Source organism: Bidens hawaiensis, unplaced genomic scaffold (genome assembly GCF_021521415.1).
Source record: "Bidens hawaiensis isolate Kalapana, Puna unplaced genomic scaffold, B.hawaiensis_p1.1 tig00019230_1, whole genome shotgun sequence".
In the NCBI taxonomy this organism is placed as follows: Eukaryota; Viridiplantae; Streptophyta; class Magnoliopsida; order Asterales; family Asteraceae; genus Bidens; species Bidens hawaiensis.
In genome coordinates, this window is record NW_027492918.1 from 131833 (window position 1) to 276011 (window position 144179).

Here is a 144179-nt window from a genome sequence, read left to right on the forward strand (position 1 = left end):
TATCATTTGAATAATTAATTATACTCTTTTTATTGATTTATTGATTTTTTTTCTCCTTTTTTTTCTTATTAAAATTGATTTCGGGATCATAAACAAACTCACCTCATCGATCCATCCCAAAATTTTTTTTTGGTACCGATAGTATGGGCTCATTTTCCCCTTTGCTAACTAATCATCTTTCATCCCACACTACATCATCTCACGATCTCTCCGAGTACTCTAATAGATCTAAGGGATTGTTTGGGATTCCTTATTTTTATTAACTTATAACTTAAAAACTTTTTGAAAAGTTAATAAGGTGTATAAGGTGTTTGGCAAACCATAAGACATTATTAATTTTAACTTGTGGAGAAGACAAAATAAAGGAGTTTGAAAAGTGAATAATATGTAACTTATTAACTTAATGAGTTGATTTACCTATTACACTCCTGACCCCTCTAACTCTCAAAACCTATTACACGCATTTTAAAAAAGAGTGTGCTTTTTAGTCATTTTGGTTTTTACCAACGCATAAGTTAATCCAAACATTTTTTTTAACTTCTTTAAAAAATTCTTAAATTAATAAGTCCTTTTAACATAAAAAAATATAAGCAATCCCAAACACACCCTAAGACTTTTTTATTTCCGTCTTTAACAAAGTTCATTTTTGTCAATGTTATTCAAATCTTCAAAAATCTACAAATGTTAGACTATAAAAATAGAATGATGATATTTGACATATTTTACAAATCACAATAATATGTAAGTAATAAATATATAATGAAAGTTGATAGCAATAGTTTTTGAGTGAATGTGACAATGGTATATATTTCATATTTAAATTTGAGTGTAACAGTATTTTTATCTCGTGCAAGTTTGATTAAATGGGCATGATTCACATTGGAAGAATTAAATATTGTTTGAACGCTAGCTAGCGTAATTCAGGGGTGTTTATGGTTTGGTTTGAAACCGTTAATCAGTTCAAACCGGTTATTGATCTGGTTTCACGATTGGTTTTATTTTTTAACTTTTGGCCGGTTGGTTTGAAAGTTTTCAAACCATAACGAACGGTTTGGTTTGCGGTTTATACCCAAAACCAACTGTATAAAACCGGACCTGACCGTCTGATTTAATTATATGTATTGTTATATTATATATGTGTGTGTATACGTATATATTATACTAGACATAATTAATAAAACCTATCTGTGCGTATATACATTGCTAAGCACCGAGTAAACAAAAAACATGGGCTAAGCCCAAATTTAATTTTTTAAACGAGAATTCAAAAAACAGTTAGGTGTTTGTTTATTTTTGCACACTACTAACAAGTATACAATAAAATATTATCAGCTAGTGTTTTAAATTTTGCACATTACTAAGAAGTAATAATTGTACAATAAATATCATAAATTATTTTAGATCTTGTATAATACCCAAAAATCTCAAACCGTGTAACTAAATCGGAACCAAACCGTTACTAATGTTTCGGTTTGGTTCGGTTTAAAATTTCAACGGTTTGGTTTTGGTTTACGAAAATAAAAAACCGTTACTAACGATTCGGTTCTGGTTTGACCTAAAAATCGTGAAAATCGAACCATGAACACCCTAACGTAATTATAGGAAATAATTTGAAAATATATAGCTTGGACTTTGTCTTCATGTGTCCTGTATAATCAAATGCAAGTCACGGATTAACAACAGGGAAAATTCCCAAAATAGCTCATTTATAGTTAGTGTTTCCAATTTTATCCCTCATAATTCAAATTTTCAATTTTATCCCTTTGATATCTCGTCGCCGACGACATGATAGCGAACACCGACGATGCGTTACCGAAACAAATAAGATAACGACACGTGGCACAAGTTGGCCGGAATAGGTCGCCGCGACATGTTATATAACATGACGTCAGGACCCTACGTTAGTGATAACATGACGCCGAGACCTTACGTTGGTGATAACGCTGAAACGAGATGTTAGGTTATATAACATGACGTCGGGACCCTACGTTTGTGATAACGCATCGCTGCTACCATATGTTAGCAACACAACGCATCGTCAACCCTATGTTATACAACGCATCGGTAACGCATCGTCGCTGTTCGCTATCATGTCGTCGGTGTTCGCTATCATGTCGTCGGCAACGAGATAACAAAAGGATAAAATTGGGAACTTGAATTATGTGGGATAAACTTGAAAACACTAACTATAAATGGGCTATTTTGGAAGTTTTCCCTTAACTATATATAGTGATCGATTCACGAGTCAACAATCTCACCGCATCCGATCCAATCCAATCCTATCTTAATTACCCCAATCCAAACCCCTTGAGGTTCCCAAATATCTAAGTTCTAGATCGAAAACATGTATATACATTTCATTAAAATCAAGAGTAACCATCTTGGGTAACTAGCTCCTACTGCTCATTGTCAAAAGGAATATGAATTTCATAAGAAAAAAAATATATATATATATATATATATTCATTTATTAGAGGTGGCAATGTGAGTGGGTTGTGTTGGATTTGAATGACGGGTCAAAATGGGTATGGGTCAGGATGAATTTTTAAAATAGAGGGTTAGGATGGATATGAGTCAAGATGGGTAGAGCTAACCCATCTTGACCCAAGTTAAGGTTGACATACAAAGGGTTTTAAAAACCTCTCAAAAAAATATTTAAAAAAATAATAACTCAAAATATAAATAAAAAATACAAAATGTAAAATAACTAAAATGTTTCTCCCGTCATCTTCGTTCATTAAAAAAAACTCGCATTGTACCGGTTCAAGTTCGAGTTTTTCGGGTTTTTTCGGTTCGGTTTTTGTTTTTTTTTTCATTTCGGTCGGTTTCGGTATTTGTCGGTTTCATTGATTTCGGTTCCGATTTCTCAGTTTTTTTGGCTTTCAGTGTTGTTTTGTTTTAGTCAGTTTTTACGGTTTCATTTCGTTTTTTGTTTGTTTCGTTTCGATTCATTTTGTTTTATTTTAGTCGGTTACATTTCAGTTTTTTTGTTTCGTTTTGGTAAGCTTTTTGATTGCATTTCGCTTTTCTTTGTTTCGTTTTGGTCAGTTTTTCGGTGTCATATCGGTTTTTTTTAATCGTTTTGGTCGTTTTTCTATTTCGTTTCGTTTCAGTACTTTTGTTTCGTGTTAGTCGGTTCGGTGTTTTTGATTCGTTTTGATCCGGTTTTTAAATTGCATTTAGTTTTTTTATGTTTCCTTTTGGTCAGTTTTTTAGTTTCAATTCAGTTTTTTTGTTTCGTTTCGGTCGTTTTTCTATTTCAGTTCAGTTTCATTTCGGTTTTTTTGTTTCGTTTTGGTCGATTCAGTGTTTTTGTTTTGTTTTGGTCAGCATTTCAGTTGCATTTCGCTTTTTTATGTTTCATTTTGGTCGTTTTTCTATTCTGGTTCAGTTTCGTTTTTTTTTTTTTTTTTTTTAAATGTTTTTTATTTATATAATTTACTATAAAACGATTACAATAAAGTGGCAGGCAAACGGGCAACAAGCTGCGCCGCAACCCCCTTTTGAACAGCAAAGCCAATCCTGCTAAAAACGAAGCTTTGGGACCTAGAAGCTGAAGAGGTTCCGTGTACGACGCGCTGAACCCTACTCAAAAATTTCACAGCCTCTAGAGCCAGAAACCCAAATGTATCAAAGGCAAATGGTAGAAAGACATGTTGATTATCTAAACAAGCTTTCTCGTGTTTAACAACTTTGCCCGATTCAGCCTTCAACGCAGCCTGACCCACAACAAACCCACGGTCCCTGAGCCCAACAAGAGGAGACACTCCTGTAAGATCCACACAGGCGTGTTTCCCCCCTGCCCACCCGAACACAAGAATATCAGCTGGTCGTAAAGTAGACCTCCCTTCAATAGGATCCGTGAGAAAGTTAACAGGGGCCTCCTTTTTAGCAGAAATCCCTGCCCGTTTAAGAACATCACACAGAACATCCCTAACCAGATCATGTATGTATTTAAAGCCAGGCAATTCTTTGCAATGCACCGCATGGTCACCAAAAGAATCCAAACAGACCTTACGACAAATTGGGCAAGGTTCATCCATCGGGAACATAGGGATCATTAACCGGTACTTAAGGATAGCCCGATACTCCAAACCCGACATACGTTGGCCTAATCCTTCAATGGGGATGGCCGTTAGAAAATCCTGAGCCCGAGGAGCCCGAAGGCATTCAAACACCGCCTTTTGGCGAGGGGATAGATCAAACTTCACTTCTAAACTCTTGACGATTCCACTAAATAAGGCACTCGCCACAACATGTTGGGCTTTAGGGGGGGCGGTGTCCTTATTAGAGAACCCGCTAAGATCAAAATCTGGAAGTGAAGTACGCAAACGATCCATCGCACACCCATAATCAGAGTCCAACCCATAAATATCACAACCCCGAAAAATATGGTCTTGCAAACACCACGACTGTGCTCTCGAAGCCACAAAAGCATATGCAGATACATCCTCGGCCGAACAGAGACCCAACCCACCATAACGGATCGGAAGTGATGCCAACCTCCATTGGAGATCCCCAAAGAACGGACCTCCACAAACCACGATGTCCTCAATCGCCCTCCGAAGACCATTGTCAAATATAGAAACAGCTTCCCCCACATACATAGGTTGGCATGTTCTCAAACCGAACAAAAGCTTGGCGACTCCCATACATGAGCGAAGCAAAAGAAGCTCGCATTGAGGATCCCGAAGTCTTGGGAGACAGCTCATCAGTTCCACAGCGCTAGATGCCCTTTTCATAGCCAAACTGCTGATAAACCCCGCTTCATAGCCAGACAGCTCATCAGTCGTTTTTTTTGTTTCGTTTTAGTCGTTTTTCTATTTCAGTTCAGTTTTGTTTCGATTTTTTTGTTTCGTTTTGGTCGTTTTCTATTTCAGTTCAGTTTCGTTTCGGTTTTTTTTGTTTCGTTTTAGTCGGTTCGGTGGTTTTTTTTTGTTTTGGTCAGCTTTCATTTGCATTTCGTTTTTTTTTGTTTCGTTTTGGTCAACTTTTCAGTTTCGTACCGTTTTTTTTGTTTCGTTTTCTATTTCGATTCAGTTTTGTTTCGGTTCAGTCGATTCGGTGTTTTTGTTTAGTTTTGGTTAGCTTTTCGGTTGCATTTCGCTTTTTTGTATCGTTTTGATCAGTTTTTCGGTTTCATTCCGGTTTTTTGTGATTCGTTTTGGTCGTTTTTCTATTTCGGTTCAGTTTCGTTTTAGTCGGTTTGGGGTTTTTGTTTCGTTTTGATCGTTTTTTTTGGTTTCGGATGAGTTATGTTCCGCACGTGATAGTTTGGGTATTTTGAATTAGATAAATTTTGGATAAGTTGGATATTTTGTTTTGACCCATTTTAACTTATAAATGAAACTCACTTGTAAATTTCTAACCCATCCTGACCCACTTGAAGAATTTTTATGATTCATCTTAACCCATTTTAGTTTTAAAGTTTATCCATCTTGACCTAAAACAATCCATTTGGATTGGGTTTGCCACCCTTAGTTTTCATCTTTGTAGTTTGACATTATTTTTGAATTCGGTCACTTCCTTTGTCTGTAAATCCTCTAGTTGTCGTTTACTATTAGTTGCATGCCTTTGTGCAAGACGTGTTCATCTTATCGAATTCGAGTTATTCTTAAAATTTTTAAACTGAATTCCAATTCAGAAAAGATTCATAAAAAAAAACTGATTTTAATAAGCTTATTTGAATTAGGGTCTTTTCGTATAAATTGAATTAGACAAAAATAAAAAATCTATAATCTCAAATTTATAAATTTGAAAAAAATCTCTTTATATACATCATTTATTATTTTATCACAAGTTTTCTTAACGTCATCCAATATTAACAATTTTAAACCACGTTTACTAGTTAACCTGAATAATGCAACATATAGGGCCCATAAAAAAACTGGATGAAGAAACACTAAGTAACCCCGGGCAGATTATAGGTAATCTGGGGGCCAGGTAATGTTTCCCACGAAGGTTAGGTCCAGCAGAGTAAGTCGTACTTCAGGGAACCTGCAAAACAGACACCGTAAGCTCGTCACTGAGAAGGGGGGGTTCCTCCTTGTGACCACCCTCCGGCGTGAGAATCAGTCTATATTGCTCTTTGAATATAAAAGTATATGAATACTATAAGAGCAGTTATCAAGTAAGTTATACGAGATTGTAGATGATCTTACCATTCCAAGATATTGGAGTATTTATAGCCGAAGGTAGGTTTTCTAGAAGGTACAGCCGGCTGAATAGTATTCCTGTTCAACCAACAGTGGATTACGCACAGGCCATAGTGGTTGGTGGGTAGGTTACAGCCAACAGTAATAAAGTCGGCTGCACTATTCCACCAACTGTAGACCATGCACGTCCCACTGACTGTGGATTGTACGCAGGCCATGCTGGTTGGTGAATAGGTTACGGCCAACAGTAATACTATTCCACCAACTGTAGGCTGCGCCTGCTCCACAGTGAGGGTTGGTGAGTAGGCAGCGGCTAATAGTGACAAACAGTACTAGAGGGTGCTCCTCCTCGCACTGTTGTCGGTGAGCTGTCACCCTGTGATTGGCTCATGGGCTGTTCTGGTCAGATCGTCTGTCCTATCCATACCTTGGTAGGTATGGTACAAAAGATCTTTCAGAATCAGACTGGCTCATTTGGGCGGGATTGTTCCCGCCTTGCTCATGCCTTCACGTGACTGCTGAAGTAGCTAGTCTTGTACGTGTAGCCCTGCTGTCTGCGGGTAGCCTTCCCTGATGGCTTGTATCCGCAACTGCGGGAACAGGCGGGGTACTTCACCATTGGGAGGCTTTCCCTGCGTGTACAGCTTGCGTACTGCGCGTAAGATTCTATGAGCATGGTGGGTCCTGCGGGAGCAGATGGCCTTTGCGCAGACAACCCTGTTCAAGGTGAGTCTTGCGGGACCAACTGGTCTCTGCTGGGACCTACCTCTTCAAGTCCCCCCAGTCCAATGTTCTTCTCATGCGTGTTTAATAAAGTGAGGTGAACTTTTGGACTTAAGCAAAGGGTTTTGAAAAGGGTTTTGTAAGGTTTTCCATGGGAAGTCCTTGTCACTTGCAGAAATGCCCGAGTTTCCTGCTTGGTCTTTGGGTATGATGCGGGTAGGTCTGTAACCTCCTCGCAAGTCAGGAGCATTGAGTCCCAGTTGTATGTATTTTCCATGAGGTTTTGGTAGTTTCGAACATAGTGATCAATTATGTTAAGACCACCAATTCCATCTTGGAGCTTCAAACAACGTAGTTCTCGACGCTCCCGCTATGCGGGGATGTTATTTCCGTTTCCGCAAGCATTGCCCAGAAGATCCTTCTTGGTTTCAATTCCCAGCGGAGCGCTAGGTATGTGAAGGGTTTTGCCTTAACACTGTACCTGCGCTCGTCTTACGGTTACTTTACTTCCAAGGTATTCCTGGCGTCAATTCCCTGCGGGTGCTAGGTATGTGAAGGATTTTGCCTTTACACTGTACCCGCACCCGTCTTATAGTTACTTGGTTGCCGAGGAATACTTGGCTTCAATTCCCTGCGGGTGCTAGGTATGTGAAGGGTTTCGCCTTAACACTGTACCCGCATCCGTCTTATGGTTACTTGTTTGCCAAGGTTTTCTTGGCTTCAATTCCCTGCGGGTGCTAGGTGTGTGAAGGGTTTCGCCTTAACACTGTACCCGCATCCGTCTTACGGTTACTTGTTTGCCAAGGTTAGGGGGGATTTTCCCGCTTACTTTTTAATATTTTCGAATTTTGAATTTTGAAATTCGAAGAGTTGGTGAAAAGATAAGAACAGTCCAAACCTCTGAAACGTCGCGCGACAGTTTCTTCTGACTGTGTCAGGACGTGCAGGAAGTTATGGTGACGTGACAGAACATGGTCATTCCAGTCGCTTTTTCAGGCGCGTGGGCGTGATTTTTCTGGCGCGTGGCCGCGAAATTACTGGCACACGTCCTTTCAACAGCTGTTGCCAGCCTGCTTTTTGCCACGTGTCATAGTTTCATTGCACCTTTGATTTCTCTCTCCTCCGCATTAAATTCACCGCATTAATTGCGATTACTATATAAAGGGGAAGAGAGTTATCTGTAATTCACACTTTCACCTTTCTTCTTCTTCTCAAGTAATTTCCGGCAAATTTTTCTGTTCAGTAAAGCCTTACTCTGAAATCTTTTTCTTTTTTCCACCATGTCTTCTCATGATACTGATGATCAGAAGACTGCTGGCGAATGCCAGTGTTCTCTTCCTGTCGATCTGTACCAGTATATCGTCAGGAAGTTCATGCTCGAGTCTCTCGAGCCTGAGTTTCCTGAACCCCACCATACTGTGTACGATGCCCCTAGTGGCAAGATCGGGGTTTATGCTGCATTCTTTGTCTACGGAAACCTTAGGTTTCCGTTGACAAAGTTTGTGTACCGTGTCCTGGAGAGGCACGGTGTGCACCTGACAGAGGTGCACCCCATGGCCATTGCCAAGGTCCGGCACTTTGAGTGGGTGTGCCGGATACTGGGCCTTGAGCCCTTTGTTGACCGTCTGATGACCTTCTACACTTGGAGGTGCATCCAGGGGTGGTACACTCTTACAACCCGTATAAAGGGTTTAAAGATTTGTACCACCGAGCGGAGTCTTCGCTCATGGAGAAGAGAGTTCTTCTTCATATCCGCTCGCGCCGTCCCCATCGCCATGAAGTTTAAGAATGGCCAGGCGCTTCCGAACCTTCCCGCCCTTAACTACGAGGAGGCGGAATGGTTTTCGAAGATATCCCGGGTCCAGTCCCCGGTTTTCCGTTTTCCGGAGTCGGCGATGGTGATGCTGGGGATGAGCCGGGTGTGGAAGGCGGCGAATGCGGATAAGGTTCCGATCGTCCTTGAATATGGTTCGAACTCTACCCCTTATGGTATGTCTTGTTTCTTTTTTGCTGACTACGATTTTTTCTAACTTTCTTGTTGATTTCAGAGGGTAACGATCTTCAGTCGCTCCTGAATCCGCGGGAGGAAGATGGTCCTGCGCGGATGGGTACTCGTGCTCTGGACGAGAACGAGTTGCCCATCCTCGAGCAGACTGCGGGTCGGTTCGTGGAGGTTTACCCGCCAGGCCAAGAGATCCTGAGCCACCGTCGGCCAGGTAAGCCTATCTTCTACCCTGAACCTCTCAAAGCTGTGCCTGCTGCTGGAGTTCATGACATTTCTTCTTCTGAGGAATCCGCAGAAGGTCCTCCACTGGTGCGGAAGAGAAAGGCTGCCGTCGCGAAGGGCAAGGAGAAGGTGGCCTCTACGGCCGACCCGGTAGTCCTATCTGACTCGGAGTCAGATAATGCAGAGGTGGCGGGGAAGCCCGGTGGTGAAGAGACCACCGCTCCGGAGGCTGCAGGTGTCACCTCCGAGGAGGCAGCGGCAACGACGGTTACCGGTGTCAAGAGGCCGGCTCCATCGGGTTCGCCCCCGCTCGTCCGTGCGTTCAAGCTCAAGAAACCCCGTAAGTACCCCCATAATTCTTGTCTAGATTTGTTGTTTAAAATAAATTTTTCTAACACTTTTGCTTGTGTAGGTGTGGATGTTGACGCATTCCAGGGTGGAGTTGGAGCAAGTATTCCCCCGCCAATGACGGTAGGCTCGGTCAGCCTTCCCGAGGCATCGACCCAGGCGTCTACGCCTGCTTCCGCTGGTTCCAGCCTTCCTGAGGCTGTTCCAGCTGAGAAGGTGTCTCCGCCGGCCGTGAGTGCAATTTTTACAGCATCTTTCACGGAGCCGGCGGTTACTGTTGCTGAGGAGGTGGCGCCAACCATGGCTACCACAGCGGCTGCCACTATACCTGCGCCACCGGCACCGACGGCCGGACCTTCAGGTATGCGCCAGGCTTCCCGCCGATCTATGCCACCTTCCCGTCTGCCTGACCTGTTGGATGGATTTCCTTTAGGTTCAGGTGATGGGTTTGGCGGCTATCGGCCTGTTATTGACCCTACAGGTACGTAGGGTTCTTTTTCCTTTACATATTTTTATCATCTTTTCCTAACTGCCTTTGTTTCTTTTGCAGTGTCGGATTCCAATGAAGTGTATGTTCCAAGATGGAACATACGCCGAGGAACAACCCTTCGCACCCCTGTGGAGTGCGTGGACTGGGCTCGCCACGCTGCTCCTCATGGTGCGTTGGGGGAAGCCATGGCTAGCTACCAAGAGGGTAGGCTAACCAATGAGCTTCGGGTTCTCCAGGCCCGAACGCAGCCCCGCGTCGAGCTGCTTTGTCGTGAAAACGACAAGTTAAAAGCAGCTCGCGCCAAAGATATATCTGAAGCGCGGGCTCTTCGGGAGGAGAACCGGCAGTTGGCCGCTGCCGCAGCCGAGAAGGAGAAGGCATTCAAGGCCCTTGAGGTTGAAGTCCAGGCGCGACTCGAGGCCCGCTCCAAGGCTGCCCAAGCTGTGAATGAACAGCTTCGGCTGGCCAAGGAGACTGCGCGAAACTCAACTGAGAGGGCTGCCAAGGCTGAAGCTGTTGCTGAGCCACTTCGCGAAGAGAATGAGCAGCTTAAATGCAAATTAAAGGCTCTTCAGCATGCTCATGACGCCTTGGCAATGGAAGATGCCAAGAAGCTGCAGGAGATCCTTGACCAGAGGGGGGTGCTTGACCGTACTGAAAGGAAACTCAAAAGCGTCGAAGAAGCTGCCGCCAAGGAAGTTCAACTTGCCAACCTTGATAAAAGCGGAGCCGAACGTGCTTGTAAAGAAAGTCAAGCTACCCTCCAATGGTTGCTTCGAGAAGCGTTGCCTCAGGTATCCTCTTTTTCTTTACGCTTTCTGCTCGTAATTAGAAAATGTTCTAAGTATTCTTTTGTAGGTTGTGCGTCAGGTCCTCTCAGAGACCTCTTACGACGATGCAATGAGCGCAGCCCTCAACGCTTCTCATGAGGATGGGCAGAAGACTGGCTTCCTGCTTGGTCTAGGGTTTGCTGAGAGAGGCTTTCCGCCCTCCAACTTCCCTTTATTCAATGTTAATACTGAAGCTGCTTATGACCAAGCTGTGAATCAGTACGCTGCCTTCCCGCATCCAGTGGTGGAGAAGGTGAATGAAGTCGCTGCTGCTGATGATGGGCTAAACATCCTTAAGGCTTTCCTTGGGCAGCCGCGCTCTGATGGTGCTGGCCCAAGCGGAGGTGGCCCTGAAGCCTGATCCTGAAGATCCCTTCCCGCTGCTAGGATAGACTTAGCTTTGTATAGATTTCTTTTAGGCGGGTAGTTACCCAGCCATTCTTGTAATTGATTGTGAAATATTAATCTCTTTGCGTATAAGATTGTTATTTCCTTCCTTGGGTTCCTTGCTTTATAAACTTATGACTTGCATACTTAGTTTGATTTAGCAATTTTCCAAGTGTTTAGAATAAGAACCTCTGAACGTGGTTGATGATGGGTTAAAGTTTCGCCTCCTCCCTCGTGATTGTGCGGGTAAAACCGTCACTTGCACTTGATAGGATGGCTAATCCTTACCCTCTATCTGACCTGCGTGTAGGTTTCCTTTTCGAAATTTCTAAGGCATTAAGTTAAACCTTTGAACGTGGTTGATAATGGACTAAAGTTTTCGCTTCCTCTTTCGTGATTGTGCGGGTGTAACCGTCACTTGCACTTAGTAGGATGGCTTTAACTTCAGACCTATATCTGACCTGCGTGTAGGTTTTTCTTCTTTTTTAAGTGTTCATAAGTTAACCTTTTAACGTGGTAGATGGTAAGTTAAGTTTGGCTTCCTTGTTCGTGATTGTGCGGGTAAGACCGTCACTTGCACTTACAAGGATGTCTAAACTTTACCTTCATCTGACCTGCGTGTAGGTTTTCCTTAGAACTTTTTAACATTTTGGCGTTGTGTTTATGCGGGTATTGCCGCCTTCCACACGCAACTACTTCTTCCCGTAAGGGAAGTTCATAGGTTACAAGCTATCAATACATCATGAAAGGAGAATCATTTCCATTAGAAGTGGCTCTAGGCCTTTTCTTTACAAGTTGGAATTGATCTACATATAACATTTGCGTAATTGAGCTCCATTCCATGTTCTAGGGATGGGAGTGCCATCGAGCCTTTCGAGCCGGTACGCGCCCTTTCCCAGAACTTCTTTGATAATGTATGGCCCTTCCCAAATCGGGGCCAACTTTCCTGGGCGTTGTTGGTTCGAAGCCTCGTTGTTACGCAGTATGTAGTCTCCTTCCTTGAAGTTGCAGAGTTTTACCCGCGTGTTGTAGTACTTTTGCATTTGTCGTTTGTAGTTTTCTTCACGCACGGCGGCTAAGTCTCTGCGCTCTTCGGTTAGCATAAGGTCTAACCGTCTTTCCGCATCATTGTCTTCTGGTTGGATTAAGACCCTTGGTGAGGGTAAACCGATTTCGACTGGGATCATGGCTTCAGTGCCATAAGTGAGACTGAACGGGGTTTCTCCCGTACTGGTCTTCTTCAGCGTTCTGTTTGCCCAAAGGACGTGCGGAAGCTCGTCCACCCAGCCGGATCTGTGTTCCAAGAGTCTTTTCTTGATGCCTTCGACGATGCTCTTGTTTGCTCTTTCTACCTCACCGTTACCTTGCGGGTGTGCCACTGAGGTAAAGGTGTGGGTGATTTGAAGTTCTTTCAGCCACTGCTGTAGCTTCTTGTCAGCAAAGTTGGTGCCATTGTCGCTTACCAAATTCTGTGGAAGTCCAAAACGACAAATAATAAATTCCCAAATAAATTTTTTGATATGCTTTGCGGTTGTTTGGGCTAAAGGTTTTGCTTCTATCCATTTGGTGAAGTAGTCAATGGCCACCACTAGGAACTGAACATTCCCAGCTGCTGTTGGAAATGGGCCTGTCACGTCAATGGCCCACTTCTGAAATGGCCATGAGGAAGTGACAGGAACAAGTTCATTTTTCGGGCGATGCGTGTTGGGTGCGTAAAGCTGACAAGATCTGCATTTTCTGATGTATGCCAACGCGTCCATATGCATACCCGGCCAGAAGTATCCCGCGTTGTTTAGCTTGGCTACCACAGCGCGGGGGCCTGCGTGTACTCCACAGATGCCTTCGTGAACCTCCCTTAGGAGGTAGTCAGCATCTTGGTTGTCCACGCATCTTAACAATGGGCCAAGAAAGTTACGTCTGTAAAGGGTGTCATTGACCAGCTGATAATTCAGTGCTTTACAGCGTAGTTTTCTTGCCTGTGACTTCGACTCTGGTAACGTTCCTGCTTCAAGGTATTTTATTATTGGGGTCATCCATGTTTCTGTACCGGTTTGGATGACACAAATTTCCTTGTGCGGGACTGATGGTGTTTCGAGGAGTTCCACGCGGATGTCCTTACCCAAGTGGGTGAAGGCCAGTGATGCAAGCTTGCTTAACGCATCCGCAGATTTGTTTTCGCTGCGCTTGACATGTATCACTTTACAATCGTTAAAATCGCGCATGATGGCTTTGGCCTGGGCAAGGTACAGGGCCATTGTGTCATTTACAGCCGTGTACGTCCCGTTTATTTGGTTTGCCACTAGCATGGAATCTACATGGGCTTCCAAATTTTTTTACACCCATTTTACGCGCAATCCTCAATCCGGCCAGGAATGCTTCATATTCAGCTTCGTTATTCGTACTTGGGAAATCCAGCCGAATAGCATAAGTATATTCCTGGCCTGCTGGGTTTGTTAATTTTAACCCTGCGCCTGAACCCTCGTTACTAGCTGCTCCATCAGTATAGAGTCGCCAGACCTCATCGATTTCGTGTGCTGGGGAGGGTTGAACCTCCTCCTGGCACTCTTTCTCCCGCGCAGCGGGGACTTCGGCAATAAAATCAGCCAGGACCTGGCCTTTAATGGCTGGTCTCGGCTTGTATTGAATCGCATATTCTCCCAATTCAATTGCCCATTTGGCTAGGCGTCCCGATAACTCGGGTTTGCCTAGAACATTTGAGAGTTTGAAGTTGGTGAGAATAGTGATTGGGTGACCCTGGAAATATCGTCTCAACCTGCGTGAAGCGTGTATAAGTGCCAAGACCAGTTTTTCCAGGGTAGAGTACCGGGTTTCCGCGTCTGCCAGCACGCGGCTAACATAATAGATTGGCATCTGGATGCCTTTTCGTTCTACAAGCAGGACTGCCACGGTTGCTCTATCTGTTGCGGAGAGGTATAGGATTAACTCCTCTCCCGCTTGTGGTGCTGTGAGTGTTGGGAGTTCGATCAGGCGTGATCGAATCTCCTGGAAAGCTGCTTCCGCTTCTGGTGTCCAGCGGAAGTGCGTTTTCTTTAAACAATTTCTTAGTGTTGACACAAAAGGGAACGACCTATCCGCATGGTTTGCCAAAAAGCGGTTAAGCGCGACTAGTCGTCCATTAAGTGTTTGAGCCTGTTTTATGGTGGTAGGTGATTCCATTTTGACAATGGCTTCGACCTTTTCAGGGTTCGCTCTGAAGCCATCTTTAGTAATAATGACCCCTAAGAACTTCCCTTCTTCCACCCCAAATGAACACTTGCTCGGGTTGAGCTTCATGTTTATCTTTCTGAGCGTGTTGAAAGTTTCCTCAATGTCTTTCAACATCGTCTCTGGCTCGGGGCTTTTGATGACCAAATCATCCATATAGACTTCCAAGTTTCTCCCAATTTGGGCGTGAAACTCTTTGTCCATTAGTCGTTGGTACGTGGACCCCGCGTTCTTAAGTCCGAACGGCATCATTTTATAACAAAATGTGCCATCGGGCGTCCGAAAGGCGGTTTTGTCCTGGTCATCCACAGCCATGTGGATTTGATGGTACCCCTTATACGCATCCAAGAAGCATTTAAGGCGAAATGGTGCCACCGAATCCACCTTGAGATCAATTTCTGGCAACGGATAACAATCTTTGGGGCATGCTTTATTCAAATCTTTGAAATCTATGCACATGCGCCATTGTTTGTTATTCTTCGGTACCATTACGGGATTTGCAACCCATGTTTGATATTTGCTAACGCGCACGATGCCCGCATCAAGGAGTTCCTTGACTTGGGTTCTGCACGCGTTGGTTTGCTCGGGCCCCATTACTCTGCGCTTTTGTACGATCGGCGTTACGGCCGGATCGCATTTGAGCTTATGCTCTGCCTTTCCCCGGGGTACACCAGTCATGTCGGCTGGTGTCCACGCGAAGATGTCTGCGTTTCGCTGCAGTAAGCGCTTGAGTAAGGTGCGTGTTGGATCAACAATTGTCGGGCCAATGGTAACGGCCTGATCGGGATATTTCCCATTGAATGCCCACTGTTCAGGCTCAGTGATGGTTTGTTTGGCCATCTTCGGTTTGGGTTTAGAGGAGACAGATGCGATGCATACCTGGGGAATGCCCGTGATCATCGCTACGCCTTCAGTTGTTGGCCATCCCATCATGCCGTGGACTGAGGATACCACAGCGTTGAATCTTGCCATCCCGTCTCTCCCGAATAGGATGTCATACGTATGATGTGGTTTTTTCATCACAACAAAATCCACATCCTCCGTGCGTGAATAATTCCCATCAGTGAGAGTGACGGGGAAAGATAGGATGCCCAAGGGAGTGTTCATGCTGCCGTCAAACCCTTCCATTGAAGCGTAGACCGTCTCCAGGCGTTCCTTGTCTTCATCATCGAGCTTGTCGAAGAACTGCCTGTACATCACTGTCGACGATGCGCCATTGTCAACGAGGGTGCGGGAGGTGATGTAGTGCCCCAGCTGGCTTTTAATGACAATGGGGCCTTCTTTGTTTGGGCCTCCCGGCACTCGCGGGAAGCGCACTTCTGCTTCCTTCCATGCGCATGGTTCGGTCATTGGTCTCTTTCTTCCTCTGACCTTACCATGGACCATGTTGATGCTAATGTCGACGGGCTTCCGTCCGTTACCCCTGTACCTGTTGTCGTTCCTTCCTCCCTTCTTGATAGATGCCACGAGGTGTGCGAGCCTCCCATCCTTGACGAATGTCTCGACGATGTCCCTCAAGGATGTGCACTCCTCAGTGCTATGGCCCTTTGTCCCATGGAAGTCACAAGACTTGCTTTGATCCGCATTGGGTTTCTGTCGGATCACTGGAGCTTTTGGCCATGGCAGTTTTTCCGTGGCAAATATCTCCGTGACGCTCTTGGTGAGTGGCGTCCAGCGGTTTTTCCGGTTCAAAGGGTGCGTTTTGTCCCTTCCGCCAACCAGAGGGCGAGAGCTTGAGGGGGCGTCAAAGTTTATCCTTGACTGCCAAATACCTTGCCGCCTCTTTTTGTTTAGCCGGGCGGTTCTTACATTATTCTCCCTTGTCCTCTGCGTGTAGAGGTTTGTATTGTGGGGGAGATCTCTTCCCAGCTGTTTCTCTGTTTCGGCAAAGCGCTTGGCTGCCGTCATTATGGCATCCCACGTGGATGGCATACCGTCTTTACCCGTCAGAGTGCGGATGAGTTCTGGGTATTCAGCGCCCTGAATGAAAGCGGCGCGAACGAGGTCTTCACTGATGTTGCCCAGACTCACCTTCTTGGAGTTGAAGCGGGTGATGAAGTCCAGTAAGGATTCATCCTCTTCTCTGACACAGTTGAGGATCGTCCACTGCTCCTCAGTGTGTTTCCTCTGTTGACTAAACTGTTGACTGAACTTGTTCTGGAAGTCTGCCCAGTCATAAATGTGGTGGACCGGTAAACGGTCGAACCATGCTCTGGCTGCTCCTACCAGAGTCATCTGGAACATGTAGCACCACGTGGGTTCCGTCCAGTTACTGACGGTTGCCCCCGCAATGAACCTGTTCAGATGGTCATCTGGGTCGGATAGACCATCGTATGTGCCAATATTGGACATTTGTTTGGCACTCCTCGGGGCGATTGCTTCTGCAATGTCCCTTGCAAATTTTGACCTTCCTGCGTTTGTAGCAGTAGGTCTAAAGGCCTTGGAGAAGTCACGCTCGCTTTTTTCTGTGACTGGTTGGAATGCTTCCCCAAAATTCCTTTTTGGCTGGGGATCCGTTTCCTTACGCTTCCCTTTCGTCCTATGGCGAGGGTTCGCGTCGGTGTCGGAGTCTTCCCCCTCGCCGTCTGAGTACTCGTACTCACTACTCATGTTGAGGTGCTGGCGAGTACTACCGAATTCCTCAGCTTGTTGGACTGAACGCAAGCGTTCGTCCAACTCAGCCTGAAATTCTCTTTGACGTGCCTCGGCCCATGCCTTCACTTGATCAAGTGTTTGGCGAGGGGCTCGAGGTCGTTTTTCCAGCTGGGCATCAGTGAATCCCAGTGGAATATTTACTCCACTTGCCCCTACATGAGTGACTGGGGTAGTGTTCGTAAAATGTATTTCACTTGCCCCAGCTTGGGTGGCTGGGGTAGTGTTTGTAAACATTGTGTTGCCGGTGTTTACCCCAGTGGCTGGGGTTGTGGTTACCGGAATTTCTCTAGTCATCTTGGAAGTTTTGAAAAACTGGAGAAGGATGTAGTTCTAGCTTTATGCACGGATGGCGCCAATGAAGAAACACTAAGTAACCCCGGGCAGATTATAGGTAATCTGGGGGCCAGGTAATGTTTCCCACGAAGGTTAGGTCCAGCAGAGTAAGTCGTACTTCAGGGAACCTGCAAAACAGACACCGTAAGCTCGTCACTGAGAAGGGGGGGTTCCTCCTTGTGACCACCCTCCGGCGTGAGAATCAGTCTATATTGCTCTTTGAATATAAAAGTATATGAATACTATAAGAGCAGTTATCAAGTAAGTTATACGAGATTGTAGATGATCTTACCATTCCAAGATATTGGAGTATTTATAGCCGAAGGTAGGTTTTCTAGAAGGTACAGCCGGCTGAATAGTATTCCTGTTCAACCAACAGTGGATTACGCACAGGCCATAGTGGTTGGTGGGTAGGTTACAGCCAACAGTAATAAAGTCGGCTGCACTATTCCACCAACTGTAGACCATGCACGTCCCACTGACTGTGGATTGTACGCAGGCCATGCTGGTTGGTGAATAGGTTACGGCCAACAGTAATACTATTCCACCAACTGTAGGCTGCGCCTGCTCCACAGTGAGGGTTGGTGAGTAGGCAGCGGCTAATAGTGACAAACAGTACTAGAGGGTGCTCCTCCTCGCACTGTTGTCGGTGAGCTGTCACCCTGTGATTGGCTCATGGGCTGTTCTGGTCAGATCGTCTGTCCTATCCATACCTTGGTAGGTATGGTACAAAAGATCTTTCAGAATCAGACTGGCTCATTTGGGCGGGATTGTTCCCGCCTTGCTCATGCCTTCACGTGACTGCTGAAGTAGCTAGTCTTGTACGTGTAGCCCTGCTGTCTGCGGGTAGCCTTCCCTGATGGCTTGTATCCGCAACTGCGGGAACAGGCGGGGTACTTCACCATTGGGAGGCTTTCCCTGCGTGTACAGCTTGCGTACTGCGCGTAAGATTCTATGAGCATGGTGGGTCCTGCGGGAGCAGATGGCCTTTGCGCAGACAACCCTGTTCAAGGTGAGTCTTGCGGGACCAACTGGTCTCTGCTGGGACCTACCTCTTCACTGGACATTAGCAAGTATTCTTTAAGAGTAATTACTTTAAATTTAAAGTTTAAAACATTGTTATTTAAACATTTTTGTAGCCTATAAAAACCATCATAGGTATTATTTTGAATTCCAAATAATTTTGAAGCCCAACTATAAACCATGTGTGTGTATATATAGAGACACATACATAGATTGCAAATGCGGATTACGCGAATCAAATCAATGTGAGATACCTAGGATCTGAATTATATTTGCATTCAAATTAGAATTTTGAATCGAATGAAACTTTAATCCGAATAACCTAAAATCCAAACCAAAACTTGTTGTCCTAACTCGGTATGAATTTCAACATATTCGAGTCTGATTCGAACACCCGTACCTTTTACTAGAGTTTTTGATGTCATTTTTGTTACAATAAGCCTGCATAAATATAAAATGAGACTACTGCACGTTTCTTCAAGCTTCTTTACTACTCTTTTATATGGAAAGTGTTTTTCATAATCACTTTTGACTATCAAAGTCATCTAAATCATCATCAACATCATCATTATTTATATTATCATTCTCCTTAGGCTATGTGTAGTGGAGGGGCTATAATTGGGGGCGAATTGTGACACATGACGTCCAGTCAGCAAAGAGGGCGAATTTGTTTTTGGGGTGTAATGGTGTAAGGGTTACAAGTTGGGCCCACAATATCTTTTTTTATTATTTTCTTTTTATAATTAAACTAATCAAATAAAAACTAATTTATTTAAAATAATAAAATAAAAATGCATTAAAATTAAAAAGAAATACAAAAAAAACATAACTAAAAAAAATACATAACTAAAAATATAAAAAAACATATAGATCGGTTGGCGTACATGTTTAGGTTCGAGTCGGGAAATTGAAACGAATAGCTTGGTTGGTTTAGGTTCATCGGGTTCCATTGTAAGTTCACGTTCGGTTGGTTTTGCGAACCATGGTGTTGACCGAAAGGAGGGAATGGGTGGTTCGGTTGGTTCGGGTTGTTTATAGGATTCATTTTGCATATACATATATACACACACACACAACATATATACATATACATATACATATATATACACACACAACATATATACATATATATATCACACACAACATATATACATATACATGTATATATATGTATGTATATATATAACACATAACACACACATGCATAAAATAATAATATATCCACCCTCCTTCCGGCGACAAAAACATCTCGCATGCGCCCCAATTTGCCCCAAATTCGCCCAGGGGGCGGTGTTCGTGCCCATTGTCGCCCAAGCCCAAGCCCAAGCCCCACTACACATAGCCTTAGGCTATGCGTAGTGGAGGGGATACAAATTGGGGCGTTTTGCGCCGTGTGGAGCCCAGTCAGTAAGGGGTGAGAATTTGTTTTTGAGGTGTAATGGTGTATGGGACTACAATGGTAATATATATATATATACATACATATATCTATCACACACATACATAATATAATAATAATAAATGAAACAAGGAAGCAGCGACAACAATTAATCGCCCCTCCACATTTCGCCCCAATTTCGCCCCTTTGTAGCCCAGGGGGACGATGTTCGCGCCTATTATCGCCCAAAATCGCCCAAACCCAAGCCCCACTACACATGGCCTTATAAAATACTTCACCCATGTCAAAAGTTGATTTAATTTCATTCATGTCGACTTCCACATCATCAACTATATATAAAAATCAGATTCCTTATAAACACCAAAAGATTCATTCTATTGATCCTCAAGACAACAGTAGCTTGATTCCCAACCATGTTTTCATTTTTTAAACGGATTTTCTTCATGCCACTTAATAGTTACTTGTTTTCTACATTCTTTGTAATCAAATTTGAGCATCTTCTAGGATTAGATATTTCAAGCCACCCTGGAGTGACTGGAAATAAGTGTTCAATATATGTGTTACTAATTTTAAAGTTTCACATACATGAAAATAACTCAAGTGCATCATTAATATTCCGAAAGCTCTTAAATCATAATTCAAGTCTTGCTCTAAAATCCTTAAATGCTAATAAATTACTTCTATTTTTAGATAACATAACTCTTTTATCATAGTATCAACCCCACGGACTAAAATCAATATACAACATCAATATACGATAACTTTGTTTTCAATATGATTGATTTTGCCTATAAAGGGGGGGGGGGGGGGTAGCGGCGCAGCTTGTTGCCCGCTTATATGCCTCTCTATTGTAATTGGATCATTTATTTTTAGTTAAATGAAAAAGAGTCATGTAATTTAAAAAAAAATGTACAATAAATACCATGTAGAATGTTGCACACCAAGGCATAATACACAATGTCAAAACAATAACAAACTAAATTAAAGTCACCAAGTTTATTAAATGTTCTTGAACTGAGAATCCAAAACTTAGAATCATTGATAACGAAGTATCAAGCCTCAGTGATGATGAAAATTTGTAGATGAAAACCATCGATCGTTGTTTTATTTTAGCAGGGGAGTGAAAAATTACCGAAATGCCCTCAAGTCACGTAATTGAATTCAACAAAAAGAAAAAGAGAGACGGTTAATCTCAAAAACTAAAATAACAAGAAATATTTCTTATATTTTAATACGACCTACAATACAATGTAACAAATGTTTTTCACATTAAAACAGAAAACAAACAGGCAACAACTTTGCATCACTGGCCTCTAATATTTTGAATAGAAACTTAATTCGAGCTTGTCACCAAGTCAAATAAAAAACAATAACAAACTCTATACAAGTTAAAAAAACATTGCATACATAATTACATACATACATACAAACCAATTACTATGGGCCGGGCCCATGATACATCACCATACATATCCATAACCATGAAGTGGCCTCTCTACTTTAACCTATTATGTTTATACCTATTTTATAAAAAGACCTCTCCATAGTTTTATTTACATTACACGTTTTTTCTTAAAAACAATAAACCACAAAGTAACACATCAGCTAATTCCCACACACTAGTCTTCATCTAATTGGCCCATCTGGCACATCGTATCTTATCCCTTTTGTCGTTTCCAACACACCCCACCTACAAAACGTGTCATTTTATTCTTCACCTCCTTTTCTTTTAGTCAATCATCTTAAAAGCCACAGGCCCACACACTCATTACCTACCAATTCCCACTTATTAATATTATTTTATACTTATTACACACGCTTTAAACACTTGTACTTTTATTCCCACACAACTCTTTCGGTAGAGGGAAAATTCCCAAAATAAACGTTTATAAAAACATTTTCAGGTTTTAGATGTCATTTACAAGAAATTTCCAAAATAAGTATTATAAACTAGTCGTAACGACCCTTAAACTAACCGTAATGACTAATCATTTACTCGTCACGACTAAATAAGTTTCATATTGTCTCGTAATCAACGCCCACGAGTAATTCATAAGTCCTTTAGTCGCGACGACTAGTTTACTTGGTTTACATTCCCTACACGAGTAGCTTATTAGTAGTTAACTCTTTGCGACTAGTTTAACCTTACAATCTACTCGTCACGACTAAAGAACTTTTGGATTACTCGTGGGCGTTGATTACGAGGCATAAAACTTATTTAGTCGTGACGAGTAAATGATTAATAAATCTGCTCGTTACGGTTAGTTTAAAGACACATGTCAAGTTTTAATTGGTTATACAAACTACTCGTCACAACTAAATTATAATGCCTATTTTAGGAATTTCTTACAAATGACACCTAAAACTTGAAAAACGTTTTCATAAACGTTTATTTTGGAAATTTTTCCTTATTTAATACTTATTACACACGCTATAAACACTTGTACTTTTATTCTCACACAACTCTTTCCATAAAATATCATAACCAAATGGACATCAGTTTTAACTCTAGTGAGTGTGACATGAATCGACATAACGAGAACGTGTAATTGTACAAGTGATTAATGCATGGTAAGTTTGTAACAAGACAAAAGTGGTAGGATTCTTGCCAAATTCAACGCGTACACCTGTGCTTCATCTAAAACCTCACACTCACTATATATTATATGTATCATATTATCATACACCACTTACAAAGGACTTACAAATCCTTAGTACTCGTAAATCTCTAGTCGACCGAGAATAATAATAATAATGTCTATGGCATCCGAAGCCAGGAGAAACCGAAACGAGGGTCGGAAGAGATTTACCGACAAACAAATAAGTTTCCTAGAGTACATGTTTGAGACACAATCAAGACCCGAGTTAAGGATGAAACATCAGTTGGCACATAAGCTCGGGCTTCATCCGCGTCAAGTGGCTATTTGGTTTCAGAATAAACGAGCCAGGTCGAAGTCTAGGCAAATTGAACAAGAGTATAACACGTTAAAACATAATTATGAGACACTAGCATCGAAATCCGAGTTGCTTAAGAAAGAGAATCAGGCACTACTTAATCAGGTGAGGTATAATGGTTTATTCAGTTCAGTTTATTTAATAAATGTTACATATTCATTTAACTAAAATAATATAGAGGCAGGCAGGTTGCGCTGCCACCCCTTTTAATGACAAAACCGATTCTACTGGAAACATTTACAGAATAATGAACATGAATTAATGTTGTTGTTTTAATTAACAGTTGGAGGTGTTGAGGAATGTAGCAAAAGAGCAACAAGAAAAAAGTAGTAGCAGTGCGAGTGGCGAAGAGTCGGATGATCGATTTACTAATAACTCGACCGACGACATGTTTGGTCAAGAAATGAATGTTCCGTTTTGTGACGGTTTCGCATACTTTGAAGAAGGAAACAGTTTGTTGGAGATTGAAGAACAATTGCCAGATTTGCAAAAGTGGTGGGAGTTTTAAAGAGGTTAATGAAGGATATTGTAGAAGCATTAGAGTAGTTTTGTTTCAAGAGTAAAACATAAAAACATATTACAGTAGTTCCACTTTTGTTTAAGAGTAAAACATAAAAACATACTAGGTAGTAAGTAGTTAGTTTACACTAGTATATATCACCACCACATAAATGAATGCATCTTTGATGTTATCAGAGTGTTTACAGAATAATTCAGCTGATGCTTCTTTGATGTTATCACTTATCAGTAGGGCTGTTCACGAGCCGAACCGAGCGGAGGGTTGCTCGTTGCTTGGTTCGTTTACAATCGAACGACTGAAATTCGAACCGAGCGAAAATCGAAACGAGCCAAAATCGAATCGAGCATATTTCGATCGAACATCGGGCATTATTTATTTCTTTTTCACTCTTAACAATTTTAATAAGAAACAAGTTTGAATGATGTAAATAATATATATTATAAACAAATTAGCATTTTTTAGACAAACGTTAAATATGTTGTAAATTTTAAAAGAAAGAAGTTTAAAGTGAAATATAATGAACATGTAAACAAATTTTTAATATAAATCTTGAATCGAACTAATGAAACTATAAAATTACCAGAATAAGAAAATTTTAAAAGGTTTTAAAAATTATATAGTGTATTTTATGTGTAGTCTATCTTTACTATATATAATATACGAGTGAAGGGCAAATTAAGACGATTATTTTAAGGGTTTTACAATTTTTTAAGCATATGGTACAAGTTTGAAGAGGGACAAAGTGGTAATTTGAAACACAAATATCACGTGTATTCTTATTTTACCAATATAGTTACAATTTTTGTCCCTCTACTTTAACCAACTTTATGCAAATGTAAAGAATAGTTACAAATTCAACATCTATCTTTTATATATCTACTCTTTTAAATTTCACTTTTAACCCAACTTCCCCCACGATTTTTAAACATGCATAATTTTTTCGTACTTTAATATTTTTTTAAAAAAATTACATAATAAAAACGAGCATTTTATTCTCTTTAGTTTGAGTATGATATTGTCATAGTTTGTTTAAGTTTTAAAAGTAGCATTTTATGTATAGGTGTTTGTGGTTCGCTTTTGATGGTTTTGAATTAAAATATGATCCACATCATTAGTAATGGTATTTTATCGTTGAAAACTGAAACCGGACCGAAAATTGAAACCAACCAAACTGAATCATTACCAACGATTTGGTTCCGATTTCGATAATAAATTAAGTTTAAAATAAGAATTATTAGTCTACATATACCAACCAACGATTTCACTGTTTCAAATAAAACAATAAATGACCATAAATCTGTTACGTGATTACCAAATTATGTGTTTCCCGCTACATCGCGCGGGCACCCGTCTAGTATATTTATATATTTGTTAATATAGAATAAATTAAAAATATTCAAGCAGAACCGAACCGAGCTGTTGCTTGGATCGTTTACAAACCGAACCTAGCAGAGCGGCTCGTTTTCAATCGAGCAAGCATTTTCCGAGCGAGCGAGTTTGAGTGACGAGCGGTTTGAACGGCCCCGCTTATCAGAGTGTTCACAAACAAGCCCATCTAGAGGCACAATTAGGGTTGTCCACCTTTACCCGGTCAAATACCGACTATACTCGGAACCGGTTCCAACCCAGCCCGATTTTAACTTTTATTGACCATATTCTAAAAATACCTGGTTTGTGCACCTCTACATGCACCTACCTCATGCCGGTCAATATTGTCCATAGTCAACGCATTAAAAACATGTTAATAATTATTATATCAGGCATTACTAATGGTCCGGTATCTATATTGTAGACCAGCAATGAGATTTAAGGCATTACTAATGGTCCAGTATCTATATTGTAGACCAGCAATGTGATTTGTCTGATGTGTCATATATAACCTAAAACTACACCAGACAGATGTAGTCTTTTTTAAAGGAACAAATAGTATACCAATTGCATGGTGAATAAGAATTAAAAGGGGTACAGAACTTGAACATAAAGGTTACAAAAACTTGACTGCTAGACATATAGAAGTTAAAAGCTTTATTGAACCGACTGTTTCATATAGGTTTAAAACAAGATATTAATAACTACACAATCCAGCTTAACAATAACTATAACATCGAGTCTACATCTCAGGTTTAAGCTTCACATCTCCATTTGGTAACATGCTTTGTGCTTGTGCAAGGCGCATCGTTTCCTGCACATTGTAACAGTTTAAGGTCAGAAAGTATGCTTTAATTTGTCAGGGTGCTTGATAAACAGTTAACGATTTCTTTAATAAATAGTTAATTATTCGGATGCTCCTTATGGTTTACACATGGTGCACATTTGTTCCCCACCTTTCTAAAATTATAAGTATGCTCCCCGATAGTTTGTTGCAGATAACATTGTTGCTCCCTACAGCCCCGCCCTACTCCCTAATGTGGATGACCGTTTAGTTTTTCAGTTAAGTAAATGTAAAACAACAATTTCACCCTCTATTTAAAAAAACAAATATTAAAGTAATAGCATCAGGGCCCACATAGAGTTGAACTTGCAAAACTATTTTGCCTCCTCTGTATCATCACTGCCCCTCCACCCCCAACACGTTGACTTCTAATCCGGCAAAGGAAGGTGAAGTTGTAGGACTGCTGGAGATGGGAAGGATAATAAAACGGCCGTCGATTTAGCAAACATTCATCGAAAGTAGACAGATGGGGCTGATATATCTTCTCAATCTGAAGTGAAAATAGCGCAGTGGTGGTTGAGTTACTGATCGGAGTGAAAATAGTTGGTTGTTGTGGTTGTCTTCAGAAAACTAGATGAAGACAAACTAGAGAACGCCGGAGAATACAGGGTCGTCTCTCCGGCAATTGAATAGATCATATGGGTTTTTCAACACCTTTAGTTTCAAAACAACACGTCCTAACACTATAAAACCCCCCAAATGCAGCTATGATTTAAACATCATCCTAAAAAATTACCCTCTCAAATTTGTGTTGCAACAATTAGGATACGAAATCATCGATTGTGGCTGTGTCAGCATTTATTAGGCTGAACCAGGTAGGAACAAAAGAGTTCATCAAATTTGGTAAGTTGGTTTTAACCCAAAAACACTCGTTCACCAAATTATTAGCCAAATAAGATATCTAAGTTTCAGTTCAAATGGGTTTATGAGTAATAACAGCCACAAATTTAATCGAAGGAGTAAAAGGTTTTGAGAAAAATATGACCGGTAAACCAACGATGGCCAAAGAATATGGTCGGATTCCCGCCGCAAAAGATGATGGTAGTGGTCGAAATAACGTTAAGACAAGGGTTTTGGTTGGGGATTGGTCAAAGTGAGCCCAAAGATTACATTATTAATATTTCAAATTCTTCTGCTTTTTAGTATTAATGGTAAAATGGCATTTCACACACTAGGGAGCACCAATGTTATCCATTACAAACTATTGGGGTGCATACTTGTAATTTTAGAAAGGGGAGTAAACATGCAATATGTGTCGAGAAGATCCGAGTAATTAACTCTTTATAATAAACTATCCACTAGAATAAGAAAGGTTTCAATGCTTGCAATACTAGTTTCAGGAAACAAATTAAAGGGTACTAAAGATATAATATAAGTTATACCACAATAAGTAAGCACGGGATCAAATCAGTGACACAAAATCAAAAGGTAAGAGAACTCACAGCTGCGGAAGCCGCACGAATCTCCCTGTAATCTTCAACTTCATCAGGAAAAGCTTGTTCAAGTTCTTCCAGAAGGTGCTTCCTCAAAGCCTGCACAGATGTAAACACTGAGTCAATGAGTATTCAAAATTTAAAATTTTGAAGCTGGATTTGAAATCGATTACTGAACTCAAATTTGATTCGAAATTTTGAAGTTGGATTCGAATTCGATTATTGAACTCCAACTGAATTGAATCGAATGTCGAGCTTTTCAAGTCCAACAGGTCGTTATATTCAAACACCACCCCCATGGTGTGTTAACAACTCTATACGGTTCGTATAGGGGCTATTCTAGTCGTATAGCCCTCACATGACTAACTAATGTACGAATAGCAGCTTTTCCAGTCTATACGGGTTGTATAGCCCCTATATGAGCCGTATATGAGCCGTATAGGCTTCAAACACCTGACACCCTCCAACACAAAATGACAAAATTTAGCACCTATACGGATCGTATAGCCTCTATACGAGCCGTATAGGCGCATATGGTGTCCAAATAACCTATATGGTGTGGGAATAACCTATGCCAATTACTAAATTACGCATATAGAATTTTACACATTTATTGATACAGCGTAACTGATTTCTATTTCTATACATAATTCAATTTCGAACTTCGAGTCAAATATTCACAATTTGAAAACTCTCGAAATATTCAAAACCCGAATTCAATTTCGAATCGAATTTCGACCCTTTTGAGTCCGACTTGATAACCGAACACCCCTAACCGACACTTCTAGAATTAGCTTGTGCAAACCTTGAAAGCATCAGTTTTGCCTTTAGTAATCTGGTTTTTCGCGATGCAACTGTTCAAAACATCTCTCGTAAACTCATCCGGGTTCTTTCCGTCATCAATCAAGCTACAAATTCAATCAATTACACAATTAAAATGACATATATAAATCCTAAACATATATATATATATATAAATACAAACCCTAATTAAAATATTACTTTAACACTTCCATTGGAATCTGAATGTTACACTTCTCAGACAGTTTCGCCATGTTATCCATCTCCATAACAAGTGCGTTTCTGCATATATAATTTCAATATCAAAACCCTAAAACATATAATATTAATAATAATAATAATATTACAGGCATTGGAGGAGAGGTAATTGAGAAGAAACACTGAAGGATGAGACAGTGAGGTAAAGCTGGTGGATGGTTCCTAGGTTTTTCTGGATGGAATTGATGACTTGGTTAAGGTTTTGTTTGGGATCGTCGGAGGATGACGTGGTGGAAGTGCCGGGTGAAGCGTCGGTGGTTTGGGGGTTGAGTGTACCGTTGCCGCCGGTCGGCTGTGAGGATTCCATGGGTAACAGAGAAGATCTGTAATTTGGGTATTTGGGGCTTTTACGGGTCGCCTGTTTATCAAAGGAATAAGTAATAATAAGATTAATAACGTCATTTCTAGTAGAAACTAGAAATAGAAAGTTATAGAAGTGAAATCATTAGCTAATGTCATTTTTAAAAGGTTTATGTTTTTCTTTTTGATGATTAAACCGGTCGTGTTTACTTATTGACAAGTTGGCGTGTGACATATACTAATCCTTTCGAAAACTTATGGTGATTACGAACACGATACGATACGGATATTAAATCATCATACGTGTGAACCCATATATGAAACGTTTTCATTGATGGACAACGGACACATCATTTTTAGCTTTGAAGAAAAATACATGGTTTGCTTATTAATGTTAGTATTTTTGTGTTGGATTAATTGATCGACAATGTATCATAATAAACAATAAGGAAGTTAGGGATCTGCGGAGTACACACATATGTTTGTTTGCTATGATATTAGAGACGAGGCCCCTAACAAACAAGGGTCCGAGGATCGCGCCCCCGATTGCGGCGTCCTAGGGGTGGCAGCCCTGCTTCATTAAAAACTCATTAGAAAATTAAATTTTATTTATGTCACACATACTCATAAGTATTTTTTGGGTTTATTTATTAACATTTTTTAAATTTGAATATTTATAATGAAAACCGCCATGGAGATAAAACACCGGTTTGTTTTGATCAACAATTCTCTTGTTCTTCTTCCTCACAAATTCCATACTAAATCATGCAAAAGTGAAGCAAACCACTCACAAAAATGAACGGATTATGGTGAAGTCGAGAAGCCACTCAAACTTATTAAAATCTTTTTCATGGTGTAGCTCGGAACTATTATTGTATGAGAAGTCTTCTACGAAATTGCTTCTTAACCAAAATTCTTTCAGTTATACATACATGATACTGAGAATGAAATTTTCAATAGATGAAGCGTTCTCGATATGTTTTTGCACTTGTGTTATTATTTTTATCAAGTTCAATTTTTTTTTTTTGAAAAAGATCATTTTGTTATATAAATAAAATTAATTTATATACACATTTGTATAAATACAAGTATAGATGTAGCACATTTTTTTATGAACATTATTTTGCTTTGTTTGTAACTGGATCATCACTATTATATAGATTTTCAATTCAACAACAGATAACATGAAATATATCAATGAGATTATTAATTCTTGTTGGTGGTGTTTTTTCATTTGTAGTATGTATATTTAAAAGAGTTGGATTATGGATTTGTTGCTGATGGTGGGCTGGTAGTTGGTAGGTCGAAATGGGCTTGTAGCTAGTATGTTAAGATTTAAGCTTAACGCCTTAACCCGCTTTCAGTCCATGCAACACTTGGCATAAAGATAAAATAAAAAGGAGTGTGGTGTACAATAAAACACATCATTTTTTGTTTGTTTTGCCTTTGTTTTTGTTTTCCATTGTCTTCTTCGTTTTACCCTAATCATTCATCGTTTTCATTTGTTTTAGTTAGGGTGTTTATCTTATATATCAATCGTGTTGATCGTTGATTTTGTTTATTGTTACATCTTCTTCGTCGTATTGAAGATCAAGGGTAATTCATCAATAAAGGTTTGGGTGTGGTTCTTGGTTACGAGTTTAAATATGAGGTATCTTGATAGCTCTCAACGAGTTTTTTATGCAACTGAATTTATTTATATATTAAAGATCAAAACAATTGACGTTAAGTTATAACAGAATAAGTATACTAAATGTCACAATCCGCCTATATATAAAACATTTTCCGCGAGTTCTAGATGCTTCCAAAACACTTTGGACGCGTCAAGGGCTGCCGGAAGTCTCCGGAACAGCCACGAACTTTCTGGACCAGCTTAGCATTGTGGAGTTGTCTTAAATCAGCCCACAAAGAGCCTAGAAGCTGCTGGAATCGCACAAGAAACACAGCCAAGTGTTTGGCTGGTTTAATCAGCCACAAATATGGTCAAAAAGGTTATACTAAATATCAAAGATATTAAGTATGAAAGGGCTAGAAGGATCCATCAAAATATCATTGTTGTAGTAGAAAGTTTGTTTGGTGTACTAAGCTTGCACTTAAAGGCTGATCTTAGAAGAAAAAGTCTAGGAGCCGCACGCGAGTTAGAGAAATAGTTGATAAAATCATAGACACAAGCCTTATATTATTGATGACTTAATGCCAAACACAATGGTCACAACTAAGCAACCCTTCCAGCAATACATAAACCGAAAACATATACATATATATACAACACAAACCCATTCAACATGTTGAGGCACAGGCCACTTATAAGAGGTAAACATAATCACATGGGTTTAGATATTTAGACACTGATTAACTGAAAGCTTAAAACATCAACATAGTCCAACATGAAGCACCGGTAACATAAAGCAACATTGTTTACATTTATATTAAAATTTCAAATCTTGAAGTCTCGAGAGCGCCTTCTCAAACTGGCTCCACCTCTGTTCGAGAGTCCCACTATAACCGATCGACATCCTAACCAAACCAGGTGAGATTCCCGCCAGTGCCCGCTCCTCTGGGTTCATTTCACTACTCGTGCTGCTACCCGAGCAAGACATAAGGGTTTCATAGTACCCAAGACTAACCGCCATGAGCCCAAATTGGGTATGGTTTTGCAAGAGGTTCATCAACTTATTGGCTCGGGCTTCGGTCTCCATGTCCAAACAAAGCATCCCACCAAAGCCATAGTCCTTGTTTGAGATGGACTTCAAAAGATGGTGATCAGGGTGGTCTTCAAGGCCCGGGTAGATGACCTTGAGGCCCATTTTCTTCATTCGTTGGGCGTAGACCAAAGCCCGGTGACAATGCTCTTTGACCCGGAGGGCCAAGTGAGGGACTCGTTCGGACAACTCAAAAGCAACCTTGGCGTTCATTGTTGGGCCTAGTAACATTAAAGCCCCTTGGTGAAGGTCCATAAGTGAGTTCACAAAACTAGCAGGCCCACAAATAGCCCCTGTAATCACAATAATAAAATTAACATAACATAATCAAGATTCAGGATGCTGATATAGTGCATGCATATACTTTTTTTATTTCTTGTATTTATTATTATTATTTTTTTTTTACTTTTGAATCTTGCCAATAAAGGCTGCTTACAAAAGGACAGATGTTTCACGTGTATGATAAATTCTAGATATAAACACTTTCCTTATTTTGGCTCTTTGTGATCATGTGATGCCTGTTGATGTAACATCTGTTGATAGTCACATGAATCTCTACTTTTTCTTTTTCTTTATCAAAATCTGACATTTACCCAAATTCTGGTGAATCTCATAAATTGGTGTTATGAATTATGATGGTAACATTTAATGATTGCACTAATTTTACACACCATCTACTTTTATTTACGGCCTACATTATCCACACACTCTTTAACTTATTCACACATCCTTGGAAACCATACGATCGTATGGCTCTTACACGACCGTATAAGACTGCAGCTTTTGTCAGATTCTTGCAGCCTTTGTCTGCTGTCAGGAACATTCCATACGATAGTATGGGCACCATACGATCGTATAGTTTGTTTTGTTTTTGTTTTTTTACAATCTGCAAGTTTTGTGAGTTTATAAAACAAGCAACTATACGATTTTTTTTAGAACGTGTGAGTTTTGAGAAAGGGTATAGCTTTGGGTAGATGCATGTGTTAACTACCCGTTTATTATTCGAAACTTTGGGTATAACCTTTTTAAGAAATTATAACTTTAAAAGGCTTAAACTTTTATAATGTATAACTAGCAAACGACGTCCTGTTTGTTCGGCATGAGACCCGTATATTTAGAGGAAAAAACATGTAACATAATTTAGTTTTTTTGTTTCCATACGATCGTATCATACTATCGTATTACTCCCAGTCAAACTCCGTACACTGCGCGTGGAGGTGTACTTTTGTTGTATTTTTTATTCCATATGATCGTATATAGGGAGTGTGAGTTTTTAGAAGGGATGTATGAATATCATGACCCTTATTTACTCCTCGGACTTCCTATTTTTTAAACTTACATAAATATATTCCTATTTATTTATTTTTTTTAAAGACACCTAAAAACGTATTTCTATACTCTACATTTTGGGTGGATCAGCCCAACAAGAATCACTAAAGCTGGTTAGCCGTCACGTGGGAACTCTAAGTAGGGGTCTTTTCGTAAAAAAAATATGTAATAATAATAATAATAATAATAATAATAATAATAATAATAATTTACGTTTTTACTCAAAGTGATAAAAGAGTGATGGTACGGTAGTTTAGCAATGGGTGGTCCATTAGTAAAAATAAAGGCTTTAAACACTTCGATTTGTGAGGCAAAGGTCTTTGGCTTAACTCTCATAAACATAAAACACCAGAGTTATACGACCTATGAACTTTTAAAAGTTTATTTTCTTAAAACAATTTACATTATACTTTTTCTATACGAGGATTAAACCCTTAACCTTTTATTCTACACCAAACCACCTTAACGCCTCACCAAAATAAGAATGACTATAAGTTTATACTAGTAAACTTTAATGAAATAATCATTCGGCCATTAAAAATTAAATTTCTATTTCTACCACTAAACTTTTATAAAGTTATCAGATTAGTAATGGTTGTTAAAAAGAACAAATTACTAATGCATTTTTTTCTTTTGTTAATCAATATTTTTTCTTTCATATCTTAATACGTCTTTTAATTATGTTTTTTACCCTCTCACAAACCCGTGACAAACATATGAAACTGTTCGGTTGCAGTTGCTATCAAGACACGTTACGCAACAAAAACATAACAAAAAAAAAAAAAACTAGTAAACACATACCCGCAATTATATCAGCACCACCGCTAATATACTTCGAAATACTATGCACAACAACATCCGCGCCCAGCCGCGCAGGCGACACCACCATGGGCGCAAACGTATTATCCACCACCACCATCACACCTTTCTCATGCCCAATCCGAGCCAACTCAGGTATATTCGCCACCGTAAGCGTCGGATTAGACAGACTCAAAATACAACACCTTCGTACGCCCTTCAATAATCGCGTCACTCGTCTGCTCCAAATCTCTAATATCCACAAACGACGTCGTTATGTTGGATGATCTCGGTAAAAAATGCGTAAGCAACGCATGGGTCCCACCGTATAGTGTTTGTGAGGCGACTATGTGGTCACCATGACTGACTAACTGTAGCAATACTGATGCGATAGCCGACATGCCTGATGACGTGCAATAAGCGGCTTCTGTGGATTCTAAAGCCGCCATCTGGCGGCCGAGGTTGAGGACTGTGGGGTTGAAATGTCGGCTGTAAATAAAGAAGTCTCGATCGGGTCCCAATTCGCCTGCGAACATGCGGGTGAGGGTTTCGGGTTCCATGACGGTGAAGGTGGCGGAGGCTTCGATGGACATGTTGACGCCGCCGTGCTCGCCGAACTCGTGGCGGGCGTTGGCTAAGGCGGAAGCGGGGTCTTCGGGCCATGTTGGTGATTGTTTGATAGCTTGTTGTTGTTTTTTGGTGGTGGTGGTGGTGTTGTCGTTGTCTTCGGGGTGGTTTGGTCGTTTTTTTGAGGAGAGGATAACGTTGGTGGTGGTGGTGTTTGGGATTGTGTCTGCCATTGATGAAAAGATTATTATTATTAATATTATTATTGTTATTGTGAGAATTTGGGTGATGAAGATGGAGGGTTGAGGGGTTGGTTTTTATAGAGGTTGAGAGAGATCACCAGAGGTTATTTTGGTGAGAGATGATGGTAAACAAGTACAGTGAATCTGGTCAATTTTTTAGTTTTTTTTATTTTCTTATAGATTACTTTCTCCTACCCATTTTAAATGTCATGCGATCCAAAACACACAAATTAAGAAATTTTTAATCATTTTATTTTATTAGCCGTAAAATGACAATAATATCCTTTAAGTTATTATTGCTAAAAACCATTAGAAACATTTAATATATGTAATAGTAAGGGCACAATTGGAAAATTGAATATATATGTATAGAAATAACATTTAAATTGAGACAACTAAAAATAAAAAAATGGATATTTAAAATGGGACGGAGGGAGTATTATTTAACGATTTATGGTTTGTTGGATAAAATGAAATAGAAGAATGAATAAACTGGACAATAGCACAAATGAATTATTAGGAGATATATAGTTATATATCGTTTGTAGTCATAAAATTTTTTGTTTATATTTATTTATTTATTTATTTTTTAATTAAACATACTCCTATCTTAAAATAATTTTGGTGGGAGATGATGGCAAACATGTACAGTGAATCTGGTCACTATAATAAGTTGGTTGTGGCTAAATGATAGAGCACTCATTTTACAAGTGAGAGATAGGGGGATCAAACCTCACTACCACCAACTTATATGGGAGATAAGAGGGATGACCCTGGCTTGCCAGGGTTCGAGTCCTGATCTCACCCGGTTTTACCGGCTCCTCGCTGTCGTGCCGTTTAGCGGGCGTGGGGGTCGGGTTTTATCCGGTGAATCCCTCAACAGGTGGACCGCTAGGGGCTCCGTCCGTCCGGACTAGTGGCCGGCTCGGGCTACCTTTAGCCATTGTAGGCCGCGTACGGGGTACCCGGCGTTACTTAGTAGGCCGTTCAAAAAAAAAGTTGAATCTGGTCACTTTTTGAGTTTTTTTAATAAATTATGTATTAAAAGACTTATTTGAGTTTTTATGAAATGTTGAAAGTCATGGATGGGAAATTCCAGTTCACATGCTTTTAGGTTGTATTGGCTTCTATTGTGAAATGCATTTCTAGTATTTTTCGTCCTTGATACTCTATCCACGTAAGCACGTCATATTAGGTTGTCTTTTTCTAATTTTATTTTAAAAAAGTTATTCATTACGTGTCATCTTAACGTTAGGGTGGTGGGAGTAGGGCTCGGGACCCTCTTGGTACCGTGTGGGAGGATCGGAAACACCGTCCCATAATTGGCGGTACAAAAAATATCTATCCCGCCCGGGTTGTTTTTGTCGCTCTCCTTGCCGATTATTTCTTTATTTTTTTTTCTTTTCGTGTTTTGTTTTTCAATCTAGAAAAATATCTGGTATGGTGTATATGGTGTTTGATGGTGGTGAAGAAATGTGGTTGTGGTATTTTCTTTTCTATCAAATTTCTTTTGAAAGCCCGACAACTTTATTTGGAGAGTGATTACTCTTTTTTAAACACAGAAAAAGGTCCGATAGCTTTATATCTTAAAAAAATTAATTTTGAAGAGTGGTTAAATATATAAAAAAAACAAACAAAATTAAACTGTAATTTTTTTCCTTAACTTTATTTAAAAAACAATACTTATTTTATTTATTTGGAAAAACTAATATATTTATATTTATGCTTTTAATTTAAAAATAATTTAGTTAATTTAATTAAAGAATAAGTTAGTTGAAAACTGGATTGGGGTTGTTTAGAGATGGCTGCAAGGGTTTAGTGATGATTGTAGGGTGGAATGATGAGTGTGGAAAAATAGTTTAAGTGGTGTGGGATTGTGGGATGGTAGTTAAATGACTTCCACCACCTTTACATCGTCATCATTCTTTAATGTTCATTTTTTTTGTTTTGTTAGAGCATTCACGTCTCATTCCTTAAATTTATGTGAGAAAAGTATGTAAATTATAGTGTGAGATTTTGAGTGGTTGTGAGTGTAAATTACAGGGTGAAGAGAAAAATGTAGTGATTTTTTGTAAACTTGGAGAAGCATTTGGGGAATATTGTTTGCCCCTATTTATTTTTTAATATTTGTTGGATTGGTTGTGAGTAGATGAGAGAGAAAACTGTAATTATAAAGGTATAAAAAATATTATTTAATTGAATATGAGAGAGAAATGTAGTGTTTTTTAGTGTAATTATAGAGATAAGGATATGGAATGGGATGAGAATGCTCTTAACCATATTCTTTGTGGTGGATATATAAAATGAAAAAGAAAAAAAGGGTCATGTTTCACCAAAAAAAACACATATGTTGTAGTAGTATGAAATGTGGTGATGGGTCGAAATTTTCGTAAATGAATGAATTTAAATCTCTGCCCTCTATTCGCGTGATCTGCATCACACTCACTGCCCTAGTGTCCCTTCGTGCCCACGATGTTTCGCTAATGTTAAACCCACATAGTGGGGTTAGCGCCACACATACCTTCACTTTTAACCTTCAATAGAAATTACCTCCCCACACATGGGATTGGACTTTTTGGTGCCTCTCATAGCGGCGTAGTGTTGCACAGTAGTGCCCACAAGCTATATAAGTGTCACCAGGCAACGATGCTTGTATATCCAACGATTGCCATTGTTCCTAAATCATGGAAATGTCTATCTTTTACATTTTTAGTCATGTTTACAGGCGGACATAAGGAGTTCGCTAGAGATCCGCTAGCACAAGTTCAACAAAATTACACTTTGAACAGTGAACTTTAACTTTGGCTTAATGATCAAATGACCCCTTTACTTTGTTAGATTTGACACGGAAATTTTAAGGTGTTATTCTTGATTCCTTTTTAACGTATATGAATTATGTTAATGATTAATGTATCATTTTCATTATGAAATCCAAATTCTCCATGATCAGTCATCTTAATTCCATTTTCATCACCAGATTTTGATCATTATGTTTATAAAGATATTGATCCATTTCTCATTGGTGTGATGGTTCTATCCCTAATTTAATAACATTATTAAAAATGATTTAAGAAAGATAGGGTACGTAAATATTTATTAAAAATGGCGTGTCACTAATTTAATAACATTATCTTCGATTTTCATTTTGTTAGTATTTGAAGGACATGATGCTTTTGTTGAAATAAGAGAAACAAAGTTGGATTTAGACATTTCTAAAGATAAGAGCGAAGATCATCCAATATTGGAGTTCGAAGAACGTTGGTTACTGATTTCTTTTTCACATGTCTTTAAAATATATGTCTAACTATTACATACTTTAATTATACCAAATTAGACAAAAGTAAAAAAGAAAGAAAAAAAAAAAGACCAACTAATGATGAAAATTAATTTTTTATTGTTTAACAAAGACAATCCATGAGATTGCTTGTAGTAATTTAGGTCTTCAAAACGGTTGTCAATTCAACTATCAAATAACATAATAAACTATTAAAGTAACATTGCATTAATTATGAATGGAAACTAATTAAAGAGAAATCCTAAATTTGATAGGGTTTTTCAAATATTTGAAAATTGTAAATGACAACAAAGAATTAAAAAAACATTAAACAACTAAACAAACACATTTTTTAGATAATCTCACCCTCACTTACCATCAAAATAGAATAAACAAAAATTATAAAACTTGAGAAAATCATCAAAATTAAGGTTTAAATATAAGAATTTGGGTCTGAAACTCGGGCATAATCTTGTTTGTGACAATATCCACCGCCCGCTATATCATTTTTTGGTCCACATCGTATTTTATGGGACGTGTAAACTCAAACATTTGTTGGTTTAAATGGACCTTTACTAACATGTTTTTTCCTCAAGTTCGTCAAAATATAAGTCTTATCATTTATTGGATTAATAACACATGTGACAAAGATGGATAACAGCTAAAAAAAAGACCATGCCGAACACGAAAACGATATCAAAACAATTATTATAACCATTATGATCAACAAACTAGATACTCAAAATGATTTATGATGCCAAATGGAAAACCCAACAATGGTAATATTTAGTAAAGTGGCATGTTTCTTCAAACATTTTTAGAGAATAGATGGTAGTTTACAACTCCAAAATATGTGGCAAATATTAATTTGTATCTAAGCCTTAGAATGAAGGAACGAAAAAAAGTAAAAAATTATTAATCATAGAATCTGCGTTTTCTTTTGGGAGTCAAAGATGCAAACTTTGCTTCTATTTTTATAGGGAAAAAAATGTTGATAATTGATCACATAACAAGCTTACGAGCCACTTCTACTTTGGTGGGTTTGTGAGGGAGGGCTTAATATATATATTTTTTTGGGTGGTGCTTAAGTTCGAATCATGATTTATGTACACATTTTAAAATATAGGCAGCATCACTAATAAAAACTCTTTTCAGTGATTCGACTTTATCTCAAGAGCGTAACTACTTCACCATATCTTATAAGGCTACATTTAACATGAACTAAATAAGTAAACTCCGTATGATTTTTGAAACAAAAACATATGAATCTATGCTTAACAAAAGGCAAATGAATATCAATGATGAAGAAGATAAAAGTTTTTCATAACCTAAATTGTAATGCATATTTAGTGAAATTAGTTATAAATCAATATATCAACATAATCAATAATCAATAAGTCTAGTGATATATAAGGTGTTTGCCCTCATAAAAGTGTGAGTTCAAATTCTTCTGAATGCAATAAGTGGTGAAGCTTTGACGAAAACGGTGAGGTGGTCGGACTTAATACGTATAAAATCTTTCATAAACCGTGGTGGTCGTGCTCAAAAATTTCGAAATAAAAGGGGTAAATATATACACTATGTATAAATTTTTTTTGACGAAAACGTATAAATTAAAAAAATGAGAAAAAACAATCTTGATGAAGTTGTTAAGAAGTAATTCATTGGTGGTCATTGGTGAACTTATAGTAAAATAACTAGGGGCAGAGTTGTCATTCAAAAAATAAAATAGCTAGTGTTATTAATATGTTAAAATCCTAATCGCTTTTATAACATTTTGATTGAACCAGTCGATTGCCCTTCATGAAAAATGAATCCCCTCCGTCGTTGAATGATGTAGCTAGTGTTCGACGTTAGTAAAATAGTTTGTATTACATTATTAAATATCATAAAGAATATTCGTTTTTCAGAAATCATCCTTTTTTATTACTATTATATTATGATTACTAGTTTGAGACCCGTGTATTACACGGGTAATTGTTAAAAGTTTTATACTGTAACCATTAAATGAAATATAGTTAACAAAATGATCATATATTTTATATGGTTACAATTTACATTAAAATTACAAAAATTACATAACTAAGATTACACAAATACGTTATAAATAAGTAAAACCTCCTTTGTACACTACATTTGTGATTGTATTGGATGGTACACTGTGTTTATCACATATCAAAATCTTTAGTCCATGTCTACTTGTAACTCTTGATAAAGAAACATATAGGTATGCTTATAACTCTTGATATAGGCACGTATAGTTGTGAGTGTGACAAATAAGATTCTTCAAGTACATGCCAACCCTAGATAAATGATAAAATATACAAGAAACTATAAAAAAATATTCATACATATAAAATATCATACATTTTAATCAATTAATATAATATCATTTGAGATCATCTACTCATGTTTATTCCAAAAACATAATTATCCAAAAAAACCCAGATTACACGAACTTTGATGATATAGTCATCGCTATAAACTTTATAATTTGAAATTGATTTATCATAATAAATTTGTTGTCATTAATATTCTGTGTATGACAAATTTTTACTTGATTTATATTTTACAATTAACAATTGTATAATCAAGCAACATATAAAACCGGAAATTAAAATATAACAACATGATTTTTTTTTCATTTCATGTTAGTGAAAAATGACAAAGAAATACTAAACTTAAAGCCATGTTCAAATAAAAGTGATTATTCTGAGTTAGCAGGATATTAGAATATTTAAAGTTACATAAAGTGAATGTAGTAATTCTTATTTATAATAGTTGAAAGTATTCGATAAGAAATGTTTAAATTTTAAATACTAATCTCGTTTTATTAGTTAACATTCTGGGAGTTGTTGGAATATTTAGTTAATCGATATCTATATTTTAACAATTTATAGACAAAAAACAAAGATTTCGGATTTGTTGGAAGCATGGTAAATGACTTTTAACCGGATTAACTATTTTTTTATATTAATGTGAATCTATATGTTTCTTAAGCATTTTGGTCTGAGTTATATAAGAAAATATTGAAAACTAAATATTGATTTTCTTATTGCTAAAATCCTTTATACTAAGCAGAAAAATCATATAAATAAATGACATACCATATAGTAAATCGGTATACATATAGATTATAATTATCATATTCAACTTCAATAATTTAATGCTAAACACCAAGATATCTATATAATAGGTATTCTCTATGTTTGTAATATTTATACAAAACGCTTGGAGAAAATAAAGAAAATACACATTTTCCTGAGTTTAAATTACATATTGTTGCTCGAATCCAAGTTTAAAAAGATAATTTGTAGTTTACCTTACAAATCCAAATTATTCGATAATGATGCACCTTTTATTTGCTTTAATTTTACTTGTGACTTTAAATTTTATTCTAACAAACCTGCAACGTCAACTTTAATATTCTCTTATTTTCTTATTTCACCATTAATGTTAAAGAATAAATCGCTTAAAAGATAACAAAAAAAACAAACAAACTTTGTGACATCTGACCCGATCCGACCCGACCCAGGTACCCGTTTCTCTGACCCGATCTCTTCCTTTTGTGATTTAATATTTATTTATACTTATACTTTATTTTTAATAATAATAATATACTTTTCCTTCCCGCCTCTTTCTCTCTCTTTCTTTCCGCCGTCCCGTCCCTCTCCTTCTCTCTTTCCGCCTTCTTTTCCCTCTTGTCGCCGTCCCGCCCTTAAGCCTTGTTTCCCTCTTTTTCTTCTAACTCTTTTGTTCCTTCCCGCCTAAGGTTGTCTGCGCAGGCCCCTTGCAAGGAAGCCTGCGTGAAGACCACCTGTTTCAGCGATACGCGAGACGAACTCTTCTCGCAGCGCGCTAAGAATTGTAATTCTTCTCGCAGCACGCTAAGAACGGTAGTTCTTCCCGCGACGCGCTAAGGATTTGTAGTTCTTCTCGCAGTGCGCTAAGAATCGTAGTTCATCCCTCGACGCGCGAAGAATTATAGTTCTTCCCGCGGCGCGCTAGGAATTTTAGTTCCTCCCGCGGCGCGCTAAGAAATGTGATTCTTCCCGCGACGCGCTTAGAAATGTAGTTCTTTCCGCGATGCGTTAAGGTTGTTTCTGTCTGCCTTCGCGCTCGCGCTCTCTTGACCTTCTGTGTCTGCCTTCGCGCCTTAGCCTTCTCGCGCTGAACCCTTTGAGTTTTCTTCTGTTTAATCTAGCCGTTGCTTTTGTGTTGTCTTATCTTTTGAGCTGCTGACCTAATCTGCTTTATGTCTGAAAAGCCACTTTTGGCGCAGCATGCGCACCAACCCCATTGGTTGGCAGAAAAAGTGACTGACATTATCTTTTGAGATCTGCTTTTGCCATGCTTGACCAGTACCTTTATCTGACCCGCCCATGCTTTTTTACTGTTAACCTGTCAGCTTTATCTTGCCTCTGCAGCTGCCATATCTTTTGATATCTTTTGCTTTTGGATTCTTATGCTTTTTGATATCTTTTGCTTGATCCTGTTAAAGATCTTTTCCCCTTTTCTAGGGATTATGTCTCCTAGGGTTTTCCTATAAATAATAGTAATATTTTCATAACACTACACACACAAAACACTTAATCTCTCCTGTTCTCTTGCCCCTTGCTCTCTCTGCCGTCTTCCTCTCTGCCTCCGTCTTCCTCCCTGTTCTGCCCTGCTTTTCCGGTAATATATATATGTTATATATAATAATTTACTTATTAATTATGCTAACTTATAATCAAGACTTAAACCAATCATTAAAACAATAATCTTATTTTTAGGTTAACTTGTGCTTGTTTAAAGTTGGTTCTTGCTTTATCTTACACCGCATCGTTTATCAAGTGAGTAATCTCGTACCTAATCCCTTTTTGCTTTTAATGTTTTGGGATGTTCATGTGTTCATACAAACTTAGAGTCTTAAACTTGTTTATGAACTTTAGTCGCGCAGTATCCCATGTGTTGAGGACGTAGACTTGGCTGTTTATTTGTATGTGTGGATCATTAACCGTCTTGTCGGTCTATTCCGCAGTTTTCATGGTACCATTAGATGAACACGGGAGAACTATCGTTTATGATTTTCTCTTTTGTATACACATGCACAGTTTGTCTTGTTTGTGAGCTCAATTGTGAGCACTGGCAGTCTTATGAATCTTAGAGTTGGTCCCGATCAGATTACACCCTTGTTGAAAACCAGACATACACATGTTGCGCGCAGATTTATTGATATCTATGTATTGTATTAAACTTGATTTCTCACCACCACGCAAGTGTTTGACGTTTATTTTAACACATGTTCAGGTTTGCAGTAGCTGTTTTGGAGCTTGTGGACACGTATGACGTTTTTACTTTTGGACCTAGATTAAAATGTATCAAGACAAGTTATTGCTGTTCGAATATTATGATTTATAATATATTAATTTATGTTGGTTTATTTATATCTTGTGTTTACCCTGCGCCTGCGCGAATGAATATATTTATTAAATATTGACACCCAATAGTGTCACGAGTAATGAAACAATATGTGGCGCCCCGATGAATAATCCGCCTTTGGTCGGGGTGTTACAAACTTGAATCTCATATATTGAAATAGCTTAAAAGATAAGGGTTATATATTAAAATAAATAAATAAAAGTAAAAAAGGCTATAAGATTGATAAGTGGCAAAAGTAAATACTTTTATTAGAAGAGATAGATATCCAGGTACGTGTTAATGGATAGAAGATGAGAATGTTGCACGTGATTATATTATAGAGCAGCACATGATGATGTTGGATTTGATCTCCAAAGTCCTTGGGTTTTAGTGTGAAGCTGGGGAATCTCATATCATATCTTAGGCTGAGGGTGTGGGGGGCTCTAACGGGGGCGCGAGTGGGGGCTCCAGCCAATAATATTGTGACGTGTGGCAGAGAGAGAAACTGGATAAGGTGGGTGTTGGAGCCCCCGCTGGAGCCCCTGGCCCTGGTGTGGAGGGGCTCCAGCGGATTTTTTTTTTATTTTTTTATAAATATATTCAAAAAACGTATTATTAAAAAAACTCATAAATTATTAAAAAAAACACATTAATATCTAAAAATAAAATAAAAATTAAAGTACTAAAAAAACATTATTCTTATTCTTCGGCTTGGTCTTCTTCGATCAACCTCTTTCGGATACGTTTCTTTTGCTTTTCCATCAGCATTTGATCGACCGGATTTAGGTTACTGAAGTCTCTTGTAAGGAAGTCCAAATCTCTCATTCGACTTTTTTCCTTTTTGTCATTAGAGACCACCTCCATGGTTTTGTTGAATTTATTGAGGGATTCAACAAGATCGACGATGTTTACGGCTCCCCCCTCAGCCGGTTTTTTCCCCTTGGCGTCCCGTCCCAATGGCCGCCTCCTCGGCGGTGAAGACGTTTCCTCCCCCGCAATGTTTAGGTCGAATCCAACGCGGCAATCCGACCCGGCGGAAGTGCTATACGCTCCAGACGAACTAGTTTTAGTACGTTTCGGCCCTATTTCCGCATCATGGTCCGGCGCCACAAGCTCAACCCACTTGGAACACCTTTTCAACCTCTCCCACAACTTTAAATCGTCTCACGTCTTCACCGTCCCATACCTCCGCAAACACTCCTGCCTCCACTCTTCGACAGTGAAATTGTAAACCGCCAAATCATCACTGCCACTTGGTCTCATACGACCGGCGTTCCTGTTGAAAAGATTAGTAAACAAGCCGACAAATTTTCTGATTTCGGACCACCGACCCGAAATCATATCGGCGTTTCGCTCTGTACTCCCAACGAGCGTATAGAACGTCTCCCTAACCTTTGTCCAAAAAACCTTGCTTTTTTGGTAGTCGGCTGCAAAATGAGTAATTAAATTAGATTTCCAGTTAACTTTTTTATTAAAAATCATTTTTAAAAACGTTAAAACAATTACCGCAACGCCGATCCTCAGAAATGACTATCCAAGCCCGACACAAGGCTTCCTTCTCATCCGATGACCACGGAGTGGTTTTCCGTTTCGTCCTCGGAGTCGAAGCCGGTCCCGGCCCGTCCGTTGCAGGTTGTTTTTTCCGGTGGACGCGTCTTCTTGCTCCGGTAGCATCACCGTGTGATTCTTGTGTCTCTGGAACAACAAAGTTAGGAGACGGTTGTATGTTGGATGGTTGAAAGCCGGATGTTTCTTGCGGCCCCGAATAAAACATCGGTTGGTCTGGTGACGACCATAAATCGTCACCAATATAATATGAATCTAGGTTTGGGTACCAATTTCCAGACATTTTTGGGTATTATATAGGAGTTTGGGGTATTATATATGAGTTTGGAGATTGAAGTTGTGTTTTGATATGGTTGAAATGGGTTGATTTTGGGGTATTATATAGGAGTTTTTAATGTTTTTTTTTTTAAATCGGAGCTCAACGGCTCTTTTGGGCGGGGCCCACCAGCTTTTTCTCTCTCTTCTCCCGTGACCACACTCACGCCTGCCTAAGGGCTCGCGCTCGCGCCCCGTTCGCGCCCCGGTGGTGTGGGGTTAGCGCCTGGGGGCGCGAGCGGAGGGGCTCACGCGCCCAGGTTAGCGCCCCACACCCCTCAGCCTTATGTGTGATGAAATTATGCTTAAGGTGCCACGTCACCATGCCATGCCAAGCTGAGCTGTATGTCGCATCCAATCATCCGTTTTCAGTCATCCATCCCAATTATTATTTTTATTTTTATTTTAAACAATAAATCACACTTTATGCGTTTTTTTTAATTCATTTTTAGTTTTTTTAATGTTTTCGTTGGGTTTTATGTAGAAGTATGTAAGAAAATATTTATAAAAAACATATATACTCATATCTGTTAGCAGTAAATATAATATTTATAAGATAGTGTTTAAGCTAGTTTTATATCTTGTAATTCACATTTTAATCTAAATTGATGTTAAGTCTAATTAACAAAATTTGTTACAAAGCCTAAACATATATAATGATTCTCGAGTAATTTGATCTCTTTGCTTTAAACAATAAACCACGCTTTAGACACCCTTAGACCATCTCCATCCCATGCATCTATAGCATACGTCGCATCATCCTTAAAAGGGTAATGGATCGAGCTTCCGACATATCCATTAGCCATCCTTAAAATAAGGGCATGATCTTTGTGATTTTTATGTGCATGTGTGTGGGGGATGGGGGTTAAGTAATTACTAATTTTTTTTTCTTTTTTTTCAATTAATGTGCTTTAATAGCTATACATTAATTAATTTTCTTTTAAATTTTAAATCATTTTATGTATAATAATTAGATAAAATAATAAAATTATGTAACACTTTATTTATTTAATTTTTGCACTTTATTTATTTATTTGCATATTCCTTATTGTACGTTATATAAATTATTTTTTATTCCATATTGTAATTTATTTTTATTTTAGTTTATTTTTTATTCCATGTTGTAATTTATATAAATTATTTTGCTTTAAAAATGTATTTGTGTTTCAGTGTTTCTATAATAAGTTATACAAAAATTTTTCAAAAAATCTAATTTGGTTAAAAAATAGTTTGATAATGAGAATACATGTAAAAATCTTGTGATGGTATGAAAATGTATATGAATACTTGTATTGATGAAAAGAAAAACGAGTGTTTTTAAGAATTTTATTTTCATATAAACATGATATATATGAGATATGCTTTTCATATACCAACATGGTGTATGAAACCACAACCATTTTCTTAAAAACTAAAGATGTTTGTAAAGATGTTTATAGCCCCACATCACTCATCCTCTTTCGTTTGATTTACGCATTCTTACACACCATGCCAAGCTGAGATGTCATGCACATCCAACCATCGTTTTACAATTGTGCGTATATCTACAATAAATCATACCTCATGCGTTTTCTTTTTTTAAACATGTGTAAAATCAAGTTATTCGATTGCAACCGTTTTATCAAGTTTTCAGAAAATATCTTCAAACATAGTCCACTCTAATTTCCTTTATTAAACAATAAATAATGAATCATGTCTTTTCTTTTGTAAACACATGTGAAACCAAGTAATTCTATGACACATACACGTATTTTGTTTAATTCTTTTAATTTTTTTAATGTTCTGGATGAGTTTTAACTTTTAAGTCCAAGTCTATCGGAAAATATTTTAAAAATAGTCATTTTTAATTATCGATAGATATAATATTTGAAAGAAAGTATAAAGTGCTAAAATCCAGTGGAAAGGAGGAGTGAGACAATGACTAATAATATACACCACAAAGTTGGCATCATGGGAGCCTTGAATCATGAACAATAATATAAAGATTCAGTTAATCAGCCATCCAAATATGAATTGTCTTTTTAAGCTTCAATTTTTACCAACTACTGTTTACTACTGAGGACAACGAGTCAATGACTTATTCTTACTTTAAAATTTCTGATATATCACACACATTTATGCAACCATTCAAGCAGCTATTAATTCTTTCGGTTTGATTCGGTTAATGCTTTTGTGGATTATAGGCTACAATGTCTATCAATGACTAGAAGTTCTTAAAAATTTCAAACCATCTGAATAGGAGTGCTCATGGCTGTAAAAATCTCGTCCGGGCTCCGATTAATCCCCTGTTTATTGCTAGTTTATATCTCTCTAACTAGTTGCCGATTAATTGTTATTTGGTTAAATTTGAAAATTTTATATATAAATTTGTATATTTGAAAAATTGCAAATAAGTTTAATCTGACTAATCCATTAATCTCTACTAATCTTGAGTAATCTTAGTCCCTACACCACAGCCTGATTAGCGTCTAGTGATTTCTACAACACCAGATATGTTAATGTTCATGTGCTAAAGTTGTTAAACTCATGTCTTTTATCATATGAGTTCTATTTGTCATAATTAGCAGTTTGCATGTTGCTTTGTATTGTATTTATTTATGTTGGCTATTTAGATTTCAAACAATACAATGACATGTGAAGCTGCAAATTCTATTTTGTTGATATGATAGATATGTATATAATTCCCTCCGTAACGCAGAGACACTCATACTAGTGAGATTTAACAAATAAAAAAGTTTATTATGTTTAACCAGTCAGACCGTCAGACCGGTTGATCCATAACTAACGATATAATTGAAGGTTGTTCAAAAGTCCAATGAAATCGGTTACCTGGTGATGCCTCGTTCAATACCAACCGCAACCGTCTAATTACGACAACCCATATTAAAAGATCAGATTATTTTATTTAAAATGACAAAGAAAAAATGCATATTACTTAAAACGACAAAAAGTTGAGATAATTATATATGTAGTCTCATAACCTTTACACCTTTAGTGTAATATGCCATTTCCGTTCATGTGTTTTGGTCACTTTTATCATTTTTGTCTAATTTCTTTTTCTTTTCTAATTTTTGCCGTTTTCATCCTCATGGTTTCTTAAAGTAGTTATTTACGTCCAAATCACTAACTCCATTAGTTTTGTTCCTTTAAGTGAGGGATATATAGGTCATTTACATATATGTTTTATTTTTATTCAGTAAACTATCAATTCCGTCCATATGATTTGGTCAGGTTAGTCATTTCCAACCATTTTATTTATTTATTTTTGACATCGTTGTTATCATGGTTTCTAAAAGTTACCATTTAACTACATCTATTTTTTAACATTAACTAAGGTCATACGTGACCAACACCCATGAATTAGTCTTCATCTCCAGACCACAACCATCTCAAGCCACCCCTGGATCACCGCGTGTAGACCAATAAACGATTTTTTGGCAAACCTACAACTCCGATATAGAAGAAGCAACATCGTAGACCATAGATCCTCCCGAAACACTTAACGTAACAAAACTAAGAGGGTTATTGATTTAGACAAAAATACCAACTTTAAAAAAACATGAGAACGAAAATGACAAAAAAGCATTTTTGAATAACATTAACAAAAGTGATCAAACCACATTAAATGATAGAAATAACAAGTTACTCTAACCGTTAATATGTAACATGGAAAAAGAGTTTCATTTTCTTTTTTCACTTAACTAGTGAATGTAATTTGTGAGATAAACATGAGCAAGTAATAAGTTTAAAGAACAATTAGTGTAAAACTGAGGTGGAAAGTAGCCTATGATAGCATGGATTTGAACCTTCGATTTGGCTACCTAAAGTCCTAAACCAATCACGTGCAAAAAGCATGTCATGTTCTTATCCAAGCCACAAAAGTTCTTCTCTCCAAACGTGACAATAAAATTACGCATCAATGGCCAACGATCACGTGTTCACATACATGTTTCAATATATGATCAACTTTTAAGTTTTAACTCAGGCCATTTTTAATATTATATCATTTAAAAAAATACGTACTCAAAATAGTGAAGGATTTAAAAGAAAATTTTAGAACTATCTCAAAATTTGTTTTGGGCTTATGAGTATCTTAATATTTGCTTATGAAGTTGTGGGTATCCAAAATAAAAAGAATTCTTTTTTTTCTTTTTTGCATTTCATTATGAAATGGGCACCCACTCAATCCCGATCCACCCCGTACTCAAAATGAATAAAAGGAGAATATGTATGTTCATATGCTGGCCGGTTTGATCTACATGAACGATTTCAAGATAGAAATTCTTCGCCGAACTAACCAAACCTGATTTTTTTCAAATAATAACCATAGACAAAATAGCATAAATCGCAAATGGATGAACTATTTGTTTTGTTTTGGTTTGGTTTGGACGGTTGGATCAATTTCAATGGAGCACCCCAATTTATAATTTTAACATCTCATACTTGAGACCTAAATGTCACGAAAACGTACCCACACAATTAAATGCAAGAAAAATAAATAACACAAGAATTCAAGTGGCTCACTCGATCAAAATGATTGAGTTACATATGAGTTGATCGAGTTATATATATTGATATATGCATGATCGAACGGGAGAGATTTTGTACTGATTTTAGTATATATATCTAAATTTTGCACTCTATAAGGTTTGAACATTTGACCTTCTTTTTTTACACACTAATACTCAACCAAAGTGAAAATTGTTACATGTCTATAGTTACATAGATGAAAAAGAAATACTTGAAACCGTTACATTTGTTTTATGACCATATATTCATAAGCATTAGTTATAAAGGATTATTATTATTCATATAAAGAAGTTTGTTTGCTTTTGTTCTCAATGACCTTAAATGGAAATTGTCGGGCATATTGGTGTTAACTTAAAAGTTGGTAGTAACTTTTTCTGTGATGTTGATAAAAGATTAATCGTGTTGAAATTGAGTTTCTTTTGTTTTAGTGGTCCATATATATGATTCAAAACCGAACAATTAAAAATCGGTAAATCAACAACCACCTCAAATTAACATACATTCTTTTGAATAAAAAATCACCCGATCTAACTTAGTTGTATTATATATAAGCTAGCACCACGTCTTATCAAACCTTGTTCATCTGTGGGAAATGTCTATGCCTAGCTCTTTGTTGGAAGTTTTAAGTAAAGTGTGTGAATGAAGTCTCAATTAAAACCCAGGCCCGCGTGAGAAAAATTTTGAATTCGTTTAAGATTCGAATTCGTTTGAGATTCATTTCATAAACTGAAATTGTTGGTCAATTTTATTAATAATCATTATGATGATAATGATTATTTTCGGTTTTAACTCTACACTAATGACCATTACTATAATAATAATAATCATTATGATAATGGTTATTAATTTCGGTTTTGTAATGCACTAATGGCCATTATTTGAGATTTAATGGTCATTATCATGATTGATTATGATTCTATGGTATATAAACGGACCATCTCTTGAGTTGACACAACCGAATACACACTAACATACACACTTCTTCTTCTTCCTCTTTGTCACAACAACATTGTTACGGTTTTCGTTTCGGGCAAGTGATCAAGTTCGGCAGTACTACGCTTCTGCTTCGAACCGGAGTACCCTGGGAACAGACCGCGAATCTGTTTAAGGGAATTGTGTCAAACACAAGCCCAGTTCACCGTTTCTTGATTATTTCTTTTCTTATTTTTGGATTCTTTTATACAAGATTTCCAACAAACTTAAACAGATTACTTATTATTATTCTTGTATTTTCGTTTTCAGAATTCGTAAGATTGTTGCTACAATCTTAAAACCTTACTTATCAGGATTTTTTGGTTCACGAAATGGTTCGAAATAAAAATATTTAGATATTATAATCTTATAAATATTTTCTTTTGGGAAATTATGTGCGTAGTACAACTTGGTGTGTTTGGATTTTAGAGATCATGATGCAATCTTAAATCCTATACAATGTAACAAAATGTAATATTTGATCAACCGTTTGGTTTTAGAAAACGTTTTGTGTAATCGTTTGTGTTCTAACGGTAGTGTTAGAACTGATCTTGTAAAACCGTTGGGATTTTATTAGTTTTGTTTTGACGATTTTTGCAATCGTTTGTGTCTAACAATTGTGTTAGAAATGGTTTTGAGTAAATCATTCGTTTCTTGTAAACGTTAAATATCTAACATGCGTGTAAGATATGGTTTATTTATAACGTTTTGTGTAAACGTTAATTTCTAATGGATGTGTTAGAAAATTCAAGCTTTGCTACTTAAGTGTAGTAATTATAACAAGTTGATGTTATTTGAACATATTTGTTCAAGAGTATGGTTTCAAAAGTGAAACGAGGATATGAGGATATGTGTGCATGGATTTCTATTTGAGTGAATACTTGTATACATAATGTAAAACGATATCACTGAGATGATTATCCATATGGATTTGATGTGTAAATGTCGTATGATTATCCATATGGAGTTTTGAATAATATATGTTAATTACATATTAACTCCATGGAAATTCACTAAGTGTGAATTGTAACATATGAATTAATATATGTTAATTACGTATTAACTCCATGGAAATTCACTAAGTGTGAATTGTAACATATGAGTTAATATATGTTTATGACGTATTAACTCCTTGGAAATTCACTAAGTGTGAATTGTAACATATGAATTATTATATGTTAATGACGAATTGTAACATATGAATTAATATATGGTAATGAGATATTTAATTCTTGGATATTCATCATTGAAAATTCACCATAATATGCTTACAATAGTGATGGGTATATAGATGTTTCTACCATCAAATGTGAGATAGATTTTATCTTAAAAATCATACGTGGGAACTAGTGGATCTTCCTCAAGGATGCAAACCACTAGGATATCGATGGATCTTCAAGAAGAAGATGAAACCTGATGGCACCATCGATAAGTATAAAGCAAGGTTGGTGATCAAAGGATATAAACAACGAGAAGGTTTAGATTACTTTGATACGTATTCGCCGGTTCCGCGAATAACATCTATAAGGTTGGTGCTTGCTATTGCCGCCATTAGAAACTTGGAAGTTCACCAAATGGATGTAAAAATGGCTTTTTTGAATGGAAATCTAGAGGAAGAGATTTACATGGAACAACCTGAAGGCTTCATAGCCGTTGGGCAAGAAAAGAAAGTATGTAAACTTGTGAAATCCTTGTATGGATTGAAACAAGCTCCTAAACAATGGCACCAAAAGTTTGATCATGACATGCTTGATGTTGGGTTCAAAATCAATGAATGTGACAAATGTGTGTTCGTGAAGGACACATCCGATGGATATGTAATTTTGTGTTTATACGTAAATGATATGCTCATTGCTGGAAGTGATGACAAAATCATAACGTCCACTAAGAACATGTTAAAAGCAAGATTTGACATGAAGGACATGGGTTTGGCGGATGTGATTTTGGGAGTTAAAATCACACGAACCCAAAATGGACTTGTTTTAAGTCAATCCCATTATGTGAGCAAAATTCTTGAGAAGTTTAATACGAATGACTCTAATGTAGCTAGAACTCCCATTGACACGAGTTAACATCTAGCTAAGAATAGAGGTGAACCCGTTAACCAGTTGGAATACTCAAGAATTATTGGCAGCTTGATGTATCTTATGAGTTGCACTAGACCCGACTTAGCATATGCTGTGAGCAAGCTAAGTAGATACACAAGCAACCCGAGTTCAAGTCATTGGAATTGTGTGATTCGGTTGCTTCGGTACCTAAGATACACTAGAGAATACGGGTTACATTATAACAGATATCCTGCAGTTGTCGAAGGACATTGTGATGCAAATTGGATATCTGACACGAATGATTCCAGAGCAACAAGTAGGTATGTATTCACACTTGGAGGTGCTGCAATATCGTGGAAATCGTCTAAACAAACGGTTATAGCTAGATCCACGATGGAATCAGAATTCATCGCCCTAGATAAAGCGAGCGAATAGGCAAAATGGTTACGTCAATTTGTTGAGGATATACCAAGATGGCCTAAGCCGGCATCGGCCATCTGTATACATTGTGATAGCCAATCGGCAATTGGCAGAGCTCATAGCACAATGTATAATGGTAAGAATAGACATATTAGACGTAGACATAATACGGTACGACAACTAATATCTACTGGAATTATCACTGTTGACTATGTGAAGTCAAAGGATAATATTGCGGATCCGCTAACAAAAGGCTTAAGTAGAGAGTTAGTTCAGAAGTCGTCCATGGGAATGAGACTAAAGCCCTTGAAAAATTAAAGTTCATGCGAAGGAAACCTAACTCAACAGACTGGAGATCCCAAGAGTTGAGTTTAATAGGAAAACCTAATTATATGAATTAGTGCGGTCACTGTGGGGGAGATAACCCTACAATTTTAAGAGGGATTTTACCACGTAGCAAGGTAACCTTCCTAGTTCATTCCTAAAAGTGACAAGTGTGAGGCTAAGCATATGGATTTTAATGATTCGACCAAGGTAGTCATACATGGTGAATCACCTATGTGAGAGAGAAGTGGGGTCACTTCGAAGGGTGTTGTTGGGCACAACACTTAATAGCTCTTACAGAACCAGGCGCATGTTCATGACCATAACGAAGATAACTATGAGGACTTGACTTTGTCAGGGAGAGTCTTGTGTGAAGTGTATTGTCGTCTACACAAACGCCAGACGAGTTCAAAGACATCACTTTCTACTCAGAGCCAGTGGGCTAAGTATGCTTCATAAGCAAATGTTCAAAGGATAACACCTACCTATTGTATGCAAGATTCAACTGCTGAAATCTAATCGAAATAATGTTGTTTCGACCTCCATTCATGTGGGGGATTGTTGGAAGTTTTAAGTAAAGTGTGTGAATGAAGTCTCAATTAAAACCAGGTCCGCGTGAGGAAAATTTTGAATTCGTTTGAGATTCATTTCATAAACTGAAATTGTTGGTCAATTTTATTAATAATCATTATGATGATAATGATTATTTTCGGTTTTAACTCTACACTAATGACCCTTATTATAATAATAATAATCATTATGATAATGGTTATTAATTTCGGTTTTGTAATGCACTGATGGCCATTATTTGAGATTTAATGGTCATTATCATGATTGATTATGATTCTATGGTTATATAAATGGACCATCTCTTGCGTTGACACAACCGAATACACACCAACATACACACTTCTTCTTCTTCCTCTTTGTTACAACAACATTGTTACGGTTTTCGTTTCGGGCAAGTGATCAAGTCCGGCAGTACTACGCTTCTGCTTCGAACCGGAGTACCCTGGGAACAGACCGCGAATATGTTTAAGGGAATTGTGTCAAACACAAGCCCGGTTCACCGTTTCTTGATTATTTCTTTTCTTATTTTTGGATTCTTTTATACAAGATTTCCAACACTCTTTGAGTTGCTTTCTGAGATTCGTCTCATTGGTGACTCGTGCATGAAGTTGTTATATGTGACATATCCCATAGGCCGGACCGATGCTACATATTTAGGATTATGAAAAGTTTCTAATGAGAGTTGAACATAAATAAATAAATAAAATTATTGCAAATACTAGTATATTGATTTATTATTCGAAACCGGCATACACACGTGGACCACGACTGATCCATATTTGTTTGATAGCTAGAAAATGTTAAATTCATTCATGTGTTATGGAAAAGAGGAAGGGCCCTTAACTACTTTATTTATTTTTTTCCTTTTTAACAATAAAACGAATCATATATACTATATTATCTTAACAAATATATCATTCTTTTCGTTCGAAGAACAAAACATGATGATTAGGCCCATCCATTCACAATAAAACTTACAACTGGAAAAAAAATTTCTTTACTTAACCCAAATAAAATGCTCCAAGTGAGACTGGAATTTACCAACCTATGAAAAAATATCCTAGAACTGCTAATGAAATTGAAAGGATAGATATCCTAAGTATAAGAAATTAAAGAAAACAAAGAAAATAAACATAATAAAAGGTTGGGAGTGGAAAGTGAAGAGGTAGGTCCCAGCAGAGACCAGTTGGTCCCGCAAGACTCACCTTGAACAGGGACGTCTGCGCAAAGGCCATTTGCTCCCGCAGGACCCACCATGCTCATAGAATCTTACGCGCAGTACGCAAGCTGTACACGCAGGGAAAGCCTCCCAATGGTGAAGTACCCCGCCTGTTCCCGCAGTTGCGGATACAAGCCATCAGGGAAGGCTACCCGCAGACAGCAGGGCTACACGCACAAGGCAATAGCTACTTCAGTAGTCACATGAAGGAATGAGCAAGGCGGGAACAATCCCGCCAAAATGAGCCAGTCCGTATGATTCTGAAAGATCTTTTGTACTATACCTACCAAGGTATGGGTAGGACAGGCGATCTGACCAGAACAACCCATGAGCCAATCACAGGGTGACAGCTCACCGACAACAGTACGAGGAGGAGCACCCTCTAGTACTGTTTGTCACTATTAGCCGCTGCCTACTCACCAACTCTTACTGAGGAGCGTGCGTAGCCTACAGTTGGTAGAATAGTGTTACTGTTGGCCGTAACCTACTCACCAACCAGCATGGCCTGCGTATAATCCACAGTAGGTGGGACGTGCATAATCTACAGTTGGTGGAATAGTGCAGCCGACTTTGTTACTGTTGGCCGTAACCTATCCACCAACTAGTATGGCTTGTGCATAATCCACTGTTGGTAGAACAGGAATACTATTCAGCTGGCTGTACCTTCTAGGAAACCTACCTTTGGCTATAAATACTCCAACATCTTGGAATGGTAAGATCATCTGCTATCCTGTTATCTAGCAATCTCTTAATATACACTTATATTCAGAGCAATCTAGTCTGATTCTCACGCCGGAGGGTGGTCACAAGGAGGAACCCCCCCCCCCTTCTCAGTGACGAGCTTACGGTGTTTGTTTTGCAGGTCCCCTGAAGAACAACTGTCTCTGTTGGACCTCATTCTCGTGGGAAACATTACTTAACCCCCAGATTATCTATAATCTGTTCCGGGTCACTTAGTGTTTCTTCAGAAAGTGATAAAATAAAAGTCCTCCCATCAAGATGGGATTGGGATGGACGACTCAATAAAATTAATAGTAATAATAAATAAATAAATAATAATAATAATAATAATTTGGCATTAAAAATGAGGATTGTACGGCCTTCTAATGTAACTCTACTTGTTTCTTGACCTGATTCATTAACTTTTCATCAGTTTTGATTTATGTTGTAAAAAGGATGAAATAACCAACTTTGCTTTGAAATCTGTAACCAATAACCACACATGCATTGTGACAGGTTGAATGCAATCTTGGCATATTCATTGTTGGACATGGTAATTTCATAGCAGTATTGAAGTTTTATACTAAATAAAAGACGAAAAAGTAATTTTCTTATTTGAATTGTATCAATCATTTTTGCTTTCCAAAACTTTTTGATTTGCTGTACACATGAGCTATTGTATACGTTTAAGAGCATTCTCATCAGCTCCTCTAAAAACTTTGTGAGTGAAATCTCTATAAAAATTTTAAACAATGGTAAGTGGTCATGAGTAAAGAAGAGAAAATTTAAAAAAATGAGTAAATTTTGAGGAACATTGTTCATCATTTATTTATATTTTATATATTTGAAAGTGGTTGTGGGTGAAGGAAAGAGAAAAATAATGATAAATATGTAAAAATGTATTATTTAATTATATATGAGAGAGAATATATAGTGTTTTTTAGTGTAATTATAGAGATAAAGATAGAGAAACTGTTGTGAATGACTTTGTAGTTTGACCATATTGCATATTTGGCTTCCGGGAATGAAAAATTGCAAATTTAGTTTTGAACATTTAAAATTAGTTGTACAAATGACTCATATGGTTTAATCTTAGTGCATATTTGATTCCTAGGTATATAAACATTGCAAACTTCGTTATTGAAACTAAACTTGATCACATTGCCATGAGTGTACATTTTTGTTTGCTATTTATATTTTATTAATTTCATCTATGTTATATGGAAAAGAAGAAGCTCTTTATGGGCCAACGAAATAATGAAATTTTAAGGATAAACATCTTTGGTTTTGGTTTGACCAAAGAATAAAAGAAGAAAATGCAACATAATAAACGGTTGGAAGTGATGCAATAAACTATAAAAGTCTGCCTGCCATTCCACCAAGATGGGATGACCGACTTATAACTCAAAAGGATAATGGATAGAAGAAACTTCATCCCTAGTGGCTACAATTTCAAATTTAGGAACATGATATTAAAAACAAGGGATGTACGGCCTTTTAATGTAACTTTACGTGTATCCTGTCCTGATTCATAATTTCATACACTTTTAATAGTTTTGGTAAGCTATAAATAGGTTGTATGTAACCAACTTTGCTTTGATATATGTAATCATATATGATTTTGTTTTCATCCAAAGAATGTTTTCAAGATGCCTCATGTCAAAGCCATTGAGCTTCTGGTCAAATGGGTTATGGTGATAATTAAAATTTGAGATCTTAGTTTGAAACAAGATTTAATAGTGTTTTTTTAAGTGGGGTTTCTTTCTTAATGGTGTTTCTAGCCTTCTAGTGAGTCAGGCCTTGAACGTTAAAATCAATATAAACAGTTGACATTTCGTCTTAAGAATGCTTACTTGGCTATTGGGAGTAGTTCCAAACGTTATTAAATATGTGTCATGTTAAAAAAGAGTGAATATGGTGTAGTGGTGGCACATTCATCAGTTTGCTGACACTTGCTATTGTCTTAATATCCTGGTAGATGATGGCATACCCTCTGTTTGAGATGAACTTTAAGAGAGATGATTTTGGCATAGAGCGAAAGCATAAATATTAAAATATACTTGATACAAGGAAAGTGGTATATTGTTAAACTAGATTTGAAACCAGTGTATTACCTTTGTAAATTTAAATATTATGAAAGGATAAGATGTGAAAATGAGAAACGGGAAAAAATATGCCATGCTCAAAGTATTGTGAGTTTGTGACACATGCCAATGGATAATTACTTATTTATTTATTAACTATAAATGTGTAGGCTTATGCATCGAGGTCTTTACATAATTGTATTTATCTTTGCAGGTATTCTCAAGTCTCAAAGGAGATTAAGAAAGTAAATAAACATGTAAACTATTGTAGGTGATACCTTTGCAGTTGGTCATATGATTTGACTCGTTACGGACATTTCTATTCCGGGTGTAGCTAAACGTAGCACTCTTTCCCCTATTTTTACTACATATCCCTTCCTCAAGTTTTATATTAATATGATTCAAACCTTTATTGATTTTATTTATTTATTTTTTGTCATTTTATTATCTTTTATTAGTGTTATTTTTTAAAACATATTTTGTTAATAACAAAACATTTTTTCTAATTTAAAATAAAAATATTATTATTTAAAATATTTTGTTTTATATGTTTTTTATTTTTTTAGAGTTTTTTTAATAGATTTTATAGATAGTTTGTAGTTTTTAAAACAAATTTCATATTGTTTGTTAATTATTAATAATAAAAAAGAAAGTGTATTTACATAATAAACTAAAATGTTATGAATTGAGAATAAAATATCTAATGTTACGTGATAATACTATTTGAACATAGTAATATTTTAACATAGAAACAAGTATTAAAAAGATGTAATATGTAAATTAAAATTGTTATAAAAACTGAAAGTCCAAAAGAGGGTTATCACAAGTAAGGGATGTGATACATTTATCATAACCCTTCTACCCAATTAAGTTGTATCCTAGCTCATTTATCATGATCCAATTGCTTCAAGTGGAATTTGTGAACAATTATGTACCCGTATTATGTCAGATGGCCTTGTAGCCTGGTACTCTGGTTGATGGCATTAGGCCCACTAAGATGGTCCTTCGTTGAGTACTCATTCATGGACGTAGTAATATTATAGACCTTGGGCCTTATCACTTATAAAGGCCCATCATTGAGTGTGTTTTAGAAATAAAAAATAAAATTCAAAGTTAAATAATATCATTTACCAGTTTTACGGTTACTTAACAAATGATAAAACGAAAAATATATTACTGAAAGCTATCTTTTACTTGACTGAATCAGTGTGTTTGACAAAATTGCTTGATTTACAATGTAAATGCACGATTTATCATATTTAAGTATGAGATTTAAAAATAAATAAAATATTAACTTATGTGTAAATTATTAAACTATGTGTAGTGGATGAGCTACAAAGATGGGACGACTTGCGTCATGTGGCGCTCAATCAGCAAATGATGGGTCTTTGTTTAATGTGTGTAATGGTGTTGTACCCCATATATGTATGTGTATATATATCACACACACACAAACTATTATAATAATAATAATAAAAAAAACAAACATAGCAGACGACAAAAACTAGTCGCCCACCCCCCCTTATCGCCCCTTTTATCTCCCCGGGGGCGGTGTTCACGCCCTTGTCGCCTCTTTTATTTTTCCCACTACGGATAGCCTTATATTTTAATTTTTGATAGTCATATGATAAGTTGATAACTAAATATTGTACAAGTTTACGGCATTAGTTACTAAGCGACAAATAAGTTTATCCTTTGAGCTTTGACCACCTATGCTTTCTTTTTTTAACGACCTATGCTTTCTTTCTACTCTTTTTTTGTCCATTAAAAACTTTTTTTGTTTTCATACTTTCACTATAAAGAGTTAATTTATTCAGTTTTACTATAAAATTAATCGAAGTTATAGGAATTTTTGTTTCCCAATACAAAACCAATATAAGTGACACCTAAATTTGATGGCCTTTTGGCTTACTGGTAAGGTGTTTATTGTCATCAAAGTGAGGGGGATTTTATGACAGATTTTGTGGGTTGTTCGATGTCGAAAGGTAAAAATAAAACCAATTACAATGGTTTTTTGCTGTAATTTTCAAAGTCCGCTTACATTTTTGTAACTCTTTCTTTTTTGTGATAACTATTTGATATTACTCTAAGGGGGTGTTTAGTACAGAGAATGGAAAAGGAGAGAAAATAGAAATGGAAATGGAATTGTAGAGAAAGAGAATTGGTATGGAGAATGAGAATCATTTCTCTTGTTTGGTACACGAGAAAAACAGAGAACTCTACCATACCCAACCCCCACCTCCACCCAACCTGACACCACTCACCACCGCAGCCCCACCACCACAGCCCCACCACCACCACCACCACCACCACCACAGCCCCACCACCACCACCAGCCCCACACCACCAGCACCACCACCACAGCCCTTTCTTCAACCACAGCCCACCACCACCCGGCTGCCGCCACCAAATCCCCTTCTTCAACCACAGTACACAAGAAATTAAAAAGATTCAAATTTTTGGAACATAAGATATAGAAAAAGGAGGCTCAGATCTGTCATCACAAGCCTCTTTGGAGATTTTGTGGTGGTGGTTGTGGTGGCGATGATGATGATGATGATAATCAGAAGCCACCTGCGACCACCGCCGATTTCCACCACCACTGTCACCCACCTGCGACCACAATCACCCGACCATCTGAAAACCCTAACCTACCACGAACCACCACTTGAAACCCTAATCTCCGTTCACCACCGTACCACCTGCAACCTACAACCGGTTACCATCTCTGTGTTCACCACTGTGAACGGCGGAGACGGGGTGGTGGTTGCAGACTTGGAGACGAGGTGGCGGTTGCAGACTTGGAGACGAGGTGGCGGCCGGAGACGAGGTGGTGGCCGGAGACGGGGTGGTGGCCGGAGACGAGGTGGTGACATGCTATGAGGAGGCTGCTGAGAAATGGATTTCTCTTTGTTTTAAAGAGAAATGGAATTCTCTAGTTTTAGAGAAATAGAAATGAAAAGTGGAAAACAAACAAAAGAAATATTTCTAATTCCATTTCTCCCCAATCAAATCCCTCTACCAAACACCCCCTAAGGCTAATTGCTATGATGGGATGGGGGGCGCCACACCACCACTCCCCGCCACCTTATCACACTTCAACACTTGAATATCCAACATTTACTCGGTGCCACTCTTGTATCCCCCCGATGGCTATTCCCATAATGCCCAAGAGGGCCAAAAAGGTGGGATTCCACCCTCAATTCAACCAATCATTTTTTTTAAATATCTAGTTAACTAACCCATTCATTACACTTGTTGTTGGATGGTTAGTAAAAACCCATTATCTGCGTGACAGTGACACGATGCTTTAATAACCTCTTCTTCACGACACTAAGTCTAACTGTTGGAAATTTACACGAACGATAAAGAAATTGTAAATTGATTTTTGTGTATGTTTGGGTTACATGATACGCCTATACGCCTCATAAAAGGACAGAGTACTTGTAGCTTGACCATTACACAGAGAAATCTATAAGTTGACAATGACTTTGTAAAGTCATGGTTGCGAGAGAGATTTAACGTGACGTTGGTTTAGATTATATGTTTCTTTTTGCCTTCTAGCATACGACGATCTGGGTGAGAAATGACATGTGGTGGAGGGTAGGGGTTCCTTAAGCTAGGACAACATATCCGTTGAAAAGTAACTAATGTTTCTTCACTACTACGAGCGATTAGTGTTTTCGTGTAGAAATCGCTTTTAAAGAACTCTACATATTATACTCTAAGAAAGGTTAAATATCTTTAACACACTTTTGTATCATATAATAAAGTACAAATGATTGTCTACTTGTCTATAAATCATCTAGTCTATGCCTCTACCGACTGCAACAACTTGTCGTTACCTTGATGTGTGCCCAATCTCTCATTTTCAAGATGTTCAAGAAAATCCATGACCACAGGATCGGTCCACGGGCACCCTTGAGGTGCATTCTCGCCGGCAACCCACCCTAAATGACCTCCTTTGGTGTAACTATCAACAAACAATTCGGGTTCTCCTATTAAAAAAAAATCGTTTAATATTACAGAACATTTTTTATAACATTATTGTGCTACATACCTTGATATCTTCACGAGGTATCGCTCTATTAGGTGCGATCGGATCATTTTTCGCCTGTAATTTAAACAAACAAGTACATTTCATGAAATTTTTACACACCATATAACATATGACCAAACGTCAGTCACATTATTTTTATCAAGATTTGGTTAAAGAAATATTGCCTGTATGCAAAGCAAAGGCGTGCGAACATATTTTATGTAATCTGCACTACATGAATTTTGCAAGTACTCGTCGACTGACTTGAAACGAACGAAACTCGGGTCAATCCTTCATCATAATCGCGTATAGTTTGAGCGTTAGCAGCCAATGAGATATTGTAATCACCTCCAATGTCTTCAAACAACATAAGATGCCTGAAAAAAAAAAAGAAATTTAAAATCCAAATTACTCCAAATTTTGTATTCAAGAAACTATAAAGTATAAACACAAGGGAGATTATTAATAATACTTTTTTAAAATTCCACTCAAAGCCTTTGCAAGAGATCTGTTATAAATTCTGTTAAATCCCTTGCATAAATCCTCATCTGACATAACCAGATTGAAAGGATTACACAAGGAAGCTGCACCTGAAAAATTACGCGCACCGGCCTCCTACAAGAACACAAAAATCATATGTTTTTCATATCATATTTCTCTAAAAATAAAAAAAAATTAAAATAAACACAAATGGTAACATGTTTTTTTTACCTTTCCTAAATATTGAACAAGAATGTTAGCTCCCATGGACCAACCAACACCATAAAGATTGGCTTCGGGATACCTAGTAACAACATGATTTACTACAACATCGAGATCTCCTAGAAATGAAGCTGAATACATCTGCATAAATGTAAATCGCGTGTTTAGAGCACAAACAATATATAAACAACATTTGGTTTAATGATTGTTTAAAAATAACAATTTGAATAATTAGAACCTGAGGTGTGGTAACAGGGCTATCGGCACAGCCGCGACTATTGAAGACCACTGCACGCCACCCTTTACTTCTTGCCCTCACCAACAAATGCCTTACGTACGAATCATCACTTCCTCCGGTCAAACCAGGCTGCAAATTTTATTGTCATTGTATCACTACTTTTTGTTTAATAAAATCAGACACGTAAATGAACAGCGCGAATGGGGCTTTTTCGTGATTGTTAGTCAAGAAAATGAGCATGTCTGTGTTCATTTATATTTGTTCGTTAATATTCTAAACGAGTAGTTCATGAACAGAAACGAACATAAAGAGTAAAAGAATATAAACAAACATAAACCTGCACATGCGAATATAAACTAAACACCGATTAAAAGTACATGTAAATATTCAATTTATAAGTCTAAATTACCATCATTCTTAAGTCAAATTGTAGCTTTACAACACCCAAATCACTATCATCAATCCATCCATCCATAGTTTTGATAAAAAAAATGCAGGACTAAATATTAAATGTATATAATTAAATTGGAGTTAAATGGTTTTAAAATATCCAAAGCAATAAGATCTTAAACTAATATTAGTAAAAAATAAATTTATTTAATATTTATATAAGCATAAATGAATCTAAATAAATGAAAGGGACATGTTTGTGTTCATTCATTTAATTACATAAATAAAAATTTGTGTTCACGTTTATTCGTTTATGCTTATATATCTAAATAGAGCGACTGCGGTTTTCGTCCCCGTGGTTTGCTTAAATTTACGGTTTTAGTCCAATAGTTTCAAATTTGCGATTATCGTCCCTGTGGTCCCATTTCACTTGCGATTAAACCCGAATTCATCAACCCCGTTAAATCTGGTCGTTAAACCCATATACGTGCTCCTCACATGAGGGGTAATTTTGTCCCGTTTTTCCCCAAATAAGCGTCAGTCCTAATTCGCAAGCCCCTCCACGTGAAGGGCTTGGGTGTATTTGGGGAAAAGAAAAAAAATGGACCCTCACGTGAAGGGCACGCCGATGGTTTAACTACCGGACTTAACGGGATTAGTGAATTCGGGTTTAACTGCAAGTGATATGAAACCATAGGGATGAAAATCGCAAATTTGAAACTATTGGGCTAAAACCGCAGATTTGGACAAACCACAGGAACAAAAATCGCAGTTCACTAATCTAAATAAATGAAACAAACATGTTTGTGTTCATTTATTTAATTACATGAATAAAAAATTGTGTTCATGCTTATTCGTTTATTAAAGGATCCCTATGTCCAACATAAATTTGAAATTGTAGAATATATACTCACAAGTAATAGTAAGATAGGCGAGTTGACCGGCAAGTTGTAGGCATCACCCGAGACCCAGTCGAGTGTGACGGTCCCATCATCCGGGGTCCTAAGGCACTCGCGCTTCAACTTAACGTCGGGTATGTTTCGAAAGAATGATGCGAATATGGTCTCTATGTGGCGGTTTGAACCAAAGACTGGAAAGTTGTTATACGGACGTTCTAAATGAGTCTTGATAACCGGACAGAATGAGTCACTAGCTCCACCAACAACTTCTAGCGACGGGTGCGAGTCTTTGTATTGATTAGAAGTCGTTACTAGGATAGAAGTCGCCCTGGTGGGATGTACGCTTAAGCGCGAGTTTTTTATTGGCGTTGGCGGGTTGGTGAGTTGAGAGTGGTTGAGATGGGCAACTGCTATTGCCATTATAATCGGGTTTAATCGGATCGAATTGTATAGAAGTTTTTGAACTAAAAAAATTGAATAATAGATTCCCTTTTGTAGCAGGTAGAGGTGTTGGAGTGTAGTGAATTGTTAGTGGTCTAGAAAACATGTCATGTGAGTGGAACATATAACGTTTTAAATGTGATGTTTGAAAATGAGTTTTCATACTATGCTAGTGGTCCTTGGTCTAAGCAAGAGGGACATGTGCTAGATTAATAATTTGTTTTACTATTATATTTTAATAATTATTTTTCTCATTTTAGTGATATAATTTTTAAGTTTTTGGGCTAATTTGATAATTTAAAAAAATAAACTTTAACTAGATTACCAAATTTGGCTGATATTTTCAACTATAATAGTACGAGACGGTTAGGCTGGTTGTGGTTTAATGTTGATAAGTCAACAACACTTTTGATGGCGGAGGTCGTCAAGTAGCTAGATGGCGATCGAAGGGGTGAAGGGTGCAGCGCTAAAGGGCCGTGGCGGGCTTTGTCGAGGTGACTCCAACGAGGATTATGGAGCCTTAAACCCATCAGCGTGCACCTCATGTGAGGGGTGGTTTTATTTTTTTTCTCCCCAAATAAACCCCAACCCTAATTCGCAAGCTCTCTCACATGAGGGGCTGAGATTTGTTTGGGGAGAAAAAAAAGACAAACTGTCCCTCACGTGAGGTGCACGCTGATGGGTTTAACGACTAGACTTAACTGGGTTAGTGGGGTCGGGTTTAATTGCAAGTGAAATGAAACCCAAGAGACGAAAATTGAAAATTTGTAACTATTAGACTAAACCGCAAATTTAAACAAACCATAGGGATGAAAACCGCAGTTTACTCTTGCATCCCTTTCAAGTTTCTCTTTGTGCCTTTGTGGGATTGTATATTTGTACATCAATCATCATACAAGCATGTGCGAAGTATAGTACTAGGTACTAGGGCTGTCACTTTTACCCGAAACCCAACCCGAAAAAACATATACCTGAACCCGAACTAACCTGACCCGAGAAAAGGCTAACCCGAACCCGAACCAAAGTAATTCGGGTTGGTTCTCGGGTTTGATTTATAAGTTTCGGGTCAACCCGAATATACTTTTAGATTTGAAATTAAATATATTTTTAGGTATAATTGGCTTAGTCTTAGCCACTAACATCAGTATCTGGTCCTAATCGATTGTTGTCATTACAACTATTAAAGATCGATTGTTTATTGTTAATTTATGTTTTTCGTTTATTACTGATGGCAACCGTAATCGAAAAATCAAATCACGCCTGATTGAAGACGATTATGGTTCGCGTTAATTTTACTCTTTTTTTGGATTGTTTTATCAAGTTATGTTGGTTTTTTATTTGATTATTTGTTTACGAGCAAAAATTAATTGTTGTTTTAATTTTAGCATTATAGTTTTTTTATTTTATTTTTGTTTTCTCGGATACTCGAAACCCGATTAACCCAACCCGAAAAAACCCGAACCCGAATTACCCGAACTCGAAAAACCCGTGAGAGATTTGGGTTGGGTTTCGGGTCAAGATTTAAAACTTTGAAACCTGAATAACCCGACCCGAAAAAACCCGAAAAACAAACCCGAAGAATACCCCTACCAGGTACACTATATGGGGTGGATCCATGTAGCATGTGATCACTAAAAAAAATAAAATTTGATGTCTTATATATGTTATGTATCTGACTTTAGAGCAAGACCATATAGTTTCAATCAATGATATGGTAAACTAAAATAAAAGGTAAATCAATTATAAAGGATCACATATTTAATAGTAATAAATAACTTGCATTATAAAAATATAAGCAAGCAAGCTTATGCAAATTGTAAAATAAAAAAGAAAAAAAACTAGTAAAACAATTTTTCTGTTTCTGATTCAAGAATGTTAAAACCAGAAACATGATATTAACCAATGTCACAATCTTAGTCATGAATGTCTGCTTACATGTCTTATTACACGGCGCCGTCTTCAATTTACAGTTGTCTGTAACGTGTGCGTCTTTTCTCCAATAGAGTTTGATTTAGTTTTTTCCAAATATTCCAGAAAATCCAACACCACGGGATCGGTCCAAGGACACCCAAAGGGAGCTTCATCACCCGCAACCCACCCTAAATGCCCACCTTCGGGTGTAACTATTAACATACAATTTGAATTCTTCTTAATAGCTTCTCGGGGTATCCCTCGAGCCGGAGCAATAGGATCATTTGCAGCCTGTAAACCATGCAGTAAATTCATCTTAATAAATTTGTTCTAATACCGAATATATTTATACGTTATATGCATATAGTGTACCTGGATGCAAAGTAAAGGCTTGCATACGTGCGGTATGGAGTCCGAGCTGCTTGATTTAGAGTAGTATTCATCCACTGATTTAAAACCAAAAGAAACTGCAAAATATGAAAATATTAATATAGGGAACGCGATTAAATTATTCATCTTGTTTAAAGATACGAAACAGTGTACCACGTGTCAACGCGTCATCAAATTCCCTAACGGATCTACAATTGGCGGCTGCTGGAATATTATACTCCTCGCTCATTTCGCCAAATAGAAGAGCATGCCTAAATTATACCATATATCCTATCATGAATAAAATATCATACGACACGAAAATTAACCAAACTAAAAAAAAACTTACTTTCTGAATATTCTGCGCAGTGAAGACGAAAGTGATTTGTCATAAACTTTGTTAAACCCCTTACGAAAATCCTCATCGGCTACTACCAAGTTAAAAGGATTGCACAACGACACGGCACCAGAAAGGCGGCAATTGGCACCTTCCTGCAACAACAGAAAAAATTTTATTACAGACGTTGAATAATCGAATATTGTGGGACGAGAACAAGACGTGTAGAAAGGTTACCTGAGCTAAATACCTAACAAGAATGTTTGCACCAAGAGACCAACCAGCAGCGTATAAATTTGCATCTGGAAAACGACCAGAAACATGCTCTACTACTTCACTAATATCTCCCAAAAATGATGCTGAATAGAACTGTTAAAAAATTTTATCAAAAATTTAATCAACTTTCTTGGAATTTATGTTTTTTTGTGATTAATATTAGGGGTGTGCAAAGTTGGTTTTGTTCGATTATTGGGGATTAACCATAACCATAACCATAACCATAACCATAACCATAACCATAACCATAACCATAACCATAACCATAACTGAGCTTCATTAACCACAACTGAGTGGTCGGTCGGTCAACCATAGGTGTTGGTTATGGGCCAGTTTCTATTAAGTTCGGTAAACTTTAAGTCGAAAACGGTTAAATTTACACCAAGTATACAAATTTTTGGGCAAAAACGAGCTTCGTCCTTGACACTCGCATTTCTATCAGCAGAAAACCCTCACCTAAGTCCAACGATCGTGAACACTCGTCCGAAGGCACAACAATGCGGGGAGATAAAACCAGTTCAATTCAAGGATCTAACTAGCGAACACCACCTACTTTGCCTGATCTCCCATCATCACCTGGTGCCGCCGAAACTAAAAGACGGTGGCAATGTGGCAGGAATTAAACCTGGGTCACATGGAACACCAAGTCTCTTCCTTACCACTTCACCACTAGCTCATTGGCACCAGGGTGATCAAATTCACTTAAACATAACCAATCGGTTTTTCTTCATTATGATTAATTTCGGTTAACAGTATCGATTTTCGTTCACCCCTAATTAATATTAAATTATTAATTAATACCTGAGGTGTAGTAACAGGGCTGTTACCACAACCACGGCTGTTGAAAACTACCACGCGCCACCCCTTCTTTCTCGCTCGCAGTAACATATGCCGGATATATGAATCCCCACTTCCACCTGTCAACCCCGGCTGCATAATAATCATATCAAACAATCATATCACATAATAACAATAATAAGTAGAGGTGTGCATGGTGCAGTTCAGTGCAGTTTTTGGCTAAAACCAAACCGAAAAAGAACACTTCGGTTTTGGTTTTTTTCGGTTTTCGTTTGATTTTGGTTTTTGCCATTTGAGGTTGAAAATTTTGGGGTAAAAAAAGAGTTGGCATCAAATAATGAATTTAGGTCTAAATAATTTGTTAATTGTTAACTAATAGACTATTATACATTGGATTGGATATATTTGAGTCCATGTTTGTTAAATTCTTATAAATTACTTAAAATAAAAAAATAAAAAATATATAAATTTAGGAATTCGGTTATTTCGGTTTTTATTACATGCAATCCAAAACTGAACCATTAGTTCGGTTTTTACAATAACAACAACAACAATAATAATAATAATAATAATACTTTACCAACAAAATGAGAGTGGGAGAATTGGGTGCCAAGTTCCGATCATCTCCGACGACCCCAATCGAGAGAAACCGTGCCGTCGTCTTTGGTTCTGAGGCACTGACGTCGGAGGCTGACGTCAGGGGTTGATCGGAAGTAAAAGGCGAAGATGGTTTCAAGGTGGGTGTTGGAGCCGACGACGGAGTAGGAGTTGTACGGACGGTGGAGAGTGGTGAAGGCTGGGAGGAAGTTGTCGACGGCGCCGCCGATGACGTCGAGAGATTGGTGGGGGTGTGTGGCGGACATGGTGACGTGGCGTTTGGCGGAAAGAAGAGGTGTTTGGTTGTTGTTATGGTGGTGGCAATGGAGAGTTTGGTTATGGGGTGGTTATTAATATTATGATATAAGGAGGATCCGGTGGCTGCCATTCGGGTTAAGCCCACTGACTCGGGTTTGTCGTGTACAAGGTTGGTTGGTTGGTTCTGATTCTGATACTGTAAAGTGACGACGGACGGACGGACCAACCTTATCATTACAGTACTACTACTACTACTGGCTCCATTAGTCCATTCATCATGAGGCATTTCATGACGCAATATGTTATTTTATTTATTTATGTATTTTTTTTAGGTAAATTGATTTTTATTAATTTAAACTAGAGGTGGGCAAATAAACCGGTTAACCGAACCGACCTGAAAATCGAACCGAAACTGAACCGGTTAGAAACCGATTATGTAGAAACCGGGTTGGAACCGATTGAAACTGTATGTTTGGAACCGGTTTGTAATTTTCTCCACCAAAACCGATTCCGAACCGGTTAACCGAACCGAAACCGGTCAAAACCGGCCAAAACCCGAACCGAAACCGATCAAAAACCGAACTGAACCCGATCCTCACTGTTCATGAAACCGGTTTCAACCCGAATAGAAACCGATCATAAACCGGTGTTGACTATTATTGACCAACCCGAACTGGTTTTAAGTTATAAACCAATTTGTGCACCTATAATCTCAACTATTATCTTTTGGTTAATGCCAGTTTCAAGTAACGAATTGACTGCTGGCCGGTCTCAACTTTTAACGTATTTGTTCCCAATTGTCTGTGATTAACGAAATCCCAACGCCGTTTGTTGCAGGTCGCCGAAAAAACGTTATTGGCCGGAAAACTCACATTTTTAACTCGGAAAACTCAACATTTTCGTCCCAAACATCTTTGTAACTTTGTATCGGATCTTTAGGAACTTTTTTCTAGTAAAGCTCCCATTTTTGAGGTCGACGGAACCCTAGAAACTCCGTAGGAATCGGTTGGTGGTGCTTAAATGGTGGTGGTTGGTGGTGAGTTAATTGGTGGTGGTGACGGTATTCATGTGGTGTTTTCCAGGGAAAAATGTGAGTTTTCCGGCCAAAAACGTTTTTCCGGCGTCCAGCAACTAACAACGTTAAGATTCTATTAGTCACGGACCGTTGAGACAAATACATTAAAAGTTGGGACCGTCAGCAGCCAGTTTGTTAGTTGGGAGTGGCAGCGACCAAAATGCAATAGTTAGATTGTAACTAATAAAAACCAATATACATTTTTTTTATCCTAATGACGTCTTTATATGTTTTCACTTTTTTACCGGGCAGAATTAAATACATTGTGAAATAAGGTTGCCTAATTTTTATTGTCATGTCAGTGTCACTAATACAATATTAAATGTTACAAATATTCTAATATATGTTTAAGTTTAACTAGAATTTAAGTGTTTATATAACATTTTACTTGTTGGACCACTCGAATTAGTTGGTATGCTGCCCCCAACTCTTAGCTTCCTTTTTTTTTTGTCTCCTCTTCACCCATTAGTTCATCACCAGGCCCTGAGTAGTAGAACCCGGAATTTGAAGTTGGATGTGACGGTGTGCTAGGGCAACCCACACTAACTCACTTGGCTTGAGTTGGGTTCGTGCGCACCCTAATAAAATAAAATATAGAAACTTTGGAGTTGAGCGGGGACCCTGTTGGGAGCGGTGTTAAGTATGGTTTCGCAGAGTAGGTACTACGAGGGAGTTACTTCTTTGGAGTAGTTTATGGCACTATGTGAAGGTCACTACGGGGAATAAACTAAAGGGGTAGTTTTGTACTTCTTGAAATAAAGTTTGTTAACATGCGGGTAGATATATAATGGCTTGTTTAAAACGTTGTAGTTGGTTCATTTTCAATTAAATTTCATTTATGTATCATTTCATTCTTGTTTCTTTCATTACTTTCACAATTAATAAAGGTGTGTTGATCCTAGTTCAATTTGGATGTCAGCGCGTAATTCTTCGAGTCAGCATATGTGTTGAGTTCAAGTTCTTTAGTGTTAATCGATATAAATTCCGCTAATTTGTTAACAAACCAAGAAAACTGGCTGATCCGGTTCATAGGCCCTTAACAGGACCAATACACCTTTTAGGTCTCGGTCTGGTCCTAACCACATTAATTAAAAGTGAAGATGTGTATACAATGATTGTTATAATTACTTCATGTTATGTTGACAAGGGTGTTTACGTACAGATGAACACGTGTGTGCATATTATGCGTGACAACAACTTAATAGATATGTCATGTTTGTAATCGAGTTTGTAATGTGTATATGGTTATGTTTTGTAGAAATAGACTTGATGAGCTAATGGACTTGCCAAGCAAACTTTTAGCAAGTTCAATTGAGAAAAAGAAAGTGTAAAAACACAAGAAATTGTAATTTGTACATGCATCGCTAGATAGAGGTGTACAAACCGAGTCCCCCCCCCCCCTCCTGTTTGTGTCAACAAAAAGTCAAAACCGGTTTGGGCACCGTTTGTGTCAACAAAACGTCAAAACCGATTTTTGCCCAAATTGGACTTTTAAGTGGAAAAGGATTTGTTCGGTTCCAAACCAGTTCCGGTATTTTACCGGTGTGGTTTGGTTTTAACCGGTTTCAACGGAGGAGCTCCCTCCCTTCCCGATTACAAACCAGTTCGATTTTAACCGGTTTCAATGGTGGGGTGTTACCAACACGATTGCACACCAGTTATTTGGTTCAGTTCCTAACCGGTTCCAGTTCCTGTTCCTGAACTAGTTCAATACATTAACAACACGATTCTACAATTTAAAATCTAGTCACAAAGTCTAGGCTTCTAGCTTATATACATAATATATAATGTTACATTATTTAATATTTTGGTTTGTCTTGATTGAAATTTCTACAACTTTTTGTGAACTTTGTATAGAACAAGGACACTTTTAGTACTCATTCATTTCATCTTTCTTTATTCCATGACATGAGCATGGTATTAAATTAAATTAAAATTGCCAGACAGAAATTGACATACAAATATCTTGCAACTACTTGATAAAAAGTTAACAAAAAAATATAGAACTAAGTTTAAAACAATTTCAAAACAAAAAAATTAACTCACATTTGGAAAATTTATAATACATTACCTCTTATCTACACTTTTGCAGCAACCCGAAGATCCTCATTTGCGCCCGAATAATCCAACCCTTTAACACTCAATTCAGAGCGCATTATTTGAACCTCTTGCAACTTCCCGTCCTCTTTCAGACCCGTAACAAGCTCACGCGCAACACTCACACTCGGCCAAAACCCGTTGGCAATCATTTCCCGGTACCAAAAATACCCTTCACCAAACATTTTAATCTCACACAAACCCTTGATCATCGTGTCATACGTATCAGCTTTTGGAACCAAACCCGTTGCCTTCATTTGGTCAAAAATACCCTTGGACTCGCCAATCTTTCCATCTTTCAAACACCCCATAATCAAACTATTATACGCCATCCTGTCGGGAACAATTCCATTATTAATCATCTCATGGTATAACTCAAATGTTTTCTCAACAAAACCGTGCTCTGCATAACGAATAAGTTCATTGTATAACAAACGGTCAAGTTTCAAGAATTGAGACAGTTCACTGACGAGTTTTTCCACAAGTGTTACACCTTCCTTTCTGCATACAGCAATAAGCGGATGATATGTGTTGATTGTCGGTTTTATTCCCGATAATTTCATGTTTTAGTATAACTCCAAACATTTCTCAATCTTTCCCTTCATAGAATAACCAGATATTAAGCAATTATATGTTACCGCGTCACATTTGATATTATTATTATTATTATTATTATTATTATTTTCGATTTTCGAAGCGAGTTCTTCGGCTTCCTCAACTTTACCCTTTTTGCAAAGCCCGTTTACGAGTGCGTTATACGTGTACAAAGTTGGAACTATATTATCGCTTACCATTTTATCAAAAACCTTGTACGCGTCTTCCATCTTTCCTTGGTTACAGTACCCGTTAATCAACATATTATATAAATTTGCATTTGGTAAAACGCCTCGAGTTCTCATATCTGTGAAAACCACTTGAGCTTCTACAAGCCTTCCGTCTTTGCATAAATGATTCACGAGTGAACCGTAACTAATGGCATTCGGGGTTAACTTATTATTCTCCATTTCTTGAAGTAATTCGAAGCATTTATCAAATTCACGATTCCTACCGAACCCATCGAGTAGTATGTTGTACGTCATCACGTTTGGTGAAACGCCCATTTCCGGCATCATTTTTATCCATTTTTCCGCTTCAACGAGATTACCAGACTGACAATATTGGTTAATAACCGAGTTCACAGTGACACAGCTCGGGTTTAACCCGTGAGATTTCATTCTTTAGAGGGTTAAAAGAGCGGTTTCTATATTACCTTCACGACAATGACCGTTGACAATCGTATTGAATATTACCTCGGTTGGAACAAGCCCGTTTTCAAGTGATTTGACCAAAATCTCCTCGGCCCGTTTAGTTTCCCCGCCTTTGCATAACCCGTTTAACAAGATCCCACAAGTGTACGCGTTTAAACGAACGCCATCTTTATCCAACTGTTTATACAAAGACTCCAACGCATTCGAATCACCCAATCTCGAAAACCCGTCAAACAAAACACTATACGTAAACCCATCCGGAACAAACCCACGACCTTTCATATCTTCCAACACTCTCTTCACCTCATCCATCCTCTTCAATCTACAAAGCCCGTTAAGCAACGTATTAAACGTAACAATACTCGGTTCCACATTCCTCCCCTTCATCCGTTCAAAAACCTGAAACGCCTCATCCACATCACCCGTTTTACAATACCCATCAATCATTATATTATACGTAACCTTATCCGCCATCACACCTCTCTCAGGCATTTCATCGAACAACTGGCGCGCGTCCGCCAACCGCTTCTCTTTACACAACCCGCCAGTAATAAAATTATACACAAACTTACTAACCCTCATTCCACTACCCCTCATATAATCCATCAACTCCATACCCCTATTCAAATCCCCAATCTTAACAGCTGATTGCACAGCTTTCGCATAAGTAAACTGATCAACCTTAATAATAATAATATTATTATTATTATTATTATTATTATTATTATTATTATTATCCGACCCAACAACATGATCAAACGAACCCAGTACTTTATGATACTCACCAACGGAAACCCAACAATCCAGGAGTAAATTGAAGGACCCAAGTGAAGGTTTGATGTTATTTTGTTTGATTAGTGTGTAGAGATCGATACCTTGGTTTGGGAAGGTGGAAGTGATTAGGGTTTTGATTAGGTGTTTGGCGGGTTGGATTTTGCCTTGGTGAAGTAGTGTGTCGAGATGTTTGAAGTGTTCGTGTGGGTTAATGGGTTCTGTAATGGTGGAATAGAAGAGCTTAGAGTGAGAACGAAGAGTGAGAGTGAGAGTGAGAGTGAGAGTTGTTTTGGTCATTGATATTTGGTGAAGATGAATGAGTTTGTTCATGAAGAAACCTGGTTATTTATAGTGATGGAAAGAAGTAGACCAGAAGTATGATAGCATTGAATTGACCCAAGAAGTGAAAGAGGATGTCACTTAGAAATCAGAAACTCAACCCGAGAAAACTTGTACCGAAACCTGAGCTAACTTGATTTGAGAAACCTGAACCCAAGAAATGCTAACTCGAACCCAAATTGAGGTCATTTGGGTTGGTTCTTGGGTCTGAATTCTAGGTTTCGGGTCAACCCGAATAAACTTTTAAGTTTAAAACCAAATCTATTTTTAGGTATTATAGGCTAAACCTTAACGACCGCTGAACTTATCAAAATTTAATCCATATTGATTGTTCTCATTCCACTACCTATAATGAATCGATTGTTTATTGTTTATTATTGTTTCAATTTAACATCGAAAGCAACTCTAATTTAACACCTAATCACGGTATACTGAAGACGATTATGTTGGTCTTGCCAATTATGTTTGAACTTTTTAAATTTTTACTCATTTTAAGATGCTTTATTAGTTTATTTTTGTTTTGTTATTGGTTTATTTATATTATTGGTAAAGAAGATTATGTTATATTTAAATTTAGCAATGTATTTTTTTTCCTATGATACTCGAAACCCGTTTAACCCAACCCGAACTCGAATTACCTGAACCCGAAGAAACCATGTGAGATTTGGGTTGGGTTTTGGGTCTAGATTTAACATTTTAACCCGAAGAACCCGACTCGAAAACCCAAAACCCGAAAAACTAACCCGAAGAACACCCCTATGTAAGAATAAATATATGGATATGTATATTTATGTATGGCCTACATGATCATTTATATTATAATAGATCAAAGTTAATTAAATTATACCTTATTATTATATTAGCTAGGTAATTGTTGATGGACCAAATTACCTTTTCTTGTTAATCAAGGACTTCCCCTTGGATGTATATAAATATGGAGAGACTAATTAACATCATAACTTAACCCTAAACCCTCACATAAAATTCGTGAGCCTTTCTCTCCCTATATTATTCGGTTTTCTCAAGAACCCTAATCCCCATTACTCGTATACATCCTAAAGGGGAACTCGACCAAGCTGACTGTCATGTCGTCTGGATCATTCTCATCAGCCGTGGCCTCTCTCTCTGCTGTAACAGGTATGTTTTAATTATAGGTTTATCATAACATCCATGTTTTCTATTACATACATGAAGAACTGATCAACATGTGGTATCAGAGCGATGTTGATTAATCAGTTCTTCATGTCTTCCATTAACTCAGGATCTAAACCGGAAGACATGGACTAAAACCTGATAAACCCTAACAGTTTTCGGTTTTCATTAGTTCGTATTATTTATTTATCCTTTTGATTAAAATCCGAAAACTGATAAACCCTAATGTTGGTGCATAGTGTCAGTAGTTCAGTATCTTGTATTTTGTATGTGTCTGTAATCATGTTAGATTGTTTGTTTTGGGTTTGAATATGGTTTTACACAAGTTCACCTGGGATGTAGGCGAACTTGTAGGCAAGCGAAGTTATGACAACTTCGCCTAGTCTGTTAGGCGAAGTTGTCGAGGATTATATATCCTCTCTTCGGCTTTGTTTTAAATAAGTTTTTCAGAACGTGTCTTGTGATTTTGTGATATCACGTGTTGAAGTGTTGCAATACAAACGTGTTTATTAGTATTGTAACGTGTGTTTGTGTATCGTCTCAACGTTTTATATATCTTACGCTCGTATTGTATTACGTGGGGATTCCGCACCCTCGTGTTATGAGATACTCCTGTGTAGATCCGGCTGGGAACCTACAATTGGTATCAGAGCATTTGCTCGTGATTGTGTGGTTCGGGATTATCACACGGGTGTTAAGATCGTTCCGTTCGACTATTCACTGAACGAGTTTACGTTGAAATACCTAGTTTTTGTGTCTTACCCATCTTCCACCATCAAATATAACCCATTACACCTTCGCATACCTCGCAATACGTCAAATTAAAACCTGCAAAAACCTTATGTTCATCAGGCGAAGTTGCCGTCATCGTTTGTCGGGTTTAAGCGAACTTATAAGGTTTAAGCGAAGTTAAGAGCAGGCGAAGTTGTCAACAACGAAGTTAGGAAGTTAAGCGAAGTTAAGTTGTTAAGCGAAGTTGAGTAAAGCAAAGTTAGGAAGATAAGTGAAGTTGAGTTCAAGCGAAATTATCCTCAAGCGAAGTTATCATAACTTCGCTACCTGAGAACTGTTTACAAAAATAAAAAAAAAATTATACTTTCTTTGTATTTCGAGTCGTGTTTCTTTCAACTATGACTTCAATAAACATTACAGAATTGGTAAAAATGGAGGTTGAAGCCGGTTCAGCAACTAAGGCTCCAAAAATTCTTAAGGGTACCGATTTCGTTGCATGTAAAGATCGGTTTGAACAGTATGTGAAGTATCAAGATGCTAAGATGTGGGTTTGCATTCAAGACGGATACATTCCACCAACATCCTTGTTTGAAGGTCGTGATCAAATTAAGAGGTACAGTAAGATGGAAGAGGAGGAAAAGAAAATGTATGAGGCAGAAAGTAAAGCTCATGCAGCAATAACAATGGCTCTTCCACAAGAGATTCTTCATACCTTCAAGAAGTACTGTGACAATCGTCAATTTCAGGTTAACTCCGTTAACTCAACTTTGTCAATTCAAACTTAAGATCATTGAATCTATAACGCACACTTCATTACATTTAAACTAGGGTTTAAATGACGCTTAACACTTACTACATGTGTAGTCTTTCGGGAATTGCACCGAAACGCAAACGAGTTGACGCAAACGATTGATGAATAAACGAAAAACGTCAAAACAGTAATTATGTGATAATTATGTGTTAGACTTATGTGTTATGTGATAACATGGTTATAAACATTAACTCAAGATGTAAACTAGTTATTTAAGTTAGAAAAACAACAATTGGAAAGTGGAGGGACTTGAGTGTAACTTGTATGTTTATAAATATATCATTAACCACAAACCCTAACTTATTATTCTTTCTTCTCACACAAGTCCGATCGGAAACCCCACCCCCACTTCCCTTGGCTGCCGTCCATCAATACACACACATACAACATCAATTCAAGCCCTTGATTGAAGAACTAGGTGCTAGGAAGGTATATTTGATTATCCTATACATTCTTGTTGCTTGATTTTGATGTTTGTTGGGTTAACCACAAACCCTAAGCTGCCGATTTTGTGTATGTATATAGCTAATATGATTGTGGTTGATTGAATGATGATTTGATAACTAGATTGAATCTTGTTGCATGCTGATTGTTGTGTCTTTGATTTGAGTTCAAACACAAACCCTAATCAAGTATGTAATATGTAATTGATGTGCATGGATGGTGTTTATGGAGTCTAGAGTGTTATATGAATGCATGATAGTTCATAGGTTGTTAATATATTGAGTTTGGATGCAAACAGTTTCTGGACAGAATGTGTATTTGATGTTTAAGTGACTGTAACGAAGTGTAAACCTGAAAATTGGTTGAGATTGTTGGTACAACAGTAAACTAGGCTGAGTCTAGTTTCTAAAGAATATAAACTTGTAATTTTTGGACAAGTAGAAGTTAAATTTTATGATTTTACAAAAACATTGTGCAAAGCTGAGCTGTTAGACCTGCTGTTAGGTTGTGTTGTAAATGTTATATCTCATGAACTACGAGACCAATTGGGTTGGTTCCACTTCTGGAAGTTGACTTATTGAGTTAGGAGCCTAACCCAAGTGGTCTTGCATTTATTGGATTTTTCGTTTAACGGGAATTGCAAATAACATTCTGTTGCGCATGAATTTGACTGTTATGAGTTTGCTGTAATGATTTGATGATTGTGAGAAAACTATGTGGAATAAAAATATAATTAAATATGTTCTGGAAACCTAAGATATATGTGCTTCTGTGATGATTTTTGGTAAATTAATTGAGATGCTATGATCGGTGAAATAGTACAATCTTTCTAGTAGGATTTCTGTCTCGGTGAAACTAGCTGCTGAGTTGTGTAAAGATGCATGAAACATGATACTTGCTATATAATTGTTATGTTTTGACCAAAATACCCTTGCGGGGAATAATTGCTAATTGATTGCCATGATTTGACCAAATTGCCCTCATGGGGAATAATGGCTAGTTAATTGTTATTTGTTGACCAAAATGCCCTTACAGGGAATAATTGCTAGTAATGTACGTTATGAATACATGGCACGTATATGATTGCTTACACATGTAATGTGTCACAAAAACACTTGTTAAAGTCACACACGATTCACGAACGAAGCACGAAACATGTTATGTGCATAGGTATTATGTGCCGGGTCTAGAGACTCGATAATATTCCGACACTTAGAAAAATCTCCTTGTTGTTTTAGAACGTTAGAGAGAGTTTTTCGGTGACGCGCATCTTGGTGATTTAATTTGGGAAATTCTTCGCAAACAGTGAGTTTCACTTTCCCCTCTTTAAACTGTTTTCAAACGCTTTTCACTTGGGGGAGATAACATACTCCACAACGCATTTAAGATTTTGTTATAAATTATATATCACTTGTAAAGGCTAAGTGGCAAACGAAATATTTGAAGTCCTACACATCGAACCGGTTAATATTTAGAATAGCGAGTCACTGTTGAGTAGTACTACTGGGTTTGACAAACCCCACCCAACGCTAAACTCGACTGGAGGTCGAGCGGGTGTAATTTTGGCTAACACGTACCATGGTCTGGAGGACCTGGTGACAAGGCACTTAATAAACGAGTCAGCTTCGGTGTCGAACACTTAGTAATACTTGTTGTATAGACTAGCTACCTATCGATATATAATTTGACATAACACTATCTGGTAACGCTAAACGCTTAACGCAAAACGCTGTAACGCTGTAACGCAAAACGCTGTAACGCTGAACGCTTAACGCAAAACGCTGTAACGCTGAACGCAAACGCTAAACGATTTATTTTTATATAACTTGTGAACTCACCAACCTTGTGTTGACACTTTTAGTATGTTATTCTCAGGTAGCCGAGGCGGGCGCGCGGTTTAGGAACATGCATTGCTTGATAAACTTTTAACTATGCAAACTTACTTTTAACTGTTATCCTTGGTTTTAAATCGTCCTGCGTGACGTAACGTTGTTTCTATGGTTTTACGCTTCCGCACTTATTTTCATTTAAACGTTTTTATGGTTTGATTATAACTGATGATTCCGATCCTGTTAGGTCACACCCTCTGACGGTAAAACTCCGTTAGTGGATTTTGAGGGTGTGACAGATTGGTATCAGGGCCATTGGTTATAGCGAACTAGAAGCTGCATGCATACTAGACTATAACCACGACGACCCATTAGTTATAATAATACGCACTGCATAGGTTTGTGTAGTCTTGTAATCTTATCTCTTTACCTCTTTCACTCATACGCGCGCGCATACACGGCTTACCTGTAGGAATGTCGACGCCACCCTCATCATCATTCGATTCGATGATGCATGCTCACGGGAAGGAACCGCAGTTACCTACCGCCTCACCACCCCGAGTAGTCCCGGAACTCGAAGCTCCCGCACCGAAGAGGTACCGCCTATCCGGAGGCATTTACGAAAACGACATTAGCTGGGAATGGTACCCTAACATGATCAGACGTATGGTCTATCGCGAACAAGTTCCCCCGTTACCGCACCCGAACCACCCTGCTTATCCCAACACCCTACCACCCATAACCGAACCTTTCGAGCGAGTTCTCGCAGCTGTCGTTTCTTGTTTGGAGCGTGATGTGGGTTACATGCGCTATACGAGAGCCAACGTTTCCGGACTGTTGAAGGACGGAACCGAGACTAAGGAGGAGATTGCCCGCATGGCAGCGGCAATGAAAGAAATGCAAGAGGCTAGTGATCAACAGATGAAAGTTATGATGAAGATGCAAGCTGAGATGATAGACTTGCAAGAGCAACTCCAAGAAGCAAGGACCCGAACCGAGATAGCTCTAGAGCGTTGCGATGTCTTACAAATGCAACTTTCTCAGAACGCAGCCGAACCTGAGGCAGAGCCTGAAGTGGAACCTGAAGAAGACCCCGAAGAGGAGCCTGAGGAGGATCCCGAGGAAGATCCCGAGGAGGAACCCGAAGAAGAACCGGCTGAGGAAGAGGCACACTCAGAGGTGTCCTCAGGCGATGACATCTAGTGATGATGACACTTAGATGGAGGGGTTGTCTCCATCCGAACTATTATTTTTCTATGATTTTAAGGATTGATTGGAAATACTTTGTAGCGAATACAATGGTTTTAATCATGAATTTTTATTTAGATTAATATGTGGTTGTGATGTGATGTTGTTTCTTATTTCTTTCTTACCTATCTTTTTATTACATGTATGGTGTGTTGTATATGAAAGAAAAATTCATGTTTAACATTTTATACTGTGATTCTAGGAAATGGCTGGAAGAAACGCTGGACGAGGACGTGGTAACATCAGCTTGACTGCAGCTGAACTCCAAACTCTGTTGAACGACCATGCGGCGGCCGCTCTAGCCGCACACGTTCAGAACCAAACTGGAGGTCCAAGTGGAACGTGTACCTTCAAGAACTACCTTGACTGCAAGCCCAGTACGTTTAAGGGCACTGAGGGAGCTATAGGCTTCCTGCGTTGGGCTGAGAAGGCCGAGTCGGCCTTTGAGATGTGTAATTGTCCCCCTGCCAGTAGGGTCATTCGCTGCTGGAACACTTGAGGATTCTGCCCTCACTTGGTGGAATTCGAACGTCCAGATCCTTGGATTGGAACTGGCTAATGCGATGAACTGGGAGGAGTTCAAAAATATGATGCGAGAGGAGTACTGTCCGAGAGAGGAGATTTCGAAGTTAGAGTCGGAATTTTGGTCACTGAAGATGGTGGGCTCGGAAATCGAAGCCTACACTACCCGTTCTCACGAGTTGGCTGTGATGTGTCCGCGGATGGTGGATCCGCCGAGCAAGAGGATAGAAATGTACATTGATGGATTAGCACCGCAAATTCAGGGCATGGTGACGTCTTCCAGACCAGCCACGATACAACAAGCGATCCGTTTAGCTCACAAACTGACGGATCAGGCTGTGACCCAAGGTGCGTTACCTAGGGGTTCGACCACTAAAGCCCGTGACAACCCGAGTAACGACAATAACAACAACAGCAACAGCAACCCGAGCAGCGGGAAGATGAAGTTTGACAACACCAGATCTTCATCCTCGAACCTCCCACCGCAACAACACTACCGTAAGCCCGAATTCACTCGGAGCTTTAACAACCAGAGTCACAACAACAATAACAACGGTAGCGGGCAGGTTTCGAGCGGATATGCTGGGAAGTATCCAAAGTGCAACAGGTGCAACTATCATCATGTTGGCCAGTGTGACCGTGTCAAGTGTCAAAGATGCGGAAAGATGGGTCACCAAGCGAAAGAATGTAGAGGAGACCTTGCGGCAAAGGGTGCTCCTAAGCCACTTATGACGACGAAGGGATGTTTTGAATGTGGGCAGGAAGGTCATTTCAGAAAAGATTGCCCCAAGCTGAAACAGAATGACAACAATGGAGGTAATGGAAGTGGCAGTAGTGGTGGAAGCAATGGCAAGGGAAGAGCGTTTGTGATTGGGTCGGGTCAAGCCCGCAATGATCCGCACGTGGTGACTGGTAAGTTCCCTGTAAACGATTGTTTTGCTTCTGTATTGTTTGACACTGGAGCTGATAGGAGTTTTGTGTCGAAAGCCTTTATCCAACTCTTAGACTTAACTCCAATTCCGTTAGATGCTAAGTTTCCTGTTGAATTAGCTGACGGTAAGACTATAGTAACGACTCATGTACTTGCGGGATGTAAGTTAAAACTGTCAGGTCATGTCTTTGATATCGACCTTATTCCTTTTACGCTTAGTAGTTTCGATGTCATTATCGGCATGGACTGGTTATCCGAGAACCGAGCGGAGATTATATGCCACGATAAGATAGTACACATTACCACCCCTTCCGGCGAGATCATTTCGGTCCGAGGTGAGAGAAGCGGCATGACCACCAGCGTCATTACCCTTATGAAGGCGCAGAAGTATCTACGAAAGGGTCATCCGGCAATTTTGGCGCATATTGTTGAGAAACCCGCGGAGGAGAAACGAATTGAAGATATACCGGTTGTGCGAGATTTCTCGGAAGTTTTCCCGGAGGATTTGCCCGGACTCCCTCCCATTCGTCAAGTCGAATTCCAAATCGAGTTGACACCCGGTGCAGCACCCATAGCACGAGCCCCGTATCGGCTCGCACCGGCGGAACTTCAGGAGTTGTCCACTCAGTTGCAAGATTTGTTGGATAAGGGTTTTATCCGACCTAGCTCATCGCCATGGGGAGCCCCTGTCTTGTTTGTCCGAAAGAAAGACGGGACTTTCCGCATATGTATCGACTACCGGGAGTTGAACAAGGTGACGGTCAAGAATCGTTATCCTTTACCCCAAATTGACGATTTGTTTGACCAGCTTCAAGGATCGAGTTACTACTCGAAGATCGATCTGCGATCCGGTTACCACCAACTGAGAGTGCTCGAGAAAGATATTTCAAAGACGGCTTTCAGAACACGGTATGGTCACTACGAGTTTTCGGTTATGCCTTTTGGCCTAACCAACGCACCAGCTGTATTTATGGATCTCATGAATCGAGTATGCAAGGCGTACCTCTACAAGTTTGTGATTGTTTTCATTGATGATATACTCGTCTACTCCAAGAGCGAAGCTGACCACGAGGAGCACTTAAGGGTAATTCTGGAATTGCTGAAGAAGGAACAACTGTATGCTAAACTCTCGAAATGTGAATTTTGGCTTCGTGAGGTTCACTTTTTAGGACATGTGATCAACGAGAATGGTATCCATGTCGATCCCGGTAAGGTAGAGGCCATCAAAAACTGGGAAGCACCTAAGACTCCGACTGAGGTGCGGCAATTCCTAGGACTGGCCGGCTACTACCGGCGTTTCATCAAGGGATTTTCAAAGATTGCTCAACCCCTCACCGCTTTGACTCACAAAGGCACTAAGTACAATTGGGGTGACGCGCAAGAATCCGCCTTTCAACTATTGAAAACCAAACTCTGCAGCGCCCCTATTCTAGCCCTCCCCGAGGGAACGGAAAATTTTGAGGTACACTGTGACGCATCTATACAAGGTCTCGGTTGTGTGCTGATGCAACTCGAGAAGGTTATAGCCTACGCCTCCCGACAACTACGGGTTCACGAGAAGAACTACACGACCCATGATTTGGAACTTGGAGCTGTGGTGTTTGCTCTTAAGATATGGAGGCATTACTTGTACGGTACCAAGTTTACCATTTACACCGACCACAAGAGTCTCCAACATATCTACGATCAGAAGGAGCTAAACATGCGACAGCGTCGTTGGGTCGAGCTGCTCAAGGATTATGATTGTGCCATCAAGTACCACCCTGGCAAGGCCAATGTGGTGGCCGACGCCCTCAGCAGAAAAGAAACAGATAAACCCAGACGAGTGCGAGCATTGCAACTCACGATTCATGCCAGCTTACCCGATCAGATTCGCGATGCGCAACTTGAAGCTTTGAAAGATGATAATCTTCCATCGGAACTTATGCGGGGCATGAACAAGCAACTTGAAACCAAATCGGACGGGGTCCGATATTTTGAGAACCGGATTTGGGTTCCACGTTACGGAGAGTTGAGAACTCTAGTGATGGACGAAGCACATAAGTCCCGATATTCTATCCACCCTGGCTCAGATAAAATGTATCATGATTTAAAGGCACTTTACTGGTGGCCGAACATGAAAGCCGACATTGCCACCTACGTGAGCAAATGCTTGACTTGTGCCAGAGTCAAGATAGAATACCAGAAACCATCTGGTCTACTGCAACAACCGGAACTCCCAATGTGGAAATGGGAACACATCTCAATGGATTTTATTACGGGTTTACCTAAGACACCGACGGGATGCGATACCATCTGGGTGATCGTTGACCGGTTGACTAAATCGGCACACTTCCTAGCAATTAAAGAAACGGACAAAATGGAAAGACTGACTCGTGTTTACATGAAGGAAGTAGTGTCTAGACACGGAGTGCCTGTCTCAATCATTTCTGATCGAGATTCTCGTTTCACTTCGCACTTTTGGAAGTCGCTGCAAAGCGCACTAGGCACCCGTCTCGATATGAGCACAGCATACCATCCTCAGACGGATGGGCAAAGTGAGCGAACTATTCAGACCCTGGAGGATATGTTGCATGCCTGCGTATTGGATTTCGGAAAAAGTTGGGAACCCCACTTACCCTTGGTAGAGTTTTCGTATAATAACATCTACCACGCAAGTATTAAGGCAGCGCCGTTTGAAGCGCTGTACGGACGGAAGTGTCGATCACCACTCTGCTGGGCAGAGGTGGGTGACAGCCAAATCACTGGTCCGGAACTGGTACTCGAAACTTCGGAAAAGATTGTTCAAATCCGAAATCGCATGGCAGCAGCACGAGATCGCCAAAAGAGTTACGCCGACAAGCGCCGAAAACCCCTCGAATTTCAAGTGAACGATCGAGTGTTACTCAAAGTCTCACCTTGGAAAGGTGTGGTTCGCTTTGGGAAGCGAAACAAACTCAACCCACGGTATGTTGGTCCGTACCGGATAACTGAGCGCATTGGTCCGGTGGCGTACCGACTGGACCTACCAACAGAACTCAGTGGCATACACGATGTATTCCACGTATCAAATTTGAAGAAATGCCTGTCCGATGAAACCCAAGTAGTTCCTTTGGAGGAACTGCAAGTTGATGAACAGTTACGTTTCATTGAGGAACCAGTCGAGGTTTTGGATTGGGAAACCAAAACGCTCAAACACAGCAAAATTCCAATCGTTAAAGTTCGTTGGAACTCGAGACGTGGACCGGAGTTCACGTGGGAACGCGAGGATCAAATGATGAAAAAGTATCCCCACCTTTTTGAAGGGCTAACCAAACACAGAAAACCGCGAAACTCGGCAAACCGTCAGACATCACCGGAGGTATGAATTAAATTTCGGGACGAAATTTCTTTCTACTAGGGGATGATATGACAAACTGAAATTTTTTTTCTTACTCTTTCAGACACTCATCACAACTTGACTCAAATTTTCGGGACGAAAATTCTTTAACATGGGAATGATGTAACAATCGTCAATTTCAGGTTAACTCCGTTAACTCAACTTCGTCAATTCAAACTTAAGATCATTAAATCTATAACGCACACTTCATTACATTTAAACTAGGGTTTAAATGACGCTTAACACTTACTACATTTGTAGTCTTTCGGGAATTGCACCGAAACGCAAACGAGTTGACGCAAACGATTGATGAATAAACGAAAAACGTCAAAACAGTAATTATGTGATAATTATGTGTTAGACTTATGTGTTATGTGATAACATGGTTATAAACATTAACTCAAGATGTAAACTAGTTATTTAAGTTAGAAAAACAACAATTGGAAAGTGGAGGGACTTGAGTGTAACTTGTATGTTTATAAATATATCATTAACCACAAACCCTAACTTATTATTCTTTCTTCTCACACAAGTCCGATCGGAAACCCCACCCCCACTTCCCTTGGCTGCCGTCCATCAATACACACACATACAACATCAATTCAAGCCCTTGATTGAAGAACTAGGTGCTAGGAAGGTATATTTGATTATCCTATACATTCTTGTTGCTTGATTTTGATGTTTGTTGGGTTAACCACAAACCCTAAGCTGCCGATTTTGTGTATGTATATAGCTAATATGATTGTGGTTGATTGAATGATGATTTGATAACTAGATTGAATCTTGTTGCATGCTGATTGTTGTGTCTTTGATTTGAGTTCAAACACAAACCCTAATCAAGTATGTAATATGTAATTGATGTGCATGGATGGTGTTTATGGAGTCTAGAGTGTTATATGAATGCATGATAGTTCATAGGTTGTTAATATATTGAGTTTGGATGCAAACAGTTTCTGGACAGAATGTGTATTTGATGTTTAAGTGACTGTAACGAAGTGTAAACCTGAAAATTGGTTGAGATTGTTGGTACAACAGTAAACTAGGCTGAGTCTAGTTTCTAAAGAATATAAACTTGTAATTTTTGGACAAGTAGAAGTTAAATTTTATGATTTTACAAAAACATTGTGCAAAGCTGAGCTGTTAGACCTGCTGTTAGGTTGTGTTGTAAATGTTATATCTCATGAACTACGAGACCAATTGGGTTGGTTCCACTTCTGGAAGTTGACTTATTGAGTTAGGAGCCTAACCCAAGTGGTCTTGCATTTATTGGATTTTTCGTTTAACGGGAATTGCAAATAACATTCTGTTGCGCATGAATTTGACTGTTATGAGTTTGCTGTAATGATTTGATGATTGTGAGAAAACTATGTGGAATAAAAATATAATTAAATATGTTCTGGAAACCTAAGATATATGTGCTTCTGTGATGATTTTTGGTAAATTAATTGAGATGCTATGATCGGTGAAATAGTACAATCTTTCTAGTAGGATTTCTGTCTCGGTGAAACTAGCTGCTGAGTTGTGTAAAGATGCATGAAACATGATACTTGCTATATAATTGTTATGTTTTGACCAAAATACCCTTGCGGGGAATAATTGCTAATTGATTGCCATGATTTGACCAAATTGCCCTCATGGGGAATAATGGCTAGTTAATTGTTATTTGTTGACCAAAATGCCCTTACAGGGAATAATTGCTAGTAATGTACGTTATGAATACATGGCACGTATATGATTGCTTACACATGTAATGTGTCACAAAAACACTTGTTAAAGTCACACACGATTCACGAACGAAGCACGAAACATGTTATGTGCATAGGTATTATGTGCCGGGTCTAGAGACTCGATAATATTCCGACACTTAGAAAAATCTCCTTCTTGTTTTAGAACGTTAGAGAGAGTTTTTCGGTGACGCGCATCTTGGTGATTTAATTTGGGAAATTCTTCGCAAACAGTGAGTTTCACTTTCCCCTCTTTAAACTGTTTTCAAACGCTTTTCACTTGGGGGAGATAACATACTCCACAACGCATTTAAGATTTTGTTATAAATTATATATCACTTGTAAAGGCTAAGTGGCAAACGAAATATTTGAAGTCCTACACATCGAACCGGTTAATATTTAGAATAGCGAGTCACTGTTGAGTAGTACTACTGGGTTTGACAAACCCCACCCAACGCTAAACTCGACTGGAGGTCGAGCGGGTGTAATTTTGGCTAACACGTACCATGGTCTGGAGGACCTGGTGACAAGGCACTTAATAAACGAGTCAGCTTCGGTGTCGAACACTTAGTAATACTTGTTGTATAGACTAGCTACCTATCGATATATAATTTGACATAACACTATCTGGTAACGCTAAACGCTTAACGCAAAACGCTGTAACGCTGTAACGCAAAACGCTGTAACGCTGAACGCAAACGCTAAACGATTTATTTTTATATAACTTGTGAACTCACCAACCTTGTGTTGACACTTTTAGTATGTTATTCTCAGGTAGCTGAGGCGGGCGCGCGGTTTAGGTACATGCATTGCTTGATAAACTTTTAACTATGCAAACTTACTTTTAACTGTTATCCTTGGTTTTAAATCGTCCTGCGTGACGTAACGTTGTTTCTATGGTTTTACGCTTCCGCACTTATTTTCATTTAAACGTTTTTATGGTTTGATTATAACTGATGATTCTGATCCTGTTAGTTCACACCCTCTGACGGTAAAACTCCGTTAGTGGATTTTGAGGGTGTGACAAGTACAAAACTGCTAGAGAGCTATGGGAAGCACTAGAAAATAGATATGAAGGTAATGTGGGGATACGTGCTTCCAAGACAAAGCTACTAAAAACCTAATTCTCTGTATTCAAGTATTTGAAAAATGAATCACTTGACGATATCATCACAAGATATTATCACTTGATGACCGAACTTAGTAATTACTCCATTGAATACAAGGAAGAAGAGATAATAGAGAAACTCCTTGATGCTCTTCCACCTAAATGGGAAATGTACACGGTTTTGATGAGAGAGGATAAAGACTTTGCCAATATTGATTTGGAAACAGCAGTCAATAAGTTACGAAATTTTGAACTTAACATGGTTAGGAAGGAGACACCAACTGATCAGGTTCAGGATCCGGGAATGTATGGTGCGAAAGTCATTCCAAGTTCAAGTTCAAAATCAGAATCCTCTGCCTACTACTCAAAGGGAGAATCAAACTCAAACTCAACTCGTGATGGTCATGTGATTCTCAATATGGATGGCGACGTATGTTTCGTAGCTGGAGGTAGTAATTCTTCAAAACCTCAAGCCACAACTGGAAATTTCTCGTCAAATGTTCCGAGCTACAACTACTCACAAATGCCCATGAGTGTTAAATCAGCTGAACAATAGTTTTCTCTCTATGCATCCTTCATTGCATCTTATGAGAACTACATCAAAGGTAAAATAGTCGACCCTGCAACATTGGATGAAGACTATGATCCGATCGATGCTGATGATTTGGAAGAGATGGACCTACAGTGGCAGATGGCTATGATAGTAAGAAGGGTAAAGAGATTCATGAAGAAAACGGGTAGAAAGTTCGTTGGGGAAAGACCAGGGTTTGATAAATCAAAGGTGCGATGTTACAACTGTCAACAAAATGGTCATTTTGCGAAGGAATGTACAAATGAGAGAGTCGAACGAAGTCATAACAGGTCTGCACAACAAAATGGGGGAGGTAGTAAGAATAGAGCTATGGTATCTAGACAGAATGATGGATACAACTGGAATATACAAGTTGAGGAAGTGTTCGAGCAGGCTAATTTGGTAAACATCGAAGCTGGAGGAAGTGAGAGGGAGACGGGAGAAAATCAAGCATATATGGCAGAAGTGAACGATTAGCTCTCTGAGGTAAGTTCTGAACTTCATTGTATAAAATGTGAAAATCTGTCTGAACAATTGAAAACAATAACTGATCAGTTTGTTAGTTTAGACGCACAATTTAACACGTTAAAAGAAGATCATCACTATACTAAAACTAGAGAAAACAGTTACTCGGTAAAAATAAAAGCTAGTGAAAAGGATATCAGAAGTCTTAAAGCCAGTCTAGCTGATAAAATACAAGTAATTGATCTTAGTTATGAAGTGTTAAAAGAAAAAACCAAACTAATTGCTGAAAAAGATAAATAGATAGCTGATTACCAAGTAAAAGTGGTGGAACTAAACAGAAAAATTGAACAATTTAGAAATTCTTTAGCAATGCTTGATCACATCATAAGTGTTCAACGTTCCCCAGTTAACAAAGGGGGAATTGGATTTTCTGAAGTTCCACCACCGTATAACAATAACTATATTTATAATCCTAGTAATCAGCAATCTGCTAATGTTGAGATTAGTCAGACAGTTCCAGTCAAAATTTTGACTAAAGAACCTGGAGTTAATAAGAGGGTAACGAGTAAGTCAATTTCTAAGGTTGAGATTCCTGTCCCTAGCTCTGTCTCATCAAATTCGGACAAGTCATCCGAATCGGGTGAGATAAAAGAAGAGTTAGTGATACTAAAACGTGGGGAGGAATATAAGCCTGATGAAAAGAATTCTTCCCTAAATCCGTTTGTCCCACCATATGTTAGACAAACGGGTAGTAATGAAACCTCAACATATGCAACAACTGTTGAGACGAAAGTTGAACACAGAAGTTGTTTCAGATGCAATCGAGTAGGACACCTTATTGCTGACTGTCCTCTAAACCAGAGAAAATTTAGAGGTATGAGGCCTCCGAAAACTGAGAATAAAAGGAATATTAATTATGATACTGGTAAGAATGTGAACTCACCAAATTTCAGACTTTGGACTAATCCAAGATTTCAAAGAAATCGGTCTCATGTTTCCCCAGTTAACTACCAAATCAACAATTATAATTCAGTTAATTCATTAAGGTTTGGATGGCCTCATAGTCAATCCTCGAAAAGGTTTCATGTCAGAACTTACAGAAATCATCCTCAAACTGACTTTGGGCAACCAAAGTACTGGATGCCGGTCAACAGATTTAATCGACCCAAGACCAGTAGGTCTTGGGTCCCTAGATTTTAATCTTTTTCTTTAATTGTGCAGGAACAGTCGAACAGGGCTGTAAACAATCTGTGGGTTGTGGACAGTGGCTGTTCCCGGCACATGACTGGTAACAAGAATTTGTTACGTGACTGGAAACCTGTTCAAGGAGGAAGGGTTAGTTTCGCTGGAGAGAGTGGAGGTAGAATCAGTGGTATTGGAACAGTGACAAATGGAATAATGAAGTTAGAAAAGGTGAATTTTGTGGAAGAGTTGAAGCATAACTTGTTGAGTGTATCTCAGATTTGTGACAAAGAATACACGGTGCATTTTACTAAAAACGAGGCAATCGTCCTTTATCCTGGTTTCAAGATACCAGAGGCATGGGTGGTAATGAGAGCTCCAAGAGAAAAGAACACGTATTTAATGGATATGAGGTCAACTGAGATGACAACAGAAGAATCATGTCTTCTGTCAAAGGCAACTGAGTCTGAGTCAGAGTTATGACATCGAAGAATGGGACATATACATCTTCGCAAGATGAATTACATTGTTAAGAATGGACTGGTGCTTGGTGTTCCCTTAAAGAATTTTAACTTTGAAGATCAATGCTTGTCGTGCAAGAAGGGAAAGCAACACATAAAACCTCATCACTCCAAGAAGGTTAACTCAATTGTCAGTACCCTAGACCTACTTCACATGGATCTCTTTGGTCCCGTGAATGTAAAGAGTCTAGGTGGAACGTCATACTGCTTGGTTGTAACCGATGACTACTCTCGATACTCTTGGGTATACTTTCTGAAGGAAAAAGATGAGACAGTTCAGTTGGTAGTTAACTTGATTACCAAGGTTGAAAATATTGTTGGGAGAAAGGTTAAGTACATCAGGAGTGATAATGGTAAAGAGTTCAAGAACTACCAGATGGAGATGTTCTGTTTACAGAAAGGGATAGACCATCAGTACAGCGCCCCGTATACTTCGCAACAAAATGGGGTAGCTGAGAGGAAGAATAGAACGCTAATTGAAGGAGCCAGAACCATGCTGGCAGATGCTAAACTTCCCGTGGTGTTCTGGGCTGAAGCTGTTGCCACAGCCTGTTATATCCTTAATCGTGTTTTAACTGTTAAAAGATTAAATAAAACTTGTTATGAACTCATGCATGGTAGAAAGCCAAACTTGAATGGTCTCGAACCTTTCGGGTCCCCTTGTACGATGTTAAAGACAAACTCAAAATTTGGTGAGATAGCCGACGAAGGTATTTTAGTCGGATATGTTGTTGGGACACCCAACAGAAGAGTCTTTAATTTATCGAACAGCAAGGTTGAGGTGGTATGTAACACTGATATTACGAGTTACAAATCACCAAAGCCTAGCATGGGACCCGCTGAGGCTTTTGACTATGATAAACTATTCAAATCTTTTAATATGCCTTACTTGGATTTTGCAGAAATTGATGAGAAAATTGCTTCACGAATTCTGTATGACGAGGAGGAAAATATTGTGCAACGTCCGCGATACGATGAAAGTCAACCTTCCTCGTCAAGTGCCATTGATACTACTGCTGCCTCTACTGAAGAAGAATTCTGCAATCCATTTCACTCTCAACATCAATCACCCACTGATGAACTCTCTTCGAATTTAGAAAACAATCTGGAAGTCGGTCCGGTTCAGACTACTGCAATTCACAAAAATCACCCTTTGGAGAATGTGATAGGTAATTTGTCTGACGGTGTTCAAACAAGAAGAAGTTTGGATGAACACACATGTGTTTACGCAAGCATTAAAGACACGGGTATCATAAATGAATGCTTGTACACCTGCTTCATTAGTCAGATTGAACCAAAGAATTATCAAATGGCTCTAAAGGATAGCTCGTGGGTCGAAGCCATGCAAGAAGAGTTAGCACAGTTCGAGAAGATGGAAGTATGGAAATTAGTTGAGAAACCAAATAATGTAAATGCTATTGGTACAAAGTGGGTTTTTAAATGTAAGAGAGATGAGAAAGGGATAATCATACGGAACAAGGCAAGGCTGGTAGTCAAAGGGTTTAATCAGCAAGAAGGAATCGACTACAATGAAGTGTTTGCTCCTGTGGCAAGATTGGAGGCAATTCGACTATTTTTGGCATTTGCTGCACACAAAGAGATGAAAGTGTTCCAGTTATATGTGAAAAGTGCCTTCCTTAATGGAAAAGTCGATGAGGTGGTGTATGTTGAACAACCTCCGGGATTCCCTGACCCTGATTTTCCTGATCTTGTGTACAAACTGAGTAAAACTTTATATGGGCTACATCAGGCTCCTCGTGCCTGGTACGCAACCTTGTCCGATTACTTGCTTGAGAATGGGTTCGAAAGAGGAAAGATTGACAGCACGCTGTTTGTCAAGAGAAAAGGGGGAGATTTTCTACTAGTGCAAGTCTATGTGGACGACATCATTTTTGCTGCATCAAAAGTCGCCATGTGTCAGGAATTTGAAGCAGTCATGAAAAAGAGATTTGAAATGAGCGCCATGGGTGAATTAACTTTTTTTTTGGGATTTCAGGTAGATCAGAAGAAAGATGGGATATTTATTCATCAAACAAAATATGTCTATGATGTGCTCAAACGCTTCAAGATGGATGATAGCACCCCATTTGATACTCCAGTTTGCGTCAACCACAAACTGGGTGCTGATTCTGACAGTGATGAAGACGTGGATCCCACCCAATATCGGGCAATCATAGGTTCCTTAATGTATTTAACTGCATCTAGACCTGATATCATGTTTGCAGTTTGTCTTTGTGCTCGTTTTCAGGCAAGCCCGAAGGAATCTCACATGAAGGGAGTGAAGAGAATATTGCGATATCTCAAAGGCAAGCCTAAGTTGGGATTGTGGTACACGAAAGGGGGAGAACTGGATTTGGTAGCTTACACGGATCTGACTATGGAGGTTGCAATCAGAACAGGAAATCAACAACCGGTGGATGTCAGTTTCTGGGAGGAAGATTGGTGTCGTGGCAGTGCAAAAAGCAGACCTCAGTAGCCATTTCCACCTGCGAAGCAGAGTACATGGCAGCATCGAACTGCTGCTCCCAGGTTCTTTGGATACAACAACAATTGCGCGATTACGGTCTGAATTTCACTCAAACTCTTATTTGCATTGATAACACTGCTGCAATCTCAGTAACTAACAATCCCGTCAAACACAGCAAAACTAAACATATTGACATTCGTCATCATTTTATACGGGATTGTGCTGAGAAGAAATTAATTGTGCTTGAAAAGGTTGATTCGTTGGATAATTTCGCCGATCTTTTTACTAAAGCGTTTGACCGAACCCGTTTTCAAAATCTTGTTGAGCTGAATGGGATGATCAATCCCGAGTAACCTTGTTTTTCGTTTTTAGTTAAAAAAAAACATCACTGTCGCTTAGAATTATGTCGGTTGCTTCAGTTTGAAGGACACATCTTCGGATATGTTTGGTCCTTACGTCTACTAGTAGATTATGAGGATAGCCATTAACCAGATGACTGAAAGTGACCGGGGCGGTTTATGATGGGTTTTTATTCTCTCGCTGAAAAATAGTCGTTCATACTTAGTTAGAAGGACACATACTCGTATGTGGTCAGTCCTGCTGATCCATTGGATCTTCAGGATAGCCGTTTACCTGAAGACTTTGACTTGATCGGGGCGATAGATTTTAAATTTTTTTTTGGGAGATGATATATTTTTTCAAGTCTATAACTTCGTAAGAAGTTTCAATACGATGTTTAAAAGAAAATTGATCCAACCTTGGAAAGTGATAGAAAAAAAAAACTAATTCTGTGTGCTTAACTGGTGAAGTTATTAGGCCTAAAAGACTTTAGAACAGCCATTGTATGTTATGGTAGCTTTTTATGGTGCGTAAAAGTAGAAGTGATACAAACTAAATCTCCTCGATTTAATGTGGAGAATCATTCTGAGTTGGGCATGTCTTCATATACATCTTTCCGAATGATAGGCAGAAAAGTGATTACCCAGTCATACACGAGTCCGGGAGTGTTCTGATTCTCGAGAAGATGGTGTGTCAAGTACCTGCAGTGATCCAGATTCGGGACTTGCAGTCGTCTATTATTTGAAGCTGTATTAATATCTTTAGTATTAAAAAAAAATTGTTGTTAAGCCTTCTGAAACTTATGTTGTTACAAATATCAATCAAGAGGCAAGAAAGAGATCGGGAAGAAGACTCTAAAGATCGATATGTACTTACTGTTTAATCAGACACTACGGGTCGAAGTCAACTCGGGGTGACTTGGGGAAAGCCAAATACGCTTTGAGAATAGATAGGAGGTATCACAATCTCTCATGTGATGTACATCTAAAGTTTGAGCTTAATTGAACCTAATCCGTATCACAGAAGTGATGAAAACCATACTAAGTTTTATACCTGTCTACAACCTGTTTCTTTATGTCATAATACCGCTGAACATGGATCTATGTGACAGCCACTTAATTAGTATGATTCATGTTCGGATCTTTTCTAAAACATGCAGGTTCTCGTCAAGACTGAAATTTGATCCCGTTTATTTAATTACTAAAATTTTCATTGCCTATTTTGTTTTATGGTTTAAAACATGGTTACTTGGTTCTTAAAAGACAGTTGCATTTTGATCAAATTTATAAGGTCCTGTTTTGTAAATTAAGTTAGGCGAACTTACTGGAAAGGTTTAAGAGCGAAGTTGTTCAGGAGCGAAGTTAAGGGTAAGCGAAGTTAACCTTAACTTCGCCTGAGTACTCTCAAACCTATATAAGGGGTCAACTGGTCAAACTCTTTACAAACTTTCAAACACTAGCGAACTTATAACCAGTCTTACAACCTCGGCGAACTTAATCCTTGAATCGAACCTCATTATTATCTGTTTCTAGTCCGTGTTAAAGGTGTGTAGGATCGGTATAACATGTAAATCATATTAATGGTGATAATCAGAGGTCTTGGTGATCCGATTTGTGACATAGTTTGTGCTGACCTTCAAACACTCGATAAACTATTTGTTTTTAAGGTGTTTGTAACCCATTTGGTCCTCTAAGATCTCGATTGGACTATCCCTTCATGTTTTGATTCTCAAATTCTTCAAACTAATCCTTGATCAGATACAAATTATACGTCGTTTCAGATTTAGGCGAAGTTGTTCTCAACTTCGCCCTAGGCATAACTTCGCCTGCTCATTTTTAATTTATTAATTAGTCTGGTTTGTTCTCAGGCGAAGTTAGGGTTAGGCGAAGTTATACTCAACTTCGCCTTAGGTTTAACTTCGCCTGCTGCTTATATTATTTAAAAGTTCTAATTTGTTAACAGGCGAAGTTAGGGTTAAGGCGAAGTTGTACTCAACTTCACCATATGTCTAACTTCGCCTGCACAGTAGAAGTTATCATAACTTCGCTCATGGTAACAGGCGAAGTTATGATTCGCTACGTCGATGTTCTAACTTAGACCGTTTGTTGTGCAGATATGGCAGCTGTAGCAGGAGCTGGTGGTGCTGGTGGTGACGAAGGTGGTGACAACAACCGACAGTTCTTTCCGGGTCACAACATGTACATTACTTTGGATCCGGATGCTAGTGGTATCGAAGACTATCGCGAGATCATCTCCTTCCTCGTTCGCTCACGTATTTTTCACGCCATCACTACAACTCTCCCCATTTCGCTACCGAATATTGAAGATTTCTGGCGAACGGTAGAATATGACTGTAGAGTTGATCCTCCGGTTATGCGCGCCTACAGTGAACAATCAGGTGGTGCAGTTCTCAGCAGATCAGATCAGAGTCGCCTTGCAGTTCGGGGCTGAAACTACAGATGATCCAACATATTTTACAGCTCCATTCAGAGATGGTGCATTTCTACGTATGGGCTATTCGGGTCCATTGGGTGACACTCAAAGGCGAAAGGGATTTTTATTGGATCAGTGGCGTTTTCTGATGCACGTGATGATAGTGTGCATGTCGGGTCGTAAAGCTGGTACTGACGGTATGGGGGCAACGATGCAATCTGCTATGACTGCCCTGACTTACAACAAGCCACACAACTTCAGTCAGATGGTGTTTTATGAAATTGATCGTCAGAAACGCACGATCGCCCGGGAAAGATTTTTAATGTACCCCAGATTTTTACAGATGATTTTGAATCATGTAGCCCCTACACTGCCTCAACGACGTCCTGTTCGTTATGTTGAGAGTGTAAGTAAGAGAATCTTTGCGCAATGTAGGTCGTCGAGTGCTCATAGCAAACCAGAGCTTCGTCCGCGGCACACTCCATTGTTTGGTTATTTGGTGAACCCTGCTTATATTGCTCCTCTTGGAGATGAATTTCAGGACTCGGCACCGCAACAGGCTGATGTTCCTCAACCACCACCTGTGGTACAGCAAGCATTGCCTGCTGATCCTATTGCAGCTCCGGAGGAACAGGTAGATCTTGAAGCTGCTTTTGGTGGCCAAGGGTTCTTTGATATGGAGTAAATTGATCCAGCTGCAGAGGTTCAAGCTCCAGTAGCTGAGGCTTCTTGTGTAAATGTTTCGATGGTAGCTACGTCAGTAGCAGATTCTGAGAGAACCGACTCTGACTCCTCCGCTGATGATATTGCTGAAGCACAACAGATTCTGGTCATACAAGAAAGAATACATGGAAAGAGAAAGAAAGACTCGGATGACAGTGAATCTGACTTCGAGGAGGAGTTAGACCAGTTGATACGACGTTCGAAGAGAGTCAGAACTGGTGAGGGTTCGAGAGCGGGTGAAAGCTCAAGGGTGGTTCGTTACTCTCCACCCTCGTTATCTGGTATGACTATGGTTCCTGCTTCTGTGTCTGTGACAGTACCGATAACCTCCAGTGTTCTCGTGGTGACAACGTCATCATCATTTGGTATTCCACCAACCACATTTCAGTTTTCGACTCCAAAGATAGTTTCCTTGCCACCTCCTACTGTTACTCCATCGGAGGTTGTTGCAAGATTTGTTGAGTCGACGTTGTTTGCTACTGCGGGGTTATCTGTCACAATACCACCCGCGGTTACATTTCAGTCTGTTTCTGACACTCCAGCTAGTTTGGGAATACCTCCACCTTATGCTCAAGACGTTTCTCATATGCGGTTTGATTTTGATGTTACCGTATCTGATTCTGAAAGGATAGCGGCTCTTGAAAGGGTGGTGGCTGAACAGTCAAGAATCAATCTAATCCAGACTCAAGCTATACAGCGCCTTGTTGCAGAAAATCAGATCCAATCGTCCCTCCTTGTTGAGCACGGTAAACTTTTTGATGTTCTAAAACAGTTCTTAGCATCTCAGGGGGAGACGAGCTGCAAGGGCGATGAGTTGAGAACAAAGAAGCGACATGATAGAGACGATGATCCCAACGCATCGGAAGGTGCAGGTGGTGAGTTGCCAAGAACTGAACAAACTCTTGGGACTTCCACATCTCAGGGGGAGTCAACTGGTACGGCAGGTGGATCAGGTGGTGAAGATGTTGTGGTTGTGGATGATGAGGAAATGTTGGATGATGATGTTGTGGGTGATGATGATGTGTTAACTGTTGAGGAGATTGAAAAGATAGAAGAACAGATTGAGATTGATAATGAGATAGAAGAAGGAGAGATTGTGGATGACAGTATAGAACATGATATTCCAGATGTTGATAAGGTGAATGTGAATCAAGATGTGGATGTGTTAGATGAGTCTGAGTGGGAAGAGCAGCCGAGATGGAAAGAAGGCTACGCCCAATGGTTTGTGAAGACAAAGAAGCCAGCGGTTCCTACAATGTTCAAAAAGAGTTACAATATCAAAGGGTATGCTGAGTCGAAGAAGGGTATTATTTGCTGGCTGTATGATGAGCAGTTGAAGTTGTTTGTGATTAAACGCTTTGATGGGATTCAGTATTTTAAGAGGATGTTGAGATCTCTCAATACCTTGCCTGAGTGTGAGGTGAAGGATTTGGCTAAATTGGGTTTGATTAATAGGAGTGATGACAATATGGCCAGAATAATTGGGAAGATTGTGTGGAAAGAAAGTGTGAAAGAGAAGAAGTTTGAATTGTTAAAGCCGCAGAAAGGGAAACTAGTTGAAGATAAGGAAAGAGGAATGCGAGCTGATGGCAAACCTTGGATGGTGATGAAATATAAACCGGTTCGGTGTTTGAAAGAAGTGCCGATGAAGACAATGCCCAAGGATGTCTTAAAGAATCTCAAGTGGTGGTACGTTGATAGTCAAACAGCTGAAGCAGTTATGAAAGATGAAGACGAACAGGAGATTCTAAGAGTGTATGATCCCATGCACTTGGTAAATTTGTCTCAAGCTGACTTGAAGGTACTAAACGATAAGAAGATATTCTATATTCCTGCGTGGAAAGATGAAGCCAAGAAGTACCAGAGGGTGGTCTCTATTTGTGTCAGACAGGGCATTCATGCTTGAAGACGGGTGACACGAGATTTTTGGGATTACTAGACAGGAGAATGAAGATAGAGATATGAAGCTACTGCCAAGGGGGAGTCTGTTGGTGCATAGTGTCAGTAGTTCAGTATCTTGTATTTTGTATGTGTCTGTAATCGTGTTAGATTGTTTGTTTTGGGTTTGAATATGGTTTTACACAAGTTCGTCTGGGATGTAGGCGAACTTGTAGGCAAGCAAAGTTATGACAACTTCGCCAAGTCTGTTAGGCGAAGTTGTCGAGGATTATATATATCCTCTCTTCAGCTTTGTTTTAAATAAGTTTTTCAGAACGTGTCTTGTGATTTTGTGATATCACGTGTTGAAGTGTTGCAATACAAACGTGTTTATTAGTATTGTAACGTGTGTTTGTGTATCGTCTCAACGTTTTATATATCTTACGCTCGTATCGTATTACGTGGGGATTCCGCACCCTCGTGTTACGAGATACTCCTGTGTAGATCCAGCTGGGAACCTACACCTAACAGATTTTTGTTTTTTCTTATTAAATGGTTTTATTATATTATCGTTATTAAAATTCGAATGATAGAAACCCTAACAATTTTTCGGTTTTAAAAATCGCATCTGATATAAACTAACAGTTTTCGAAATCTGGTAAATTAATGATTATTCATGTTCATAACAGTTTTCGAAAATCTGGTATAATCTGGTTCAATATCTGGATTGTTATAATGTTTTACTAAATTCTGATTAAGATTTAGACCAAGATATTTCGAATTTTGTAAACTTGATAAAGAAACTACTTTGAAAATAATCAAATCTTGGATAAACAAACAATCCCTAAAGAATTCAGATTAATCACTATTAGCTGTTCATAAACTTATGGGTGTATGTGTTTACGGCTAAAACAGTTTTCAGAGAACACTAAGTTTCCGAAAACACTAAAACCCGTAAACGCATCAAACCAGAAAACTAATATCCCGAGACTAAAATTTTTTGTGAACAGTACCTTTAATAATTTTTATCCCAAGGGCGCTGCCCCCCGCACCCCCCAGCGAACTCACCGCGGAGTTCGATCCCCTCTAATAGTTTGTTTGCTATTAACTAAACCAATGTTTTGTAAATACTTAAAATTCATATTAATTACTTTTACAAAACATATAAAAAAGCTTAACTTGAATGAATGATGATGTACACTTCTGCCCAAAGGTGATGTGATACATCTAACATATCATTCAAGTCTAAATACAAGCTATGTTAGTTTAGCTTAAACATGATTTAAATGTATCACTTCTGCCCAAAGGTGATGCGATACATCTATATCAAAGAAAAACTAACTCATGCATAATTAAAATGGTTGTTTCACTTCTGCCTAAAGGTGATGTGATACAATTGTTTTGCACATATACTTAAGTAAAATTTAATTCTGCCCAAAGGTGATTTATCTTTTATTTAAGTAGAATTTTATTAATTACCTTAATCTATTATTTTGATGTTAATAATAGATATTTATTATCACAGCTTCATAATTTAAATGGTTCTTATTTATACCTGCATTAGTTTAAATTGCCCCTAGTTCACTCTAAGTTTCTTCTAGTTTAGTATCTTAACATTCTCATATAATTCCAATAACAGCTCCGAATGGTGGAATCACATCATTAACTGGAGATAACTTTGCTGCCTGGAAGGACTCTCTTATGCTAAATCTTGCCTTCCTGGATTTCGACTTTGCTCTAAACGAGGATCAACCTCCAGAACTAACCGCTAATATCACTCCTGCTGAGCACTAACTTTTCGAAAAATGGAAGAGATGCAACCGCATGTCTCTAATGCTTATGAAAAACTCGATTAGCATGCCCATAAGAGGATCTATTCCAGACTCTGAAAATTCTAAAACCTATCTGGCTTCTGTGGAGGAACAATCCAAGGGAACGTCTAAGGCGCATGCTAGTACTCTTATTCTCAAACTGGTGACTACTAAGTACAACGGAAGAAGTAGCATTCGTGGGCACATTATGATGATGAACGACATGGCCCATAAGCTGAAGGGATTAGACATGGAGATCAGTGATGGTTTTCTAGTGACTTCATCATGACCTCTCTTCCAGCTGCCTATGAAGCTTTCAAGATCAATTACAACACCTAGAAGGACAAATGGACTATGAGTGAGCTGATCGCTATGTGCGTGCAAGAGGAAGAGTGTATGAAGATGGATAAACCTGAAGTTGCCTGCCTTGCCACCAGTTCCAAGAAGAGGAAGAACACTAATCCAAGAAAGGAGTTTGCTAAAGTTCAGAAGAATAATACAGGTGCCTCAACCACTTCTCAGAACTCCACTGGAAAGCCTTTCTGCAAGTTCTGTAAGAAGTACATTCATAAGCAGAAGGACTGTTCAGACTTTAAGGAGTGGCTGGCTAAGAAATGTAATGATCTCTTTATGATACTTGAGTCTTATAATTTAACTATTCCTGCTAATACATGGTGGTTTGATTCTGGTTCTATGGTTCATGTAACCAATTCTACTCAGGGATTCCTTTCAATCCGGAAGCTGGAAAGAAACCAAAGAACACTAAGTTAGACATGGACGGTTTTGATGTTTCTCATGGTCGTGGGAATGATAAGAACTTGAAGTTAAGGCTGTGGGAACTTTACAATTAATAATGAAAAATGGTTTATGTATTAAACTTTATGATACCTTATATATTCCTGAGATTACTCGGAATCTTGTATCAGGACCAAAGTTAAACATGGACGGTTTTGATGTTTCTCATGGTCGTGGCAAACTTACTATTTCTTTAAATTCTCAAGTGTTTGGTTATGGCTTTTTGGATGGTGGTCTTTATAGATTAGAACTAGATGATAATTTTTCTAAATTTTTGTTGTCATATAATATTAATGAATCACTCACAAATATTAAAGATAAACGAGACTTAGAGACTTCTTCTATGTTGTGGCATCAACGTTTAGGCCACATCTCACGAGACCGGTTAGCCCGTCTCGTGAAGAATGAAGTCTTACCACATCTCGATTTCACCGATGTTGGAACATGTGTCAAATGTCTTAAAGGCAAAATGACATCAGCAAATAAGAAAGGCGCCACTAGGAGCTCTAATTTATTAGAACTCATTTATACTGATATTAGTGGTCCTTACCCCATTGCTGGCATAACTGGACATACTTCATTTATCACTTTCATTGATGATTATTCCCGATATATGTACTTGTATCTAATTAAAGAAAAATCTGAATCTGTAACAACTTTTAAAGATTATAAAACTGAAGTTGAAAAACAATTAGATCGTCAAATAAAAGTTGTCAGATCATATATAGGAGGTGAATATTATGGAAGACATACTGATGTGGGTCAGGCCCCTGGTCCATTTTATGAGTTTTTTAAGGGCCATGGGATCGTGAACTAATATACCATGCCAGGTACTCCTCAGCAAAATGGTGTCGCTGAACGGAGAAATCGAACCCTTATGGATATGGTACGCAGTATGTTAGCCAACACTAATTTGCCTCTATTTCTCTGGACTGAAGCCTTAAAAGCAGCCGTTCATATACTCAATAGAGTTCCTTCTAAGTATGTCCCTAAAACTCCTTATGAACTTTGGACAGGAAGGAAACTGAGTCTTAATTATATGAAAGTATGGGGCTGTATTGCTGAAGCAAAAACTGTTACCTGCTTCTTTATCGGGTATCCTGAAAATTCAAAAGGTTATCGTTTCTATTGTCCTTCCCATGTCACTCGTATTATAGAAACCAAGCGTGTCGTGTTCCTGGAGGATTACAAGATCAGTGGGAGCAGTACTAACCCTTATGAAGAATTGCAAGAAATACAAGATGCGGGGGGAGACTCGTCGATTATTGTAACTCCAGCTATTCCTCTTGTACCCCATGCAATTGAACCTTATGCACCACCTTCTCTACACTCAGAACCCGTTATCACAGAAAATGAAGGCACATCAAACACTCGAAACCAAGACAATGCTGAACCCGCTAATCAAACCAGGAGGTCATCTAGGTCTAGAAGACCTACTAACTTTGATGATTGTCACCTACCTGACTGAAGCTGACGCCGGAAAGCTTAATGATCCTATCTCTTATAATGAAGCCATGAGCAGTGATCAGTCTTCTGAATGGAATAAAGCGATGATTGATGAGCTTGATTGCATGAGGAAAAATGACGTTTGGTATATGGTAGAATTGCCCAACGGTGTCAAACCCGTAGGATGTAAATGGGTGTTCAAAACAAAACTTAATCCAAATGGGAACGTTGAACGCTATAAAGCGAGATTGGTTGCAAAGGGCTACACTCAGAAAGAGGGAATTGACTATCAAGAGAATTTTTCACCTGTCACTTGAAAAGATTCATTAAGGATCGTTATGGCCCTAGTAGCGCATTTTGATTTAGAGCTGCATCAGATGGACGTGAAAACCGCTTTCCTTAACGGCACTTTAGACGAAGAGGTGTACATGAAGCAACCTGAAGGTTTTGGATGTATATAAAAATATACATCTTTTTAGCATCAAATAATCTCTAAAACATGGGGTTGTGCTTCAGGAAACACGGGGCTGTGCTTTCAGGAAACACGAGGCTGTGCTTTTGGAAACAAGGGGCCGTGCTTACCTCTCAGAAACGACAAAAAGAATTAGCATATGTCACTAAAAAGTACGGGGGCGTGCCTAAGGAAGCACATGGCCGTGCTTACCTCTCAGAAACGACAAAAAGAATTAGCACCTGTCACTAAAAAGCACGGGGGCGCGCCTCAGGAAGCACGGGGCCGTGCTTACCTCTCAGAAACGACAAAAAGAATTAGCACATGTCACTAAAAAGCACGGGGGCGTGCCTAAGGAAGCACGGGGCCGTGCCTACCTTCCAGAAACGACAAAATAAATCTGGCACATGTCATAAAAATACACGGGGGTGTGCTCATCAAGCACGGGGCCGTGCCTCACTATCCAGATTGCCTATAAATAGTGGCTCATGTTGCACTCATTTGGTGTGCCTTGAAAAGAGTTCTATCCGGTTTTCACTTATAAAAACACACACTAACACTCACTTTGAAGATCTAGTGAAGAGTTTGAAGGTTTGGAGGTCATCACCACTAATCATCATCATCAACCATCATTACCATCATTAAGAAGAAAGATTCATCTACATTTGGTTAGATTGTTCCAAGTTTAATCATGTATTTGTTATTATCAATCATCTTAATGTTTATCATCATGCTCATTATGAGCTAAACTCCTTTTACCATCTAAAATCTATGAAGAAGCTTTGTTTTACTTGATAATTAATCAAGACATGTGATGTAGTCTAGTAAAGTACATGGTTATATTACAATTATCTTTTGATGAGAAATGTTTCACCGTCTTAAATCACTAATTCAAAGTTGGTGGTTGTCAATCTCATTGGCAATCGTTCATGATCGATTCATGTTCTTGAAAGATAGAAATACTTTGATACATTATCGAAACATGGATCCTTATATTGTACTTAGAAATGATGAGATATAAGTTATGGTGTATTTTTCTAAACCTTGGTAATCCAAAAATGGCTTTTCTTAGGATATCAAATTAGTTAAAGAAACCATATGTTAACGGAATATGTAATTATAGCCTACATAAATCAACCAAGGGGAGGTTGTGTGATGAACTACAACCACCCGAAGTTGTTAGAATTGGTATTCGAGAAATTGAAGTCAATCCTAATCTTTCTACTTTACGAAACTACTTGCCAACTTAAATTGACATCATTGAGATGGTATGACATTAGGAAAGGGTGGACTTTAAAATGCGCATATCATCTCCTTAGTGCCAAAGATGCTCACTTAAGGTTTAAGGAGCTATCTATCACATATTGCTACGGAAAGTTTATCACATGTCTACATATTAATTATCAATGCTAAAATGGAGTGGATTTTTTATCTTGATGGTAACCTTCGCATAATTGAACAACTCGTTTAGAATTTCTTATCTTGGTCACCTATATATTATATATAAGTATTTACATTTTATAAAAAGTTCAAAATTAACCCCAAAATGATTAAAACCTCCGATTAAAGCAAAACAACGATTTATTATTAGAAACATTTGTGTCCACGGATCGATACTTGGTTCTTACCAATACTATCCTACATATACGATGGGTACACTTGCCTATTTTGTGTGTGTTTAGTCTTTGTAGAAATCACTTTTATAAATTTAAAACACGATCTTGTGCAAAAGCTAAATATCCAATCTATCATATTTAAACAAGCCGTTGCCGGGGACACGGTACGTTTCTAAGAACGATCCAAGTTTTAATTTAAAAATTTTCTATAATTGTACAAAGTTTTAATTTCTATTTTATTTTGTTTTACCTTTATTTTTTATTAAATATTAAAATATATAAATTTTACGGCTAGCCTACTTTTTATCTTTATTTACGTTACCTTACTCTAGCTGAATTAATTTAGACCTTAGTTTAGTTTAGTTTAAAATAACGTAGCATAACTCGTAGTTTAACTTAGACTAACCTTTAGACTAACCTTAGCTAACTTTTACTTTAGTGTTTAATTTTGATTTAGTCCCATGTATGTCCTCTACTTTTGAGCCTGAGCTTGTTTCTCCAATTTCTGAACTGGAACGACTCTTTCGTCGACGAACTCGTAAACGGACAGCAGAAACCGCCGAAGCAATCAAAGACAAATCAGTAGACGCCACCACATCAGGAGAAAATCAAACCGAAGAAATGATGGCAGCCCAGAACAATGAGCCGAACATGAGCCAATATGCCAAGCCAACTCTCGAAGGCTATGGCAACGGAGTGGCTCCACCCGAAATCACCGAAAATTTCGAAATCAAATCTAGCACCATTCAAATGGTGGAAAATTCAGTTCAATTTCATGGTCTCCTCGACGAAGACCCTCTTTCTCACATATCTCGATTCCTACGAATCTACGGAACATTTAAAATCCAAAACTATTCAGACGATCAAATCAAACTCAAACTCTTTCCTTTCTCTCTAAGGGGCCAAGCCCTAGAATGGATAAAATCTATTTCCTCTGGTTCCATCACCACTTGGGACTAGATGGTTGAACAGTTTCTCCTCAAATATTTTCCGCCCAATAAAACTGCCAAATACCGAGCCAGCATTACCGGATTCCGGACCGATGATGATGAATCGTTACACGCAGCATGGGAAAGATACAAAAGTCATCTAAGGAGATGCCCACATCATGGACTGAGCGTATGTTTACAAGTACAAACTTTCTTTGATGCACAATCCAGTCAAAACAAACAGGCCATCGAACAAATCGCTGGTGGAGAACTGGGATCCAAATCACCTAACGAGACATTTGAAGTTCTGGAGAAGGCCGCAAAGAAAAGTTTCGCTTACAACCCACCAAGATCTACACCAACCCATAAAGGAATACACCACGTTGATTCCAACACTCTTGTCACAGCACAGCTTGAAGCCCTTTCTAAAAAATTCGAACAACTTCAAGCCGAGCTATCAAAAACCAGACTCACCTGTGACACTTGTGGAGGAAATCATAAGACAAGTGATTGTAAACAAGTCATTATGGCCATGGAAGAAGTCGATTTCATCGCTCGACAGAACAACGCTTTCAGCAACAACTACAATCCAGGATGGAGAAACCACCCAAATTTCAGCTGGAAAGACGGTGGCAACACTCAACCTTTACCAGGATTCGAAAAAAGACCAATGAATCAACCCTTCCAGCCTAAACCTCAATTTCAAGATCAAAGTTCTAGTATCCATCAAAACACAAGCTACTCTAAGATCGAAGAAATGTTAATCCAACTAATGACCAAAACAACTGAAGCAGAAAAGAAAGCCGACTCAAGAGCTGTTGATATCAGCGGAGTATTATTAAAACATGAAGCCGATCTCAAAAGTCAACAGGCATCACTTCAGAACCTAGAAACCCAAATCGAACAAATTGCCCGACAATTATCCGAAAGACCACCTGGCACTCTTCCAAGCAACACAATCACCAACCCGAATGCAACAGCTAACGCCGTTACACTCAGGAGCTGTACGACCACTGTTGTCTCACCAACTTCATAACCAGTTATGGAGAAAAAGTCTCCTGATGAAACACAGGAAAGGCTGACCCCAACAAGCATAGTACAGCCTAAGGAACTAGTCTGAACTTATGTTCCACCTATTCCATACCCTGGACGGCTGAAACAGGAGAGATTGGAAGCTCAGTACGGGAAGTTTTTAGAACTCTTCAAACAACTCCACATCAACATCCCTTTCGTCGAAGCCATTGCTCAAATGTCAAACTATGCAAAGTTTCTCAAAGAAGTGCTGACCAACAAAAGGAAGCTGGAGGAGCTCTCGCATGTCACCTTGAGTAAAGAATGTTCAGTTGTCCTCCAAAGCAAGCTGCCGCCAAAAATGACCGATCCAGGGAGTTTTACTATCCCTTGTCTCATAGGAAATTTGTCTGTTAGCAATGTCCTGGCTGACCTAGGAGCTAGTATTAATTTAATGCCTTATGCGGTTTTGCAAAACTAGGGATAGGAGAACCAAAGCCCACCCGCATGAGCATTCAGTTAGCTTACCGATCTGTTAAATATCCTCGGGGCATTGTTGAAAACATGCTTCTCAAAATAGACAAGTTTGTTTTCCCAGTAGATTTTGTGATTCTAGACATGGAGGAAGACTAGGGATAGGAGAACCAAAGCCCACCCGCATGAGCATTCAGTTAGCTTACCGATCTATTAAATATCCTCGGGGCATTGTTGAAAACATGCTTCTCAAAATAGACAACTTTGTTTTCCCAGTAGATTTTGTGATTCTACACATGGAGGAAGAGAAAAGTGTACCTCTGATTTTAGGAAGACCCTTTTTAAACACCGCAAAGGCTATAATTGATGTTTGCACCGGCAAACTCACTCTCAGGGTCAATGACGAGGCAATCACTTTTGACATAGGAAAATCTATGCAATATCCGCAACATCACGATGACACATTATACTGTGCCGACATCATCGATTCTATCGTGAGTTGCTATGTGCGAAAATCTTCCATTAATACCTCATTAGAAACACAAATCTTAACTGACACTATTACCAAACCCAATTTAGAAAATGATAATCTCAATACTGTCAATAACTATCAGGATACATCATAAATAGTATATGAGATCATTGAATGTAATGAAAAGTCAAAACCATCAATCGAAGAACCACCAGCCTTAGAATTAAAAGAACAACCAAAACATCTCGAATACGCCTTTCTAGAAAAAGATTCTCAACTTCCAGTAATGATTTCATCTCACTTTTCTAAAGAAGAGAAAGACGAACTTCTTAAGGTTCTTAAAAACCATAAGAAGGCTATCGCATGGAAGATCATGGATATCAAGGGCATCAGTCCTTCTTTCTGTACTCACAAAATCCTCATGGAGGAAGAATACAAACCCATGGTCCAACATCAAAGACGTCTTAATCCCAACATGCAAGATGTGGTGAAGAAGGAAGTAATCAAATTGCTTGATGCTGGATTAATCTACCTGATCTCGGATTCACCTTGGTTAAGTCCAGTTCAAGTAGTACCCAAGAAGGGAGGAATGACAGTCGTAATGAATGAGAAGGACGAGCTGATACCAATGAGAACCATCACAGGCTAGCGAGTTTGCATTGATTACCAGAAGCTTAATGACGCTACAAGAAAAGATCATTTTCCACTTCCTTTTATCGACCAAATGCTTGAACGATTATCTGGAAAAATGTTCTACTGTTTTCTTGATGGATTTTCCGGATACTTTCAAATTCCCATCGCTCCTGAGGATCAGGAGAAAACCACCTTTACATGCCCGTATGGAACCTTCGCCTACCGAAGAATGCCATTTGGATTATGTAATGCTCCAGCCACCTTCCAACGTTGCATGGTGGCCATCTTTCATGAAATGATCGAACACACTATGGAAGTTTTCATGGACGACTTCTCAGTCTTTGGAGACTCCTTAGATCACTGTCTGAAAAACCTAGACAAAATGTTGGCTAGGTGCGAAGAAGTAAACTTAGTACTCAACTGGGAAAAATGTCATTTTATGGTCAAAGAAGGCATCGTTCTAGGTCACAAGATATCCCAAGAAGGACCAGAAGTTGATAGGGCCAAAATAGAAACCATATCCAAACTTCCACCACCAACTTCTGTCAGAGCCATTAGAAGTTTTATAGGACACGCAGTCTTCTACCGCCGCTTCATAAAAGACTTCTCGAAAATTGCTAGACCTATGACCAAACTTTTGGAGAAAGACGCACCATTCGTCTTCTCTGAAGAATGTGTTGAATCATTCAACATATTAAAAGACAAACTTGTCAACGCACCAATCATGACTACACCCGATTGGACCCTTCCATTCGAGATCATGTGTGATGCAAGTGACTTTGCAGTTGGAGTCGTACTCGGCCAACGCAAATAAAAACACTTTCACCCAATTTACTATGCCAGTAAAACTCTTAACGATGCACAAGAAAATTACACCACAACGGAAAAAGAGTTACTAGCATTAGTCTTTGCTTTTGAAAAATTTAAATCCTAGCTAGTTCTTTCCAAAACCATAGTTTACACCGACCATGCCGCCATACGTTACCTCTTCAACAAGCAGGATGCCAAACCCAGACTTATCAGATGGATTCTACTACTCCAAGAATTCGACATAGAAGTCAAAGACAAAAAGGGAGCAGAGAATGTAGCTGCATACCATCTTTCACGCTTAGAATGCCCAGCTTCAGAAAAACTTCACAAAGAAATTATCAATGATAATTTTCCGCATGAAATTCTCATGCAAATCCAAGCAGTCATGCAGGAAAAGGATGAAAGTCCTTGGTTTGCCGACTTAGCAAACTATCTGGCTTGTAGAATCCTAAGAAAAGAGCTAACTCATCAACAACGGAAGAAATTCTTCTCCGACCTTAGGTTCTACTTCTGGGAAGATCCATACTTGTTTAAGTTAGGGGCCAATCGGGCGTAGGTGTGTAGCGGGAAATGAGGCCTTAGATATTCTTAAACACTGTCATGAAGGACCTACTGGTGGACACCACGGTACCGCCACTACGGTTAGAAAAGTGTTTGATGCAGGATTTTTCTGGCCCACCATATATAAAGACACACATGCTTTGATCCAAGCATGCGATGCTTGTCAAAGAGCCGGAAACATCTCACCCAAAAATGAGATGGCTCAAAAAGGCATTCAATTTTGTGAGGTCTTTGATGTATGGGGAATAGATTTCATGGGCCCATTTCCTAACTCATTCGGAAATAAGTACATCCTTGTAGCAGTCGACTACGTGTCTAAATGGGTAGAAGCACAAGCTCTTCCGACTAACGATGCTCGAGTAGTTGTACGATTTCTGAAAAAGTTATTTTCACGATTCGGTACTCCAAAAGCCCTAATCAGCGACAGAGGTACCCACTTCTGTAACGCTCTGATGGATAAAGTCTTAGCACGATATGGGGTTCACCACCGACTGGCAACACCATATCACCCTCAGACTAGTGGGCAAGTAGAAGTCTCGAATCGAGGAATTAAAAGGATTTTAGAAAGAACTATAGGAATGAATCGCAAAAATTGGGTAGAAAAGTTAGATGACGCTTTGTGGGCCCTCATGACGGCTTACAAAACCCCCATAGGAACAACACCATTCAAACTTGTTTATGGGAAGGCATGTCATCTACCTGTAGAACTAAAACACAAAGCGTATTGGGCTCTCAGAACAGTGAACTTTGATCTAATGTCCGCCGGTAAAAACCGGAAAGATCAAATTCACGAACTAGAAGAACTAAGAGCACTGGCATATGAAAATTCCTGGTCTTACAAAGAAAAGACTAAACGTTTACACGACGCTCATTTAAAAGGAAACAAAAAATTTCAAGTTGGCGATCGTGTATTGTTATACAACACAAGTTTACGTCTTTTCCCGGGAAAGTTGAAATCTCGTTGGACAGGTCCACACATAGTTGAATCAGTTTTTGACTACGGGACAGTCGAGATTTCAACTTCTGACGGCCACAAGTTCAAAGTTAATGGACATCGATTAAAACCATACGTCGATGGACCATTCGAGACCGTCTTAGAGGTACTAATCCTCCACCAAATCCGATAAACATATTGGGAGTAGGGTCTGGCTAAGACCCTGATTAAACTAGGCATCGTAAATAAATAAATAAATAATAATAATAATAATAAATATATAATAATTGTGATTTGGATGTTTGTTAGTTGTTTGCGGTTTTACTACTTAGGTACACTACAGGAAAACGGATGAAACACAGGGGACGCTCTGTCGAAATTTCGTTAGCCCGTAGGGAAGTTCCTTTCCATTTTACCCTCCATACTTCATATGAATCTTATTATTAATCTTTTTATGAATCTTTTCACATTGAGGACAATGTGAGATTCAAGTGTGGGGTGGGGAATTACTTGACCAATTGCTTGCTCAACTAATGATAAAGATTCTATAATAAACTAAATTTTTGTAGCAAACAAAGACTATTTTTATAACAAAACCAAAAGCATATCCAAGAAAATTTTTTGCAAATAACCAACTGCAAATCTATTATAACCAAAAAAAGTGAAAAAGTAAAAAAAGAAGTTTTGTAATATTGAGAAGAAATTTATGCAAAATATGGCGTTTATACCCAATTCCTCTGTTACTGTGAGATAAACCTAATGCCATATAAATATTTTTTCGGAAGCCTTGAGTGAGTCATATGTTTCGTGTGATTTAGAACTTGTCGCAACTAATTATTTCAAGACAACACGAAGCGTTGTATAAGGAAGAAGGTAATATTATCACAATCCCTTCAAACCATTCTCCAAATCACAAAACCCAAAAATCTTATCCAAAAAAACGTTACCACTTTATCCATCTCACCGGTAAAATACAAAACTGGTGTTTTACCGGCAGACCCTAAAGAACTGGAAATGCATTCTTTCGATTTCAAATTCATTTCCTGTATACATTTCGCAAAAACCTAAGTAGCCTTCAGAAGTTAGGAAGAGAATCTTTCTCTTTAGCAATGAGGTGATGAAAAAGTGGCGCAAAAATGAACAAAGGCCACCATTATGTGGAATTTCCAAAAACGCAATGAAAAGAAGAGCAAAAAGATATGAACAATGCTTAGGTTGCGGAAACTGGTCCCACGAAGGAAGATGTAGAAAAAGTCAAACTCAGTCTCAGCATGAATATACCGAACTAATGAGGGTGGGGGCTATTAGGCTCAAAGCCGAATGATCCATAAAAGTTGGGAGTTATGTTCAAAGCAAGATTGAGGAAGAACTGATCCACATCCTCGAAAAATTGGTCTTGGCGATCTGACCTTAAAAGAGTCACTAGTTAAAAAAAACAAAAAACAAAAAAAACAATTGGGAGAAAGGAGCTAACCGTTGAAGACATCTTAAGACTCCCCCGACATGCAGCAGAAGTTGTATTTACCATCCTCATTAACATAAACCCTTGAACCACCACAAATACCAAATCCCTACTCACACAAAACCAACCCATGTTACCTTCTAATCTATGCAACCCTTCACAAAGGTGGAGATTTGAACTTGTTACAAGCTTATTTTCACAGGTTACATCTTGACTAACAGTGTTCACATACATACATTACAGGTATGATCAAATATAAAACCGAGAGTGAGTGAACATTGTGAGAACGTGACGTTTTGCATAAACGGAAACTCATAAAAACAAAATCACTTTTTTATATATCACTACATATATTCCTATGATTTAAGGTTCGTTATTTTGTTCCCATTTTCTTGGAACTCTTTTGGGGATGTTTAAGCTATAGTCCTAACTTGCTATTTTTAGAGAATATTTATAAGTAGCTTGCTTGAGGACAAACAAGGTTCAAGTGTGGGGATGTTTGATGTATATAAAAATATACATCTTTTTAGCATCAAATAATCTCTAAAAACTGCAACTTCTTATCGTATAATATAGTTAAAATAACTACTTATCATGTTAAAATGTATTTTCAGGTGAATCCAAGCCTCAAACGAAGAAACGAATGAAAAAAACAAAAAAAAACCATAGAAAACAGCAAAACATGGGGTTATGCTTCAGGAAACATGGGGCTGTGCTTCAGGAAACATGGGGTTGTGCTTTCAGGAAATACGGGGCTGTGCTTTTGGAAACACGGGGCCGTGCTTACCTCTCAGAAACAACAAAAAGAATTAGCATATGTCACTAAAAAGCACGGGGGCGTGACTAAGGAAGCACGGGGCCGTGCTTACCTCCCAAAAACGACAAAAAGAATTAGCACATGTCACTAAAAAGCACGGGGGCGTGCCTAAGGAAGCACGAGGCCGTGCTTACCTCTCAGAAACGACAAAAAGAATTAGCACATATCACTAAAAAGCACGGGGGCGCGCCTCAGGAAGCACGGGGCCGTGCTTACCTCTCAGAAACGACAAAAAGAATTAGCACATGTCACTAAAAAGCACGGGGGCGTGCCTAAGGAAGCACGGGGCCGTGCCTACCTTCCGGAAACGACAAAATAAATCTGGCACATGTCATAAAAATACACGGGGGTGTGCTCATCAAGCACGGGGCCGTGCCTCACTATCCAGATTGCCTATAAATAGTGGCTCATGTTGCACTCATTTGGTGTGCCTTGAAAAGAGTTCTATCCGGTTTTCACTTATAAAAACACACACTAACACTCACTTTGAAGATCTAGTGAAGAGATTGAAGGTTTGGAGGTCATCACCACTAATCATCATCATCAACCATCATTACCATCATTAAGAAGAAAGATTCATCTACATTTGGTTAGATTGTTCCAAGTTTAATCATGTATTTGTTATTATCAATCATCTTAATGTTTATCATCATGCTCATTATGAGCTAAACTCCTTTTACCATCTAAAATCTATGAAGAAGCTTTGTTTTACTTGATAATTAATCAAGACATGTGATGTAGTCTAGTAAAGTACATGGTTATATTACAATTATCTTTTGATGAGAAATGTTTCACCGTCTTAAATCACTAATTCAAAGTTGGTGGTTGTCAATCTCATTGGCAATCGTTCATGATCGATTCATGTTCTTGAAAGATAGAAATACTTTGATACATTATCGAAACATGGATCCTTATATTGTACTTAGAAATGATGAGATATAAGTTATGGTGTATTTTTCTAAACCTTGGTAATCCGAAAATGGCTTTGCTTAGGATATCAAATTAGTTAAAGAAACCATATGTTAACGGAATATGTAATTATAGCCTACATAAATCAACCAAGGGGAGGTTGTGTGATGAACTACAACCACCCGAAGTTGTTAGAATTGGTATTCGAGAAATTAAAGTCAATCCTAATCTTTCTACTTTATGAAACTACTTGCCAACTTAAATTGACATCATTGAGATGGTATGACATTAGGAAAGGGTGGACTTTAAAATGCGAATATCATCTCCTTAGTGCCAAAGATGCTCACTTAAGGTTTAAGGAGCTATCTATCACATATTGCTACGGCAAGTTTATCACATGTCTACATATTAATTATCAATGCTAAAATGGAGTGGATTTTTTATCTTAGATTGTAACCTTCGCATAATTGAACAACTCGTTTAGAATTTCTTATCTTGGTCACCTATATATTATATATAAGTATTTACATTTTATAAAAAGTTCAAAATTAACCCCAAAATGATTAAAACCTCCGATTAAAGCAAAACAACGATTTATTATTAGAAACCTTTGTGTCCACGGATCGATAATTGGTTCTTACCAATACTATCCTACATATACGATGGGTACACTTGCCTATTTTGTGTGTGTTTAGTCTTTGTAGAAATCACTTTTATAAATTTATAACATGATCTTGTGCAAAAGCTAAATATCCAATTTATCATATTTATACAAGCCGCGCACAAGCACCATCAGTTTTAAACCTGAAGGTCAAGAACATCTAGTCTGTAAGCTCGAGAAATCAATATATGGGTTGAAACAAGCATCACGTCAATGGTACCTAAAGTTTGATGAAGTCGTGAAGAAATAAGGTTTTGCAAAGAATCAAGTGGATCAATGCACCTACCTCATAATGAGTGGGAGTAAGTTTATTATACTTGTCCTTTACGTAGATGATATTATATTGGCAAGTAATAGTTTAGACATGTTGCATGAGTCGAAGCGATTACTCTCGCATAACTTCGACATGAAGGATCTCAGAGATGCTTCTTATGTTATTGGCATCGAAATTCACTGAAACATACATAGAGGAATCTTAGGATTATCTCAAAGGGCCTACATTGACCGTGTCCTTATTCGTCACAACATGCAACATTGTAACCCAACTGCAGATCCTGTAGTTAAAGGAGACGTTTTCGGGGCATTCCAATGTCCGAAAACAGAGGTTGAAAAGGAGAAAATGAGATTGATACCTTATGCATCAGTAGTCAGGAGCCTTATGTATGCACAAGTTTGTACTCGTCCAGATATTGCTTATATTTCTGGAATGTTATGCCGTTATCAAACTAATCCTGGCCTTGAACACTGGAAAGCAGCTAAGAAGGTACTTCGATATCTTCAAAGGATGAAAGACTACAAAGTGACTTATAGAAGAAGTGATCATTTAGACGTGGTAGGTTATTCTGATTCTGAATTTGCTAAATGCAAAGATGACAAGAAGTCCACTTCGGGGTATATCTTTATGTTAGTGGGCGGGCCCATCTCATGGAGGAGTCATAAGAAACAGTTAACGACTACTTCCACCATGATGGCAGAATATATAGCTGTTTATAATGCTACCTGCTGTGGAATGTTGCTTAAAAATCTGATTTTTGGGCTCAAATTAGTCAATTCTATTTCTAGACCATTGAAGCTTTATTGTGATAATTCAGTTGCCGTTAATTTCTCGAACAGTAACAGTTCGACTGGAGCTGGTTTATATCTTGATACAAAGTATTTGTTCGTGCATGAACGAGTTGAGGAAAATAAACTTTGTATTGAGTATATTAGTACACATAATATGCTAGCGGATCCGATGACTAAAGGTCTCCACCTAAAGTTTTTTGAAGAACATGTTGCTAATATGGGATTTACTGAATACCTTATTTAATTGCATATTGTACTTATTTACATTCTATTTAATAACATTTCCTCTGTTTTGATTTTGTATGTCTCTTAATATGTTCTGCATGCGTAATGACATATAGACAAATTATTATACAAATCAAATATTTGAAGGGCTTACTTATATAATTTTGATCATAACTACTTAGGTTTTAAACAAGGATTGCAGTATGATTAATGGGGGTCTTGAGCTGATGTTCAATTCAATGACTGTATTTATCTGCTCCAGTTTAATTTAAAGCTAAAATGAGTGTTAAAATCTGCAGACTAATCTAATGCTCATAATAAATGATTATTTGGCCAAGTGGGAGAATGTAAGAATAAATATATGGATATGTATATTTATGTATGCCCTACATGATCATTTATATTATAATAGATCAAAGTTAATTAAATTATACCTTATTATATTAGCTAGGTAATTGTTGATGGACCAAATTACCCTTTCTTGCTAATCAAGGATTTCCCCTTGGATGTATATAAATATGGAGAGACTAATTAACATCATAAGTAACCCTAAACCCTCACATCAAATTCGTGAGCCTCTCTCTCCCTCTATTATTCGGTTTTCTCAAGAACCCTAATCCCCATCACTCATATACATCCTAAAGGGGAACTCGACCAAGCTGACTGTCATGTCGTCTGGATCATTCTCATTAGCCGTGGCCTCTCTCTCTGCTGTAACATGTATGTTTTAATTATAGGTTTATCATAACATCCATGTTTTCTATTACATACATGAAGAACTGATCAACACCCTAGCTGGGAGAAAGGAGAAGAAAACACAACTTACGAGAGCTCGAGCTTGAGTTCGGCTTGATTCGATTCGAACTCCTTTTTCAAGAAAAAAAAAACTTGAGCTCGGCTTGACGGCTTGTTAGGTTTTTTTCATGTTTAAGGTCAAATGCAGCTCTTTTGTTATCTATTAATTAATTTATATTTTATGTATTTGTTTATTATAGTTTCTATATACATAGCGGTATATATTACTTAGTTATTTATATCACGATAATAAAAATATTATTTATGTAAGTATATATATGTGACGAAACACTAGGTGAAGTTGCTATGATCAAGTTAGCATTCATCTGGGTAGGGATCTGTAGTGAGGTGATTCAAGGTTCCCACCGACTTGCCCTGCAAACAGAACACTGTGAACTCGTTACGAGAATGGGAGTTTTTTTTTGAGGGGGGGGGGGGGGTTCTACTCGTAACCATCATTCAGCGTGAGGATAAGTATTGAGTATTGAGAGTAATAGTAGAGAAGACTTGATGCCTTTACCGTTGGTTCAACATCCTATTTATAGCCGCAGAGGTAGAGAAGATTTGGTCAGGCTGTCATCGTCAATCGAATCTTTTATTCCCTATGGGTGAGCACGTATGTGGTCTCCGATTGGTCGTGACAGCTGCCAGGTAGGACAATTGTTACCTGAAGATACAGTGTTGGTGTCTCATGCTAGGCTCGTCTTGTGCTCCATGTCCTTTCAGTACCACATGTCCCCTTGAAGGGTTTATGCATTGTGATTGGTTATAGGACTAGCCGTTATGTGATGTGTTCCTTCCGCGGGTGACTGTCCTTTAGGTTGTGTATTTGGGGACTGGTTCGTGGGAGTAAGAGGATGCTGTAGGTAATTCTCGCTTCTGCGGGCAAGTTTATGACTCTAACTCTACAATATATTTAATACATAAAATAATAAGTTCGGTTAGACTCGTGAGTCAGCTTGATCTCGATAAGTTAATTGCGGGCTGTGACTCGTTTATTAAACAAGCATATTTTAATGCACGCACTTGGGCTCAGGCTAGGTACAAGCTTTTTAATTACCCGATCTCGAGTAGTTCATGAGCCAGCTTGGCTCGTTTACACACCAACCTGTAAGTCTGTAACTACATCTTTGATTTTCAACCCATAAATCCATCTGTGGCTTCCTTGTTCGGGCTTTACTTCATGCCAACATGACACCACAATAATCTTTGACAACAGTCTCAAAGGATTGTGGGTGCATCTGGTGGTCGTTTATTTTTAACCGCGGGGTGGTTTACTAGCGCTAGGCCTTGGAACACAATTTTCAAGATTGTTTCATTTAACAAAATTGAGTTACCGAACTTTTATGGGAATAATGAAATATTCATTTTATCAACATCCGAATCTCCCATTCTCAAAGCTCTTTTTTCATCGAGGGCAATAGTGCATAAATCGGTTCTCAAAGTCTAAACCTAGTTTTAGGTAAGGGGCCAAGACCACGAGTTTGAGATGAGTTTTGCAGTTATAGTCTTATAGATAAGAATAGAATGCTAAATATGTCTAAAACATGATCTATTGTAGTTTTTATAACGACTTTAGTGCAACTAGTCATCGAATGACTCCGAAAGGCTTACCTTCCGCATATAACCCACTTTACCCTAGTTTGAAACCTAGAATTGTAGTGTTCTCGTTTGTTGAAATCAAACCGGGGCCTCAGAAGGTTCCTACATAATTATGTCAAATGTGTGATTCGTATCCGATACATCCCCAGCCTTGTCTCACACTTAACCCAGCTAGCATTTGCCAACTGAACCAAGGATTATTGGCTGATCCATTATATTTGATATTATAAATTGAATTTCTAGTGTAGAAAATTCAACTTTAGTATTAAGTTGATTAATATAGTTATGTGACAACCAAAAAAATATGTTGCATAACGAAGGTTTCATGTGCCTTAAGATTAAAAGGTGACAGTTCACTGAATTTTTAAAATAAAAACGGAATGCATATAATCTTGATCATAACCATTGCAAAGTTAATAATTTACTACAATAGTTTTAGTTAACCGTAAAGGCTAGAAAGCTAGATTTAAGAGAAAGTACTTGTTAGGACACTTAAAACTATAACCAGTATGAAAATAATTTATAATAATATAGTTCGTAGTTTATTAACTTAACTCATAAACCATTAGTCAGAGTACAAAAACTCTACTACCCATATAATCATCTCACTTCAATAATGATGATCTACTTGGATGATTCTAATGGTAATTACATACTAAATTCTTTTAGACTTGATCTAATCGGTTGTTAACAGGTCCGGTCGATGAATTCATGTCTGTCAATGTTAATTCACTCTTGCCTTCTCTTCTCGCGATCATCTCTTGTGTTGATTTGTAAAAGTCGCATATAGAATCAGTTGTGCCAATCCAAAAAGTGCCCCGATTCCATTAGGCACCTAAAATTAAAGAAGGCATTAACTGTTAACGAAATTTTACATATTTGAGTCCGGGGTTCAGTAATTCATGTTTGGCGCACAATTAAGGTAGAGAAAGAATGATTACTGCGACAAATGGATCAAAACGTATGAGAGCATATGAGAACCAACAAATGCCATTGGCAAAACAACACAGAGAAAGCAGGAACGGCATGTACTCGACACTTTTTGTCGTGATCACCATTTTCTGCATAGGCAATTATTAGGTAAATATAAATCAGCTTGAAAATAAATAGTTTAAAACAAATATTATAGTTAATTAATTGAATTATAAGTTGGTCATTAGGCATATAACCCCCAAGACATCCTCAACAAGGATGATACGAACAAACTAGACTGATGATTCGTACTATTAACTCCTTACATTTAATAATGGAATAATATGATATCTAATCTTATAATATTTCTTTTAAAGATAATAACTAAGCATTTAATATTACACGTATGTTTATCATTTATCATACCATGACCGACAGCGGAGCTGCATACATCACGATATTACCACCCACAGCAATGCCACCAACGATTGCTGACCGAAGCTTTGTGGTATGTGTTAGTGACAATACCAATATAACCAAGACACAAAGAAATATAACCTCAACGATCAATGTCAGTAATACCCTGATTCTCTTTTTATGATCAGAGTAGATAATAAAAAGTAATAAGTAAACGAATTCAATAACGATTCCAAACCCATTTGTGGTTGTGACCAACAAGCTATGAGGGTGCACCAAGGGTAGACCATAGAAGATCCATAGGCCACAATTCACAAAAGTGACCAAATATGGCACCGGTGAAAATCTCTCAACCGATTTCCTTTTCCATATCTTATAAAACGTTGGCCTGAAAACAACCAAAAATCAAAACAAACTCATTTACAATGTGAGTTTATATAACTAATTAAAGACTTATGTCATTCATATTAATACATACATACACACATACATTCATAATTTCATATTCATATATACATAGAAAAATGATAAGCTTACACTGTTGACAAGAACAAAATGATTGAAATGATGTTTCCTGTAAAGAAAAACAAAACAAAAAAAGTACGTATATGCATTACTAACATATAATACCGTTGTAATATCAATGTAAATTAGACTGTTAAGAGTTCTTTCGATTAATCATTCACCAAAAATGAAGAGAAGTGCTTACCAATGACACCGATTACATTGCGAGCTAAATCAGCGGAAACCATGGATGAACTCTCTTTGTTTATGTGTGTGTATTAGAGAAAGAGAGAGATAGAGAAGTTGCATATGCATTTCAGCTAAGTTCAAGTTTGTATTTATAATTACATTTTTATTATTCTTTCTAGAAAAATATTCAATGTTGCTAGCTATGCATTAACTTTATTGCCAACAGGCAACAGTCATATAATTTGTTAAAAAAAATGCATATATAAATTATTATATCGTATGTAGACAAATAGTTAATATAGATTAAGCAACATTAATGCAATGAAAAAATGCATTCCCATTTGCTGAATATTGCCATAAAGGTAAATGAACCAAAGCCAGTTAGCCAGGCAACTAAAATTAAAGTACAACATAGAAGAGCCACAAATACATGTTGAGTGATGAAAGGATATATGTTGGTTAGTTGTCATATTCACAAATTAAAGTACAATTTAGACTTTCTATTTTTTTTATACCAAGTCTTTGTTCAATGTAATTTGCATAACATGAAAGATGTAATATCACGTCTGCCAACTTCTTTGCCTTATCATCTTTGTCTTAAATTGGTATAAAATTTAATATTTTTCCCATATTTGGCAATTGGCACTTATTTATACAAAATCACTCATCAACACTAAAACTATCTTCATTTAATTTTGTCACTTATTTGTGACATTTGATGCTTATCAGAATGATTTAAACACTTGATGATTAATGTTTATTAGTTATCATATTTTTGTCACTTTAGTTTATTGAGTGATTCTTTCGTCTCTCGTGCAAGAAATGCTTTGGCCGGACGTTAGTAGCAATTCCAAACGACTATAGCGATATACAAGAACGATAGTGAAGAAAGCTTTATTGAGTGATATACAATTTTGATTAATGATAGCTAAAGAATACTATAGAAAAATATTGATCTTAAAACAGAAAAATCACATTAGTAACCAGTCATGGCAATCACAAATAAAATAAAAATAATATATATTCATTCCATACAACAAATGAAAAAACAAACTCAAAGCCTTAATAAGCAAGAACAAATGAAAAGGCTTTCAATCAAATAAAAGAACACTACACACATAATAATAAAACCATTTCTACTTATGATTGGTGAGTAAATAGTAACATATTTTGTTTTATTAGTTTCTAAAACCAAATGCAGACCATTTCTTTGATGAAGTCTCTTTCTTTGTCCTCTTTGAATTCGGATCAATAAGATTCTCAAGTGATTTCGCTTTCTTGTTTCGTGATCTTCCTGCTTCTTTCAAAAGCTCGGCCAGCCTTTTCTTCTCATCGTCAAAATCCGGGTTTGCTGTTCCCAGTTTTTCTTCTCTCAATTTTAGAACGTATTCCAAAATCTCAATCGCGTCTTCCACTCTGCGTAAAAATGATACGATTAATATTGTTAAAAGGGTTGACTTATTTTACCCGTTTAGATAAACAGGTTGAGCTGCCAACCTGTCTAGCTAAACGGGTCGACCCACTAACCCATGTTTTTACAACTCACCAACCCAAATAATAAGTTTAGAACTTGATAGTTGATTATTTACCCGCCAACCCGTTTGACACTTTTAGATAAATAAGTTAAGTGGGTTGTCTTTGGGTTGATCCGTTTAATTAGACGGTTTGTGTTCAAGTTGACCTGTTTAACCGATTTAGTTAAACGGGTCAACCTGCCAACCAATTTAGTTAATAATGTCAACCCACTAACCCGCTTATGGTCCCTTTAACTCACTTTTACAACTCACTGAACCAAATAAACACATTTACAACTTGATTATTACCCGTCAGGCCGTCAACCGGCTTGACACTTGTAAACAAACGAGAAAGGGGTCGTCTATAAACAGTCGACCCACTAACACGTTTACTTATCAACCCATTTGACTGTGTTCCGGTTGGGGTCGAGTTGCTTAACTCGTTTAGTTATACAGGTCAACCTGCCAACCTGTTTAGTTGAATAGGTCGACCCGCTAGCCCGTTTAACTCACTTTTTCTACAACTTGCCAACCCAAATAACACGTTTACAACTTGATTATTACCCATCAACCCATTTGACACATTAAGATAAATGGATTAAACACACCGTGTTTGAGTTACACAATTTTAAGTGTTTAAACGGGTCATAAATGGGTCAGTGGCCTAGTGGGTCATCTATGACCCGGTTAACCCATCCTTTTTGCAATTTACCAACCCGAATAAACACATTTATATCTTGATTTTTGACACAAATATTTTTATGGTTCGTGTTCAGGTTGAACAATTCAGCCGCCACGATTGACACCCCAAATGATAATTTATTTACCTCCCAAGAGCATCATATGTAGCTGCAAGATTACTGTAAACTCCAAGTGTATCTTGATGACACGGACCGCACTCCTGTTCCAGAATCTCCCTTGCTTCCTCAAACAACTCAGCAGCCTCGTCTATCTTAAACAGCTGGACACAAGCTAACCCCATCTGGTTCAAAACCACACCGAAAAATGCTGACTTTCTTTCACCACTAGCCCTAAGTTTACCAATAGCACTTTCAAAAGCCCCTCTTGCTTCTTCATATCTTCCCACCATATAAAACATCACACCCATACGCGCTTCCACACCCGCGATCGTACTCTGCTGACCTGGCTTATCCTCCAACAGCTTCATCGACTTCTGTAACAACCTTAACGCTTCCTCGGGTTCGTTAAAAGATTCATAAATCGCCGATATTTCTGTCATGCCACTAGCAATATCTTCTGGAGTGGTTCCAGGGACCGGTTTCGCGTATATTCTAAGGGCGTTTTCGCAATACGATCGTGACTCACGTAGCTTCCCGGTTTTGTAGTACAGGTCAGCGAGGCGCACGAAAACCGAGGCGACTGCCGGGTGGTTATCGCCTTTTGAGGCTTTGAAAACAGTGAGTGCTTTTTGGTAAGAGAAAACGGCTTCATCAAAACGCGAGAGTGATAAGTAAATATTGCCGATGCTGAGATCGATTGCGGCTACCTCATTATCTTGACCGTTGGCGATCATTGCCATGCTGGCGAGTACAAGGTGTTCTAAGGCGGATTCATAATCGCCTTTTGCCTCACATATTAAAGCCATTAATCGTCTATCGGCTGCTTCTTCAAGTGATGCAGGTGGACTGTGGACCCTGTGGATTTCTAGGGTTCTTTTGCATAAAGTATCTGCTTCATCAAATTGCATTGCTTGCACATGAGCCTCAGCCAAGTATCTACAGAAATGAAAAGCCATGAATAAACAAGATATAAGACTTCTCATTCTGTAAAGTAATCCCTATTGAATATTTGAATTGTATTACTAGATCAAAAGCAGGTTGATAAACAATAAAGTATAAACAAGCTGAGCCCTGAGCTTGCTAAGGCTCGAGCTAGGCTTGTTTTAACTTAAAAGAGGTCCCAAGCTCGTTAAAGCTCGGACTCAAGCTCGTTTATTAAAGAGCCTCAACAAAAGCTCGAGCTCGCCTCGCTTACTAAATGAGCCTTTACAAAATCTAAACCTCGTTTAAGCTCAGCACGATTCAAATTTGTAACTAGCAGGTCTCGAGTAGACACGATAAGACCTGTTTAGCAAAAAAGTGTTTTATGCGATTTTGAATTTTTTTAAAATTAATTAAAATTAAGACACTGGACATCATTTCTCTTTCTTGATACATAAAACGTATAACTGTCATGCTCAAACCACCAAAGTCAATTGTTAAGCGAGTCATTTTCAAGTTTGATACTTATGTGAATCGCGTCGTCTCTAACCTGTTAAACACGACGTTAAGACACGAACTGACAGCCCTACGAGTAGCTCACAAGCGGCTGGGCTCGTTTAACTTAAGAGGTCCCGAACTCGAGCTTGTTTATTAAATGACCCTCAGCATAAAGCTCTAGCTCGCCTCGTTTTAACTTAAGAGGTCCCAAGCTCGAGCTCGTTTATTAAATTATTCTATACAAAAGCTCGAGCTTGTTTATTAAATGATTCCTTACAAAAGCTTGAGCTCGCCTCATTTTAACTTAAGAGGTCCAGAGCTTATTAAGTCCCAGGCTCAAGCTCGTTTGTTAAATGATTCTATACAAAAGCTCGAGCTCGTTTATTAAATGATTCTATACAAAAGCTCGAGCTCGGGCTAGATTCAAATTTTTAACAAGCTCCCAAACTCGTTTATTAAATGAGCCTCAATTCAACCAAGCCGATCTCAACTAACTCGCAAACAGCTCGGCTCGTTTACACAATTAATTACAAAACAAGCGATCCAGAGCGACAAATTCACCTGCAAGTCTCAGCAACTCTGGGATCCGTATCTCCCAACGCCTCCATCTGAATCTTCAACCCTTCCTTATAACACTCAATCGACCGATCAAGCTGCCCAAGCATCGAATGCGTATCACCTAACTGCATATACCCCGAAAACGCCGCAAGCGCGTGATCCGCACCTCTCTCCACCTCCGGCACCTTGATCGCCCTATCCAACACCGGAATCGCCTCATCAAACCTCCCTAGACTGCAATATATCGCCGCCACTACGTGCAGACACATCGCCAGATCCAGACTCGGTTCGCCTTCAACCGCACACCGTTCGAACGACTTCGACGCGCGCAGCGCGTAGTCCAGCGCCTTCGTCGGACCGTCGCCGGAAGCGATTGTGTCACGCGCGAGTTTTAGTAGGAACGGGCCGAGATCTGGATTGTCGAGTGAGGATTCGTCGAGGAGGAGGAGGTTTTTTTCCGGTGACTTTTTCTTGCCGGAGCTCCGGTCCGGTGACGGTTTGGCGCGTGAGGAGGATGGAGATGGTGACGGTGGACGGCGTGGCGCAGGTGAGGAACGGATCTGGTGGTTGGTGGTGGTGGTGGTGTCGTCGGGTACGGTGATACGTGGTGGTGTTTTGACGGAGACTAAGCCAGGCATGACGGAACACGTTAAGGATATTTAGATCTTACAGTGTGTAATAATAATAAGAAGAAATATTATTATTGTTGTTGTGTTTAAAGGTCAGATGAGATGGTGGTTGGCGTGAGTGTTACTTGGTAGCTGTGTGTGTGTGTGTGTTGTGAGAAAAGAAAGATGATACAAAATCAGTGGAGTGGGACCCACACATCTCAAATAAAGTGGATGGGCCCACAGTGGGATGAGATGGCAAAGCACAACCTGTTTTGTTTGGATTGGGTTGGGGTTACCAACTCACCATACATTGGTTTGAATTGGAAATCAGGTTTGGTAATAATAATAATTAGTATCTTGCACCCGCATTGCAGGGGGTATGAAAGTGTAACCGAAGAAACTAACATCTACACATTACTATGGCATCGGTCCTTAATTGACATTTGTTCATGACATTCAAGACTTTATATATAAAAGAAAAGGAAACCACCATATATGAGTCATGATCATCAAACCAACGCGACACCACCTCTACCACCACACGGTTTCTTTCTACTTCGTATATCCTACTTTTGTTTATTGATAATTTTGTTCAATTGTTATGTTCTACCTGCATGTAACTTGTTTAATGAAATGTTTTATATTATTTACCTTGAATCACCTACTCCAATAAGAATAGTACAATAAATTACGCATAAGTTATAATAAATGGTGCCCACCCGCCTTTCAAATTGTATATATATGTAGTTTGAGACCTCGCACGTTGCGACGACTCATGACTCGTTCGTTTTTAGACATCCAACAAATAACGTTACACCAGATATAACCTACTGAACAAAATAATAATAAACATGTCAAAAAAAATTGTTCACAAAAGGTATTAAATCGTTCACAAATAGAATAAAATATATTATTTTTGGCTCCAACTTATGGACTACATTCTTCTTGAGAAAATGTGAGTTTAGCAAAGATACAGCCAATAGTCTACTCCACGTATGCACATAAATAATATTATATGATAGAGCATATATAAAAAAGAAAGATACAAACATATCAGCACAATGTATATATGAATGTGCATAAAATGAAGTGAATAGTAAAAAGCTCCCACAACAAATTTGCAAATTGTTATATATAATAATAATAATAATAATAATAATAATCAATTAAATGGATTTTGTTTACAAATTCCAACCGGAACAAACTAACATGTCTGGTTTTCTGGATTCTTTTTAAATGAAAAGTGAAAGGTTGGGTTTTGTTTAATCAAATTATTAATAATCTAAAATCTTATTAATTAAAGAAAAGTATACAAGGTGCTATTAAAAGTTGTAAACCCAAAGTAAAATAACTTAAAACTAGTTTTTACCTGGCACAATATGAGCAGTTCGATAAAATTCAGACGGTGGTAAAACTCAGGCGTTGAGCCGGTAAGGTGACGTGCATTATTGTACCTAAATTAAACAAAATATAAAACAAAAAAAATACTATAAAAATTGAGGTGAACCAATGTTGTGGCGTCAGTCGGTATAACGAGAATTTGGTCTGTTAACGTATGTTGGTAATGACACCGGAACTAAAATACAAACAAAAAAAAACCTAGCGTTCGGTCGGTTTTCGTTACGATGACTTAACAAAAAAACAAAAAACAAAATTTACGGACCAGTTCGGTGCTGCAAAATGAACAAATAGGGAACTTGCGGCACCAAACTTCTTATTTGTTATATAGTAATAATGTGTTTCGTTTTTTTATTTTGATGTATCCCTTTGGTTTTGAATGAATTGACGGTAGGGATGAGCGTTTTCGGTACCGATATTGAATCGGTATCAAGTTTTCAGCACCAATACGATTTAGGTATTTCCCGAATTTTACATGAAATATTGGTACTGTACTAGTACCGAACCAAACATTTCAGTACTAGTACCAAATATTTCCGAATTTCAGGATTTGGATCGGTACGGGTACTACCCCGAGCTCATCCCTAATTGAGTGTATATTACATTATACATATTCGTTGGAGCCTAGTTATACACATTCTTCGAAGGAATTACGCTCTACGTTGTTAGATTTTGTGTAAAAAATTTTCGCAACAAATTTAACCCTCAAGGTGAGGGGGGAAAATAAAATTTTGTTTTAGGTAAATGAAATAAAGTTTGGATAATGTGTTGCATTTTAGCTTCTAAGGGAGTGTTTGAGATTGTATGTTGATATATTGTCTCATTTGTAAACTATTGTGAAAAAAATGATTTTGGTAGTTTTGAAAAATCAGGTTTGAGACATACCTTACGAACACAATCCCGGACAACCCCAAGGATTATAGAATGTTTTTCTTAATATGGTCTAGAACCAAACTAGACCCCTTGGACAAAGTGCAATAAATATACATTTATGTATGCTACTTAGATACTTAATGTGATTATGAAACATAATATTGTCATGTAACTCGACAAAAATATCAAAGTAACAAAAATAAACGACCGTACTACCTTTTTAACAAAAATAAACGAACCAAACTACCTTTTTACTAAACTAAACGAACCGTATATTATTCTTGTTTAAAAAGTAGTTCAGTTCGTTTAGTTTAGTTAAAAAATAGTTCGATTCGTTTATTTTTGTTAAAAAAAGTAGTTCGATTCGTTTATTTTTGTTAAAAAATAACTCTGGTTTGTTTATTTTTGTTAAAAAATAGGCACGGTTTGTTTATTTTTGCTAAAAATGTAAATTCGATTCGTTTGTTTTTGTTAAAAAATAAGTTTGGTTCGTTAATTCTGGTTAAAAAAGTAGTTCGATTCGCTTATTTTTGTTAAACAAAATGAAATGCCTGTTAAAAATAGTGATTCGGTTTGTTTAGTTTGATAAAAAAAATAGTTTGGATCGTTTATTATGTTAAAAAGTAGTTCAATTCGTTAATTTTTATTGAAAAGGCCGTTCGGGTTTTTTATTCTTGTAAAAAAATTTAGTCTAGTTCATTTAGTTTTGTTAAAAGGATAAGGGGACTCAAAGTGACTGATTATGAAAAGTTCAAGGATTCATAGTGACAATGTGTATGTGGTTTATTTTAGAAACCATAGAGACTCAGACTACGTGCAGGCCCTGGAACGTCTAAATGGCGCTCTCCCAGACTTTGATATTGGCGGTTTCTCTAATAAGGACACCGCCCCATCAAAGCCTCAAAAAACTTTGGCGAATGCCCTTTTTGGCAAAATCGCTCAGAGCCTGGGAGAAGTTTTTGGATTGTCCCCCCGACAGAAGGCGGTTATTGAATGCTTACAAGGTCCTCATGCCCAAGATTTTCTGACCGTTATCCCGATTGATGGCTTGGGCCAAAGCATGTCTGCGGTCGAGTATAGGGCCATTCTTAAGTACCGTTTGATGGTCCCAATGTACCCAGAAGACGAAACATGTCCGATCTGCCGTAAGGCTTGCCTGGATAAATTCGGAGAGCATGCGGTACATTGCAAGGAGATGCTTGGGTTCAAATACCGACATGATTGGGTGCGGGACGTTCTTTGGGACATCTTAAGGCGAGCTGGGATATCAGCTAAAAAGGAAGCCCCCGTAAACTTCCTTAAGGCGAGCTCGTCTTTGGTTGGGCCGAGGGAAAACACGCTTGTGTTGACCTCACAGGGGTATCTCCCTTAGCTGGTTTGAGGGATAATGGGTTTGTAGCTGGGCAAGCAATGAAAAGGGCTGAAACGAAGAAGGTGGAGAAACATGTTAAAGCCTGCGAAGAGAACCAACATGTTTTTGTCCCTTTGGCTTTTGATACCTTTGGCTCCTTGACACCGGAAGCTATCTGTTTCCTAACCAGGGTCCAAAGGGTTGTGCATAGCAATGTGTCGACTCAAAAGGGGCAGGGGTATGTCTTTAGCAGGTTAGGGTTTGCAATTCAAAAAGGGGTGGCGGCGCAACTTGTTGCCCGCCTACCTGCTATGTTGATGTAATATCTATGTTTCTATTTAATGAAAGGATTCAATTAATCAAAAAAAAATAGAGACTCAATCAGTTCAAAAAAATTTCAGAGACTATTTATGTCTCCGTCCTGAAACCACAGGGACGCAAACAATAATTTTCTCTGTCTTATATATGATTGACACATACGTAAGAAATATCTTATTAAAAATATGGCTCTTGTAAATATATAAACAAAAGAAACTCTATTTGAATGAGCGTCCTGTTATGAGTACGTTATAAGTTATAACTTTGGTTATGTGATTCTACATTTTTTTTATACCCTAACTATCAAGGTGAGATACGCCACTTTGAATGACATCTTAACCAAATGATAGATATTTTATAATTGCATCATAGAAGACGAACTTATAAACTCAATAGATCATAACATTTAATAGTGTACGTTTGTAAGGTTGAATGTGATGTGACATTCAACTTTCATAGATGAAAACTTATTGACATGTTGTAGTTTAATTAATATTATTTGCAACCTTTAAATATGTATGAGTGATCTGACTGAAACATTTTTCAAACTTGGTTACTATTATATGAGATATTTTTTTAATATTATATTTCATTTTGTATTACTGGAATGTAATTTCTCTTTGAAAAACAACAATCTTTCTTGTGTCAAGAATAATCTCATTTTCATTTAATAGATCATCTAGTATTCCAAACTCGAAAGGACCAAACCATAATGCCAATTAGAGGTGCACAAATCGGGTTTTTCAAATACCCGGGTTCGGGTATGGAACAGGTTATGGGTATGACCGGGTATTGAAAAATCGGGTATTGGTAACGGGTTCGGGTCCGGATATTGTCTCTAAAAGTCATACCCTATGCATCAGGTTCGGGTAGGGTATAGAACAAGGTATTCTAAAATCGGGTATTTGAATACCCTATTTTCGGGTATTGAAAAACCCCTATTTTCGAGTTTTTTTGGGCTTGTTACCGGGTATTTTTCGGATATAGAATGAAAAATCGGGTTTGTACTTTTTAGGGGTATTTTTGGGGTATTTTTATGGTATTTTCCGGGTATACATCGGGTATTTGAAATACCCGGTTTCGGGTATAGAACCGGTTCGGGTTTTCGGGTATTACCGGTACAAATCGGGTCCGGTTCGGGTTCGGGTTGTACTACCGAAATGCATACCCTATCCGTACCCTACGGGTAGGGTCGGGTACGGGTTCGGGTATTAAAAACCCGGGTATTAAAAAAACCGATTTCGGGTTTTTATTTATGGTTCGGTTCCGTGTTCGGGTTTTTTGTGCACCTCTAATGCCAATTGTCAAATATGGCAAGCGACCCAATTTTCTAACCCACGAGGGATGGGCTCGGATGGGCTGGGTCAGTAAAAACAAGGAGGACAGCATGGATAAACGGACCTATAAAAATCCATCATTATTCATTACACCAATACATCCAACTTGTTGGACTAGAGGTGTACAAATCGGGTATTAGAAAAACCGGGTTTGGGTATGATTGAGTATTGGAAAATTAGTTATTAGCAATACCCTCAGGTTTAAGTATCGTGATAGGTAGCCTTTTGTAGTAGGCAAACACTCTCAAAGAACAAGATAAAGAAGCTAGATATTTAAACAACTTTTTATTATATTTTTCATTACTTCAATTCTAATAGAAACAACCTTTTATAGGCAAAACAAATAAACAAGGAAATGACCCACTATCCTAATAATTAGACCCATTACCTAGAATACTAAATAATAAAATAAACTAGAATTAAAACTAAAACTAGTGGCGCATGCATGAGTGATGAGAACATGGAGTTGAGTTGTTGCATGAACTAGGAACGTGGGTAGGCTGATGTAGGTAAGGCAGCAACAGTCGGATCGTATTATATCGCCTCTAAAACCATACCCTATGTATCGGGTTCGGTTCGGGTATAGAACCGGGCATTCAAAACCGGTTATTTGAATACCCTATTTCGGGTATTGAAAAAAACCATATTTTCGGGTTTTTTGCCGGTATTTTTTCGGTTATAGATTGAAATTTTTTAAAGGTTGCACTTTTTAGGGGTATTTTTTTGGGTATTTTCCAGTTATTTTTCGGGTATAGATTGGGTATTTGAAAAACCCAGTTTCGGGTATTGGAAAAACCCGGTTCAGGGTATGAAACCGGTTCGAGTTTTCGGGTATTACCAGATACAAATCGGGTCTGATTCTGGTATTAAAAACCCGGGTATAAAAAAAACCCGGGGTTCCGAGTAATTTTTCGGGTCCGGTTCCGAGTTCGGGTTTTTTGTGCACCTCTAGTTGTGACCAGGGTTGTTCACGAGATGAGCCGAACCAAGCGAAGGCTTACTCATTGCTAGACTCATTTACAACCGAACCGAACGGCTAAAATTCGAATCGAGCGAAAACCGAAACGAGCCAAAATCGAATCGAGCATTTTTCGATCAAACATCGAGCGATTTCGAGCATTATTTATTTCTTTTTCACTTTAATTTTTTCAATAGGAAACAAATTTGAATATTGTAAATAATATATTTTATAAATAAATTAGTTGTTATTTGAAAAACGTGTAATAGATTGTAAATTTTTATTAAAAATAAGTTTGAAGTGAGATATAATGATCATGTAAACAAACTTCTAATATTCTAAAAACTTGAAGCGAACAAATAAAACTACAAAATTGATGACATATGAAAATTTTTAAAGGGGTAAAAATAATTGTAAGCTTATATTTATGGTTTTGTCTATATGTATATATATATATATATATATATATATATATATATTGTTCATATATTATTATATATAAAATAAATTAAAAGTATTCGAGCCGAACCGAACTGAACCGAGCAGACCTTTTGTCACACCCCGACCAAAGGCGGCAGAACATGTTGGGGTGCAACGATTGCCCATAAGCGCATGACACTATTTAAAGCGACACTATTTAACAAACCCATTTAATTTCACAACATCGAAATGTCACATAACAATATTCATAAGACAAATACAACAAAATATAACAAATCATATATTGTTCATTTTACTAATATCCTAAAGGTCTTGATGACGTTATCTCCACACTCCATAATCAACCTAAATGCAAACATGTAACATTTATAAAATAAAGTTTATCAACACAAAGGTTGGTGAGCAATTCATAGTTTTGAGCATATAAGTATATAATAAGAAAAGCCACAATCTTGTATACGAAACAATAAATAATAGCAATAATTTGAATAAAAAGTGAGATCACTAATAAGAATACATTAGCGACACCTTACTATAAGGGGATGCCAAATAGTCTAGAATTTATAGATCAACCAACCAAAGGCGGTAAATGATGGTCGGGTATTTTGTATATATATTAGTGTATTAATTATGTAGTTTTATTGAATATATTGTTAGAACTTTGGTACTTCATACGTGCTTTTGTATTTCAGGTCATTGATCATTAAATATGCTAAACTAGAGACCTGTACGAGCATGGAATGATATCTCGGGAAGACCGAAGCATGATTTGATGTCTTGGGAAGTGTTACAAGGATTCGGGAAGAGTATGGATGAGAAATCATAAGCCGATGCTAAAACTGAACAAGATGGGTTGACAAAATGCGACCTTGAAGTAAAACGAGCATATCCTGAACTAGAAAACGAGTTACGGGAGCCATAATATATGAATTTTGGGTTTCTCGACGAGAGGAATCTGAAAATGAGGTTTTCTTAGGTCGCGATACGCGATGGGATTGTCATATGGCCATCGCGTATCGCGATGGACATAAAAGACGGAAAAATTAGGTTTTAAGCATATTATTCATGAAAAGGAACCCCAACTCCGTTTTGATGAACCATAGGCGATTCCAGAAGCTCCAAGAGGCGATTTCCACTATCCTAGCTCGTGTTAAGACCATATTTATGATCCATATCATCCGTATTGAAGATTCGACGATGTCGCGGCTCGGCTAATCTCCTACAATCGCACCCGGGATGTATAGTTTGTAACCTTTTACAGTTTTTCGCATGTGATTAAGAATACTTGTTTATTGTTATTGATGATTGATATATGATTATTGATATTTAGTATTTCTGTGTGTTCGGTCGGTTTAGGTTTACGTTGGTCTGAACGATCTGTTACCAGTTGCTGGATAATTAGTCATATAACTGTTTGGTTAGATTGAATACGATAAAACGTACAATTACCCTTAACTGAGTCATACTGGCAAGGACTGTTTGATAACCAGTGCCGTGTGTAAAGTAATTGTTGACGTCTAAGGTTTTGTCTGGTTGATCAGTTTTCAGTTAATCGTTAATAATCAATCTGTTAGGTTGCATGAGATACTGTTTGGTTGCTTACTTGAATTCCCGGGTGTGATTTGCTTTGTTAACTGTTTACAACTCGTTTGTTCATTCGTTGCTTAGTTCTATAAACTCACTTTAATTGCTTGTGTGATCAGCACTAAAACCAATTACTTTATAATATTAAGTCTGTACACGAATTGCGTTGACCACATACTCCTTGTGATACGATACCCTACTTGCTCTAACTATTTAGAATAATTAGGTTTTTGATTGACTCAAACGACGGTCATCAAAATGGCGTCGTTGCCGGAGAGTTAGTGCGCTTAGTGTTTTCGTGTTATTTGATTTCTTTGTTTATTTTAGTTTAGTTTAGTTTAGTAATTTTAATTTTATTTTTTGTTTTTATTTTATTTTTCCATTTTACGCGGGGTGTTGTTTGTGCAGATAACATGTTTTTACACACCCGCCACTCGGGCAGACAATCACCACTTATGGGTCAAAACCAAAACCCATCCCGAAACCCGAGCACGTAACTATCACTATGAGCAATTATGGTGATTTTTGTTATTGTGAAGGCCCGTATCACTATCGGGATTGTCCAGTAGTTGCTCAAAATCGGCAAGAGCGTTGCCATGGGCGAAGATATATGACGACATGCTATGAAGATAAAAAAATTTTGTCATATTATTCACACTCTGAACAACACACATCACCAAATTATGATGAAGATTATCAATCAGACATGGATGACCAATATAATCAAGAGCCGTATTATGCCAACTGCGAACCGGAGATGCCCTATTCCTCAAGTTCCCAAGACACGGTGGAATCCAAACTTGACAAATTGATAAATATTATGGTTGAGCATAACAAGGAATTAGAACAACAAAGGAAATCTCTCGAGTCTAAGTGGACCAATCAAATTAATGAAGAGATTATACACACTGAACTAGACTGGGATGAGGATGATTATGAGTATTCTCATGAAGAAGATGATTATGAATATTCTCATGAAGAAGATGATTATGAATATCTTCAGTCGGTTAATGAAGACCAACAAAATATTCTGCACTCTAAGCTCGATACCATCATGAACACGTTAATGGAACATAAGAGACAGATGATGGAAGAAGAAAAGGAATATGAGCTAAGACATGAAAAAATTTTTGCCTCGCTCAATCCGAATATTGAGGACAATACTGAAATCAAACGAGACCAAGAAGAGTTGGCTAGTGGTACTGTGTTTTATGGTGATGAAGAGAATGAGGTTGTTGATCTTCTAAAGCAAGAAAGTGAAAGTGTGATTCAAGTAGAAGATACGACTCCTTCAGAGTATGAAGAGCCCAAGGTAGCCAATGTGAATCCTATGACTTCTCCAGTACTTATTATTCAAAACAACAAGTGTGGGGATGAAGGCTTGGTAAAGAATGAAAAGAAAGTAAGCTTGCAAGATATTGGGCAAATAATTAAGAAGCGGCCTCACAAAAATCATTCAAGTAGCATGCCAATCACTGTAAAGCGGTTATGGACTTGGCATGTAAGCTACCGAGCGCATATTGAAAACTCGGTGGGTAAGTGTTCACTTCGACCACCGTGAGGAATTCAGGTATTGTCGAGCTATAGACATCAATTCAGCGCTAACCGGGAGGCAACCCGGGGTTTGTAAGTATCTTTCCAATTTGTTTTTATTTGAGTTATTATCTGTTGTATTTTGATTTATTGAATATTGTGTTGTATTTGGAACTTTGTGGGTGTAGTTCACTATAAACCCTCACAAGACCTCACTCGTCCACTCGGTCTACCGGGGGGTTTAAAGGGCTTGTTGCATACGCTAAATGCAATCGTGATTCCTATGAAAGTGAGTTAAGTATTTTAACTTGTTTAACAAAATTTATTATGAAACGACTTAATTCGGCTCGGTAATTGTTTTAATAAAATTAACGGAAAATCATTTTCATAACTCTTAAAAGACCTATGTTTTACACTTGTGAGAAGCTTGCTTCTACACGTCTCGAGATTTTGCAGGTTCGGTTGTCAGTTTGGCACTTGGTCGAGACGAGAGTATACGAGTGTTTAAGAGAGTTCGTGAGCCGATTGGTCCTTTTCCAGTCTCTTTGATATTAGGTGATTTCAGTTTCATAATTTATTTTGTCTTATTAGTTTAAATGTTAAAAGTGTAATTGTATATTTGCTAGTACAACCGTCACATTTAAGCCCCGAATTTTTAAAATTGCTTAACAATCAAAAAGTCAATTTCAACCCCGTCCCTCAAATGTTCATTAATTGTTTAAATATTTTAACATTGAGGACCATGTAAACTTCAAGTGTGGGGATGGGGGGAAATTTGAAAATTTTAGCCCGATAGTACCTCGAAGAGTGTTCGGAAACCAAAGTTGTTAACTGTTAATTATTGTCATTAATGCCAAGTTATAGGTTTCTGGTCATGGTTGGTTTTTCAGCTTCTCGATAGTCTTACTCACAAATGTTTTCAAAAATGAGAAGTTGAAAATAGGGTTGTTTAGGCAGGGATAACGAGTCAAGGGGACGGGTATACATGTTTCATATCGGCAGCCCATTATTCGAGACATATTGTGAGATGGACCCCTATACTTAATACACATATTATATAATAGATATAAAACATGTCTCACACCATTGATTAAGGGAAACCGGTATGTTTTACAGAGTTAGAACTTGCTTGTCACATGCTTATCGAGATCTTAATACCACCACCTGTATGGAGATTAGGACTTTAGAAAACCTTTACATACACTTTTCCTCCACTAAATAAATTTACTTACTCGACATTATCCCCCTAGGAGCCCGTTTGGACCTCATTCATGTTTATTTGCTAAACAAGACATTACACACCATTTCAGCCTTGGCCTTCATTATATTTTAACCCTGTGTGATGAAATCCAGTCCGTTATCGAGTTGTATATAGTCAGTTGTTGAGCATAGTACACAATGTACGTAAGTCTCGGTTGAGTTGTAAATATGTGTTTGTCAGAGTTGTATAATTATTTGATTCAGTGTATTGTCTATCAGTTCAAAAAAAAGGCAAAAAGAAAACAAACAAAACAAAAAAAGCACAATTTTTTTTAAAAACATTCAGCTAAAAGCCAAAAAGAAAGTCAGTTCTTATTCAGTTATGTAATTAGCAGTCTGTTAATTTTTGATTAGTTGTTTGTGTATTTGTAAACTGGGTTTCATTCACCTTAGTCACTAAATATGCCTATTCTGCACCCAACCTAAGCCTCAGCAAAACCTTAGTCCGGGTCTTTATGCAACTGGTGGGTAATGGGTAAAGATAAGACTTGCCTGCAAACTTATTAAGTTGTAACTCATACTTGGGATGGTCATATGGCCATCGTGTATCGCGATGGACATAAAAGACGGGAAAATTAGGTTTGAAGCATGTTATTCATGAAAAGGAACCCCAACTCCGTTTTGACGAACCATAGGCGATTCCAGCAGCTCCAAGAGGAGATTTCCACTATCCTAGCTCGTGTCAAGACCATATCTATGATCCATATCATCCGTATTGAAGATTCGATGATGTCGCGGCTCGGCTAATCTCCCAGAATCGCACCCGGGATGTATAGTTTGTAACCTTTTACAGTTTTTCGCATGTGATTAAGAATACTTGTTTATTGTTATTGATGATTGATATATGATTATTGATATTTAGTATTTCTGTGTGTTCGGTCTATTTAGGTTTACGTTGGTCTGAACGATCTGTTACCAGTTGCTAGATAATTAGTCATATAACTGTTTGGTTAGATTGAATACGATAAAAAGTACAATTACCCTTAACTGAGTCATACTGGCAATGACTGTTTGATAACCAGTGCCGTGTGTAAAGTAATTGTTGACTTCTAAGGTTTTGTCTGGTTGATCAGTTTTCAGTTAATCGTTAATAATCAATCTGTTAGGTTGCATGAGATACTGTTTGGTTGCTTACTTGAATTCCCGGGTGTGATTTGCTTTGTTAACTGTTTACAACTCGTTTGTTCGTTCGTTGCTTAGTTCTATAAACTCACTTTAATTGCTTGTGTGATCAGCACTAAAACCAATTACTTTATAATATTAAGTCTGTACACGAATTGCGTTGACCACATACTCCTTGTGATACGATACCCTACTTGCTCTAACTATTTAGAATAATTAGGTTTTTGATTGACTCAAACGACGGTCATCAGTAAACACGTAAACACATGAGCATGTAAGCATAGAACACCAAATCGAGCTTTATTTAAGTAAAGTATACAATAACGTTTGTGGTTTGAGACTCAAGTATAAAGCACTTAATTTGAATAAGTATGAAATGTCACCCCCAAAACAAAAGATGAAAAACGGGGTATGAAAGTACTCACGTTCAAGTAATAAACTTGAAAGATGGATGATTTGGAGTTTAACCGGAATGACGGGTTTAACGAGCAAAGCCTAAATAAAAGTAAAAACCTTGAATTAGAAAGGTTGTTTTAGGAAAACTTTAAACTGCAAGATACGAAATATAAACAATTAAAGTTTAAGGTTTAAAATGTAACTATTTAATTTTTTTTTAATAATAACCCTTTAAAAATATAAGTTTGCTTGAAACCGGGTTAAAGTATCTAACCTTAATATTTACTCAACCTATGTTAAGTAATAAGGTGGGTAAAATGCAAGAATGCAAGTCCTTTAAAACAAAGATACTAAAACCGGTTTTAACGAGTGTTCGGGTTGTTGGTTCGGGTCTTGACAATTGGCCAAACCCAAAGTCAACTTTCCAAAATAATGAATGTTATGAGATAACTCAATAAAACTTAATAAGACTTAACCAAGTATGTAATTCTGCTATTTTAGAACTAACAACGCACGTTAAGCGAGTGTTCGGTTTTGTCGGTTCCAACCTTGTTATGAGATCAAGTTGGACCCAACATTTCCAAGTACTTAAGAAATTAATTAAAATCAGCTTGTAAACTATTTTTAAAAAAATATACAAGTCTTGATAGCTAAAAACACACTTGTGTGTCTTAAGCGAGTGAAAATCGGTTTAGTTCAGTTTGGTTTGGTTTCCATATCACAATAAGTTCATAGATGGTTTCCACATGCCCAAATATCAAAGAACTTGTATAATAATGTACAAATGAAAATACTTAAGTTTTACAACCAAAAAGTTAACAATAAAGTCTTTAAACAAAAGTTTGGTTTTCGGTTCGGATCTTGGTTCGGGTTAAGACCAAGGTAAGATTCTACAAACCCATAACCATAGAACTTGTAAAAATGATTTTAGAAACTTAAATCTAACATTAAACATGTTTAAACAAGTATTTAACAAAAACTAGTAAACAAAGTTCGGTTTACGGTTTAAAGCTATTTACGGTTAAACCGAGGCTAGACTATTAGAACCCATAACTATGGAACTTGTAAATATGATAAACAAACTAAAATGATCAGAACTTATGCATGATTAATATGTATAAACAAGTTATATAAGTGTGTGTGTGTGTATAGGATCAGGATCATGGGAGAACTCTTTTTGAAATTGAGAACCATTTTGGACCACAAAAAACCCAAAAATAAAAAAAATCATAAAATAAAAAAAACACAAAAAACAAAAAAACAAAAAAAGTAAAAAAACCAAAATTCTTATTTTATCATCCCGGTTTCATAAAAAAAATCGGTTTAGCTAAATTATATACACATATGTATAATATATACATATATGTGCATTTACATGTTTTTTTTTGTACACATGTGTATAATTTAAGATAAATGATATTGTATATATGTGTATATTACGTAACTAAAGATTATATAAAATTATACATATGTGTATAATACGATGTTTTTTTGTTTTTTTACTTTTTTTTATTTTTTTAATGAAACCGGATTGAAATGTAAGAATTTTGTTTTTTTTACTTTTTTAAAATTTTTATTATTTTTTGTTTTATGATTTTTTTAAATAATTTTTTAAAGATGTTTTTAGTGGTCCAAAATGGTACTCAAAGTTCTCAATTTGCAAATGGTTCTCTTAGGATCCTTACCATATATATATATATATATATATATATATATATATATATATATATATATATATATATCAAGGACACGAAGTCCTTTATGTAGCCTTGCCTTACAAGGCCCGAAACCTCACCGACCGAGACCGGAGAAGTATCCGTCAAAGGTAACAAGGGGTGTATATTATATATATATATGTACCACCATATTCAAGTATTAATAAGACTATATAAGCTAATTAGAATGAAAGATTTAACTCAGTTTGACTTTTGGAAGTCAAACCTTCAAGAACACTAAAATAACAACCTTGAATCTTTGAAGGTTGAGAGAGAATTTCGAGATGTAGCAGGGGAAAATGAAAGGAAATGATGGTGTATATATAGGGTAATGTTGGTGGTCAAATATGGGTGTGAGTTACAAGAGTTTTCATGCAAAAAGGATCAAGACAAAGCACAAAATAACGAAAAAACGAACTGTTGCAGCTGTTGTGGTCGCTATACGCAACGGGCAAGGGTCTCCCCCACTGCGTATCGCGATGGGGGTGGTGACTGATATTATCCAATTTTCAAAAATGGCAGTTTTGCCCCCAAAGTTCGTTTTAAGTGATTTTTACGCGTTTTAAGGACCGAAAAGGAAGTTTTCAAGACCCAACAAGTGTAAAATAATATTGTAACATAAAATCCATCATTTTGATTATATCATAAGCTTCGGTTTACAAAACGCATCGGTTTACATAATAAAAGATTACAAACCGAATACAAATCGAGACTCGAATTTGACGAATGTCACACCTTTGCTCGTTGCTTGGCTCGTTTACAAACCGAACCGAGCAGAGCGGCTCGTTTTCAATCGAGTGAAAAAACAAGCGAGCATTTTCCGAGCAATATCCGAGCGAGCGGCGAGCAAGTTCGAACGACAAGCGGTTTGGACGGCCCTAGTTGTAATCAGTAGTAGGCCTCAAAATCTATGACTGAACCTGGGGTGATTCGGAATTTTGAATCATATTTAATTTTGACACATGCATGGGGTAAATTAAAATGTTTTATCATTGTAAAAAATCCATTCCATTCTAACAAAGTTTCTTAAATATTTTATTAATCTCATCCATGCTATTTTTTCTATCAAAAATAAAAAGATTCTTGATTTTCATTATTTGTTTTAAGAGTTGTGAACGTTGAGTTTTTGTATAGGTTTATGCCAATTATGCTATTAATTAGAACATTGATATGAAGAACGGTTTATGTAACGGAACCATGTTACAAGTAATTAACTTGAGGAGGCGTTTTATCGAAGTAAAGGTTACTTCAGGTACTAATATTGAGTTTCGCACTTATATAACTCGTAGTGGTCTAAGTCCTTCATATAAGAAACTGTCATTCATATTGAAATGAAGACAGTTTCCTGTTGCGGTTTGTTTTGCAATAACTATTAATAAAAGTCAAGGCCAATCACTAGCAAGAGTTGGCATATACCTGCGAGAGCCGGTGCCTACACATGGTCAACTATATGTGGCTTTATCACCAGTGACGAGTAAAGAAGGTGTTAAAATGCTTATATTAGACAAGGAAGGTAAAGTCACAAATAAAACTAAAAATGTGGTTTATAAAAAACTATTTACTAATTTATAATTGTAAAATGGATGTTATTTTAGTTGAATGTTATGTTTTTAGATGATTTATATATCAGTTGATGCTAGAAATGTGTGGATGTTACATGATTTATATTTTTTCACATGTGGCGCCCACGAGTCAATAACCTAGTGTGTCACTATTTAATATGAACTAAGAAACTGTAACATGGATTGTTAACGAATGTAATTAGGTTTGTAACAAGTCTTAGTAAAAAAAGCATAGAATCATAACCCTCTTTATTTTCTTCTTAAACACACAAAACTCCTATTGTTTATTTTCCTTCTTTAACGAGATACTCCACCTATTCTTCTTTGTCAAAATTACTGCAGCTACACGGCGGTCACTTGTTTACGAAGGATGTTGCACCGTCGTTTGTTAAACAAGAACATTGCTCGCTTCAGTTTCATCCAAAAGAGGCCTAAATTTCTTAACCTTAAATAGAAAGTCTTTAATGAACCCTCGTTTGTGGCTGAGCTTAACCTTATTAATAGCTACTATATAAAACTATTGCAATCAATCATACGCATGATGTTTTTATTCTAACTGTATCAATGATATTCATCCTTTAACATAGATTTTAACATAGGTTCATAATATAGTAACTAATGAGAGTTACGAGAACTTGAACTTTGAAAAACAACTATACAATAACTAATGAGAGTCGTGAGAACTTGAGTTTTGCGATTACTGAACATGAAAGAAAATATATGGCTTAATTTGTCTTTTCCATGTCGTAATAAATTTGTCTTTTCAATTGAGAAGCAAATTTTTTTACTTGAGGACAAGTTTGGAGATCTAAACATCCATCATTACATGTCGAACTAATAACAAAATAGATTAGGGCTAAATTAGGGTAAATACGATTTTGGGTGTAAATAACTTAGGACTTGACAAGTTATAAAGCGATCAACAAACTGGATTTTAGCAGTTTATTCGAGGCCTCAATTGGGATAAAGCAAGATCTACTGTTCTTTGAGGCTTTAATTGAGACCATAGAGAAAAAAAATCACGCACCTATCGATGACGTGCTTTTTGAGACTTATGCATTGTATCTCAATGAATGCATAAAGTGTTTACGTAACTGACAATGCAACATTCATTGTTCATGGATGCTTTGAAATCTAGAGACTCGTTGTGACCTAATTCTTTGACACGCGCTAGATTTATAATGTCTCACGTTCATTGTTCATGGACACGCGCTTACTGAAAATGGAATTATGAGTCTGCGACGCTAGAAAAATAGTTCCAAAGTAAATGCTTTACTTGATTTTACAGAAAGTCAGAAAAGATAACCAGCCACCTACAAAACGTTGTTAATGTTATAAAAAATATATTAATTGATTTATGTTTTTATGTTTTAGAACTTGATTATTGGAGCTATAAAAGTTAATAGAGCATGTTATTATTTATAGAAAAAAACATTAAGTTGCAACTTTCATTTTTTAACTTTCAAACACATGACAAGATTATTAGATAAATAAATAATAATAACTTTCCATAGTTTTTCTTTAACTCTTTAGATTTTTCTACCATATTTAAAAACTTTGTGTAATTAATTGGTAGTAAATAAAAATATAATTCTTACCAAAAATAAAAAAATTACACAAAACGGACACAAATCACAAATTCATAAACCTTGACGTAACGAGAACCAATGAAAACACACCACGTCAGACCACCACGAGATCCATTGTTATTGGCTAGAACACCTGTTGTCCAAACGTGATTGGTCCACGTCACCATCGATGACACTCACGGAAGATCCGCACAAAGCCCACTCGCTGTATATTAACCTCCACCCTTCACGCGCTCTTACATATACACACATATATATTATTAAACCAACACAGTCTAGTCTCCAATTGAATTAACAGAAAGCACACCATTTCATTTGATCATTTCACTACACATTCGATTTGACTGTTGACGAAGAAGCCATGGACCGGTCCGGCGTCGCGTTAGCGATCATATTAATCGGTATAATTACATTCGTTACACCTTTGTTTATGAAGTTTGTGTATAGATCTGAGCTAATTTAGTGTAGATCTGGTATATGTGTAATGTTTAGCTTATTATTGTTGAGTTTGTTTGAGTTCTGAGAACCCTAGGGTTTTGTTTTGTGCTTGTTAATCGTTAGTAGTTAGTGTGGTTACAGACTACTGTTTGTTTATGTTACTGATCTGAATAAGATCACTGATTAATTAATTAATAATTAGTGATGAATGCGATATAATTGATTATACGTAGATGACGTCAGCGTTGAATATATTTGTTATATACTTATATCTGTTTGATTTTAGCTTCTGTAAGCTGGTGAGTTATGTACTGAAATTAGGTTTGTTTTGATCATGCTACCTAGGTTAATTTCAAGACGATTTTAATGCATAATTTTGCACGTGTAGTTGATAATTTATAGTCAGATTATAGAAATTATTGTATATGACGGTCGATGTCCGATATTAAAATGAGGAAACATAGATCATAATTAGATGGTTCGGTTTGGTTATTAGCCTCAACCAAAATAACCAATTGGTTTTCTGTTAATTGGTTCGGTTAATAACCAAAATCAAGGTTGGGCTAAAATTTTACTTAGAAAATCATGAAATGAAGGTTTAAATTCATGAAATATAGATATAGACATATATATGTACATACATGAAATGGAGGTGTACGTATATGAAATGGAGGTATATATAAAGCATGAAATGGAGGTATGAAAGCTAGAAATGTATGAAAATGTGAACGGTTTGGTTACCGAGGGTACAAAAAATAACCGATAACCGACTTTCAGTTAATTCGTTTATTGGTTAACTTTGGTTTGGTTTCATTGGTTTTCAGTTTGGTTATTGCTCACCCTTATTTAAAGTAGTTTTTCTAGACGTTACGTGTAACTGAATCAATATTCACCTTTTTTCTATGTATGCTAATGGATTTTTAACATTTAATTGTTGCTACTTGCTACTTATTTAGTCTTTCATTTCTCATCAGTATGTCTTACTTTCAAGCTCTATTATACATCTGATGTTGTTCCATTAATAGTTTCTATAATCATTGCTCATTCGGTCGTTCTTTTGATTTGTGGAAAATATCTTGAAGTATTAATTGGTTCTAATATGCTAAACAATAATGTCTTTACAGGTTGTCTATCAGCAATCTCCATAGCAAAAGAAGAGGCTACCAAGTTAGGAACAGTTATTGGGATAGATCTTGGAACTACTTATTCTTGTGTTGGTGTTTACAAAAACGGTCATGTTGAAATCATAGCAAACGACCAAGGAAACCGTATTACTCCATCATGGGTGGCTTTCACCGACTCCGAGAGGTTGATTGGTG

The 144179-nt window shown here is 37.9% G+C and overlaps 4 protein-coding genes and 6 pseudogenes across 8 annotated transcripts in view; 3 read left to right on the forward strand and 7 right to left on the reverse strand.

The window, feature by feature from the left end:
* The first annotated feature begins 22204 nt into the window (after positions 1-22204).
* On the forward strand, positions 22205-23442 carry LOC143557915 (homeobox-leucine zipper protein HOX6-like). The gene is made up of 2 exons (XM_077046877.1): positions 22205-22855; positions 23034-23442. Exons 1-2 carry the CDS (start codon positions 22550-22552, stop codon positions 23256-23258), a joined length of 531 nt encoding a protein of 176 aa, XP_076902992.1. The 5' UTR covers positions 22205-22549; the 3' UTR covers positions 23259-23442.
* Positions 23443-25232: 1790 nt separating this feature from the next.
* Positions 25233-28327, reverse strand: LOC143557916 (mediator of RNA polymerase II transcription subunit 10b-like). Its single transcript, XM_077046878.1, has 5 exons — positions 28064-28327; positions 27918-27998; positions 27721-27823; positions 26925-27014; positions 25233-25452 (listed from the first exon to the last, which is right to left on the reverse strand). The coding sequence occupies exons 1-5, from the start codon at positions 28279-28281 to the stop codon at positions 25381-25383; spliced, it is 564 nt and encodes a 187-aa protein (XP_076902993.1). The 5' UTR covers positions 28282-28327; the 3' UTR covers positions 25233-25380.
* A 2097-nt stretch (positions 28328-30424) lies between these two features.
* On the reverse strand, positions 30425-33957 carry LOC143557935 (methionine gamma-lyase-like; annotated as a pseudogene). Its single transcript, XR_013139648.1, has 2 exons — positions 33107-33957; positions 30425-31269 (listed from the first exon to the last, which is right to left on the reverse strand). The product of XR_013139648.1 is annotated as a methionine gamma-lyase-like (transcript).
* A 27111-nt stretch (positions 33958-61068) lies between these two features.
* Positions 61069-64245, reverse strand: LOC143557917 (embryogenesis-associated protein EMB8-like; annotated as a pseudogene). Its single transcript, XR_013139644.1, has 7 exons — positions 63641-64245; positions 62337-62465; positions 62108-62239; positions 61869-62011; positions 61582-61773; positions 61418-61471; positions 61069-61355 (listed from the first exon to the last, which is right to left on the reverse strand). The product of XR_013139644.1 is annotated as an embryogenesis-associated protein EMB8-like (transcript).
* A 1578-nt stretch (positions 64246-65823) lies between these two features.
* LOC143557918 (embryogenesis-associated protein EMB8-like) lies at positions 65824-68853 on the reverse strand (annotated as a pseudogene). The gene is made up of 7 exons (XR_013139645.1): positions 68338-68853; positions 67761-67889; positions 66921-67052; positions 66696-66838; positions 66521-66618; positions 66350-66444; positions 65824-66268 (listed from the first exon to the last, which is right to left on the reverse strand). The product of XR_013139645.1 is annotated as an embryogenesis-associated protein EMB8-like (transcript).
* Positions 68854-71716: 2863 nt separating this feature from the next.
* On the reverse strand, positions 71717-74102 carry LOC143557929 (uncharacterized; annotated as a pseudogene).
* A 40798-nt stretch (positions 74103-114900) lies between these two features.
* On the forward strand, positions 114901-115683 carry LOC143557930 (secreted RxLR effector protein 161 pseudogene; annotated as a pseudogene).
* Positions 115684-118458: 2775 nt separating this feature from the next.
* Positions 118459-120187, reverse strand: LOC143557919 (bidirectional sugar transporter SWEET6b-like; annotated as a pseudogene). The gene is made up of 5 exons (XR_013139646.1): positions 120100-120187; positions 119928-119964; positions 119400-119778; positions 119003-119122; positions 118459-118896 (listed from the first exon to the last, which is right to left on the reverse strand). The product of XR_013139646.1 is annotated as a bidirectional sugar transporter SWEET6b-like (transcript).
* An 883-nt stretch (positions 120188-121070) lies between these two features.
* LOC143557936 (protein KINESIN LIGHT CHAIN-RELATED 1-like) lies at positions 121071-125012 on the reverse strand. The gene is made up of 3 exons (XM_077046890.1): positions 124378-125012; positions 122425-123333; positions 121071-121499 (listed from the first exon to the last, which is right to left on the reverse strand). Exons 1-3 carry the CDS (start codon positions 125010-125012, stop codon positions 121262-121264), a joined length of 1782 nt encoding a protein of 593 aa, XP_076903005.1. The 3' UTR covers positions 121071-121261.
* Positions 125013-142663: 17651 nt separating this feature from the next.
* The window catches only part of LOC143557937 (luminal-binding protein 4-like), a 3821-nt gene continuing 2305 nt past the window's right edge, over positions 142664-144179 (forward strand). The window contains exons 1-2 of the mRNA XM_077046891.1: positions 142664-142823; positions 143985-144179. The exon at positions 143985-144179 is cut by the window's right edge and continues 73 nt beyond it. Coding sequence (XP_076903006.1) covers positions 142784-142823; positions 143985-144179 — 235 coding nt within the window. The 5' untranslated portion in view covers positions 142664-142783. The remainder of the gene's footprint in view (positions 142824-143984) is intronic.

Bases quoted from the DNA above. Each gene is read 5' to 3' on its own strand.
- LOC143557915 (XM_077046877.1), top strand. From the start codon at position 22,550: ATGTCTATGGCATCCGAAGCCAGGAGAAACCGAAACGAGGGTCGGAAG. The intron at 22,856-23,033 runs GTGAGGTATAAT...TTTAATTAACAG, and splicing joins ATCAGGCACTACTTAATCAG to TTGGAGGTGTTGAGGAATGT.
- LOC143557916 (XM_077046878.1), bottom strand. From the start codon at position 28,281: ATGGAATCCTCACAGCCGACCGGCGGCAACGGTACACTCAACCCCCAA. The intron at 27,999-28,063 runs GTAATATTATTA...TTATATATGCAG, and splicing joins TTACCTCTCCTCCAATGCCT to AAACGCACTTGTTATGGAGA. The intron at 27,015-27,720 runs GTTTGCACAAGC...ACATCTGTGCAG, and splicing joins GCAAAACTGATGCTTTCAAG to GCTTTGAGGAAGCACCTTCT.
- LOC143557936 (XM_077046890.1), bottom strand. From the start codon at position 125,012: ATGCCTGGCTTAGTCTCCGTCAAAACACCACCACGTATCACCGTACCC. The intron at 123,334-124,377 runs GTGAATTTGTCG...TCATTTCTGTAG, and splicing joins AGAGTTGCTGAGACTTGCAG to ATACTTGGCTGAGGCTCATG. The intron at 121,500-122,424 runs GTAAATAAATTA...ATTTTTACGCAG, and splicing joins ACATATGATGCTCTTGGGAG to AGTGGAAGACGCGATTGAGA.